This window comes from Hemicordylus capensis, chromosome 4 (assembly GCF_027244095.1).
Source record: "Hemicordylus capensis ecotype Gifberg chromosome 4, rHemCap1.1.pri, whole genome shotgun sequence".
NCBI classification, from domain to species: domain Eukaryota; kingdom Metazoa; phylum Chordata; class Lepidosauria; order Squamata; family Cordylidae; genus Hemicordylus; species Hemicordylus capensis.
Genome location: NC_069660.1, coordinates 312,091,140 through 312,234,705, shown reverse-complemented (window position 1 = coordinate 312,234,705; position 143,566 = coordinate 312,091,140). Strand labels below are relative to the sequence as shown.

The window sequence follows — 143,566 nt, the reverse complement described above, 5'->3', positions numbered from 1 at the left end:
GCACACACACACACCCCAGATCTGCCCCTACATGGTGTGGGGAAAATTGACAGAGATAAATATTTCTCCCTCTCTCACCACACTAGAACCAGGGGTCAACCCATGAAATTGAAGTCTGGGAAATTTAGGACTGACAAAAGGAAGTTCTTTTTCACACAGCACATAATTAATCTATGGAATTCTCTGCCACAGGATGGGGTGATGGCCACTAGCTTGAATGGCTTTAAAAGGGGCTTAGACAAATTCACGGAGGACAGGTCTATCAATGGCTACTAGTCTGAGGGCTATGGGCCAACGCCAGCCTCAGAGGCCAGATGCCGCTGAAAACCAGTTGCAGGGGAGTAACAGCAGGAGAGAAGGCATGCCCTCATCTCTTGCCTGTGGGCTTCCCAGTGGCATCTGGTGGGCCACTATGTGAAACAGGACACTGGACTAGATGGGCTTTGGGCCTGATCCTGAAGAGCCGTTCTTAGAATGTTGAAACAACTGCTCATTTTAAATATACTGGCACTACTGTATACAGCTCCAGTAATAATTAAAAAAAAATTTCGGTGGGAGTACTTGGCAGTTATTTTTAAGAACTTTATTTGGGCTCACCAGGAAGCAAGTTAAATTCTGTGCAGAAACTATTTTCCACAGACCACCTGGAACTACCCCATGGATCCCCAGGAGGCAGGAGCAGCTTGTCCTAATGAGCTGCGCAGGACGCTGAACAAGATGCAGCCACCTCCAGTTCCCAGTAGCTCCATTGTTCCTGTCCTTCTCATTTTGCTACGCCCCAGAGTTAATGAGAACAGCACTGCTTGCAGGCCAAAGATGTGTGAGGTGGTTACCCACTGAGCCCACACCGCTTTACATGAAGAATGACCAGCCTGTGAGCAGTGCAGCTTCCACTAACACTGAAGCAGGATGGAAAGAGAGGAGCAACAGAGCTGCCAGCCACTAGAGGAAGCAGCATCTTGTTCAGCATCCCCTCTTAGCTCATTAGGATGAATCACTCCTTTCAGGTGGTCCATGGACCATAGGTTGTTCTGCATCCCCTCTCCTATAAGGACTCAAGTGCAGCGTATAGCTTTAAAACAGAAACCATTTTATATATATATATATATATATATATATATATATATATATATATATATATATAATGGTTTCTGTTTTAAAGCTATATATAAACAATCATAAAGCCACCTAATGGTGTAGTGGGGAAACGACTTGATTAGCAAGCCAGAGGTTGCCAGTTTGAATCCCCACTGGTATGTTTTCCAGACTATGGGAAACATCTATATTGGGCAGCAGCGATATAGGAAAGATGCTGAAAGGCATCATCTCATGCTGCGCGGGAGATGGCAATGGCAAAATCCTTCAGTATTCTACCAAAGAAAGCCACAGGCCCCCAATCCCTGCAGCCCCCACTGGCTCCGTGATGGAGCCAGCAATCATGTGGGCGGCCAATCTGCCTGCCCAGCTCCGAGCAGCTGCTTGTCTGCTCTCCCAGCAGAACCCCTTCAGGCGCTTCACACATGTCATGTGAAGTGCCTCAGTGAGTCAGACCAAAGGTCCACCTAGCTCAGTATTGTCTACACAGACTGGCAGCAGCTTCTTCAAGGTTGCAGGCAGGGATCTCTCTCAACCCTACCTTGGAGATGCTGCCAGGGAGGGAACTTGGAACCTTCTGCTCTTCCCAGAGCGGCTCCATCCCCTGAGGGGAAGATCTTATAGTGCTCACACATCAAGTCTCCCATTCATATGCAACCGGGCAGACCCTGCTTAGCTAAGGGGACAAGTCATGCTTGCTACCACAAGACCAGCTCTCCTCTTCTAATCATCTTAGACATGATTCATTGTGCACCAATTGACATTTCCAAATGCTTTTTAAGGGCAGCCCAAAAGAGCATGTTATGATAGTCCAATTTGGAGAATAGTAAAGGGCAAATGGTTGACTATGTCCTGCTTTTCTAGGCAAGAGCAGAGCTGGCAGACCAGCCAAGGCTGGTCTTTCAAAACATAGGAAGCTGCCTTTTGCTCAGCCTGACCATTGGTCTACCTAGCTCCTTATGGTTTACTCTGACTGGGAAGATGGAACACTCCTAAACTGGGCACTTAGATCTTCAGGGGGAGTGAAACCATACAACATGGTAATCTCATTTCTGGATCAGTAGATCCCCTCAAACAATGTGCTACATGTTTGAATATTCCCTAATGAGAAGAACTCCTGCAGACAGAAAGGTAGGAGCTCAGGGAGAAAGTGTGTGAGTATGTTTCAAACAGAAGCTTTGTCTGAATGGTCTGTATGCGTTTCTGGCTCTAAACTAGAGGAAAAACGCCAGAGAATAAGCGCAGTTTCATTGTGAAGTGATATTCCAGCAGCTTTCCAGCAGATGGCTCATGTGTGCCATAAATAAAAGCAGCAAAAGAAAAACCTAGATTGGAATGTTCACTTCCCCCGACCTCCATAAAAACTCTCACATCCTCTGTAATCATGACTACCAGTAGAAATGAAATGGTTGCTCTAGGATTATGGATGCACCTGAAATATGTATTTGCTGTCATTTAAAAAGCAAATCTAGTAGAGACAGCATGGTGTAGTGGTTAGAGTGCTGGACTAGGACTGGGGAGACCTGGGTTCAACTCCCCATTCAGCTATGAACCTAGCTGGGTGACTCTGGGCCAGTCATTTCTCTCTCAGCCTAGCCTACTTCACAGGGTTGTTGTGAAAGAGAAACTCAAGTATGTAGTACACCGCTTGGGGCTCCTTGGAGGAAGAGTGGGATATAAATGTAATAATAATAATAATAATTTCCCCAAGAGACTCCATCCTTTTTAAAGATGCCAGTTGATATGCTTGTGTGATTAAATTTTATTTTCCTTTAATGAACCTCTTCCTGAGTAAGTCAACTAATGCGATATACTTGATACAGCTTTGGATCTGGAGTGAAAATCATAACACTTTCCCCCTTCATTTTAAGTATAGTTATTAGTAAGTATTAGTCTATTATTATTAGGAGGTGTTTATCCCACCCTTCTGCTAATGGAAGCAGCCAAAAGCAGCCAGGAAAATCTATAACATTAAATATCGCAAAATAATTACAAACACATTTAAAAACCAGAAGAAAGAAACAGTATTTCTAAACAGAAATATAAAATAAACAGAGGTGGTAGATAATCAAATATGTATCAAAAGCCCAACTAAATATGAGATTAAACACCTGATTAAACAAAATGTGTCTTCAAAAAGTGATGGAAGTTATCTATCTATCTATATCTATGTAAACCGCTTTGAGAACTTTGGTTGAAGAGCAGTTCATATATAAATATTTGTAGTTGTAGTTGTAGTTGGAAAGACAACAGGAAGGAGATGAAGCAAGTAGCTCAAGGCAACGAGGTCCCACAGATACAGGAAAACCAATTAAAATGATGGGAATTGGGGTATGCACCAGACAAGGATGTGAATTAGCATCTTATGTCCATTTCATACATGCCATGGGAAAAGGACTTACCTGAGTAAGCCACCCATGATGTACCCCCATTATGCAGAAATGGGTTTGCTTTTCTTGTGGCCAGAGGCGTAGGGGAGAGGGAGCCCGTGTTTGCCCCTCTCCCCGGCGGCCACTTGGAGTGAGGGAGATAATGAAGGAAATTGGGAGGGGTGGAGCTGGGGGGCCCAAGTTAGAATTAGGGCTAGGACTAACCCTAACCCTAACACTTTGAACCCATTTGCTCAATGATAACTACACCCCTGCTTGTGGCCAATATGAATGTAGCATTAGCATGTGAGAGAAGCATTTGCTCATGACACCAATGGGTTGCATGCTGAATAGGTATGGACCAGAGGATGTGGGAAGAAACATGAGATGGGTAAGCACTCCCCACCTTGCCCTCAGAGGCGCTCTTATCCCTGGACTTCCAGGCCGAAGTCCAGGGCCTCCACAACCCCTGCCCCCCCCAAATCCTCTTTATACTGTCCTGGGTGGTGTGGTCACCCAGTTGAGTATGATAAAGCTTAATTTTCAGGGATGGGGGGTGGGACTTCCAAAGGCCTTTAAGTCCAGGATCCAAAATTACCTAGGCAGGGGCATACCGAGGTTAGAGTGGGCCCGGAGATGAGATTTTAAAATGGGCCCCTTGCTGCCTTCGCCTCCTTCTCCTGGCTCCATGTCTCTGCCAACTATCCCAACTCATCCAACAGTATCCAATGAAGAACTTTAATAATTGCACATATCCCAATGACAGTTACAAGGAGAAAGTAGGTAAATTCCATATTTATGGAGTAAACATGCACAGAATTGGGCTTTGCAAGATGCTGGGTTAAAAGTAACTAATGCTTAGAATTATAACCAAAGCAAGGCAAATCTGATAATGCCTGAATTGTCACTTTGGTGTATTTGGGGTTAAACAGGCACAAGATTGGCTCTGCAGCTTAAGATAAACTTTGCAAGAGAGTGTCAGGAACAGAAACAAAGGATTCGTTTTCATATTTACAAGCACATATCTTGATAAGCGCTGATATAATACTGGCTCCATCTCCAGTATTGCCTGCAACCCACAGAGAAAGCAGTCTCCTCCAACTCTCTTAAACACTTCTGTCCATTCTTTATTGCTGCCCCCTTATGCCTACAAGTTGCTCTTGAAATACGTTTCTTAATATCAGCCTTCTCAGCCTTCAAACTCAAGCTCAAAGGTCCACATCTTTCATGAAGCCCCTGAGACTCTTGGTCCTCATCTCCCAATAGAAAAACACCATCCCAACTACATATAATTCATGAGCTCACATTTATCCAGTATTAGTCTTGTGTCTAACCCCTCCTCCTTGCTAAATGTAGATTGTAAGATGTGATTTATTTATTTATTACATTTTAATACCCCTAATAAAAATGTCTTCAGTTCGTATGCAAAATAATTTACATGACTTGATGGCGCAACTTTACTTTACTTTGCTCAGTAAAGCACCATGCACACTGATGGCACTGAATCATAGGCAACACCAAAGAGAGAGAGAACACTCCCTCCAGACCTGCACTGTAAGCAAACATTTAATATATAGAAGCAGGCAGCTAGCAGAGACCTGGGCCAGTTCTTATATATTTGGCTCAGCCTGTGGCAATGCGAGTGAAAATCAAGGACCCATAGGAATGCAGTGGCAGTGACAGAAGCTGAAATTATGAATGAAACACATCAGCACAAATCGCTTCAAGTTAATGGTGACTCCTGAAATGGTGCCCATCAAATTATCTGGGGTTGGGTTTATTGTAGCAATGTCTCCCTCTCTCCAGGAAGAAAGCCACCTTGATTCAGCCAGTTGCCAATAGCAATAAGCAGAAGGAAACATCAGCAGCAAGAAGTGTCTAGTTTGTCCCTCCCCGTCTGTCCGTCCTTTGCTACTGCTCCCTAAGGGAGTCCTTGCAAAGGAGGGACACAGAGAGCCCAAGGAGAAACACAGGGAAAACCTCAATTTAGAACGCACACACGGAGAGAGAAACGAAGGAGAGCAACAGGGAAAGAAGGGAAGGGGGAACACAGCAACAATAGGAGGAGGGGAAGGACTGTTCCAAAGTGGTGGATGCTACCCCAGGTTGGAGAGCAGTTGAGGGTAAGCTGTTGCTACTCTGGACTGGAGCGTCTTTTCAATTATCCCACTACGCCTTGTCTCCTTCATTCAAGTTCTGGGAGGGGTGTTCAAAATTGGGGTTTTCCCTGCGTTTCTGCTAATAGGAGGAGGGGAAGAGGCAAGAGTAGCTCCAAAGCGGTGTCATGGCTGCAGTCCCTACCACAGAGAGCAGCCGATGGCAGGCTGTTGCTACTGTCTCTGGAGCGTTTTGATCCTACTACTCCTTGTCTCCTTCATGCAAGGTGGTTTCTTTGGTTTTTTGCCACCGTCCGTCACCACTGCCTAGCTTCCTGCCTGCCTGCCTGCTATACTCTTGCTGCTCACAGCGCATGAGGCAGGCAGGCAGGCAGGCTGCTGCTGCTGCTGCTGCTGACCCGTCCCACTCTCACCCAGACGGAAGAGAGAGGGTACGCAGGTGTAGCTGGTCTTGCCAACTGAAGGCAAGGGACCCCCCCCCCCCATCTCTGTCTGTGGCTCGCTGGCAGCTGCAATTATCAGGGCAGGCAGGAGCTGCGGGGTGAGTGTGTGCCCTGCCTGTGCCATGGGAGACAAGACTGTCCTTGGGGGGCCCTTTGAGGTAGATGGGCTGGGAGACAACTGTCTCCCCTTGTCTAACATATGGTACGCCCATGTACCTAGGTGCAGCTCGGCTTGCCCTTGGCTCATGTCGTGTATAACCTGGGCCTAAAAGCAGTCCATTTGGAAGCAACCTGTTCCTCTTAAGTCAGCTTTAGATGGAAATGCACTTACCTACATGCCGTGAAATAAAGACACAAAACAACAGCACTGGGCTAAATTTAGACACAGCTTTATGATATAGTGGAACTGCAGCCTACTTCCCTATTTCATGGTTATTTCACCACCTGAAAAACTCCTGCTACATTATTAATTTTATACTGTCTAGTGCGCAATCTGTTTTTAACTTTATACTGTTTTTAATGTTCTATCTGTTTTGCTGTTGTGAGCTGATGCGAACAGTAGTATTGCACTGGAGGGGCAGGTGATGGATATTTCAAATCAGTAAAATAAATGAAAACTGTAATTAGATACACCCAAAGATTATATAAAAGAATAATGGCCTGCCGATAGAAAACAATTCTCCCAATCAGCCAAATATCCTTGCAGATTGTCAGTAGGAAGATTTGAGTCTGTAATGTGCAGTTTAGGCAATGCAAACTGAAATGATGATTATGATTAGCAGCTCTGGATATTGAACTTTATAGAGTAATACGAGGGTCTGCTAGGGAGAGAGAGAGCTCCAAGAATTTTTAATGTAAATATCCAGACTGGGGGCCACAGCAAAGTGAGAGGAAAGGAAGAGGTAAAGGTAGCAAACAAGAAACAGAAGCAAGGGTCATGTGGATTGAATCTGAGCAGATTTGGAGGTGGTTAGCTAGCAGGGAAATGACTTGACCAGCAAGCCAGAGGTTTCTGGTTCAAATCCTCACTGGTATGTTTCCCACCAGCAGTGATATAGGAAGATGCTGAAAGGCATAATCTCATACAGCGTGGGAGATGGCCATGGTACCACCCCCCACCCCCCGCCGGCCCAATATTCTACCAAAGACAGCCAGAGGGCTCTGTGGTCACCAGGAGTCGACACTGACTCAATGGCACACCTTCCCTTACCTTAGGCTTCATATAATGGGAACTATTAAGCCAAAGAGTTTATGGGGATATTGTTTTTGAGGAAGGATGTGAAGGAAAAACAAGAGGGTCTACAATGGAGAAGCAGGGACAGTAAGAAAATATTTCATGCACAATCCTACCTAATCCAGAGAGGAGACCTGGTCTTGTGGTAGCAAACATGACTTGTCCCCTTAGATAAGCAGGGTCTACCCTGGTTGCATATGAATGGGAGACTTGATGTGTTAGCACTGTAAGACATTCTCCTCAGGGGATGGAGATGCTCTGGGAAGAGCAGAAGGTTCCCAGTTCCTTCCTGGCTTCTCCAAGATAGGGCTGAGTTTCCTGCCTGCAACCTTGGAGAAGCTGCTGCCAGTCTGTCAAGACAATACTGAGCTCGATGGACCAATGGTCTGACTCAGTCAGTATATGGCAGCTTTCTATGTTCCTATGTTCCAATTCAAACAGTCATAACTGCGATCAGAGGCTTGAAATGTTCCCTTCAGAGTGTCAGAATCTCTGATGATCTCTTCTCTGGAGTCAAAAGAATGTGTCCTGCCAGTGTTGCGCAACAGCCGAGAATGTTTGAAAATTGCTTCCTCTTGTTCCAGCAGGGGTGGGGCAAAGTCATCATATCATAACAAAACTTCCAAGCTGGTGTTCCAAGCTGTTAGTGCTGGGCTGGGCCTTTGAACTCTCCTTAGATGCTCCAGCAATCTCCTAATTGCGCATGAAATTGCTTCCAAAAATCTAACCCTCAAGAGAAATATGCACCTTTTTACTTTTTAAAGCTTGCAGGCCTCTCAGAGGGATAGTCTAGCATTTTTATGGAGCTTGAAAATGGTTTTTTTATTATGTTTTCCAGGCTCCAAAGAATATGCTGCTGGATATTTACTGCTTTTTGTTTAATGGTATTGAATTATACTGGCCAGTATAGTTAAGATGAGGAGTTGCTTCCGAGCCTCTTTGCTGCTCTTGGGGCCAGGAGCTGGCCCTGGTGAGTGGGCGGCGGAAAGGGCAGCAGGAGCAGTGGCAAGTGGTTGTGGGATCATGGGTGGGGGCACAGCGCTGCCACTGCCTGCTGCCCCAAGCCGTGCCTCCCAAGCCCCTCTGCTGCCATCGGGGCTGGGATCCTTCTGGGAATGAGGGTGCACATGCACGCTGTGTCTCCATCAGGGTGCATGCACGCCCCCATTCCCTGGAAGTTCCCATCCCCAACAACAGCAGAGGGTCTCAGGAGCCAGAGACAGGGGCGGCAGTGGACAGTGCTTGGTGGCAGTGCATCCCCTGCCCCTGGTCCCACAGCCCCTTGCCATCGCTCCTGCCCCCTTTCCTCTTGCCAGCTCGCCCAGGCCAACTCCCAGCCCCAACAGCAGCAGAGGGGCTTGGGGGTAAGGGTGAGTGTCAGCGGGGAGGCAGCTGGAAGTGTGCGGTGGCAGTGCCCATGCCCTCAGTCCCACTGCTTCTGCCGCCCCTTCGCCCGCTCGCTCATCAGGGCCAGCTGGGTCCACCATAAAGCCAGCAAAAACATGCCCATAGACCTGGTCCATATGTTGTGCAGGCCTGCCTTATAAACATGCTACGTAAGCTGTAAAGACTATACAGTTTCCTATATTAGGTTGGCTTTAGAAATGGGGCTCCATGCACCCACACTTTACTTTGGTATTTTAACTGGACAGTGGGGTGGGGAGGGATATGTCCAGGCAGGAATTCAACAGGCCCAGCTTCCCCTATCATTTCCAGCGAAGCCCCTGGAGAATTTCTGCCTGGTGAACCTCCACAAGGTACAGTGTGTTCCCATAATGCCACCTGCTATGGTAAATGTTCAGGCCGAAATTCAATAGGTGTCCAATTCATCCACAATCACTTACTACATATCCGTCTGATGGAGTCTGTGTGATGTATCCCTGCATCAGACACAGTATGTAGAAAAGTTAGGAAACTCCCCCCAAATACAGGTGAAACTCGGAAAATTAGAATAGCGTGCAAAAGTCCATTAATTTCAGTAATGCAAATTAAAAGGTGAAACTGATATATGAGACAGACGCATTACATGCAAAGCGAGATAAGTCAAGCCTTAATTTGTTATAATTGTGATGATCATGGCGTACAGCTCATGAAAACCCCAAATCCACAATCCCAGAAAATTAGAATATTACATGGAACCAAGAAGACAAGGATTGTAGAATAGAACAATATCGGACCTCTGAAAAGTATAAGCATGCATATGTATTCAGTACTTGGTTTGGGCCCCTTTTGCAGCAATTACTGCCTCAATGCGGCGTGGCATGGATGCTATCAGCCTGTGGCACTGATGAGGTATTATGGAAGACCAGGATGCTTCATTAGCGGCCTTCAGCAATTCTGCATTGTTTGGTCTCATGTCTCTCATCCTTCTCTTGGCAATGCCCCATAGATTCTCTATGGGGTTCAGGTCAGGCGAGTTTGCTGGCCAATCAAGCACAGTACACTGTATACTTTTCAGAGGTCCGATATTGTTCTATTCTTCAATCCTTGTCTTCTTGGTACCATGTAATATTCTAATTTTCTGGGATTGTGGATTTGGGGTTTTCATGAGCTGTACGCCATGATCATCACAATGATAACAAATTAAGGCTTGACTTATCTCGCTTTGCATGTAATGCGTCTGTCTCATATATCAGTTTCACCTTTTAATTTGCATTACTGAAATTAATGGACTTTTGCATGATATTCTAATTTTCCGAGTTTCACCTGTAAAGTATTTGCAAACCGGCCAACAGCTCAGCAACAAGACAAAATCCATTACCTCTCCATTTTCTTTCCCACAGCCATAGAGAATAAAACTCAGATCAGAAGTAAAGTGAAATCTGTACTATTTATTGCATTCCATTCAGTTTGGGTAAGAGTCATAGTTAAGCTTCCATCTTTCACAGTGCCTTTACAGCTTCTATGGCAGTTTACAGTAAAAATGGCCACCTTAATATGCAATTTCCATGCTTTTTACAGCATAAATAAAATTGGAAGTATCTTAATTCTCATCTTAAACTGAAGGTTTTTAGATTACTATCTATTGGCTCAGCCATTAAGATTTCCAGAAATTTTCGGTAATTTTAGGCAACCCAACACCACTTTTGGGAAGTGCTACAAGAGCAGTGCTTGAATTATAGGTAACCAGGAAGAATCCTGACTCTGCTACCTGTCATGATGGCCTCTTAGCTACTGATTTTAGAAGGTGCAGGGGGCATGCAAATTGGGGAAGTAAGGATCAAAGATCCTATATTTAATTAAAAGACCCCTAAGTTGACACCAACTTGATGGCACACTTTATCTTTAACCACCCCACCCCCCCCACAAAAACACACAAAAAACCCAGCATTGGTTTCAAGAATGGTTGAAATTGGATTTTAAATGGGAGATTATATCATGTTGTATCTCTGTGCTCCATAGCCTCCTTGCTGGCGCACACCCTAGCATGCCTGTGCCTTGGTCAGGGGCCAGGAGGAGGTTGTGCACTACCCTTTTCTTCCTTCTCCAGGCCATGGGATGGGATGTGGTGATGGCCACCAGCTTGGATGGCTTTAAAGGGGGTTTGGATAGATTCATAGAGGACAGGTCTATCAATGGCTACTAGTCTGGTGGCTGTGGGCCATTTCCAGCCTCAGAGGCATGATGCCTCTCAATACCAATTTCAGGGGAGCAACAGCAGGAGAGAGGGCATGCACATACCTCTTGCCTGTGGGCTCCCCACAGAGGCATCTGGTGGGCCACTGTGTGAAACAAGATGCTGGACTAGATGGGTCCTGTGCCTGATCCAGCAGGGCTGTTCTTAAGTTCTTCTTATGTTCTGTTCTTATGGTTCACTTGGCTGGATTTCCTCCCTAGGAGCTCCAGCCATCACCACTGACCTGACCTGTGTCTTTGGGGGTGCTTCCCTGCTGGGTTTTAAAGAGCTCAGTGCAAGTGTGACACTCTCATGAGAGCTTCTGGCCTCCTCACAAGATGTTGTCTGAATCTCACAAGTTCCTCTGGGTCCAACTGTTCTGTCAGCCGGTGCTATTGTGGCTTTGCCCACAGTCAACTCTCTCCTGTCCTGGCCTTTTTACCCCTTGACCCTGTTAGCAGAGTTGGGTTTGGAAGAAACCACTTGGAGTCATAATTCATAATTGTAAGAAAAGTAAAAGGTAAAGTGGTTCCATCGAGTCGGTGTTTACTCCTGGCACCCACACAGCCCTGTGGTTTTCTTTTGGTAGTATACAGGAGGGGTTTACCATTGCCACCTCCCATGCAGTATGAGGTGATGCCTTTCAGCATCTTCCTACATCGCTGCTGCCCGATATAGGTGTTTCCCATAGTCTTGGAAACATACCAGCGGGGATTCGAACCGGCAACCTCTTGCTCGCTAGACAAGTTATTTCCCCACTGTGCCATTAGGTGGCTTAACTGTAAGAAACTCTACTTAATATAAGAAAAACGTAGCTGGGTTGCATGTCTCTTTGGATGGAGAGAGAGAGAAGTCTGTGTCAGTCTGCCTAGGTGATTAAAAGCGGATGTTCAGAGAATTAAGAGATTTAATATACTGCTCAATGCACAGATTCAGGGCGGTGTACAAATAAGAACAGCATCCAAGATTTAAAATTTAAAAAGAAAAAAAGGGGAGGGGAGAGATTTAAAGGGCAAACACCTGGTGGAAAAGAAACTTCTTCAATAAGATCTTAAAGGCTGAAAGGGAAGAGGCAGATTGAATCTAGGGGGAAGAGAATTCCAAAGTGAAGGGGCAGCAACAGAGAAAGCCCTTCCACGGGCCCTAGTACCACGGACCTCTCTGAGACCAGGGACCAAAAGAAGGTCAACCTGAGAAGATCTCACAGGACGGGACAGAACTGGCTGGGAGAGGCGGTCCTGAAGGTAAGCAGGTGCTAAGCCCTGAAGGGTTTTAAAAGAGAGAACCAGAACTTTGAATTGGACTCAGAAGCAAATAGGTAACCAATGCAGCAACCACAAGAGAGGTGTCACACTATCATATCTCCTAGCGTCCATAAGCACATAGGCTGCCACATTCTGGACCAATTGAAGCTTCTGGGTCATCTTCAAAGGCAACCCCAGGTAGAGCACATTACAGTAATCTAGACAAGAGATGACGAGGGCATGAGTTAGCGTTGTAAGATTAAGATTAGCCTGTTACTGTCTGGCTAGGAATACTCCAACTGCCACTGCAATCCCAACAGACCCAACCTGCCAGAGCTAGGTAAATTCTGGCCCATTTGTATTTCCCTCAAAGAATGGACAACTGTGTTGTGGTTGCAATTTGAGTCAGATCATTAAAGCAGCGAGTGGTAAATAAATCAGAGCGTGAGAGGAGGAGTTCTTCGCAAGCCATCCGCTCTCTCTGCGTCTGCTTAGATGCCAGGATTGCAGATGTTGCTTTATTGGAAATCTGTTAAAGAATCGATGTAGGAGGAAGATTGGTTAGCAGAAGTGGAAAGAAGATCACATCATGTTTCTCTTATCAGTTGCTAGGCCTGCAAAATACACATGATAATTGGCCACCTGAATGCCAAATCATAGACATCTGTTCAGCATCATTGTGAACCAGACGCTGGAAACAATGGGCAGACATCACCACCATGTGACCTTCAGGATATTTGTGGCTAGTTGCGGATCTAGCCAGGAAATTCTTATGAAAGAGAGAGGTGCTGGGTCACAAATAATCAATGGTCACCATAATCCGCCACCTTAAGTGGCGCAGCGGGGAAATGTTTGACTAACAAGCAGAAGGCTGCTGGTTCAAATCCACGCCGGTACTATATTAAGGACAACCTCAAAACAGTGATGCACCAGTTGGTAACCTCCACGCTTGACTACTGCAACGTGCTCTACTTGGGGCTGCCTTTGTACATATTTCGGAAACTTTGGTCTGGCCCAGGGGCGTAGCAAGGTTGGAGTGGGCCCAGAGACAAGATTTTAAAATGCCCCCCCCCACTGAAGCTCAGCTCATGAAGTAAAGAAATCTTAAATGAGGCTGAATAGTAGTAACAAAAAGCATAGTGAAATTTATATATAGATATACAAGATATATAGATATATATCTCCTATGTGCCACAATAGAACATCATCCTAAACTGCTTTTTAAAAGGTTTTGTAAATTGTGGACGATGCAAGTCATTTAATGGTACTAGAGAAAGACATAGGGGCTATTCTCACAACCAGCAAAAATCGGGCTAGCAGAGGCTAGCCCGATTTTTGTTGGTCGTCAGAACCACCGGGCTCGCAGCCGAGCCCGGTGGTTCTGGAGCGGCTAACCCGCTCGAGAACCCCTGGCAAAAAGCAGGTTTGCAGAGCGAGTGCTCCTGCAAACCTGCTTTTTGCGATTGTGAGTAGCTGCAGCGCGCCTTTGCGCCACGCCTACTCATGAATAGACCCCTGGCCGGGAGGCTTAAAAGCAGCCTCCCGGCTCGGGGGTCTCCCCAGTATGCCCTGCACACTCATGCAGGGCATACTGGGGCTTGTGGGGGCCGCGCAGCCCCCGCTCCCCCCACCCCCTGCCGGCTCCGTCTCGGAGCCGGCCATTGTGCGGGTGGCCGATCCGGCCGCCCAGGGCTCCCTGCCCGCTCATGATCGGGGAGAGCGGCCTTAGCCCACTCTTCCTGCTCACTTCCCCAAACTGGGTCGCACGGATCGTGAGACCCGGTCCATACCGTTCTGGTAGCTCCAGGTCTTAACACTCACATAAATTTCGGAGGATAAACACAACTGAAGGAAGCCTGGGCGGGAGCGTGGCTGGGAGAGTCAGTCATGTGACTTGCCTCGATGGGGGGCAAGGCAGTGGGCCCCCAGACAACTGTCTCCCCTTGCCCTATCATAGTTATGCACCTGGCCTGGCCTTTCAGGGTTTTTAAACTGTTGCAAAGGGTTTTTGAAGTTGTAACCTGTTTTTTCAGGGTTTTAAAATTGTTTCCATTGTTTAATTGTTGTTTTATGGTGTTTTTATAATCTCTGTTTTAATTGTTAATTGATTTTAATTGTTTCATTTTAATTGTAAACCATATTAGAAGCATTTAATATACCGTCCACTCCAAAGACGCTGGGCAGTGTAACAAAGGATGACAAAGGTGACAACAATAGTGAACAAAAGAGTCCCTTGTGTCTCAGTCAGACCATTGCTGTGTGTGTTTGTAACAGCATGACGGGATGATTAGGTCAAGGAACCTGTGTAGAGTGGAATGAAATGGGCATATCAGCGCTTATCTTGCGTGGTAAAGAAAGGTCTTGGGAGGGTCTAGGAATGTTTTAACAAGCTAGCTTTCTGTGCTTCGAGTCAGATATTCACACCTTGTTACTGAAAGAGATGAACTTGTTACCTCTTATTGCTCCTTTCCTGTGAAGGTGATAAGATTGACTTGATCCGAGGTGCCAACATAGGGGAGAGTATTTGGCTAGTTGTGTAAAAGAATAGTGCTTAATTAACTCATGTCTAATTCTGGCTTCCTCTTGAAAATTAATCAAAGAGGCGAGCACAGGGATAGTCCTCTTGCAGTCTTGGGTTAGGCTTCACCTAGGGATACCTTCCCCAGTCTATGTGCCAGGTGACATACCCCATGAGTTAGCTCATGCAAATAAAATGGAGAACTCACAATCCTGTGAGAGCTGAAAGGCAACAGTGGAAACGACAAGCCTATAGCTCCAAACCAGGTAATAGGGGTGCTCCTGGGAGACCCCAAGCAAGCTACCTCAGTAACATAGGACGCTATGAAAAGTGCACCCCCGCCCCCCATGTTTTCCCCTTGACATGCATTCAAGATTGGGATGTAGCAATGTGGCGTCCCTGTTGCCGGGAAGAGTGAATGGACTGCAAACATCGGGAAAGGTGAGTGGACTGTGGAGGGTGGAGCAACTGATCTGAGAGGTGGCTAGCAAGAAGCGTAGAAGGTGTAGAGCTGACACATTTCTGGGCTTGTCTGAGCCACCCTTTCTATGGTTTCAGGGGCAGGCACAGCATAAAACCCTAGTTATAGCAGTGGCAGGATTTGGACAACATGATGCAGCCAATAAACCTGAGGGTCAGGCAGTGAAATGCACTACAAACTGAAGGTTCTGGTTAAAGTTTGAGTTCAGAAACCTTGGGTCACTTTTGTGACGAGACTGCAGTTTCACACTTTCAGATGACCACCAAATTGAACCTCTGGCTCGTCTGCCTCTGGTTTGGTGTTATGTGCAAAGGTGGCTTTTGTTTTATAACTCAAGTCTTCTTTACAATGCTTGCTGAAAGAAAGGTAGCTATCCTAAACCAGGATCACACTTAATGCCCTACTTAAGAGCAATAAACTTCAGATCGTACATACATTAATTAATCTGCCTAGGAACTGATGCTATTGGCCATGGAACCCCATAATGTTATAGAGATATTGGGGGGCATGAGAGCCAGTATAGTACAGTGGTTAGAATCCTTGCTCAGCCATGAAGCTCAATGTGTTCCTGTATTTATCTTAATGTTTATACTTACAGGTATACATATTTATAATGGCTACTACTACTACTACTACTACTACTACTACTACTACTACAATTATAATAACAATTATACTACAATTACTTTAATTATAATAATTAGTAATAATAATTATTACTAATTATTACTATTATTACAATTATTACTAATTATTTATATAGCACTCTTCAACCAAAGTTCTCAAAGCATTTTGCATAGGAAATAAATCATACATAAATAAGATGGGCCCCTGTCCCCGAAGGGCTCACAACTGAAAAAGAACAGACACCAGCAACAGCCACTGGAAGGATGCTTTTCTGGGGAGAGATAGGGCCAGTTGCTCTCCTCCCTGCTAAATATAAGAGAATTACCACATTAAACGGTGATCTTTGTATTGTGTTGTGTTGCCAGTGGAACCTGGAATGGCTTACATCCAGATTAAATTAACTGATTGCCTATTGAATCACATAGTCTATTTGAGAAACTCCTGAGTAGCACTATGAGTGAGGCAGGGATGGTCTAGCTCAGGGATCATGACACATATGTCCTGCATAAGGAAAAATAATGTGGAAGACCCAATCATTTCACAAAAATGTGTAGGACTAAAGTTTTAAAAATTTCAGAATAAAGAAATACATACACTGATGGAAGCTTGTCATTGCAACTGCCCCCAGCGTGACTCTTGCTATTGTAGGAGTTTGTAACAAGCCCCCTTATCAATAATAATCAGGTCTGCAGTTCAGCCACAAGACCTTAGTTCCGGGCCTTACCCACCTGAGTACCCACTGCCCAGAGAATAAAACAGAGACTTGAAATAAAGTAAAATTTATGGCATTTATTGCATTACGCTCAGCTTAAGTAGCAGTATGAAGAAACAGAGTAGACTGCAACATCAAACAATAATGGCAGATAGTATACTTTGAAGGCATAGGTGAAGCACGATGATAGCCCCAATTGAAAAGCAGTATGCTAAAGTAGCGTGGATCAATCAAGATGGCAGACATATAGGTAAACCCAGAAGTCAGACCTGATTCTTCTTCAAGGCACACTTTTTATAACCCCATCCTATAGGAATCAAATACCATACTCAGTAATACGTTCGGCTCTTTGTTATGATTGGCCTATCAACCAGGCAATTGGCCTATCAACAGAAATATATAAACATGCCATTTTTGAGACCTTATTGAGCTACAAGAAGATTACAGTCACAGCAGCCCTCGGGAGGTCAGCTTGCAAAGTGCAAGCCCTTTGCTGTATATATAATATACAGGCAAACAACATTACTTGTGGGGGTTCTGTTCTTTGCCTACTACCGCGAATAATTACTTCAATAGTGGGCAGCCTAAAGACTTTGGTAGTGGGCAGTATACAAATATGTTAAATAAAATAAAATAACAAAACCATGAGGCTATTCCCACAATCACCCAAAAGCGGACTAAGGGAGCCCAGCCCACTTTTCGGCAATCGTGTGGTGCAAGCCTCATTAAATCCCGGCAGCTAGCCTCATTAAATCCCCCTCCCCTTAAACGAGGTTAATGGAGTGATTGTGCCGTTAACCTTGTTTTTTTGCTCGTAAGTAGACCCCCGTAAAAAACTTGTTTTGCTTGTAAAAAAACCTGAGTAGACCCCCGACCGGGAGGCTGCAAGCAGCCTCCCAGGATCGGGGGTCTCTCCAGGATGCCCCACACAAGCACATGGGGCATCCTGGAACTTCCGGGGGCCACACAGCTGTAATGGAGCTGGCAGCTATGTGGGCGGCTGATTTGGCCACCCAGCTACGAGTGGTTGCTCATCCCGCTCTCCCCGCAGAACCCTGTCAGGCACTTCATACATGTTGTGTGAAGCATCTCCGTGAGTAATAAGGCATTATGAGTATGGGGAAAGGGGGGTTAGGTTCCAGAATGGACCCAAAAGGTGGGAAACCCCCCCCCCACACACACACGTGCAAAAAACTTCCTACATGAAACTCTCAGACCAAACCAAAAAAGATAGAGACATCATTTTTGCAGGTAGGTTCCAGACCTCACTCAGACCACCAACCCTCCCCCCCCCGAAAAAAACCCCAAATCTCTTGAAAAATTCAATACTTTCCTGGAACAACTGGACAAATTCTCCTGCTGGGAAGAATGAGGAACAATACCTTACTAAGCTATATGAGGACTACAGTCACAGGTGCCCGCGGGGACTGTCCTGCAAATGACCTCCGTTGACCTCATTTAAGGGGAGAGGTTGTTAGGTGGGCTAGCCGCCAGGGAACCACAGGCCTCACCCACAAGCCTGGTGGTTCCCACAAATGATCAAAACCGTACTGGCCTCTGGTAGCCCAATTTTGATCAATCATGTGAATAGCTTCACTGTTTTCGCAGGTCCCCCTAGCTAAGCAAGGTCCACCCTGGTTTCATTTCAATGAGAGACCACATGTGAGCACAGTAAGATATTCCCCTCAGGGGATGGAGCCACTCTGGGAAAAGCAGAAGGTTCCAAGTTCCCTCCCTGGCAGCATCTCCAAGACAGGGCTGAGAGATATTCCTGCCTACAACCTTGGAGAAGCCACTGCCAGTTTGTGAAGAAAATAGTGAGTTAGATAGACCAACAGTCTGACGTAGTACATGGCAGCTTCCTACGTTGCTAATCCAAAACCCCAGAAAAATTCAGTACTTTCTCAGAAAATCTTGAAAAACCCTTCCATTGGAAAGCATAGGGGATGAGACTCAGAGCTAGCAAAAAAGTCCTGGTCACGGGTAGAAAAGATGTTGATGGGCTTCCAAACTGCAAACCTTTTAATTAGTATATCTATAAATATAAAAGCTGAGTTGGCCTCACTCACTGATGTGAAACTCGCAGGACCAAATCACAAAAGATAGGAACATGACATTTTTGCAGGCAGGTTCCAGACCTCACCCAGACTGGGATGTGCCCAAAGCACAATTCAAAGTGTCATCTGAGCACTTTGAGGGAAATTAAAAAGAGAACTTTAAGAAAATGGAGAGCAGGTACTTACCTGCTCCCCACTGCCCCTTCCAGCTTCCTGCTGGGGTGGTGCATGTCCCAAAAAGTCAACACATACACAGATGCTATTTGTGTGGTCAACACCATGCTGACCATGCAAAAGATGCCTGTGCACCAAATGCATGCTGATAGTGCATGGGGCTTTTTGGGACATGAGCTGCCCCAACAGGAAGCTGGAAAGGGCAGCAGAGAGCAGGTAAGCACCTGTCTTAGAGTCCTCTTATTAATTCCCCTCAAAGTGCTTGAACCTCTCATGCTTTGTCCTTATGTGTAATACATTTGTCATAAAAATCGATCACATTTGTTTACATGTAGATTGAGCAGTACAAACAGGTAGTACTTAGCAGCTCTCCTAACACAGGACACAATCCAGGCACATTATTAGGAAGCTTAGAAAATACAGGCACAATTCGGATACAGTTAATAAGTATTCTTTACTGCCTTGAGACTTCTGTAACAGGTGGTGTACAAATGAAATAAATAAATAAATAAATAAATAAATAAATAAATAAATAAATAAAGAAAGAAAGAAAGAAAGAAAGAAAGAAAGAAAGAAAGAAAGAAAGGGGATTGCAGAGAAGCTGGATGAGTTCTTTGCATATGTCTTCACGAGAAAACTGATCATATACCCTCTCCGGAACTGAGCTGCTCAGGCACAGAGGCTAAAGAACTAGACCAACTTGAGGTGATTAGGGAAGATGTTCTGAACCTAACCCTAACCCTAACCCTAAAAATTAACAAATCATGAAGACCAGATGGCATCCACCCAAGAGTTCTGAAGGAACTCAGATGTGAAATTGCTGATCTCCTAGCAAAAATATGTAACTTGTCCCTACAATCAGGCTTGGTACCAGAAGACTGGAAAGAAGCTAATGTAACTCCAATTTTTAAGAAGGGATCGAAAGGGGGATCAGGGAAATTACAGGCTGGTTAGCTTAACTTCTGTGCCAGGCAAATTGATGGAAAGCATACTTAAGGACAAAATTGTTAAACAAATAGAAGGAAAGGCCTTGCTGAAGGATAACAAGCATGGCTTCTGCAAGGGCACATTTTGCTTCACTCAGATTTTGGAATTCTTTGAGAGCGTCAACAGGCATGTGGACAAAGGTGATCCAGTTGTCATAGGATACTTAGACTTCTAAAAAGCTTTTGACAAAGTTCCCCACCAAAGGCACGTGCATAAACTTAGCAGTCAAGGGATAACGGGACAGGCTCATGTGTGGATTGGTAACTGGTTGAAGGACAGGAAACAGAGGTTAGGAATAAATGGACAGTTTTCACAATGGAGGGAAGAAAGAAGTAGGATCCCCCAAAGTTCTTTAACTTGTTCATAAATGATTTAGAAGTTGGAATAAGCAGCAAAGTGGCCAGATTTGCAAATGACACTGAACTATTTAGGCTAGTGAAATACAAAACATATTTGTGAGGAGCTTCGAAAAGATCTCTCCGAACTGGGGGAGTGGGTGACAAAATGGCAAATGCAGTTCAGTGTACGCAAGTGTAAAGTGATACATATTGGGGCAAAAAACCCCAACTTCACATATACACTGATGGGATCTGAACTGTCGATGTCTGACTAGGAGAGAGATTTTGGGGTCCTGGTGGACAGGTCATTGAAAGTGCATGGCAGCTGTGAAAAGGCTAATTCCATGCTAGAAGTCATTAGGAAGGGGATTGAATATAAAAATGCTAATATTATAATGCCCTTACACAAATCTATGGTGTGGCCACATCTGGAGTACTGTGTACAGCTTTGGCCACCATATCTTAAGGACATTGTAGAACTAGAAAAGGTGCAGAAGAGGGCAAACAAAATGATCAGAGGCCTGGAGCACCTTCTTTATGAGGCTAGGCTACAGCATCTGGGGTACTTTAGTTGGGAAAGAGGTTACTACAGGGAGACATGATAGAGGTGTATACAATTATGAATGGAGTAGAGAGAGTGGACAGAGAGAAATTTCTTTCTCACACAACACCAGAACCAGGGGTCATCCCTTGGAACTGAAGGTTGGGAAATTTAGGAGAGACAAAGGGAAGTACTTCTTCACACAGTGCATAATTTAACTTATGGAATTCTCTGCCACAGGATGTGGTGATGGCCACTAGCTTGAATGGCTTTAAAAGGGGCTTAGACAAGGTCATGGAAGAGAGGTCTATCAATAGTTACTAGTCTAGCGGCTATAGGCCACCTCCAGCCTCAGAGGCAAGATGCCACTAAATACCAATTGCAGGGGAGCAACAGCAAGAGAGAGTATGCCCTCACCCCATGCCTCTGGGCTTCTCGGAGGCATCTGGTGGACCACTGTGTGAAACAGGATGCTGAACAAGATTGGCCTTGAGCCTGATCCAGCAGGGCTGTTCTTACGTTATCTAAATTTATGTCCCATTAAATCCCACTGATTTCATGGGAGTATATTTCATGAGCACAGTTAAGCACATGCTGACACCTTTCCCCATTGAACATATCCAGCGCAGCTAAGATATGAGACTTCTTTTGATCTGGACAGTCCTCTATTTGAACAGATGTCTGGTATTGACTCATGTCCAGTATGGACAGCTGTTAAGCCTATTTAGTTCAATCTGTATAAATTTAAAGGAAGAATTGATCCTATAGTTGCAGAAGCATCCCAACAGGGGGCATTTCTAGCCCACTGGTATGCATTGTGAGCATGCATTGCACCAGGAATAGAGGGAGAAGGAGAGAGAATGAATCTACAACAAAGGCAACTTGCTACTTATGCTTGCCTCTTAAATTCACAAAAGTAGCAGTAGCAAGGCAGCTTGTTGCGTGGGGGGGGGATGAAGAGGGGGAGACAGTGAATTTAAAAACATAAATTAATTAATCAAACAATTAATCAAACAATTTTAAAATTTAATTAGAAGACACTTACTCATTCAAATCTAAGTTTAATGTGGATTGCCAGCATTAGTGTGATTGTGTGAACCTATGCCAAGCTGGTTTAAGGTCCGAGATGAATCTGAGATTCCTGCCTTGGCATGGCTTCATACAATTATGCTAACATAGTAACCCACATCAAATCTTGTATGAAACAGGCCAACTGCAAATGCAGCACATGCTTGTTATCCAAGAAACGTGGTTCTTTCTGCAAAATAGGATTTTTGAATATTTCATATAGGATTTCTGCCCTTTATAGGGTAGGGATGTGCACGGAACCATGGTGGGGTGGTTCAAAGGCGGCGGGGGTGACGCTCTAAGAGCAGGGGGAGGGTGCACTTACCCCTCCTGCTGCTTTCCCCCCGCTGGCATCAGTTTTAAAAGCCCATTGGGGCGGCAGCATATCTCCCTGCTGCCCCGTTGCCCTTGTCTTCCGGATATGACCGGAAGTCGCCGACACGCATGCGTGCATGTAAGTGCACCCTCCCCTCGCTCTTAAAGGGAGACCCCCGCTGCCATCGAACCAGTGGAATCGCCAATTCTGTGCACATCCCTATTTTAGGGAGGGAAGCTGTTTGCAGAGAAACTGAGCTGAAAGGGACTTCTTCCTAGGTAATTGCACACAGGATTGTTCCCTAAATCTTCTATGAACATGGGAGATTTGGCACCAGAGAATTGTTTGCATGATATCCGCATTAAATAATGTTGGTTTTGTTTGTTTAGTATGCATAGAACTGCAGCCAGCAGGTGCCCTGAGGTGCCTTTATCCATGTTCTATGGACAATATCAAAAGAAAAGAGCAGTCAGCTAATGTTGATAGAGTTGTATTTTGCACTAGTTTTTGTTTTGTTTGCTTTTAAAAAGCAGTGAGCCCACTTTTCTTTATAAAGCAGCAGTGTTGAGTTGTTTTTCTATTCGTGGCTACAGTTGCATCTTAATATGAAATCAGCATATGCAAATTTCTGTCCTCCTTTGTTTCTTACTTTCCAAGTACATGCAGGCTGCGAGTCAACAAGGCTGAGTTTGGGAGTAAATTCCATAAGGCACATTCAGAACTAGAAGACTGAGCAAGCTGGCAGTGTGACAGGAACGATGGTGTGATTTCAGAGAGAAAGTCAAGAAGTTCATTATATAAGGAAGGATCCAACACCCAAATACGCCATTTGTGATTACAAATGCCTTTCAGATGGCCACTGAAGTAAAAAAATCTGACACTTTCATTTAAACAGAATTTTCTCCCTGTCATTGTGAAGAGCAGCTTGAAAATGTGTTGGAAATAATATGATAAAGGATGTTAATGCTTCTCTATTTGTGCCAATGGCTAACAATTCCAGGATAAAAATACCCCGAAACATCAACAATGGCTTTTCTCTCTCTCTTTTTGACTATCTGTGAGGAAGGGCTTTTTTGTTGTTGGCATTTTTACTATTAGGAATTGGGCCAAAAAAACAAAAACCCAGACTTCACGCAGCTCAGTCTCAGAAGGTTGCCATACCTCTCCTCAATCCAATTTGAAGGACAATTACCTTTCCCTCCCTCCATCCCTCCCATCAGATTTTGACGGTGTGGGATTATCTGGCTGCTGGAAGATGCCCAGTGGGAAATGTTCTCTCTCATTCCTTATTGACCCATGGTTTGTTCACCCATTCTGCACTGCCAGACCAAGGGTTGGTTATTTATTTATTCAGTCTGATTGGCGTTGACATTGCTACCAGTTAATGGCTACAATGGATGGGCATGGTGCTGGCTGCAGGAAAAACAGAAAGGGAGAAAGAGCACTGGTGAGTACCCCAAAGTGTTGGCGAGGTGAAGGGAGTCATACCCAACCTCTAATGGCTTACCAGCATGAGGGGATAAAGTCGGGGTGGGCAAACCTGGCCCTCCAGCTGTTGTTGAACAATTGTGGCTGGGGATGATGGGTTCAACAACAGCTGGAGGGCCAGGTTTGCCCACCCCTGGGATAGAGGCAGCCTTGGCCTCTGATGCCTTCATTGACCCCTCGGGTCACTGGCTTGATGGTGTCAGGGGCCCCAGAGCACACTGCAATGTGATGCTTAGAGCCAGTGTGGAGTTGCTCTAACAAGGCAGTAAGCCTACCTGTACTGAGTCAGATTTAAATGGCAGTTGAATGATGAAGGATGTTGCAGGTGAGGCATATACATTTAACTCAGGGGTTCCCTGACTCAGGGGCCATTGTGGCTGGGGACAATGGAAGTTGCAGTACAACGTCTGGGGCCTCAAGGCTGAGAACAACTCAGTAAATCCAGTTGCAGCCCTTTGTAACACCTATTTCTTGTGCCTCATAACTGCATCTGGGGCAAGTGACACTTTATATAGTAGACTCTGTGTATAATTTTAAAAAAACAACCCTGCTTTTTTCATTCAAGGATGTGGGGTTCTTTCTGGACTGCATGTGGTTGAGATACAGCAAGCTTCTTCACCATCTGTGTTCATGTTAGTCAACTCGTACGTTTCTACAGAATCTGCTTCATCCTGGAAAAGCCTCTGCAATGCTACTTTCAGGGGTTCCATGGAGCAACACCGCCATCGTTTCGCTACCAGGTAATAAACTATTGGCTTGATGCTACTGCTGATGGAAGAGGCAAGATTAAAAAGTACAAAAATAATATCAAAATACTTGCGGTAGTATCTGGAGCCTATGATAACCAAAAGACTATGGACGATGGTGACAAAGGGGAGCAAAAGAACAACACTATTTAAATTTCCTGACAGTTGCCGCTGAGAGTTGCAACAGATCTTGGCAAGAAGGATCACAGTGAAGACAACTGTAAGCGAAGGAAGAATCCAGAAGATCACAATGAACAGAATCTTGTCCACTGGGGAAAAACTGAACTCATATACAAGGTAAAATGAAATTTGCATCCCGTAGAAAAAGGCACACAGAGTCCAGATCAGGAATGTCAGTCTAGAAGAAAGGCATCGTGGTCGATGGCTTTGGTAACAGAGTGGGGAAAGGACAGAAAGACACCTCTCCATGCTGATGATGGTCAGGAAACAGAAACTGGCAGCATACGCTAAGCAAAAGACATAGTGCAGTGTTATATTCAAATTCTGGATATGACGTGATAATCCACTGAAGGACTTAACAACAAAAAGGGTGAAAGTAAAGGGCAAAAGCATGAGCATGCCCAAGTCAGCTATAGCCAAATTCAGAAAGTAGACCCTGAAAGGATTCGCCTTATTGCAAAAGCTGAGCAGCCAGATAACATAACTGTTTTCCACCCATCCAAACATGCAGACAGCAATGACAATGTTGAGGATGATCAGTTCATAGAATTTAAAATAGCTGTATTCATAGTTTTCTTCCAAAAGTGGCACAGTGTAGTCCATCTGGAATGGAAAAGACATGTTCTTGATGCCTGTACTAAAATCACTGTAGTTGAGATGGATGTCCATTGTCTTTTGTGTACACTTCTGTTTGGAAAGAGGAGACAGAGGGAAATTAATCAGTCCTACTGCATATGCTGAAACAAGCAGATCCTAATAAGCAGATTCTGGGGTGATAGAATGCGGGCAGCCTCACATGCATAATGGTGGCCAGGAGGTAGGAATGAAATGTCATTCTCGGCTAGTGCATGCTCCCAGTGCTCACTGGCACTCCTGTCCCTTTCCATGTTATGCAGACCCTGAAATATTGGGTTGCCAATGTCAGGTCCTAGATATTTGTATGTCTAGACATACAATGATTCCCAATGGTAGACATCAATGGTTCCCAACCTGGGGTCCTCCAGATGTTGCTGAATTACAACTCCCATCATCCCCAGCCACAATAATTTAAGCCAGCATGGTGTAGTGGTTATAGTGCTGGACTAGGACCGGAGAGACCTGAGTTCAAATCCCCATTCAGCCATGATACTAGCTGGGTGACTCTGGGCCAGTCACTTCTCTCTCAGCCTAACCTACTTCACAGGGTTGTTGTGAGGAGAAACTCAAGTATGTAGTACACCGCTCTGAGCTCCTTGGAGGAAGAGCGGGATATAAATGTAATAAATAAATAATAATAATAATTATTATTATTATTATCTGTAGCTAGGAATGATGGGAGTTGTAGTTGAGTGACACCTAGAGGACCCCAGGTTGGGAACCACTGACCTAGCTTCTAACCTAATTGTTCTTATCAGATGTTATGTTTACCTTTTGCATCTGTTTCAGTTTTATATTAGATCAGAACACCATGAACTGGTTCTACTTTAGGAACAAAATGGTTTTGTGGGTTTTTTTAAACTCCATCTATTTTCTCTCTTCTAAGTTGGCTTTTATACATATATATGTTTGTTGTACATATTCTTAAAGCTAAAAATAAATAAATAAATAAATAAATAAAATAGAATAAGTCCATCAAAATACAACATTGCTACAAGCTGTCTCTCATGGGAGGAATGGAAGGAGGGTGAGGATTTCCCAGAACCTGGAGTAATTCCTTTCCTTTTAAGGCAGGAGTACAGGGCTCACACCACACTAACTCGAGAAAGTCATAAGGCTCCGTTAAGCATGGAAAAAAAATATCTGTCACCATTTTAACTCTGTATTTTCTTTCTCCTCTGCACTCTTTAACTGCTGGAGAAAAATATCAAAATAGACTTCAATGCAGTTTCCATCATCTGGACTGCTGATTGCATCCAAGATCTTCAGTCACAATTATGTCAATGTTCTTACTGATATTTCAGTGAAAGTAATACTTTGGCTGGGTAGCCATTCTGAAAAAATAATGTGATATATATGTGGACTTAGCATAGACTACTATGAGAAAATACTGTCTGCCTTGGAGTGAAATTAAGGATAAAATAAATGGTTTGACCCCTCCTGAGCAGTGTTCTAATTTTTTGATCTGTGTGTGGAATGTGTTTTGTTCTGGGTGGCACTATCAAGGCAGTGTGCATGCACCTGCATTCAGAATGGGTCCTTCCTGATTCAACCCGAGTGGGATCTAAAATTAACTGAGCGAACATCAAAAAACTTGTGAGCACGCGCACATGTGCATGCCTTAAAGGGAACACTGCTCTTAAGCTTGAGAATGGCTAGATTAGGTGATATCTACAGGTGAAACTCGAAAAATTAGAATATTGTGCAAAAGTTCATTAATTTCAGTAACGCAAATTAAAAGGTGAAACTGATATATGAGATAGATGCATTACATGCAAAGCGAGATAAGTCAAGCCTTAATTTGTTATAATTGTGATGATCATGGCGTACAGCTCATGAGAACCCCAAATCCACAATCCCAGAAAATTAGAATATTGTGAAAAGGTTCAACAGTCTAGGCTCCAGGTGTCCCACTCCAATCAGCTAATCAATCCATAACACCTGCAAAGGGTTCCTGAGCCTTTCAATGGTCTCTCAGTCTGGTTCATTAGGAATCACAATCATGGGAAAGACTGCTGACTTGACAGTTGTGCAGAAAACCATCATTGACACCCTCCATAAGGAGGGAAAGCCTCAAAAGGTAATTGCAAAAGAAGTTGGATGTTCCCAAAGTGCTGTATCAAAGCACATTAATAGAAAGTTATGTGGAAGGGAAAAGTGTGGAAGAAAAAGGTGCACAAGCAGCAGGGATGACCGCAGCCTGGAGAGGATTGTCAGGAAAAGGCCATTCAAAAATGTTGGGGACTTTCACAAGGAGTGGACTGAGGCTGGAGTTAGTGCATCAAGAGCCACCACACACAGACGGATCCTGGACATGGGCTTCAAATGTCGTATTCCTCTTGTCAAGCCGCTCCTGAACAACAAACGTCAGAAGCGACATACCTGGGCTCAAGAAAAAAAGAACTGGTCTGTTGCTCAGTGGTCCAAAGTCCTCTTTTCTGATGAGAGCAACTTTTGCATCTCATTTGGAAACCAAGGACCCAGAGTCTGGAGGAAGAATGGAGAGGCACACAATGCAAGATGCTTGAAGTCCAGTGTGAAGTTTCCACAGTCTGTGTTGATTTGGGGAGCCATGTCATCTGCTGGTGTTGGTCCACTGTGCTTCATTAAGTCCAGGGTCAACACAGCCGTCTATCAGGAGATTTTGGAGCACTTCATGCTTCCTTCCGCAGACGAGCTGTATGGGGATGCTGACTTCATTTTCCAGCAGGAATTGGCACCTGCCCACACTGCCAAAAGTACCAAAACCTGGTTCAGTGACCATGGGATTACAGTGCTTGATTGGCCAGCAAACTCGCCTGACCTGAACCCCATAGAGAATCTATGGGGCATTGCCAAGAGAAGGATGAGAGACATGAGACCAAACAATGCAGAAGAGCTGAAGGCCGCTATTGAAGCATCCTGGTCTTCCATAACACCTCAGCAGTGCCACAGGCTGATAGCATCCATGCCACGCCGCATTGAGGCAGTAATTGCTGCAAAAGGGGCCCAAACCAAGTACTGAATACATATGCATGCTTATACTTTTCAGAGGTCCGATATTGTTCTATTCTACAATCCTTGTCTTCTTGGTTCCATGTAATATTCTAATTTTCTGGGATTGTGGATTTGGGGTTTTCATGAGCTGTATGCCATGATCATCACAATTATAACAAATTAAGGCTTGACTTATCTCGCTTTGAATGTAATGCGTCTGTCTCATATATCAGTTTCACCTTTTAATTTGCATTACCGAAATTAATGGACTTTTGCACGATATTCTAATTTTTCGAGTTTCACCTGTAATTATTAAGATCAAATTCATATTTGAGATCTGTCACTCTGAGAATAAATACTGATAAACATAGTTCTCTGAAAGTCTATACATTTTTGCTGGAGTATGAATGTTAATTCAAAAAGGTAAATAAAGGATACATATAGGACAGGGGTGGCCGTTCGCTGTTGTTGAACTACAACTCCTGGGATAGTTGTAGTTCAACAACAGCAGGGAGGTAGGGATATGCCATAACACGATTTGGATGCCCAAATCACATTCACATGCCTTTAAAAACAAGGGCTTACAGAGCCCCTTCAATGTGGAGGAGAGCAGGTCCATACCTGTTCCTCCTCCGATTGCCACCATTGCTGTATTCCTGGTGATCCCAGGATTAATTGCGTGCCGACTGGGTGTCTCCCAGCTGCCCCTACACACCGGCACACACATGGCCACTGCACATACCGCTATTAACTTCTCCTTTTCAGCAGAACCAGGCCTTAAAAACTCTTTTAACTGACAAAACAAACTGCCTCAGTTTAAAAATAACCTTGTCGAAATGAGGTCTGCGGGGAGAGCGGGCTTAGCAGAGAATGCTGGAGAGACCCCCAAGGGGTCTCCTCGTGTGTTGCCATGATGCGAAGCTGTGGCAGCAAACAATTGGAAAACCCGGGTTAGCGGAGCGCTCGCTTCGCTAACCTGGGCTAAGGGGAGGGGTATTTAAGTGGGCCACCCTCTTTGGGGAAACCTCTTTTGTTCCCACGATCCGTAGAAAGCGGGCTAAGCTCCCTTAGCCCGCTTTCCACTGATCGTGAGAATACCCTCTTTGTGTGTTGATGCATGGGAATAGAGCCATAGGCCAGTGGTAGAGCATCTGCTTTGCACGCAGACGGTCCCAGGTGTGATACCTGCATCTCCAGGTAGGCTTGAGAAAAACTCCTGTCTGAAACCCTAGAGCAGTGATTCTCAAACTTGGGTCCTCAGGTGTTATTGGACTTCAACTCTCATAATCCTCAAGCAAAGGCCACTGAGGCTGGGGATTATGGGAGTTGAAGTCCAATAACACCTGAGGACCCAAGTTTGAGAATCCCTGCCCTAGAGGGTCACTGCCAATCAGTGCTGACAAAACGGACCTAAATGCACCAATGGTCTCACTCAGTAGGAGGCAGCTTTCTCTGATTCTTCACCCCTCCCCACTTCTGATCCTCTCCTTATTAAACTTCAACTGAAAGAAAAAACATCATAATGTAATTGAGAAAATGGGGGGAAACACACACAAGGAAATCTTAACCATTAACATAATAGATGAATGTATTTTCAAAACTATTTGCCTCTGTCGCTGGGGATGATGGGAGTTGTAGTCTAAAAGCAGCTGGAGGCCCAAAGTTGTGCAGTGCTGGGTTACTGCCAAGAGAGTTGTGTATACATCTTGAGAAGCCTCCGTGGCTAACATGAGAAAGGGCCTCTTTGGTTTCCGCCTCTGGAACTCTCTGCCCATGGAGACTCAAGTAGCCCCTTCTTAGGGGTATTTAAAGGGCAGTTAGCTTTTTCCAGCTTTGTTTGATATCTGCTCTTGTCTTCCTTTTTTATGTGGTACTTTTTATTGGTTTGTATTTTTAAAAAATTATGTTCAACAGGTTCTTCATCTTGATGCAAACGGCCATGGGTTTCATTTGAAAGCAAGGTGAGGCATAAACGTTAAAGATAAATTCTACAGTCAAATGGAGACTCCAACCACTGAAGGACGGCTTGATAGAATGGGCGATTATGTTACAACGCAACACCAACAGGTTTTATATATGTTCAAGAATAAAGTAAAAAACTCAGTTAACTAGAGACCCTTCACTAATCTTGATTTTGTGTTACGTCTTTAGTTCTAGGAAAACTAAAGCGAATCCTTGTTAAATGCTAGTTTTAAATGAGCCTTGATAAATTAGAAAGTGAAGGAACAAGCAAACCAGCTCTAACAGTACTCCGCCCCGCACTGTATTGTGGGGAGGATAACCGTACCTCCATCCCCTTTGAGAGAATGCAACATAGTCCTGCAGAGTGGGGCTAATAATACAAATAATTTTATTTGCATGGCCACGCCATAAATTGGGGGTGGCCATATAATGCACACAATGCAATGGGGGGAGCTCTGAGTGAATGCATATTTGTCAGGCTCATGCCTTCCCCACAACCTTAGTGTGAACCCAACAGCTCACCCACCCACGGACCCAAATTCTGGGTGTGTAGGATTAGCTGGTTGCCTTGATGGCTCAGTAGGAATTTGGGACTCCTTTCCCTAACTGGTTGAGGTCATTCACACGACCGAGCAGGTGGGGAGGGGGAGTGGGGAAAAGTTTTATTTCACTCACTGTCGCCACCAGATGATTGTCAAAATGTTGCTGGGAGCGCTGTCCATTTCTGGCTTGAGGACCAATCAGTGTTCCCTGTAACAGGAATTCCCAGATGATGTTGACTACAACTCCTGGCATCCTCAGCTGAAGTGGCCTTTGGCTGGGGATTATGGGAGTTGTAGTCCACATCTGGGAATCCCTGTTACAGGGAACACTGGGACCAATAGCATTCCCCACCAGCAGCATCCTTGGAATATTTTTACTCTGGCCGCCAATGAGGAGCATGGATTAATTTCAAGACTGGTCTGAAGCTTGGTGCCAAGATGGAATCACCTGAATAAGGCGGATGGCAGGTGATGTCAGATCCTCACTTTCACTGAAGAGTTGAGCTATGTTTCTGCAGCAGACACTTTAAGCCAGGCTGCACAACTCAAATGCCCTGGCGGGCCGGAACCATCCACAACTTGGCATGCAGGGGCCACGGTCAATTTTTTAGCCCATTATTAAAATTAAATATTATTAGTCATTTGTGGATCTATTCCCCCTGTCAATGGACCCAGAGTTTCAACCAAGGATCGTGGCCAGAGAATAGGTCCTGTCTCTGCTCAATCCGTGTGGCCCCTAGAGTGCATGCTAGCCCCAAACAAACCAAGTCCTCTCCTCTTCCTAAATTGCTGTTGCTTTCAGGCTGCAATGCTAGGCAAGCTTACATGGGAGTAAGCCTCACTGGCCACACCATGGAGTATATTTCTAAGAAAGCATGCACAGGATGGCGCTATAAGGCAGTTTCCAGCTGCTGTGTTGCTGCAGGATACCTGGGGGCCAGTAAAATAGTCCTTGTGGGCCAAATCGCCGCCCCCCCCGCCTTATGTTGTGCAGGCCTGCTTTAAGCCAATCAGTATAGGCGTGGCCCTTATTGCAACCTATGCTTTAGCTTTCTTCTTTAATTTGTGTTTCATGTCTCATTCAGGTTGTGTGGGGGAGAAAAACAGCCCAGATACATGATCCTTTCCTCTAATAGGAGATGGCTCAGTTAATGGGGGCTAATAATCCTCTTCCTTCCCAGAAGCACAGGAACACCATGCAGGACGTCGGTGCTGGAAACCACTTCTGTCATTTCTGTCTGTAGAGGCAGCTTTGGAAGACTTCGGTCGTCTAAACAAACAGAGCAGGGTACTAGTTATGCAACATGTAGCTCATTCCTAAGAATTAACTTGTTACCCTTAGGGAGCATAAAGGAGTTAGAGGCTGGAGTCTACCACTGTTATAACACACAAAACCAGGCAAAGCTGCCTAATAACCTAGCCAGACCATTGCTCCTTCTAGCTCAGTGTTGTTTACTCCCTAGCAGCAGCTTTTCAAGATCTAAAGCAGAGTTATTTCCCCATCCCTAAATCATCCTTTAAAAAACAAAACCCCAACTGAAAATGCTGCAGACTGGATCAGGGATGGGACCTTCAGCACACAAAGCAGATGTTCTCAGGCTCTGGACCCCTCCCTAGTAACTTGGTCAGACAGAACTCTGCACCAAAGCCCTATTCACACCATTTGTTTGACACTTGTGCAATGAGTGTACACTGTACACAAGTACAGATCTGTAAGCAGGCACAGTTACTCCCACGTTATGTTGCACACAGGTACAGCAGTACACCTATCTGTGCCATGCATTGGAAGGGCTGTACCCAGACCCGTTTTTAAAATGAACGCAGATGCAGTCATTCGCACAAAAACTTTTATCTGTGTATGCACATCTGAACACAGGTACAACATAATGTCTGAATGGAGCCCAAGTCAACTGATGCCCACAGTAAATAAGAATCTCTGTATCCAGTCGGTGGTGGCAAAAACAAAACTTTATGCCGAGTTTTGGGATGGGTTAGGCCCAACAATAAAGCTGGTAGTAACACCACTCCCATCTTATTTAGCAAATGAGTGCCCTCTTAAGTGGAGAAACGCTTGGCTAACAAGCAGAAGGTTGCCGGTTCGAATAGGAAGATGCTGGAAGGCATCATCTCACACTGTGTGGGGAGATGGCAATGGTCAACCCCTCCTGCATTCTACCAAAGGCAACCACAGGGTTCTGTGGGTGCCAGGAGTCGACACCGGCACACTTTACCTTTAGAGAGGGCGGAGGCGAAGACTCCCAGGAGATCGCTGTTCTCCCTTTGCGGGCAGCCCTTCCCTGCTTGCTCCTTAGCGAGGTCCTTCCAAGACTGGATGCCAAGAAGTCAGGGGACGATGCTGGCTACGATCCGCCGAAGATTCGCGACAAAGCCCTTGCCTTGGCTACTGCTCCTTGAGGAGGGCACCCGGCCGCTGCCCGCCTCGGCAGCCGCTCCGTCCGCGCGTGTCTCTCCCTGGGCGGGCTTCTTCCTCTCAGGCCTCGGCACAGCGGCAGCTCTGCCCCGCCAGACCCACGCCCTCCATTTCCGGGAGCTCTTGGCGCGGCCCTGGCTGGCGGGCAGAGTCTCCTCCCACCTTCAAGCTGCTGCTGGGCGGAAAACCATCATCCAGGCTTGCCGGAGCAAAGCAGGCGCGAGCCAGGGACGCGGCTGGTGGGCGAAGCCAGCCAGGGGGCACCGTCTGCAAGCTGAGCCGCCGCGGTGCAACGCGCTAATCGCTGCGCTGGGCTCAGCCGCTGGCGGACGCGGCCGCCGCCGTGGAAAGGGGAAGCGCTTCTCTCCTTCCGCGTTTGCCGCCGCCGGGCACAGCACAGCAGCGCGGAGGAGCTGCGAGACTGGAGGCGCTGGCGCTGTCCCGTGGGAAGGTTGAATGGCAGCGCAGCGAGCGGAGGACTTCAGTCCCCGGGATGTTTGGGTCTTTCCTGCGGTGGCACGCATGCTTGCCCACGGGCTGCCTTGCACGGCCGAGGAGTTGACCTTTTCGGTCTCGAGCGCCAAGGCGACGCAAATCAGATGGCCGCCTGCTGCTTCTTTCCCTTTCAGTTGGCGGAGGGAAGCCCGCGCTGTGAACGCGACGCCCGCCCGGAGACAGAGATGCAGAGCCTGCCTCCTGCCAGGAGGAGCGAGGAAGCTGCCTTGAGGCTGCTGGGTTGCGAGTTGAGTTGCTTGCTCTTTCTGCAGCCTTCCTGGCAGTCTAAAGGGAGAGAAGGAAACCCCCCTACTTTCCGGGAATGAAAAACTTCCAGAGCTCTGCTCAATGGGCCAAGGGGAGTAGGCGTGAATTCCAGGGCGCAACCATGGAAAGCGGGGGGCGGGGCGGGCTGCGAATTTAAGCATCTTTCTTTTTTGTCCAGTATTGCAAAGGGTGCTCGACAATGGAGCTTGGGCGCCTGCTAAGCTCATTTCCCCACTTTCTGTCAACAGGGGAGGGTGAGGAGCATTTCACCTCAAGAAACACATTCAGATGTGCAAGGTCATTATGACGACTGTAACACACGTGCAGGTGAGAAATGAAAGAAACCGATTTTAAGTATCTGCTTTGTTTCAGAACCGTTTCTAAAACGGCCATTTGCATACACTTTTTTTAAAATTAAATTTTTATTAATTTTAACAATATCTTAACATTCACAACATATTGAACAAATATGGACTTCCCGCTCACACCTCCTATAAAATTATACCTAACTATAAAATTAACCCTTGCTATAATAATAATTCAGAACATAGATCTAAACCTTACAAACACGCATACACTTTTAATAATTTTAAAACCTTACAAACCTTACAAACACGCATACACTTTTAATAATTTTTCAGACAAGGTGAACAATTTTACCAAACATACATTAAGAGCTAGAAACATGGCTTGCACAATTTATGATTAAACTTTACATACAGTTGGACTTAGAACATTTCTTCTTCTTCAATACTTGGTGTCTGCCCCCTCTTGTTGTTTAAGGGCATCATCATCTCATACTGTGCAGGAGGCGGCAATGGCCAACCCCTCCTGTATTCTACCAAAGAAAAACCACAGGGCTCTGTGGTCGCCAGGAGTCGACACCAACTCGAGGGCACACTTTACCTTTAGAAGTGAACCAGAAATGAGGGGAAGCAGCTTCCAGAGCCATAAAGAGACAGGGAGAGAGAGACAACCCAGCCAGTTGGCAGCACAGATGCTTTTAATTGGGCTTTTAAACACTGATACCATGTACTAGCTACAATGTCTGGAGAGAAGCACCAGAAAAGTTGATAAATTTTCCATTAAAGCAATTTTCCTGCTCAAATTCCAGGGCACTTCCTATTCAGGATCACTTTCCCTGCATCCGAGACAGAATATCTAATTCCCTGGCTGTCTAAGCCAATCCTTAGCAGCCCTGGCTAAGAGGCAGCTTTTAAAGTGGTGGCTCTCTCAGACAAGGTGTCTCCTTTGTGTTTCATTCTAGATTGTGAGCTCTTTGGGAGAAGGGGCCGTCTTCTTAGGAACATGGGAGCATAGGAAGCTGCCATATACGGAGTCAGACCATTGGTCTATCTAGCTCAGTATTGCCTTCACAGACTGGCAGCGGTTTCTCCAAAGTTGCAGGCAGGAATCTCTCACAGCCTACAAACAACCACTTTGTATATAATTGTGCTTTGGCAACGTACTGTATGCTTTGGTAGTTTGTTGGTTCAATAAAAAAATCTTGTCCTATTAAAAAATAAATAAAAATAATCTTGTCCTATCTGGGAGGGAACTTGGGATCTGGAGAAGCCAGGGAGGGAATTTGGAACCTAGATGCTCTTCCCAGAGTGGCTCCATCCCCTGAGAGGAATCTCTTACAGTGCTCACACATCAAGTCTCCCTTTCATATGCAACCAGGGCAGACCCTGCTTAGCTAAGGGGACAAGTCGTGCTTGCTGCCACAAGACCAGCTCTCCTCTTCTATCCAAACACCTTTCAAGTTGTTTCCTAACCCTAACCGGCTCTGCAGTGCAGGCTGGCAGTGAAGAAAGGAGGCAAAGTGGCTTGCACAGGCTGCCCACCTGAGCACTGTGCACACACCCTTTGCCCTGCTTTGCCCTGCAGCCATAGGCGTAACTATAGGGGGCAGAGGGGGCACGTGCCCCGGGCGCCACCTGGCAGGGGGCGCCAAAAAGTGCCCCTGCCGATTTGCCGGAAAAAAAATTCTTCGGTTCCACATCCCCCCCATCTCTCCCTTCCTGGACTTTTTCACTATGCAATGCAAGCTAATTTAATTATATGTCATCATCAAAATGGATTAGCTGTTTCAGCCCATCAGGAAAGTCTAAACCTCCACCGATTTAATTAACCAGACTGAAAATCAGATGAACAGAGAATGTTTTAATGAAAGGTGGTATATAAATTTAACAATAAGTAAAACTATCATTAGGAGCAATTAGCAATTACTTAAACATTGGTGCTGCCAAGCAATTTGTAAATAAAACTTGAAGCCCTTTGAAAATAAGCTGGAATTAATTGTAGGTTGGGCAGGGGGTGAAAGTATATACTTCTAAACATTTATTGTAAAATTTATATACCACCTTTCATTAAGAACAACCCCAAAGTGGTTTGGTTTTAGTCATGGATTTTAATTTTAATTGCTCTTTTTGTCAATGTGATGAAGATTAGTTAAATCTGAGTGGTCTTAGGCAACCAATGTTGCATCTGAAATGCCATTTCATTTTTTATTGTCATAAATACTCTCCAACCAATTTAAATAGCAAAGGTGTATATTATCGCTTTATTCAATTGCAGGGAATCTCAAAAAAGCAGGATTTGCAACTAAGGCAGTGCATATCTTCTCTAAAATGGCCCTTTTATAGTTTTTCTAACTTTGAAATCGTAACATAAAACAAAGCATAAATGCATAAATGCTTCCCCCTCCATTTGAAACCTTTCCTGGTGTAAATAGCGTGCGGTTTTGGAAAAGGGGAGTCTTTCTTTAACAGCAGGAGAATAAGGAGTCTTTAGCACTATCACCCTAGTCCCTCGAATTACTTTGGAGTCCTTGGTTTTCGTTTTGTTAAAATACAGTCACTCACAAGGGAAAGTCAGGAACAGAACCAGGGTGTGAGGGAGGGGCATCATAATCATAATAATCATCATTGCATCATAATTCTGATGTTTGAGATACAAGCCAACTTCACAGGGTTGTTGTGAGGAAAAACCTAAGTATGTAGTGCATTTTGAAATTTTTGGTAATTTTTGTAATTTTTGTAATTTTTAAAATAAAAGTTTTCTGAAACGTGTGTCAGTCAGATGTATGTTGGGGGGGGGGCGCAATTTCAGTGCTTGCCCCAGGCACTGTTTTCCCTAGTTACGCCTCTGCCTGCAGCTGCCACTTACTGGTGTGCTGGACCTGCACCTGCCTCCTCCTCAGAGCCAGCAATGGAAGGTAGAGGATTTCCCTTTTGTGGTTGTTCCCCCCTCTTGTATATTTATTGAATGGGTTGCTATAGGGCTTTGATATTGGGCACAGATGTAGGGCAGGACTCTGTAAAGTGGTTTGTTTCATGGCAGAAAATTACAAAAAACTTCTGGAACTGAACCCTCCCACCGCGACCATTACTCTGAATCTGCCCTTTGCCTTCATAAAAAAGGGTAAATACCCCCCCCCCTTTTTGCCTCACCCTTTGAGTCTAAATCACTTGGAATGACTTGGCATAGGGCTTTGATATTGTGCACAGCTGTATTGCAGAGTGGGAGGGCTATTTGTATTTAATTGAAGCAGATGGGTCAGTTTGTTTATTTTTGATAATTTTTTCTTACTGCAGAAAAGCTGCCAGGAATAACACCTACCATTTGCACCATAAAGCATCAGTGAGCTGTCTCCCTTAAAATTTTCTGCAAGACTAGGTTTTTTCCAAGTTCTTTCATGTTGAAAATCACAGGGTCACCTTCTTAAATTCAGAGTCCTCTTCCTTTTGGGGTAAATAAGGTCAGAACCTGTATTTAGCCTCTGCTTTTTAACCCTCATATAGATTGGGGGGGGGAGGGTAGATTTGCACCCTCAGCTGCATGAAGCTTTATAAACAAGGAAACTACTGCACTCACAGCTGTGCTTCCACAAGTATGGCCTCTCACCAGTTATGATATGTGTGTTACTAATATATGACACAGGGTAGAAAACTACCCCAAAATGAATGGACTCTCTATGGTGGGGTGGTTTCGATTCCATCCCTATGCTTAAGTCAGTTGGAAGAAAAACCATTGTAGAAGTGAATGGGCTTTCTATAGGGTGATTTCTATCCCATGTTTGTGTTAAACCATTTGGGATGGGGGAGAACACCCTCAATGCCTTTGGACATAATGCCGAACTGTGGGTCCAATGGACCCGCTATTCCATGCTCCCCTCCTCCCACTCTCCCATCTGCATTTGGGAGAAATGAAGAGCAATCTAACTGCATTCATGCTAACTGCAAAGGGGAAATGGCTGCTGGGAAATGTTTTTAATGAGGGGCAGCCAGAGTGAGGGAGGAGCTTCCTCCCTCAACTCCAGTTCCATGAGGGAGAAACCAGTGGCAGCACTAGGGATGTAACAAAATAAATTCTTTACCTCTAGCCCCTTCAGGGGGCTTCCTAAAGGCCACGGGGGCGGGGTGTATGTGTCCACAAAAGTTCCCCCTCCCCCCATCAGCCTTGGTAATCACCGCCACTGCTGGGCCTCTGAAAAACCGGCGTGGCAGCCATTTTGCCTGCCTCTGAGCATGCACAAATGGCCTCCGTGAGGCCTGGCATGGCCCAGGGCCTCACAGAGGCCATTTGCGCATGCACAACAGGAATTTTTAAAATACAAGTTTTAAGCGAAACTCAATTCTGAACCAAAAGGTTCAGATTGGAGTTTGGGGAGGGAAACCATGGATCCATTTTCCCCCTTAACTCTGGTTGTCTGCATTCAGACATAGGCTATGTGTCAGTATCTGGCCACCTGGCAGGGAAGTTCACAGTATCAAACGGAGCTGCAGAAACAAGATACGGCTCAGACACAGTTCTTCCCTATCGGGCTTGGCTGCAAGCTGTCGACAGGAAAGTTGACAAACATTGCTTTCCGGCAGTGAATAGAAAGCTGGTGTTGTAATTTACAGCACAAGCCGAGAGCTCCCAGCTGGCAGGAATTCAAGGCTTATCAGCCCTCTGCAAGAGGCGTTTACTCCTCCTGATAGTTTCTAGCTGTGTTCTTCGTCTTGCAACACGTGGAGTCAGTGGAGGTTGCTTGCATAGCTCCTCTTCTGATTGGTCCGTCACGGTTTCTGCTGTCTCAGGCTGTTGTGCCTGCTCTAAATCATCAGCCGGATCTGCCTCAGCCGTTTCTTGGAAACTGACAGCCGAGCTCTGCCCCTCAGACACCCCTGCATCAGCTGAAAGGTTGACAGCTTCCCCTTCCTCCTCGCTGTCTGAGATCGAGGGTGTGACACTATGGAAACCGGAGGTGAAGAGACCTCCGGTTTCCTGTTAGATCAAAATTTGGCCCATTTCTCTTTGGAAACTTTAGTTTTGTTTCCGCAGATGATTATAGTGTCTCAAAACTAGTCTGAGGCACTGCATAGTTCTGTACTCCCAAGTCAGGCCAATGAAACCAGCTGCTTCCACAGTGTCATACCTAATGTTCGGAACAACTAAATCATTCAGAAGCATCTGACCTTGCAGAAGCAGGGATTTTGGCCAGTAGAACAAAGCCAAAACGATCACAACAGCAGTAACCACAACATGTCAGCTTCAGTAAGCTTGGCATCAGTGGTTCAACCACTTGTAGTATGTCTTAAGTCTTTTCCATTTTTCCTAGTGGGATACAGTCCAGAAGGGAATTGTTCAGAATTCCAGTCTCATTTATTGGGGCATTTGGCCAATGAGTTGTCCCTTGCTCTTTTTAATTTTTTTTTTTTAATTTATTGAATTATTTTTATTGTGTTGTTAACCATCCTGGGGTCTTAGGACAAAGAGTGGTATATAAATAAATAAAATAAATTGCTGTTGGACCTATAAATGCTTCCCCTGAAATAAGAGAAACAGCTGTAATCAAGTATGGCTCTCTGTTGGGTAAAGTACCTTTGAATAAGCTTCTGCCACACCGTCCACAGAAATTTCCCCAAAGTATTTATTTTCACTCATACATGCAAGCTTGCCCTTTTGATGCGTCATTTAAAATGCAAAGATACAAACATTGCGACAGCTACACAAAGAACGTATTAGAACTGTATGTTGGTGGAACAGTTGATCTGTCCATGGCCTGAAGTTGTCTGGAAAGCTAGAACTAAATGTCGATGTTTACATTTATTATTATTATTATTATTATTATTATTATTATTATTATTATTAATTCAATTTCTATACCACCCTTCCAAAAATGGCTCAGGGTGGTTTACAAAGAGAAATAACAAATAATATGGCTCCCTGTCCCCAAAGGGCTCACATTCTAAAAAGAAACATAAGACACACACCAGCAACAGTCACTGGAAGTACTGTGCTGGGGGTGGATAGGGCCAGTTAGTCTCCCCCTGCTAAATAAAGAGAATCACCACGGTAAAAGGTGCCTCTTTGCCCAGTTAGCAGGGGTTTAATTTAAATGGATACAGGGGTGCAGCTAGCTAACTTTTGACCCTAGACTTAATGAGCTCCCGCACCCTACCAGCAAAATAAGCATCCTTTCCATATATATATACCTTTCACCTCGAACCCACAAGTCTGGGCCAGAGTGCATTTCATTGAGCTTCATTCAGAGCAAGTGGAAACAATATTTCACAAAATTTCAAAATCTATCAAATTTTTGCAATGGACTTTTTGGTTTCAACATCAACATTTGATTTAAAATCTCTTGTTCTGTACTGCTAAGTGTATAACATTTTTATATTTCCTCCTTATCAGGTTCTTCAAACAAATCTACATATGATATGCGTATGCAAGTATTGTTCTTGACTTCTGTTTGGTACTGATATTTTAGTTTTTTATGGCTTGATTACTAAGTAGTTTTATGTTGACTTCTTCTTCTTCTTCTTCTTCTTCTTCTTCTTCTTCTTCTTCTTCTTCTTCTTCTTCTTTTTATTATTATTATTATTTTATTATTATTATTATTTTGATTTCTATGTCTTATATTTCTAAACATATAAAGTGAATATCAAGGCATTGAATTCTGCTGTAAGTCTTCCATTACATATTGCCATTTTTTCCTACTGTTTTCCAGCTGTCAAAAATGATCCAGGTATTGGTTGCTACACCTGAAATATTCTACCTCAGTCTCTGCCAAATAGTCATCTAGCTCAGTATTGTCTGTACTGCCTGGCAGCAGCTCTCCAAGGTTTCTGGCAGGAGTCACTCCCAGCCCTACCTGGAGAACCTGGAGATTGAACCTGGGACCTTCTGCATGCAAAGCAGGTGCTCTACCACTGAGCTTTCTACAGATGAAGCTGCCTTCTACCAAATCAGATCATTGGTCCATCTAGCTCAGTATTGTCTACATTGACTGGCAGCAGTTTCACCAAATATTCGCCAGATGCAACAGTTTCCAGGAAAACATTTTGGATCAAATTCATTTCAGCTCTGGAATCTCGTACGGATAGCCTGGGACACTCTTTACATTTTTGTGTTCCATTCCACATGCTGTGGAATTGGAGGCATTTTCCAGGGATTTTCAGGGTCAGTGGGCAACATTTGGGGAAAGGGCCTCTGCTCACTACCTCTGCTGGAGTGTCTCCCAAGAGTTTCCAGCTGGTATTTGAATTCCCACCCCTGCAAAGATTCCAGAACAATGGTATTTGATTATGTCAGGTCATCCTGACAAGCACTTCTAGGCAAAAAAGAATCTATTTCTGCAAAATATATGTCCAGCCTAAGTATTTTTATCTGAAGAATAAAGTAGCCTAAGTTGACTTTCCTTGTTTCATTCCCTTCATGGGGTTTATAATAACTGGGATTCAGTTGAAGACTTTGGCTCTTCCATAGAGTCTTCTTCATCCTTGAACACCCTCTGGAGTGCAGCCTTCATGGATACCCTGGTCTGACCCTTCTTCTGTCTCTTCCCAACTAGGAAATAAATCACGGGGTTGATGCTACTGTTCAGAGAGGCACACATAAAACCAAATATCATTAGCCTGGGATGGAGACCATAATAATAAATGATGATGTAAAGGGCATTCAGTGGAAAAGCAAAGACAAGGAAGAAGAGAAGTGTAAGCACGATGACCGTGGCAAGCTTTCCACGATGATTCTGCTGTGTTTTACAGAAGACTTTGAGGAACAAGGTTGGTGCAGAGATTACCATGAGTGGAGTGCAAAAGAAAGCATTCAGAACAAACATGTACTGTAAGAGTGATTTTCGGAAGCTCTCATTCATAAATAGAGTGAAGTGAATAGCAGCGAGTAGGAAGGAGAAGATCCATATTAGGGCACACACAATGGTGGACAGATGTGGTGGCCGGTGGCATCGATGCCACAGTGGGAAGAGGACAGCCACACACCTGTCCATGCTGATGGCTGCCAGTAGGAATTGGCCAGTAGAGTATGTGAAGAAAAATAGTTCAACAAATAATATAAAAGAGATATAAAACATCTTATATACATCCAATGCAATCCCCAATGCAGCAGAACTAAGCAGAGAGAAGAGGACACCAAAGTCAGCTATGGCCAGGTTTAGGATATAGGTGGTGAAAGGATTTCTCTTAATAAGGAAGCCAAGAAGCCTAATGACCATTGCATTCCCCATAAAGCCCAACATGCAGGCAATGACAGTAATGCTGTTGATAATGTTTTCTGTCACATTATCCAGTGGTAGATAATCTGTGATATTAATTTGATTACTAATGTTAGTACTTCCATTTAAGTTTGTATAACCCAGTGAGCCATCTCCTGAAACTTTCAAACCGATCAGTTCAGTTATTTGTTCCAACAAGTAACTTGCTCGTCTAAATGCATCATATGAGATGTTGTGGTCAAACAAATTCCTGTTAGGAGAAAGAGACCAAGAAGCAATCACTTTATGTTATTTATGGAACAAGTAAATCCAGGGATGTTAAGTCATAGACATGATGCAGTAAAAATAGTGCCCTGGAATCTATGCACATGTGGGTGTTTAATCAACCCCCGTTACCACACTTTACCATGGACGGTGTGTGTGTGTGTGCTCTGTACTCAGTAAGGGCCGAAGCACTGTTGTCCTCCCTTGTCCTCTCACTAAGCATGCCATCTAAGTACCCCAGCACTGCAGGATTATTCTTTCACTCTCACAGTTGCTCTTTCTCTCTCTCCCCACCTTGATTTCTGAAGGAGTGGACTTTTATAGTATTTTCCAGGAGAGGGCTTGTACTGGCATGTCCTCTGCTGCTCCCCCCAAAAAACAAAAATGCATTTCCCTGAGACGGGGCATCTGCCTGCAACACTCTATGCTGTAGCACAGAGTCACTATGGAATTGGCTAACCTGGTGCCCCATATCCAATTAAGTTGGTGCAGAGATATTTTTGTTCTTTTAGGGCATGCCTGCAGCATTGGTGGCCGGTACAAACATGCTGGAGGAGCAGAAAATGATTCTTAGCTGCAGCTGGTAATGCTCCTGTTCTTCCCTGCCCTGTCTACTTATCTCCCTCTCTTATCTGTTCCCCCCACCACCTACCCAGCAGACTGGTAATTCCACAGGCTGGAAATTGAAACCCCATCAGGATGGTTGGTGAGTTCAGCCCCTGCTAACTGAGCAAAGAGGCACCTTTTTAAATGCTGATTCCCTTATATTTAGCAGCAGGAGAGCAACTGGCCCTGTGCAACCCCAGCACAACATCCCTCCCGTGGCTGTTGCCAGCATCTGCCAGGTTTCTTTTTAGATTGTGAGCCCTTTGGGGACAGGAAAGAGAAAGGAAAGATTGTGCTGTCAAGTTGGTGTCAACTCCTGGTGACCACAGCACCCTGTGGTTGTCTTTGGTAGAATACAGGAGGGGGTTACCATTGCCTCCTGCGCAGTATGAGATGATGCCTTTCAGCACCTTCCTGTATCGCTGCTGCCCAATATAGGAGTTTCCCAAAGTGTGGGAAACATACCCGTGGGGATTCAACCTCTTGCTCCCTAGGCAAGTCACTTCCCCACTGCGCCATAAATAAGGACCATCTTATTTATGTATTATTTACGTTTCTATGTAAACCGATCGAGAACTTTGGTTGAAAAATGGTATATAAATATGCATAGTAGTAGTAGTAATCCCCAACCAGACAAATTATCAGCCTGCTGGGCTTCAGGATGGGGCAGATGAGAGAGGGACAGAGGTACATGGGGTGGAGAGGAACAGGAACATCACGGGCTGCAGCTGAGAATCATTTTCAACCCCTCCAGCTCATTTGTACCAACTCCCTCTGGCTGACATGCTCAGATACTGAAATTAACAAGATAAAGATCAGTGGACACAAGTAAAGTCCTGCATTTGTGTAAGATAACAAATATACACAGGTACAGTACAGAATGGAGGAGACCTGGCTTGTCAGCAGTACATGTGAAAGGGACCCAGGAGTCTTAGGGGACGATGTTGAACATGAGCCAGCAGTGCAATGTATCTGCTCAAAATACTAATTCAAACTTGGGTTGCATTAATAGAAATTGAGACGTAATTACTGTACTCTGTTCTGGACTGGTCAGGCCTCCCTTGGAATACTGTGACCATGTTGAGCAGGCCATTGAAACTGGAACAGGTTCAGAAGAGGGCAAATAAGGTGGTGAGGGGTCTGGAAACCAAGTCCCATGAGGAACAGAAGAGGTGCAGAAGAGGGCAACCAGGAAGAGGGCAACTCAGGGGCCTGGAGCACCTTTCTTATGAGGCAAGGCTACAGCATCTCAGGCTCTTTAGTTTGGAAAAGAGGTGACTAAGGGGAGACATGCTCAAGGTGTATACATTTCTGCATGGAGTGGAGAGAGTGGACAAAGAAATTTTACTCCCTCCCTCACAACACTAGAACCAGGGGTCATTCTGTGAAACTGAAGGTGGGGAAATTTGGGACCGACAAAAGGAAGTACTTTTTTTTTTACACAGTGCATAATTAATCTATGGAATTCTCTGCCATGGAATGTGGTGTTGGCCACTAGCTTGGATGGTATTTGAAAGGGGATTAGACAAATTCAGGGAGGACAATAGCTACTACTCTGGTAGCTATAGGCCACTTCCAGCCTTGGAGGCAAGATGCCTCTTAATACCAGTTGCAGGGGAGCAACAGCAGGAGAGAGGGCATGCCCTTACCTCTTGCTTGTGGGCTTCTCACAAGCCCTTGCTTGTGGGCTTCTCATCCGGTGGGCCACTGTGTGAAACAGGATGCTGGAAGAGATAGGCCTTGGGCCTAATCCAGCAGGGTCAATGTTCTTAACAATTAAAGTAGCTGGGGCCATTTAGCCTGGAGAAGGGAAGATTATGGAGGATGGTGTGGAGTATGATAGCCATTAAGGCTATTCCCACGATCAGGCGAAATCGGGCTAGGGGAGCCTAGCCCAATCTCGCCTGATCATGAGAACCACTGGGCTCGCAGGTGAGCACGGTGGCCTCCAGGTGGTTAACCCGCCAAACTAACCCCCCCCCAAACCGGGTTTGCGAAGCGAGCACTCTACAAACCCGTTTTTTTAAATCATGAGTTGCTGCACCGTGGCTCTGCGCCATTGCTACTCACAAATAGACCCCTGACTGGGAGGCTGAAAAGCAACCTCCCTGCTCGGGGGTCTCTCCAGCACACCCTGTGCACTCACGCAGCGCATGCTGGAGCTTCTGGGGGCCACGTGGCCCCCGAAGTTCCCAGCCGGCTCCGTGACGGAGCCAGCAATTGTGTGGGAGGCCACTGCGGCCACCCAGAGCAGACTGCTGCTCATGTGCAGGGAGAGCAGGCTAAGTCCACTTCCCCCACAAACCTTGCCCAGGCTCTTATGGATATTGCATAGAAGGGACAGACTTGATCTTTGTTGATCCTGAGGCAGGATCAGAACCAACGAGTTGAAAGCACAAGGAAGGAGATTTGAGTTAGACGTTAGTAGATTTGTACTAAATATTAGGTTGGGCGTTCAGAAGATTTTCCTCATTTATAGGAATTGTTGAACAGTGAAGCAATTTTCCTCACACTGTGGTGAGCTCTGCATCACTGGAAGTTTTGAAACAGAAACTAGACAGGCATTTGTGAGGGATGGAGTAGTGGTTCCTACAGGAGTAGAGAGTTGGACTAGAAGACCTCTGAGATCCTTTCCAACTCTAAAACTCTATGATTCCATTATACTGCTTTTAAGAATCCTCTGGTACTAAGGGTTTTCTATCATTTTTTAAAAAATGATCAGTTAAACCACTTTTAACATCAAATGAATATATAGTGTTAAACTCTTACCCAAAATGCAGCACATGAAATATCGGCATCAAAGACGTATTACTTTCTATATGAATATTTTGGGGGGTACCTAAACAAAATAGCATCCATCAAGTTAGGGGAAAAAACCCTCTTTCAGACAATTTAAATCAGCAATTAAGAAGTTACTCTTTCCCCAAGTTTATTAGCATGACGATCAGAAGATACAAAACTGCCTATCTTAAAAAAGATCAGTATCAACCTCAATGTTGGGTCCCCAGATGTTATTGGGCTTCAACTCTCATAATCCCCAGCCCCAGTGACCTTTGGTTGGGGATTATGGGAGTTCTAGGGACCCAACATTGAGAATCCAACATCACCAACATCTGGGGACGCAACATTGAGAATTCCTGGTATAGACCTTTCTCACATCATCTATTACTGCTTTGGCAAACCAAAGGTCTAGCTTTGGTCTAGCTAGCAGAACTTGGTCTAGCTAGCAGAAAGGAACTTGTTGTGTACTTGTTTTCAAATGCATTGACTTACGGCTTCTCTTTCTACATTATCTATTCAAGATGGGCTTTTCATCTGCTTCTGCATTAGCAGAAATAACTAGATATATGAAGACATGGAAATCTGTTATGGACAGGCTGAGGATATAGGTAATGAAAGGATATGTCTTCATATGGAAGCCAAGAAGCCTGATGGCCATTTCATTCCACACAAACTCTCAAATGCAGGCAATTGACTATGAAGCTGCTGATATTTTGTTGTTGTTACTTTATCATTAGATAACCGATGATGCCACAGTGGGAAGAGGGGAGCCACACACCTGTCAATGCTGGTGAACACCAGTAGTAGGGGCAGAGCTATGACTGGGCAGACATGTTCAAATAATACTAGCTGCCCCTGAGAGCCAGCCATCCTCACACCCAGCTGCCTTCATTGTCAGATGCATGTGTACTTCGTTCTCTCCCTTGGGAGGGAGAGAACAACAACAATAACAACAAAAAACTATGTTGCCAGCTGGGAAATGAGCTCCTCCAGAGTGCCACACAGGGCCCTTTGAAGTGCTGGACATGCCCCCTGCATGGCCAGCAGGGGCATAACATCATGGCGGAGAGGTCTATCAATGGCTGCTAGTCGGAGGGCTAGAGGCCACCTCCAGCCTCAAAGGCAGGATGCCGAGTTCCAGTTGCAGGAGAGTAACAGCAGGAGAGAGGGCATGCCCCCAACTCCTGCCTGTGGCTTCCAGCGGCATCTGGTGGGCCACTGTGCGAAACAGGATGCTGGACTAGATGGGCTTCATTGGGCCTGATCCAGCAGGGCTGTTCTTATGTAGCTGGCACACATGACAGACCACCAGGTAGAAGAGCAAACATGAACCCACCCTTCCCTAGCTACGCACTGGCCAGTAGAAATTGGCCAGCAGACTATGTGAAGAAAAATAGTCCAAGGGGAAAAATAAAAAAGGAGACATGAAATCAGCTATACAAATCTAATGTAATGCTAACTGAACAAAGTGGTGCCTTTTAAAGTGGTGATACTCTTATGATTAGTGGCAGGTAGGGGGGAGCAACTGGCCCTGTCCATCCCCAGCACCCCATCCCTCCAGCAGTAGCTGTTGCTGTTGCCTACCTTATGTTTCTTTTTTTATTTTGAACCCTTTGGGATAGGGTTTATTTATTTTTTTCTTATTTATTTTACCCCCACCCCCATGTAAACCGCTTTGAGAACCTTTGTTGAAATGCAGTATGGAATATCTGTAGTAGTAGTAGTAGCAGCAGGATATAGGTGGTGGGGAGAGGATTTCTCTTAATATGGAAAACAAGAAGCCTGCTGTCAATTCCATTCCCAACATATCCCAATATGCAGATAATAAGAACAAAGATGTTGATAGAGTTTCCTTTACATTATGTGAAGAAATTATGATTTGCAATGATTTTTAAAATTAATTTAATTACCCGTTTCAATACTCCAATCTATGTCCATATAGCCAGAGAAACTGTCTTTTGTATCTCCTGAGCCACTAAGTCCATTCATCTGGTCCAGCATCTTTTCTTCAGGAAATGCGGCGGGGGGGGGGGGGGGAATGAAAATTCAGGAAAACTAGGACAGAAGTTCCTGTTAAAGAGAAGGAAATCAATTTATGGAGCCTGTCATATGAGGAGACATTAAATCTTAAACATGATTCAGTTAACAGTGCCGTTGAACCTGCTCACCTGTGAGTGTTTAATCTGTCCTAGTTATCAGAGTTTGCAGTAGATCCTGATGGGCAATGAAAATAATATTTAAACAAGTCTCTGCTGTTATGCAGATAATTTGGTACACTGCTACTCACCAAGAGCCAAAGAAAGAAAGAAAGAAAAAGAAAGAAAGAGATGCTAGACTCCTTGATGACCGACGATCAAAGCAATAAATTTACAAGCAATCCTATGATATTTGATGGACAAAACCTAGGATTTGAATAATACAGAGACAATTCATTTTTACCCTCTTTCAGAATTCCCAGCTACCATCGCAGTTTAAAATTCTCAGTCATGTGACCCTAGTTTTAGAATTTGAGTGTAAATCACTATCAGCAGTAGTCCATTAAAAGGTTAATTTATTCCTACGAAAGCTAGAGACAAGTATCAATCAGTCCAAATGAAAATAATATACATAGACACTTCCCATAGTTTTCAGATCCAGACTCTAGTTATCAGTTCCTAGAAGACTTTTCCTCTTTCAAAATGCTGCATCAGTGAGTTGTGTATTAGCTTGCTTGAAAGTGAGCTGAAAAGTATCGTCCGGGATAACGGTTTCAGAAACATCCTGTAGGTTGGCCAATTTCATGTGCAAAATACCCCACAGCAAGGGTGAGATAAATTTCATGCTCATATTATCATAGGATCAGTATGGATGACATGTCTGCTGGCAATGTGATAAGGCTACTCTGCAAACATGGTCACTGTGTTGCAAATGCACATTAAGTGCATCTCTCCATCATGTGAGAGGCTGTTCATCTCAGTTGCTCCTCTATACATATATACTGTTTAAGCATCATTGCCAGACATTTTCTTCCCAATCCTTAAGAAGTACACCCTATCATGTTCTAGGAGTCCTTCATATAGGTAGGGGGAAGATGCTGCAAGAATCAAAACCTTTCTAGATACAAATGTTTTATGTCCTTATTTCCAAAACCAGTTCTAAATAGCCTAGGGGATAATATCCTTGGGGACAATGTCCTTAGGAGTCCTTCATAAAAGTAGAGAAAAACATGGTCCAATAATCAAAAACTTTCTAAATACAAATATATTATGTCTTGGTGTTTTTTTAAAAAAAAATCCCATTTCTGACTAGGGTGCTTTTTTGTTTTGATTTTTTTTTAAATTAGGACTTACTGTATTTTGAAACAATGACTTAATAGTCTGTTCTAACTAGACTTACACAAGGACATAAGAACAGCCCTGGTGGATCAGGCCCAAGGCCCATCCAGTCCAGCATCCTGTTCCACACAGTGGCCCACCAGATGCCCCTGAGAAGTCCACAGACAAGAGGTAAGGGCATGCCCTCTCTCTTGCTGTTGCTGCCCTGCAAATAGTATTTAAAGGCATCTTGCTGCCTCTGAAGCTGGAGGTGGCCTATAGCCACCAGACTAGTAGCCATTGGTAGACCGGCCCTGCATGAATTGGTCTAAGCCCCTTTTGAAGCCATCCAAGCTAGTAGCCATCACCACATCCTGAAGCAGAGAATTCCATAGATTAAGTATGTACTGTGTGAAAAAGTACTTCCGTTTTTTGGTCCTAGGTTTCCCAGCATTCAGTTTCACGGTATGACCCCTGGTTCTAGTGTTGTGAGAGAGGGAGATGGGAAGATGGATCCCATTAAATGGAAACATGACTGGGCTTGGTGGCATTACCCCTTTTCCCACACCCACCTTTGTTTTATTTATGTGGGGCAGCATGACTTGGGAACAGCATGCACCCCCCCCCCATTCTTTAACATTTCTCAGGGGAGTGTATGAAGGGGAAATTATGATGATTTTCTACTGTACTCTCAAATTTTCTCCAGAGTTCTCATGGGGGTTTGTTTGTTCAGCACAGTAGCTGGCATGGGGAAAATGTTGTAAACCCTCCCCCTCCTCACAAGCATGACCCTCTCACAGGAGAAGAAAATGTAGAAACAACAATAGTAGTCAGCCACCACTGAAGGGGACAGACAGGACTGAGACTGTTACTGAATATATGCCTCTGCAAACTGCTCACTTTGACCATGTGCTGAGTTCAGTTCTGCTCTGCAGTAAGACTCCAAGTCCAATCCATATGAATCTAAATATATCCACAGTTCCTGAGCATGTGCAGATTCTTCAGAGCATCACCTGTGTCCATGCACAGGAGTGTAGTGTAGTGATAAGAAAATGAAATAATAAGACTTGGGAAGCACAGATAAATTCCTCATCTCGGCTATGGAGAAAACACATGAACTTGCACCAGTCATGCACTCTCATCCTAGCCTACCTTGCAGATTCATTGTGAGGATGAAAGGGGAATCAGAATTTGATGGGAAGGAAGCTTGGAGGTCTTCTAGTGTACCAGCATCTCTGACACGTGATTATCCATCCTCTGCCCAAAAATCTCCTATGAAGGAGAGCCCACCATATGGCCTGCTCCTCTATGCAACCCCTCTTACAAATGGGAAATTATTCCTAATGTCTAGCCTTGATCTGCTTCATTGTAATTGCATCCCATTGGTTCTAGTCCTTCCCACAGGAACAAGCAAGAAAAAAGTAAGCTCTTTCTTGAATGCGACATGCCCTCAGATGTTTGAGGATGGCTGTCTTTTCCTATGAAGCTCACATAGTCCAGACCCTATTGGGCAGGAGTATATTAGTTAAAACTCCAGTGTCTGGGAAGGGGAAAAATAACTTAAGCACTGTGAAATGGAAAAGAAGAGATGTTGAGCCCTTTCTCACAGGCAGAGAAAGGGCTCTGATGAGGGGAGGGGAGGAAACCTAGAAAAGGCTTCCAGCCTATTGTAGGTACCAGCAGGGCTGCAGCGCCAAACCCCGCCTCATAGCCGAGGTTAACCCAGCTCCTGGTATTGTGTGTCAGCACGAGCTGCTAGATGCGTGCCTAGACCACCTGTCCGATGGGGGAATCCTCCATTTCACTTCACTCGGTGTGCAGTACACTGTGGGATGCTCGGAGGCCAGGATAACAAGTCCAAGCCTCAGAGTGATCTGCCCTGCTCTGTGCTTCAGAGAGCATGGCTGGCCATTTGGGAGTACACTCCATGCTCCCACCAAGAACAGGTTTATCATCTGATGGGGGAGGCAAGGTTTGCAAAGCCTTCTCCTTGCCTGCACACCCAGCCAGTAGGTTGTCTGAACAGCCCCAATGAATGAGAACAGAAAAGCTTAGGAAGGATTATGGCGGACAAGATCGCGAAGAAGGCTACGTTTGTATTGTAAACCGGGGTGGCGGGGAGAAAAGACAATAATCATCATGAAGGAAGAACATTCAAGGCATATGAACCAGTAAATTATTAAGAGTGAAGCCAAGAAATACCATCTGGAAGATGGGGTCTGGAAAGAAGATTTGTGAGGCGATTCTCACGATCGCCCAAAAGCAGGCTAAGGGAACCTAGCCCGCTGGGGCGATTGTGTGCTGCAACGGGAGCCATGTGGATCCAGGCAGCTAACCGCCATGAATACCCCTCCCCTTGGATGAGGTTAACGGAGCGAGCGCTCTTTTAACCTCGTCTTTTTGCTCATGTGTTGCTGCGGCGTGCAGCAACACACAAGTAGACCCCCGACTGGGAGGCTGCAAGCGGCCTCCCAGGCTCGGGGGTCTCTCTAGGATGCCCCACATGCTTGTGCGGGGCATCCTGGAACTTCCGGGAGCCACATGACCCCCAATCCCCATAGCCCTCGCTGACTCCGCAACGGAGCCGGCAGTTGTGTGGGCGGCCAATCTGGCCACCCAAGGCTGCCTTCCAATCACCTGTGGGGAGAGCAGGCTAAGCCCGCTCTGCCTGCAAACCCCCCTACGGCTATTCTCACTGATCGTGAGAATCGCCTCCGTATCTGAATGAAGAAACATAGGAGGAGAGCAGGGAGGAAACAGAAATGTCAGTTCAACATGTCCACATACCTGTGAATAAATACAGATCAGGAATAAGGTGAGTGGAACAGTGGCACGCTGTCCTGTGATCGAATGTCAGAGGATGGACTACTTGCAGAGGAAACCTTGCACCGCTGAAGACCGGAGGAGAAAGCCGTGCCTCACCACTGCAAGATGTACAGGAGAAGCCAGCGATTCTTTCTCTTGGAATAATCAGTTTGCCAGCATCAGATAACAAGAAGAAAATGTCTCTGTATTGGCTGCCAACATAATTATCAGATGAAGCATCTTTTTCCTGCAATGCTTTATCTCCTAAAAAGGCACTCTTGAGATTAGCTGTTTTGCAACTGATAAGAACAGAGGCATCAACTCACTTTCAACTATCAAGTGAAAGAATATTGTATATTTATGTATTTATTTTTATTTATTTTTCAAATTCATAGACCACCCCAGACTTCCATCTCTGGGTGGTTTACAACATCTTCCTATGTCTGTTGTCCAACTACAGGGCTGCACAGTTTTTGGCCTTCTGCAGATGTTGCCTACATCTCCCATCATCCCTGACTATTGGCCATTGTGGCTGGCTATGATGGGAGCAGTAGTTGAAAAACATCTGGAGGGCTGAAGTTGCACAACCTGATTCTGTTGTTTGCACTTGACAGATCACAGCTGAAGGTACTCAGGGGAGCTCTTCCCGTGATCGTGAGGAGGGCTCCGGGGCAATCTGCAGGGAGAGTGGGTTACACTCATCCTCCCCGCAGATAAGCAGCTGTCCCTTCTTGGGTGGGTGGATCACCCGCCCAGATGAGTACCGGCTCCTGCCAACAGCTACAAGGGCCAGGATGCAGGGAAACGCCGCCGTGCATTGCCCGTACCCAGAGTTCCAATAATGCACTGCGCAAGTGCGCGTTGTATTATTGGGATCCCCCTCCCCGCCCGAGTGTGCCAGCCATGGCTGCAAGCAGCCACAGCTAATGCACAATTGCCAAATTGGGGTTAGGAGAATGCTCACTCTCCTAACCCCATTTCGGGTGGTGGCTTCACAGGTGGGTTTGCCGCCGTGTTGCCGATCGGATCAGGCCTGATCCCGGTGGTTCACACACGGGTTCACACATGGTGCAAAACCCGGCTGGGCTTCCACACATACATGTGAATAGGCTCATGGTTTTGTTGATACACATCCAAAAGCATTTTCGTTCCAGCTGGGTTTTTTTTTTTTTTTTTTTGCTTTGAGAATCTTAAAAAAGTTCAGTTATTCAGGAAGCTTTGCCTTCACTCCGAGTTGGCTTCATTTGCCTTCAGTGATACCATCATGAAGTCAAATCTCAGTGTCTATACAGCACTGTGCCATTGTTCCAATCACTATGTTTGCCTCAGAATTACAGTAATAAATAGCCAAATTGGATTAGGTACTTCGCATTGTATAGACAATGAGCCGGGTCTCATGATCCATGAGACCCGGTTCTGCAGGGTTAGCGGGGAGAAAGCCCTGGGTGGCTGGATTGGCTGCCCACACAATTGCCGGCTCCGTGATGGAGCTGACGGGAGTTGGGGAGCTCAGGGGCCACGCGGCCCCCGGAAGCCCCAGTATTCTCTGCGTGAGTGCGCAGGGCATATGGGGGAGACCCCTGAGCCGGGAGGCTGCTTTTAAGCCTCCCGGCCGGGGGTCTACTCATGAGTGGGCATGGCGCGAAGCCGCACCATGGCTACCCACGATTTTAAAAACCAGGTTTGCAGAGCACTCACTCTGCAAACCTGGTTTTTTTTACCAGGGGTTCTCAAGCGGGTTACCCGCTCTAGAGCCACCGGGCTCGCAGCTGAGCCTGGTGGTTCTAACGATTAACAAAAATCGGGCTAGGCTCTCCTAGCCTGATTTTTGTTAATCGTGTGAATAGCCCCATTAACTTTTTAATTTTAATTGTTGGAATGCTTTAATCTTTTATTGGCTGTTTTTATTGTTTTGTAAACTGCCCAGAGAACTTGCGTTTTGGGCAGTATAGAAATGTATTAAACAAACAAATAAACAAACAATTTCAATTCACTATATTATTTTGAGTTGTTCCCTGGAGCCTCACCTTTTCTTCATCACTACTGCCAGACTCACACAAATGGTGTGGTTCTTGCTGGTGTGTTAGCCTGCAAGAGTGGATACAGAAATCAGTAAAACACTGCACAAAAAGAATCTCAATGCATTTACACCTAGGGTGAGGTCAAGATTGCTTTCCTGCAGTGTTGTATACATTGGAAACACAGAGAGGAAGAAAGATGCATATTAGCTGTAAGAATGGAAAGCTGCAACAAACAGCAGCAAACTCCACACAGAATTAATGAGTGACAGGGAAACTATAAAGTAAGACCCAATTATTCCCCCAGGTTGTCTCCCTCCACCTGATTCATAAGCTGCAATTTTGGTTGCCATTGTGGCAATACAGAGTTGCAATCCAATTTGATCTAAAGCAGGGCTGCACAACTTCAGCTTCCCAGTTGTTGCTGGACGACAGTTCCCATCATCCACAGCCACAGCGGTCAATTTTCAGGGATGATGGGTTGTAGTCCAACAACAGCTGGAAAATTCAAGTTGTGCAGCCCTGATCTAAAGTGAACATTTGTAGCAAACATCAGTATCTGCAGGGAATCAACACATTTGAGTTTGAAAAGCTACATTTCTCAGAGATGTTCTGCACATCCCTGTCAAGATGTTTGAGGCGGGAGCTTCCTCTGCTCCTATGAATTGTTCAGATTCTGCAAAAAAAAAAAAAAAGGGGGGGGGGGAGAAAGTCATTTTGTACCAAAGGCACATGACATGAGGTTTGTTGCATGTAATCAGTCTTCAGCCACAAGAAATACCTCACAAGCTCTTTTACACATATCTGGATATGAATGCAATGATTATCTCAAATACTTGCCAGGCATTTAGCTATGACAAGCATTTACACTGTTTGTGTATTTATTGTGGAGTACATTTCGGAACACTATCTGACAGCTCTGGCTGAATCTTGCTATCTGCACAGTTGGCTTTGCACGCTGAAATTATGGGCCAGGGCCAAGTAGTATGAGTGACTCATTTCTTGTGGTCTGCTGTACTTCTTTGTAAACGTATGTTCTGGAGCACATACCACCTCCACCCCCTTAGGAACATAGGAAGCTGCCATATACTGAGTCAGACCATTGGTCTATCTAGCTCAGTATTGTCTTCACAGACTGGCAGCAGCTTCTCCAAGGTTGCAGAAAGGAATCTCTCTCAGCCCTATCTTGGAGAAACCAAGGGGGGAACTTGAGACCTTCTGCTCTTCCCAGAGTGGTTCTATCCCCTGAGGGGAATATCTTATAGTGCTCATGCATCTAGTCTCCCTTTCATATGCAACCAGGCTGGACCCTGCTTAGCTAAGGGGACAAGTCATGCTTGCTACCACAAGCTTTCCTCTGTCTTTATGGTGACATGCAAATCCACTAACAAGTGGAGCAGGTTTTCACTCCAATCTTTAAAGCACTCACAAAACATGCCCATAGATCCAAATAATACAACAGCATACTAGTGGCTATGTCCTAATAATACAACAACATCAGATAGTGGTAGATTGGAGCAAAAGAACTACCTTCTCCCTGAAAACTCTCTGGAGTACGGCCTTCATGTTCTCCATACACTTACCCCTCTTCTTTCCCCCAACCAGGAAATAAATAGCAGTCACCTCTGCTTTTAGACAGACATATGAGTAACCATATTTTGATAGGCATTGGAGCACAAAATAAAAAGACATTGAGGCTGTTCTCAGGACCAGCCTGACCCAGCCTGGTTAGGCTGGTTGTGAGAAGCAGCGGTATCCTCACGGATCCCCCCACTTCCTGCCCGCCTAACCGTCCAAACCAACCCGGCTGTTAGCTGATATTAAGGGTGCGCTCGTACCCTTAACGTGGAATGGAATTCCGTTATGGAATGCCTGGAGGCCAGAACACCAAGTTCTGGCACTGGATCCCTCCACCCTTCTCCGTGCTTCATGGAGCTTCACAGAGCAGGGCTGCCTGTGTGGGAGCATGGAGCATGCCTCCACCACCTCCACCATGATTGACTGTGGGGTGGGTAAGGTTTACCCTGCCTTCCCCACCACCGTGACGATCATGAGAAAAACAAAGATAAGGTACATAATATATGTAAGAAAAATGGTCCTTATAAGCTTTCTATGCTGGCACTGTTGTTTTTTTACAGGCAAGTTTTATTAACCCGGTAGAGGTAATGGTGACTTATAATGGTAAGCTTTTAGACTCATGGCAATCCAGGCTAAAGAATTAACCAGGATCGCTGAGCCCAGCAAGACTGATTGTGAGAACCAAGAATTTCCAGGGGATCCTGGTCAAACCACTGGTTAAACCACATTTAAGCAGGACAGATAACTAGGACCAGATCTTCTGTTAATGAAGAGGATGTGTGAAACTCCAGTGAGCAGGAAGCAGAGGACCCACAGTAGGGCACACACCATGGAGAAATAGTGACACTGATGCCAAATTGGGAAGATTGCAGACACGTTCTTGTCAGTGGATGTTGACCAGTGCAAGACTAAAAAGGGTACCTCGGATATATATGAAAGATCCAAAAGAAAAGAAATGTCTTCAATAAAATTTAAACTTTGTAAAATGATATTGTGATGCAAAGTAGGGACATGGGGACTCCTAATAAATCAGCAACAGTGAAATTTGGAATGCAGGTGGTGAAATGATTCCGCATAATGCAGAAAGCGTAGAAATTGGATTAATGTGCCATTGCCTTCACATCTAAAATGTAGATAACACAAATAAAAAAAAGGATTACAGTTTTTAAGTGATCACCAGATCAGTTCTGGGTTCTAATGTGAGGTATTATGTAAACCGCCTAGAGACCTTGGTAGTGGGCGGTATAAAAATGTTATTAATAAATAATAAATTATTAATAAATAAATATTAATTTATTTTAAATAAAATAAAACTCCATCAAAAAGCATACACTTAAGGTAAGCGGTACAAGTTGTGGAAATATTTCCAAGTCAAGAAACATGGCTAGTGAAAATTACTTCTTAAATAGGCTTCTCCCTGTCAGGTTGTGAAGCCTGATCCGGGTGGGTGGGTGAGGGGGAAGGGGCGGGAACCCTTTGCTGCTATACAGGCTGCCAAGTTCTATGTCTTCCTTCCCAGGCTGTAGGGTCCTGGGCTGGCAACCTACTTACTTACATATTTATTTATTTACCATATTTATATTCTGCCTGATTTTTATCAATATTACAGTTCAAGACCAGCATAAGATAAAGCAGTAGAGCAGGATTAAAACAATTTATGTAACCATAAAATTGTGTTATTTTAAATTTCTACTTTAATGCTATAAAGCTATAATATAAAACTAAAAGTCTGCTACCTTTAAAAAGAGAGTAGCTATAAAATTATTAAAATTCTAAGCCTATAAAAAGTGGGATATATAAAATGCAAAAATCAGTGGCTAAAACAGAGTATATAAAATAAAACATCTAAATAGGAACACTAAAATGAATGTCTATGTAAAGGGGGCAAAAAAGGAGTACATGTTTTGTGGTTTCTACCTCCCCAGTGTAACAAAGTCTCTCTGTAATTGAGATCTTTCTGAATTTGCCTCTCACTACAGCCGAGGAAAGGGAATGACAACAGGTGAGGATATAAGCTCTTCTGTGGCTTGGGATTTCTAGCTGTGACAGGTATGCAGCAGGAGAGGCAGAATATTTGAGCCTTTCTGAGGACAGGAAAGAGGGAAGCCTGCCTAGGTCAGCCTTGCAATCAGTGTCCATTAACGTCTGTTTGATTACTGTTTTCACCTGGTCATGACCCATAGCAATGGGGGGGGGGGGGTAAAGCCCAGGAGCGACAATTTAGTTCACACGGCCCTTTTCCAGGAAGATTGAAAACTGTCCAGTAGGGTCAGAGTGGCCAAGCCCCATGAATTGAGGGATAGTTAGTTTAAGCCAAAGGTTGACAGCCACACTCTGGCCTCAACCTTTTTCATGCCTGTTTCCAAGTGTAGTGCAGCATTTGAGACATAGCAAAGCACTTGGAAGACCGCTCTTAGAAATTTGGACTGAAGTAGTTCCAAAGGGGCAAGATTGGACAAGGGCCCTGATTAGGCACCATAGAGGAGTTGCGCCAACGTCTTGACCTCAACGTCTTGGTGCTGCAGGTACATACTGCCCCCCTCTAGTCCATAGGGATTTTAGAATGGTGGTGGAGCTCCTCTGAGCGGTGAGAGTGACATGATCGCAGTGGGCCTTTCTTGAGCCAGAGGCATGTAGGACCACTCCCAAATATTTGAAACAGGCAACCTGTTCGATCTTGTGCCATTTATACTCCAGGGTTGGGACTTGAGTCTTCTGGCAAAAGTCATAACTTTGGTTTTTTGGTAGCTGATTTCTAGTTGATCGTCCCTGCAGTACTGAGCTAGAGCCGTCAGTGCTCTGAGACCTATAGAGGTCCTAGAAAGGATTTCAGCATCGTCCGCATAGAGCAGGGAGGAAATTCATCTATCCACCAGCTTGCAGGGGTGAAAGTCTGGGCTACTAAGATGTCTCACCATGTCATTGATATAAAAGTTGAACAGGAGCAGGGCCAGGATACATCTTCATCTGACTCCCTTCTGTGTCGGGACAGGGTTCATGAGATGCCCTTGTAGGATGAACCTTACCTTGAGGGTCGTGTCTACTTCACATATATAGTCAGGCAGTGGCATAGCCACCATTGGACGAGGCGGGACAGGTGTCCCTGTGCCACCAGCATCCAGGGGCCACCAGGGTACCCCATCAGTGAACAAAGCACCCACAAAGCACCCCTCATCCTCTCCTGGCCAGTGAGCACTTTGTTCACTGGCTGGGTGTTTCCTTTCTCTCCCTTGCTCCAAGCAAGGATAGAAGGAAAGAAGCACCAAGTCGGCAAACAAAGCATTTGCTGACTGGGAAAGGATGAGCGGCTGCACATCCATTCCCCTGTGTCAGCCACCTCCCCCTCCATCAGCATACTTCAGACACAGGCACAAGGGGCATACTGGTATGGGTTTGTGGTGGTGGTGGGGTGCCATAAAGAAAGACAACAGCAGCCTGTCACCAACCTTCCTATGCCCCTGCAGTCAGGGGCATATCTCAAGGAGACAAAAGTGGGTAGGAAAGGAGAGAGAAAGAAAGAGTGCACTGGGAGTGCTGAAAAAGAAAGCATGCAGATATATAGCATAGTTTCTCTCCCATGCATGATCTGAAGGTCCATGATTCAGCCATCTTGCTGAGTGTAAGCAGGTATGTGTCTGGTCAGAGCCATTTACACTGTGTACACCACTTCATGATCCACAGTGGAAGAAAGACAACAAAGTATACATCTAATGGAAATGACATAACAAATGAAACAGAAGAGACACAAGAAAACTCCAAGCTGAGATAGTCACACACCTAAAAATAAATGGTGGCAGTTTTTTTAAAAAAATAAATGAGTTCAAGACAACATAGTACAGTATCTTGTTGTGGACTTGCAGTTCATGGAAAGATTGTGTGTGTGTTTGTGGGTGGGGGGAATAAACACCTATGAAGACTTTAAGGTCATTCACATGACCCTACAAACAGAGAGGGGAGGGCAGGGTCACACCTAGCTTCCCTCCTTGTAATGATCAAAGGGTGTGGGGGGGAAATAAAATTCGCACCACTAGCTGTGAGGCATGTAAGTTTTGGGTGGTATACAAGTGTGTTAAACAAACAAACAAACAAACAAACAAACAAAACAAATATTCTGGGAGAGTGAAGTGGAAAAACTCTCTCTATAAGAGAGGCTTGAGCAGTCCTAGGCCTTCAAGATCATGTGACTAGAGCAGGACCCAATAAAGAGTGACATGCTTTAACAAAAACAAGGATTTATTAATAATTGGATGATAAGGAAAACTATAGAGGCATCAGCAATCCCTGCTTCCATTCACATAAAAACCTTCCCCGGGAACTACAAGAACCAGGCAGTCAGATCCAAACACTTAAACAAAAAATAAATTCCCTGACACGTCTAGCTAAACGGGTCCCTATCTTTCCTACTTACTTTCAGGTCAGGAACCTCCAGTTGATTCCCAGCCCAAGGCTGTTAGACTCCCTTTTGTCCTACAGCAGTTGCTGATCAGACCTCACTCAGAGGACTTCAGGAACTGAACTCTAACACACACTTCCTTACTTCTCTGTAGGCTGTTGTACAGTAAACCCTGCCCCTCAGTCTGGATTGGGCTACAGGGATTTGATTCTCCCAGGCTTTCTTCCTTAATTGGAGAAGACGATCTTCCAAGCAGTTACTCTAACTGAGGCCAAATAATCCTCCCTAAAGCATGACTATCACTACACCCACAGTTCATCCTGTTCTCTCTTTTGGCCATGTAGCTCGCTGCCTACATGAGTAGCACTGCTGAGAGCTGTGCAGTCATCTGGAACATGGGGAAATGCAGCCTGCACTTCAGAAATCATGACCATGTACTGGGGTAGAAGAGCCTTGCATTCTTCTAACACATAATATCTTGGGTACAATATTCGGGATACCAGGTGGGGCAGCGGCCGGATCAGGGACAATCCCTCACGATTCCTGACAATCACAAGCAGCTCTAACTGGATAGGGCTATGCAAACCCATGTACGGCAGTTCCTGTGAACAGCTGGATTAAGATAACAATGTGGTTACAAGAAAGGATGACTTTTATGTGTAATAAGGCAGATACACTGTACCAGTGAAGAATGATTCTACGTTTTTCTTTTTCTAGGCAATAGTTTTGACATAGGAGTATCGGAGGCATCCAAACACTGCCCAGTGAGAAGGGTCTTATAGATGATGATCCCAACCAATTAAATTAACCCAGGAAGGGCTCTGCAGCTGAAGACTTTGGCCAATCCTTTTAAAGGTTGACAGCAACCCACAGCTTGGATTGGCTGGGTCTACCTGAACATTCTGAAAAGAGATTTGAACAGGCTTGCAAGGTGAGTTGACTGGGGTGTCAGCTGGAGATTTCCAGAGGTACAAGAGCTGAGGATAGAAAGAACAGAAGGAAAAAGGCAGCCCAAGGAGGAGAACAGGAAGACAGGATCTGAAGAGCCGGTCACTAGGAAGGCTGAAAAGGAGCGAGAAGGTTGGCACGGCCCAAGAGAGCTGAGTGCTTGGCCTGAGTACCTCACCTTAGGAGCTCCTTCACTGACTCTTCAGGAAGCCCAGCAGCTGATGGAAGAGCCGAGTAGCAAGATTGTATTTTATTTATTGTTAGATTTTATTGAAGATAACCCCTGAAGATAACATATTGAAGATATGTTATGTTCAGGGGACCTTGCAGCTGAATGGTTAAGTGGCCAGCAGCAGAGTGGAGCATCAAACTGAGAAAATGTGCCTGAGAGAGAAGACAAGGCCAAGATTTAGGACAGCAGCTGAATGTTTTCAGTGGAACTCCCAGTGCCCAATTCCTTCGGATATCTGCCTGTGAAGCATTGTACTTGAAAAGACATGATGCAAACCCCATTAATATCTTCTCCCTCATTATCCCCACATCTGAAGACATGATGCAATAAAGGCTCTGGACCACCATACTGGGAGAAAAGACCGCAGCTGTATTTACATTTTAACAAAACTGAATTGAATTGAATGCTTTCCTACTGCCTTGGACTAGCACATATAACTGAAATAGCACAAGAAACTCCACCCCCATGCAGTGCAGGCCTAACTTAAGGCTGAAGGTCAGACAACCACTTCTTTCTCCCGAGCCCTTGTAGTGACACGTCCTGAATCGGAGCATCAAATCAATGCGATGTTGATTTCTACTCCTCCTTGCTAACCCCATAGAGATTAGGGCCATTTCAAGGGCTTCTCCCCCCACAAGCCATTCAGTCTTTGAGATTTGCAAAGTTCCTGAAGCAGTAGGAGGACACATCCTCTCCTCTGAAGAGGAGAGCTGGTCTTGTGGTAGCAATGATGACTTGTCCCCTTAGCTAAGCAGGGTCTGCCCTGGTTGCATATATATGGGAGACTTTATGTGTGAGCACTGTAGGATATTCGTCTTAAGGGATGGAGCCACTCTGGGGAAAGCAGAAGGTTCCAAGTTTCCTTGGACATGAGCACTTTTTGGGAAATTTGACCGGGAACTTTGAGAAAAAGGAGAGCAGGTCCTGATGCAAGGCAAGTGATGCAGTGGGTGGGAAGCCAGCAGAATGCCCACACTTGCCACCAGGGCACAGGCACTAGTGTTCAGTGCCTTATCTCAGCTCATTGGCAAGAGACCTAGATGGACCAATGGTTTGACTCAGGATAAGGCAGCATCCTATGTACATAAGTTGCATTAGACACTCAGCTCATAAATTTAAGGCTGTGTCCTCCCTTTGAATTGGTAGTTACAGAGGAATGAATAAAATGCTCTAATCTTTTGATGACAGCCACAGTTTGGCCAGTCACTGCTTCAGGGAGGAAGGAGAGGATGATCACAAGCTCTTATATCTTAATTTGGAGTCTTGTGCCACTTTACACACTTCTGCTTTTCCCTCCCAACAATTTTATCTCCAAGTTTCAAAGGTAAGTGTTGTTTAAAGTGCTTCCTGTGCTACTTTTGATAAATTGTGCATTTAAAGCTACAATTCTAAGGAGGAATGTAGAGAAAGTGTTTTAAGAAGCACTCCAGTGTTTCTCCTTGGGAAGAACTCTGAAATTCTCTCTCAGATTTCACTTTGGAGAAATTTTGCTTTCAGCCCTAATTCTAAGCACACTTACTAGAGAGTAAATCCCATTGAACTCAGTAGGACATACTTTTTGAGTAAACATGCTTGGGATAACAATGTGGGTGACACATATTTGGGTTGCATATATGAAGTATTCATTTGTGTTTTAAAAAATGTATTAATTGGCTTTTCTCTACCTTTACTCATGATGGAGCAAAGCAGAAATGAAATCAAAACAGCTTGAAAATATTGAAGCTACCATTCAAAGAAGCATGCATTCTGGTCAATAGTGTTACGGCTTTGGTGTTTCTTCAGATCTACCACTCCTGAATAAGAAACAGTACAGGTTTTGCTTTTAATATGTTCAATATGTGAGTTCGTTTTATGTTTTGTGGAGTTGTTCTCAAAGAATGTCTTAAATATGACTCTTTGGCACTCAAAATGTGACTAGATATACTCGGAATCTGTGCAGCACAAGCCTAGGTTGGCATGCTTGTGTGCAGTGTTGGGATCAAGGGTGCTCCTTGTGCTGCCTCTCATGAAAGCCTGGGAATCGACCCCGGGCTCTAACCTTGGTTAAAGGGCAAAGGTACACTCTTTTCCTTAGGTCTGGGGTTGTGTGGGTGCTTGGGATGCACACAGCCTGAGCACACACAGTCGGGCAGCTAGAGTGTCCAACTCTTGGGGGAATCCCCCAATGCACTGTGCTCGTCATGCAATACATTATGGGGATCATGGAGGCAGGGACTCATTTTTCTGGCCTCCAGAGATCCAAACTGCTGGGAGCAGCGCAGATTGCGCTGGCAGCTTCCGGTGTGCCTAAGAGGACTCCATTCATCCTCTCGGGGGAAGGTAGGTCCTACCCTGCCATCCACTTCCCTGCCCTCCCCGCCACTGCCACAGTTGTATGAACAACCTCGTTATGCAATTAAACAAGCAGAAAGCTGACAAACTCCACAGGAAAAAAAAACCTTGAGTGCCTTATCAGGAGAAAGCTTAAGACCATCTGTATTTTCTGTTAACGTTTAATATTGTTGAGTGAGCATCACAGCCTTTTTCTTCTTTTCTAGGTCACCTACATGATTTTTCACCACCACTCCTCATTGTTTCATAGTGATACTGAGAGGGAATAGGATTCCTCAGAGCATCAGCCTTCCTTGTCCTGATTCAGACATGCATAGCTGAGGCAGTGCATACATAATAATATTTTGTGCAAGCGGCCAAATACTGCAGAAAATCTTACAGCTTTGTTTCTTCTGCAGAAAAATAAAAAAGGTGAGACGTACAACTGTCATGTTGTCTCGGTCTGATTGAATTTATTGTATTTTAACAACGTATAAATACCCACTTATGATAACCCTCTAACCTACTGCCACTTTCTGCCTGTTCATGTTCCCACCTCAACCCAGCATACCTAAGGAACTTGGATGAAAAATGTACCCAAGAGGTAAATAAAACAAGAGCACTAAAGGTGGTTGAGTTGAATGATGGAGTTAGTGGTGCAGGTGGAGTTGCCTCAAAAGAACAATAACAATATTTACATGCTGGGTCATTGAGATCCCCATAATTCAAGAAATGTCAGCCAGATATCCAAGCGCCTCTCCTTTATTTTGCATCTATTAAACAAAACTTTCTTTTGTGGAGACACAAAATCTATAGATTTCAGTTGGATAGCAGGCATCAGCACACACTGACAGTATCTTATTTCCACTTTTGTGTTTAGCTTTTTGGTAGATACTGTATCTCTCCAATCCAGTTCATGACATACTGATAGAATCAGACAATCAGGTGCAGGGTGAAATAAGATTATGAAGCAGCTGCTGTTATCTGAGCAGGATTTCTTTGATTCATTGCCCAGTTTTAGCTTACTCATTTAGTTTCCCATTGGATTCCTCAGTTTCTTGCTCTAACTTGACTCTCTAAATTCACTTAAAAATTTCCCGTTTCTCTCTCTTCTGTATTGGCTTTTTGCAGGTGCATTCTTTATTTTGTTTTATATTACTTCAATTATTGGTGTATTTGTAAGCCAATTTTTCAGCTTAGATGCACTCCCAAAGAGGATAACAATGCAATAAAAATGCATTACTGTAAAGAACATTAAAGCAGAAATAATAAGCATTGTCCTTAGGAGACTGCAGCAATTAGTCATGGAAGCCCTGCCAATACAGATGTATTGGAAATAAGGATATGAGCAGTTTACTTCTGAATGGACCTTGGGTCAAGAATAGGAAGCCTGAGTGCCAGTAGGGGTTTGCTGGCACTGCTAGATGGAAACATGAAGACTTGTGGGCATTTCTATGGGAACAAGTCAGGCCTCCACTTGTGATAGCCTCTCCAATTTGGGGGTTGATGGCACTCCCCCCCCCCACTGGCCTCCCCGCTAGTACCCCTGGGCTGGTTTGGTCGATTTGGGCACTGTTTCAGCACTCTGCACATGTGGAGGCCATTTTTTGGTCTGATGCGCATGCACACTGGCGATTTGGGTGACCTGTGTCGCTCAAATGAACAGTGTGCATGCATGGTGGGGAGTTGCTGGCACCGCTGGATGGAAGCAGAGAGACTTGTGGGACTGGTTATGGGACTGAATCAGGCCTCCATTCCTGATGGCCTCTCCCAGTTTGTGATATGATTGGCCCTCAGCTTAAGAAAACAGGCCCGGGGTGGAAGCTGGTATAAGGGAAGCACTCTCATACTCTCTGTGCTTGACAAAATGGATTGCCATGACAAGTCTGGAACATGATTTATATCTGGAAAACTGTACCATAGTCCTTATTAAAGTCATCATGCAATAACAAGTCTATACAACTGTTTGGGGTAAAAGGATGGTCACAACTTTATTAAACACTTGACATTATTATTTCTTGTTTACACAGTCAGGCAGGTGTTATTGACTGGTTTGTTTTATCCAGCCATCGAGTCCTTCCCAAGGACCTGGGAAGTCAGAATTTTGTTATCAATATTGTTCTTCTTGTTATTATAGATTTCGTCGCAGAATATCGCCTGTTCCCAGTAAAGTAGGTTTTTTTAATTGGCAGATGGTGATTTCTGTGGCCCCGATGGTGTTGAGGTGCTCTTCAAGGTCTTTTGGAACTGCACCCAGGGCGCCAATTACCACTGGGATTATTTTGGTCTTTTTCTGCCACAGCCTTTCAACTTCAATTTGTAGATCTCTGTATTTTGTTGTTTTTTCTATTTCTTTTTCTTCTATTCTGCTATCCCCTGGTATTGCTATGTTGATTATTTTGACTTGTTTTACTTTCCTCTCAACTACAGTTATATCTGGTGTATTGTGTAAAATTATTATTATTATTATTTATTTACACAGTCAGACAGGTGTTATTGACTGGTCTGCTTTATCCAGCCATCGAGTCCTTCCCAAGGACCTGAGATGCCAGAATTTTATTGTAAATGTTGTTGCTGTTATAGATATCGTCGCAGAATATAGGCTGTTCCCAGTAAAGTTGCTTTTTATAATTGGCTGATGGTGATTTCTGTGGCCCCTATGGTGTTGAGGTGCTCTTCAAGGTCTTTTGGAACTGCACCCTGGGCGCCAAATGCACCCTGGAACTGCACCCTGGGCTCCAATCCCAACCCTGGGCTGGGATTATTTTGGTCTTTTTCTGCCACAGCCTTTCAATTTCAATTTGTAGATCTTTGTATTTGGTGATTTTTTCTATTTCTTTTTCTTCTATCCTGCTGTCCCCTGGTATTGCTATGTCGATTATTTTAACTTGTTTTTCTTTCTTCTCGACTACAGTTATATCTGGTGTATTGTGTGGCAGATATTTGTCTGTTTGTAGTCAGAAGTCCCATAATATCTTTACATCTTCATTTTCTTCAACTTTTTCAATTTTATGGTCCCACCAGTCATTGGCTAGAGGTAGCTTGTATTTTTTTGCAAATGTTCCAGTGTATCATCCCTGCTACCTTGTCATGCCTTTCTTTGTAGTCAGTCTGTGTGATCTTTTGACAACAGCTGATTAGGTGGTCCACTGTTTCATCTTCTTCTTTACAAAGGTGGCACTTGCTGTTTGTTGTGGATTTTTCTACTTTTGCTCTTATTGCATTTGTTCTTAGTGCCTCTTCTTGTGCAGCCAGTATTAAACCCTCTGTTTCTTTCTTCAAGTTGCCATTCTTAAGCCATTGCCAGGTCTTGATGATGTCTGATTTTCCACTTATATTGTGCAAATATTGACCATGCAGGGGCTTATTTTTCCATTTTTCTGCTCGGTTCTTGACTTATTCTTTCTTGTAGGCCTGCTTTGTTTCATTGGTGTTGAATACTTTCTCGTTATTGACCGTCTTAATTGCATCTTCTTCACTGTCCTTGATATATTCTTCAAGGCCTCTTTTCTCTTCCTCTACTGTTTGATGGACTTGCAGCATTCCTCTTCCACCTGAGCTGCCAGGGAGGTAGAGCCTATCGACATCACTGCGGGTGTGCAGAGCATGATTGATGGTCATGATTTTCCTGGTCTTACGGTCTAGCGTCTCTAGCTCTGCCTGGGTCCAGTCTATTATTCCTGCAGTGTATCTGATAACAGGTATAGCCCAGGTGTTTATGGCTTGTATGGTGTTCCCGCCATTGAGTTTGGACTTTAGGATTTTTCTAACTCTCCTGATGTATTCACTTCCAATTTTTCTTTTAACTTCAGTGTTTGCGATGTTTTCAGCCTGGAGAATGCCCAAGTATTTGTAATGTTCTTTCTTTTCCAGGTTCTTGATCTTGCTTCCATTGGGCAGTTCTATTCCTTCCGTATTTCTTATTTTCCCTCTGTTCATTATTAGTGCAGCACACTTGTCTAGTCCAAACTCCATTGCTATATCGCTACTGAATATACGGACAGTGTTTAGCAGTGATTCGATTTCTGACTGGGACTTTCCATACAACTTCAGAGCGTCCATGTACAGCTGATGGTTGATTTTACTTGATGTTTGATATCTGAGGCCTGTTTTGTTTAGTATTTGTGAAAGAAGGGTCATGGCAATTACAAACAACAGAGGGGATAGTGAGTCCCCTTGGAAAATGCCTTCTCTAATGCTAACCCGTCCAAGTGTCTCGCCGTTGATTGTTAACTGTGTACTCCACATGCTCATTGCTTTTTTAATAAATATCTGAATGTTTTTGCTGACACCAGTTGTTTCTAAACATTTTAGTATCCATGTGTGAGGCAATGAATCGAAGGCTTTCTTGTAGTCAATCCATGCAACACTTAGATTTGGTTTTCTTCTCTTGTAATTTTCTAAAATCATTTTGTCAATCAGCAGCTGGTCTTTAGTGCCTCTGGTGTTCGGTCAATTTCCTTTCTGTTCTACTGGAAGCTGTTTGTTAGTTAAAAAGTGTTGCATCACTTCATCTGCTATTATTCCAGTTAATAATTTGAACATGGTTGGCAGGCAGGTTATCGGCCTATAATTACTTGGAACTGCACCTTTTGCTGGGTCTTTCATTATGAGATGAGTTTTCCCAGTTGTTAGCCGTTGTTCAATATCACCTCCTTGCAAAATGTGATTGAACTCTTTTGATAGTTGTTTATGAAGTCTTGTTAGGTGTTTAAACCAAAAGCCATGCAGTTCATCGTCACCTGGAGCAGTCCAATTTTTAATTTTCTTTGCTCTTTCACTTATTAATTCTGGTGTTATTATTAGATCTTGCATTTGTTGGTTACATTTTTTGACCTCTTTCACCCAGCCTGCTTTTTTATTATAATCTATTGGATTGTCCCATAATTTCCCCCAGAATTGCACTGTTTCTTCTTTATTTGGCCTTTCTACGTTTCTTGCAGTTTCTCCTTCTATGCTTTGGTAGAAACGTCTCTGATTCGACTGGAATTGGAGATTCTGCCTATGTTGTGTGATTCTGGCTTCATATCTGCTAATCTTCTTTGACACTGCTATTTGCTGCTTTATTATTTCCAGGACTTCTCTAATTTTCCTTGAATCTAGATGGTATTTTTGGATCAGATACTGTTTGGTGTTTTCATTTTTCAGCTTCTTGTCTTTCATATCTTTCAATTTACTGGCATCTGATCTAAGCCTGGAGATTTTATTTTCTAATCTAATCTTCCATTTAGGTGATGTACTACTTTCTTTTTATACAGCTCCACTGATCTTATATCCGAGCTCTTGTGTTATTATTGTTGCTGCACTGTACATTAGTTGGTTTGTTTCTTGCAAATTATTGGTTGTTATTTCTGCAAGTGCAGCATTGACATCTTTTAATGCCTGAGCAAGTTGTTTTTTGGCAACTGTTTTTAGAGCTGGAAGTCGAACCCTGGTGGTTGTTTGGTTCATGTACTCAGTTATTTTTTGCTTTAGTTCTTGTTGCTTTTCTGTTAAACGGCATTCGGGTTTTTGAGGTGAAGGCAAAGGGGAGGTTGCCTGGTTTTGATTTTGAAACAGTTCAGCAACAGTGGCATCCTCCATTTCCAACACCTCCTCCACCTGCGCCTGAGCAACTGCTTCAGTTGGTGGTAATTCTTTTTCCATACCTTGAGCCTGTGTTGCTCTTTGCAGTTCTTCCAGCTCAACTCCTGTGAATACTTTATTTCTTATTATGAATCTTCTCTGGTCTGCTAGCCTTTGTTCTGTTATTTCTGTATTTGAATGCTTCTCTTTCCAAATTTGGTACATTCTTTTTAAATAACCTCTTCTAGTTGGACTAGACTTGTAATAGCAGATCATTATTTCCTTGTTGGCGTTTTTAGTAATTTTTTTTTCCTGGTTAAGCGACGTTTCTTCCAGTGACCTTGCAGTCTCCAGCCCTGGTTGCTCAACTGAAGTTCCTGAGTCCAGTTGCCCACTTGCCACCAGATGTCCAGGGATTCCAGCACCTGGCACGGTCCTTGTTGACCCAGGCAACGGCCGATCCGGTATAGATTTATTAAAGTTACATCTCACCATATTGTTGATGGGAGAGGCACTCTTCGTCTGGCTCCTCTGGTGAGACCTGTCCAGTACGGTTGGACCTCTGGCATAGCTCTCACCTTCCTCAGAGCACGCAAGCCCCACAACCACGCCATGGTAGTGCCTCACTGGGGGATTATTATTATTATTTCTTGTTTACACAGTCAGACAGGTGTTATTGACTGGTTTGTATTATACAGACATCGATTCCTTCCCAAGGAGCTGGGATGGCTGAATTTTATTGTCAATGGGAACAGCCTATATTCTGCGACGATATCTATAACAACAGCAACAACATTGACAATAAAATAATAATAATAATAATAATAATTATTATTATTATTACTATTACTATTACTATTACTATTACTATTGTTATTATTTATTCAGTTTCTATACCACCCTTCCAAAAATGGCTCAGGGCGGTTTACATAGAGGAATAATAAATAAATAAGATAAGATGGATCCCTGTCCCCAAAGGGCTCACAATCTAAAAGAAACATAAGACAGACACCAGCAACAGTCACTGGAGGTACTGTGCTGGGGGTAACAATGTCAACAACAAACTGCCCCCCAAACAGTGGGTTTCAAACAACAACAATGTTCCTCCTAACCAGTGTTCCCTGTAACAGGTAATCCCAGATGTTGTAGACTATAACTGCCATCATTCCCAGCCAAGGACCATTGCAACTGAGGATCCTGTGGGTTGGAGTCAACAGCTGGGATTTCCTGCTAAAGGGAACTGTGTGAAACAGGTTGCTGGACTAGATGGGCCTTGGACCTGATCCAGCACGGCTGTTCTTATGGAACACAGCTCCTATCCTTCCATGTAGTCACACCCTAGTTCAAAGTAGCGGATCAGACCGGTGTTGATTCCTTCCTGCCTCTCTTTGCCCACCCCAAAAGGGTCAAGGCCCTTTTGGAGACTTCACTCACTCACATGCTTTTGAGCCTGTAAGGTTGCTGGAGCCCCCAAAATATGCAATACTCATAGTTTTTATATACTAACAGTTTTTACATACTTTTTATATAAAATGTTTTTCACTTTTCAATGAAAAATTCTCAAAGGGGTATACATAGAAAACATAAGAGCATAAGAACAGCCCTGCTGGATCAGGCCAAGGCCCATCTAGTCCAGCATCCTGTTTCACACAGTGGCCCACCAGATGCCGCTGGAAGCCATAGGCAGGAGTTGAGGGCATGCCCCCTCTCCTGCTGTTACTCCCCTGCAACTGGTACTCGGAGGCAAGAAGAAGAAGATGATGATGATGGTTCCGTGTCCACTGAAGGGCTTACAATCTAAAAGGAAACACAAGCCAGACAACAGCAACAGCTACTGGAGGGATGCTTTGCTGAAGCTCCAGGCTGGACTGGGGGCACTGAGAGGGCAGTGGAATGTATGTGGGGAGGGTGCCGGGTTTTGAGCAGAATGGGTAATTAAGTGAGTTGGGGCACAGGGGTGCCCGGTGGATGGGGCACACAGGGAATATGCCCTGTTGCCCTGTGGATCAGTTGCTCTGTCCCTGCTACATATAAGACAATCACCACTTTGAAAGGTGTTTCTTTGCTATTTCATGCTTATCCACTGATATTTCTCTCTTTTCTATTTTGACAGGATACACGTGCAGAACAAGGAAGCCAGCATCCCCGGTGAGGATATTTCAGTATGACTGAACTGAGCACTTCAACCTTCCCTTCTGTGTCCAGTGCAGATATATTTTATGGACAATCTAATGATTCGGAATTGCCCAATGACGGGGATATTGATTTATTTGAACACGTGGAAGGAACTGATATCTTTGATATAATTTCCTTTATATTTCTTGTCATTGTCATATTTGGGTTGGTGGGAAATGGGATAGCCATCTGGTTTCTGGGCTTCATCTTTAAGAGGAATCCCGTCACCACCTACATCTTGAACCTGGCTGTAGCTGATTTTGGTGTCCTTGTTTCTGTGATGGTGTATATGTCATTGTATGTGTCAAATGATACAACTGAGACATGGGTCATTTTCCTTTACCTTTTCCTGTTCACATACACCTGCAGTCAATATCTTCTGACAGCCATCAGTGTGGAGAAATGTCTTTCTGTCACCTTCCCCCTCTGGTATCGGTGTCACCGGCCAAGACACCTGTCTCCTATTGCATGTGTCCTAATATGGATGGTCAATGGGATTGAGTATTTAGTGCTTATAGCCGGTTTTTGGGTTAGTATCATCACTTTAAAGCTCATCAGTTTGGTGAACTTCATATTCTGCACCCCGCTCTTGGTCATCTCAACTCTGACTCTGCTTCTCAAAGTTCACTGCAGCTTATACCGCACTCGACGAGGAAAGCTCTACACTGCCATCTTACTTTCACTCATTTTCTTCTTGGTGTTTGGTGCCCCCTTAAGCTTTGTTCTCATGTTGTACAGTTTTGGTTCCAATACTTCTGACACTGTTCAGTTTATTGTTTTGCTATGTGTACCTGTCAACAGCAGTATCAATCCACTGATTTACTTCCTACTTGGGAGGAAAAAGATGTGCCGATCCAGGGAATCCATCAAGGTGGTGCTGCATCGGGTTTTCAGTGACAAAGATGAATGCATTGAAGAATCACCTGAGCATGCACAGTCAATGAGGAGGACTTTATAAATCCCACTTCCTAACCTCAGTTGTGTACATGGTATAAAATATGGGACAAATTACAAAGCTAGTTGCAGAGGGGGATGGGGAATCCTCCAACTGTTCCTCATTCAATCTGAACGAGGAAGATTTCTTAAAACCTTTCAGTGTCAGACCTTGTAGAGTCAATAGTGTATATTTACTTTGTCTGCTTTTTCATCATGATCATGTGTATGTATCACCACTACCACCACCGAAAGGGGTGGAGTCCTCCAGTCATTCAAACTGATCAATGATAATAATTAGTACAAGGATTGTTTACCGTATGGATGGAGATGTGCACATTGATCGTACCATTTAATAACTGTTCAAAACTGTATCATGTATGCAAAACAGAGGAATGCAACTCTGCTTCTGAATACTTACAGTGGAGAACAAAATGGAGCTCCTTTACCATCAGTGTTTCATACCAGATACCTAATATGTTTGACACAGTCTCAGTGAGAGAGCCGCAGTCAATATAACCTTTCCAAATTTCAAAAACAAGACAAGCACAGATTTATCCTTGCGGTAGCATATGTGGTAGTTGCCACCGGTTTATTTGGTGGCTACTCAGCACCCGGCCTTCTCTATGGCTGGCCCAGGGCTCTGGGATGCATTCCCTGTCAAACTGCTTTTAAATCGTTTTAAGGTTTTCATTTTTAATCTCTTGTATGTTGTAAACCACCCAGAGATGGAGGTTTGGGGCAGTCCACAAATTTAAAAAACAAATAAATAAAATATTCACCGTCTCTGGGTGTTTTTAAAATGACCGTTAAGAAACATTTTTTTTCTTGGGCTTTTAATAAATAACATGGCTTTTATTGTAAAAATCTTTTAATCCTTCGATCCTGTTTTATATTTGTTGTATTTTAACTTATGTACACTACCAAAAGATACATATATCAGGCAGTATAGAAAGATGATAGATAAATAAACAAATATTTATCCCCATGGTAAACCTATCTATTCCTTCTCTGGTTCTTTTTACTGATCTTGCTGATTGTTGTTGCCTGCTGAGGTAATAGCACTCTCCATCCCGGCACTCCACACAAGAAGCCCTCCCTGGGTAGGACTGTGCAAGCCTGTGTATGGTTGTTTTTATGAACAGCGACACCTATCTTTTAGTTGGATTTAGATAACAGTGTGGTTACAGTAAGGTATGACTTTTATGTGTAATGAGGCAGATACACTGTAACCAGTGAAAGCCGGTTCTACCTTTTTCTGTTCCTAGACAATAATTTTGACATAGCGGTATTGGTAGTAGGGATGTGCACCCCTGATTTGTTTTGTGTCTGAATCTGTCCCCCTGGGTCACCCCAGAATTGATTTGGATTTGATTTCATTCGGATTCAAATTTGGATCAATTCAGACTACTTATAAAGGTCCTAGGGGCAGAGGCGCACTTAGGCCCGGACCTCGGGGCCCAGGTCTGGTTGTCCACTGGGGGGAGCCCTCCAAAATGTTCACCTGGCAGCACCACCAACACTGTGCATCGGTGCAGCGCCGCACAGCGCCCAACAGAAGAAGAAACGGTGCACAGGGCATGCTACACTCTGCTTGGTCAGACTCACTGCCAGACCTGGCAGCGGACGCCAGCGGATGCCATGTGCTTCTCCCAGGGTGAACAGTCACCCAGCACTGCCCAGCATGCTGCCCACCAGCCATGTGCATAGGCCTCAGCGGCAGTGCAGGAAATCCAGCCCAGCAGCAGACTACGTGTCTACAGACAGCATCTCCCTTTCTCTGTGTTCTCTGTGTTTGGAGGGGGCAGGGCAGGGGTCTAAGAAGAACAGCAGCTGTGCTCGCAGTGATATGTGAACCAAAGTGACTCAATTTTGGTTTTAACCCCATTTTGATTTTAGATAGATTCTTGCTAGCTAGAGGCTTGAACTTTCCAAGACCTGTAGAGGCCCCACATTCCTGAATGTATATAGTTCTTCACACTTCCCCTGATCTAATAACAAAGAACTGGGCCTTCAGCCTTGAAGATAAGGGAAGAGCCGAGAGGCCATCTTGGATGTAATTCAAATGTAACAAGTTGGTGTTAGAATTTGTCATGGCTCAGACTTCTGACTCAGAAGAGTCAGAGCAGGAATGGGAGGATTCGCCTGCTAGTGAGGGCTCAGAGGCACAGCAACAGGATTTGGCAAGGAGACCAGACTCTGGAGCTGAGGAATCGGAACAGCTGCCAGACATGATTTCTGATGAGGAGGCGGCTGGGATTTCACCTGTCTTGAGAAGACGTCTCAAGAGGAAAGCTCAGTGGGAGTCACACAGTCGCAGGAGATCACAAGAGAGGAAGCAGAAGTGCTGACTCAGGGAAGTCTGATTGGCTGCCGGTTCTCTTGAGCCATATATATTTAGCAGTCTGTCAATTGCTCAGACTCTGTTAGCAACTTTCGCTGACCGCAGACCATGTGCTATTTTGAATTCCAAACTTTTCCAAGTTCCAGTTTGCCATTGTTTATGCTTTCCTGCTTTGTTCCGTTAATTCCTTGTTCTGGTGTCCTTGTTTCATTCTTTGCTCTGTGTTTTCTTTTTCACTTATTACTCAGTTATTGCTGGAGGGTGGTACCTAGTTCAGTTCAGGGGACTTAATTCATTTACTATTTTCTTTGTGAGCTTTTTATTTCCTTTGTGCAGCTTCGCTGCTACTTTCTGTTAACTCACAGGGGGAGTACTGAAGCGGGTTGTAAACCCTGCTGGGTTAGCCGAGCTAACAGATTTACAACAGAATTATACCCAGGATAAACAAAAGGCAGGAACAGGGTCATAAATGTCAGTTGGGCCTGGATCTTCTCTACTGGTCCACCTAAGTGTTATCTCTCAAGTATCAAATGGTGGTGGGGGCTGGGGGAAGATGCTAATGTTGGGGTATATATGCTCATAACAAACAAAAGACTGGGCTCTCAATTTGGGTTCGACCCCGATAGCCTTACTTTCTGCAGAAATAAACTTTTAAGCTTTCCCTCTTGTTTTGTGTGTTGATTGGTGTTTTATACCACCCAGACAAGCTGGGGCAATCAGCAGCCCCCTGAATGGCACCACTCATATCATGTGACATGAGAGCAGTCGCAGTGCCTGCCGGTAGCAGCAGCATGTCAGGAAGGAAGGAAGCAGCAGGAGAGGAGACTGTGTGAGACGGATAGATGCCAAGGGACAGAGGAGTCACACGGAGGGAGCCAGCCTGCTTTATCATTCTCTTCCGCCAACTGCCGTGCCAGTTTAAAGATAATTTAAGGCACAAAACACACAGCACAGCAGCCTGCCCTGTGCCCAGCCCCTTTTCAATATGCAGCAGCCAGCAGGGAGGCTGGCTGGCTGACTTTTACATACAGAGTGGGGTGGGGGTGAGGAGGGAAAAAGAGGGGAGCAGTGTGTGTGGTCTAATTTTCCCACATACTGTGTGTGGAATGAGTTTTGTTCAGTGGGCGGCAGTATCAAGGCAATCTGTGTGCACGTGCATTCTGAGTCATCATCATCAGGGAGGAGAGCTGGTCTTGTGGTAGCAAGCGTGACTTGTCCCCTTAGCTAAGCAGGGTCCACCCTGGTTGCATGCAAATGGGAGACTAGAAGTGTGAGCACTGTAAGATCTTCCACTCGGGGGATGGAGCCTCTCTGGGAAGAGCATCGAGGTTCCATGTTCCCTCCCTGGCTTCTCCAAGATAGGGCTGAGAGAGATTCCTGCCTGCAACCTTGGAGAAGCTGCTGCCAGTCTGTGCAGACAATACTGAGCTAGATGGACCAATGGTCTGACTCAGTATATGGCAGCTTCCGATGTTCTTATGTTCCTATGAGTGGGATCTTCCCACCTTTCAGAGGTGGTGGCGCTGAGGTTTTAAGTGTCTGCTGGTCATGTTCATAAGGCAAAGAAAAGCTTCCGCAACTCTGCTAAGCAAAGCAGGCATGTATTGAAGAAAAGCCAGCAAGACATGCTTCCCCCACCCCTGCTCCCTGTTTCTGTAACCAAGCTCTCTAGTGCATCCCTCTGCAGCCATGTGCTGCTTGCCTTTCCATTCAGGTAGGGATGCCTTTGTGTTTCAGTTCCTACACTTCCTTCCCCAGCCCCTATACCACACACAAGGTGAGCTTGCTGAAAGTCAGTTCACTACAATCCCTGTTCCCTAAGGGTTCGAAACACAAGACAGACACCAGCAACAGCCACTGGAGGGATGCTATGGTGGAGGTGGTTATGGCCAATTGCTTCCCCCCTGCTAAATAAAGAGAATCACCATTTTTAAAAGGTGCCTCTTTGCTCAGTTAGCAGAGGCAGTGTGCATTATGACTGGATCTTTCTTTGTTATATCTTCCTTCAGAATTCATGGCAATTTACAGTGGAGGGGTCTTCACTCAGTGGCAGAGCATGTGCCTGCCACAGATACCTGGAATCTGCAGATAAGGCTACAAAAGACCCCTGTCTAGAACCCTGCTGCTAACAAAGTTCTTTGCCATTCCGGAAATGCAGGCAGGTGGTGCACTTCCTGATGCCTTGGCTGCAGGGAGCAGCAGCAAGCTAAGCGAGGCAATGCTCATGGGCTGTAGTTGGGAGGCCAGCAGAGTGCCCACACATGCTTCCCCACTTCAGGCACTACCTGAGTTCATTGTCTTATCTCAGCTCATTGACAAGAGACCTAGATGGATCAAAGGTTTGACTCACAGTATGGAAGCATCAAATGTATATAAGTTGCATTAGGCACACTGCTCATATCTTTAAGGCCATAATAACTTGTGTACCGGATGGTTCTTATTTCCCATGACTGCCCGTTGGGCTTTAATCTGATGATGACAGATACAGGAGGAAGGAGAGGATGATCACAAACTCTTATATCTTAATTTGGAGTCTTGTGTCACTTTTACACACATCTTCTTTTTCCTCCCAACAATTTTCTCTCAAAGCTTCAAAAGGTAAGTGTTGTTTAAAGGCCTTCCTGTGTTACTTTTGATAAATTATATATTTAAAGCTACAACTCTAAGGAGGAATGTAGAGAAAGTGTTTTAAGAAGCACTCCAGTGTTTCTCCTTGGGAAGAGCTCTGAAATTCTCTCTCAGATTTCACTCTGGAGAAATTTTGCTTTCAATCCTAATTCTAAGCACACTTACTAGAGAGTAAATCCCATTGAACTCAGTGGGACATACTTCTGAGTAAACATGCTTAGGATGACACTGTGGGTGATACATCTTTGGGTTGCATATATAAATTATTCATTTGTGTTTTCAAAAATTGTCTTTTAAAAAAAGTAATTAATTAATGTATTAAAAATATTGAAGCTACCATTTTAAAACAAACATACATTCTGATCAAAAGTGTAAAGCTTTTGTGTTTCTCCAGTTCTACAACTCCTGAGCAAGGGACAATACAGGTTTGGCTTTTAATATTTCCTGTTCAATATGTGAGTTTTGTTTTATGGTTTGTGGAGTTTTTCTCCAAGAATTTCTTAAATATGAACCTTTGGCACTCAAAATGGTGACTAGATCTATCTATCTATCTATCTGTCTGTTTTATATATACATGTTGGCTGTGCACATCTCCGCCACAAGATGTGGTGACAGCCAACAACCTGGATGGCTTTAAGAGCGGCTTGGATAACTTCATGGAGGAGAGGTCTATCAGTGGCTACTAGTCGGAGGGCCACCTCCAGCCTCAAAGGCAGGATGCCTCTGAATACCACTTGCAGAGAAGTAACAGCAGGAGAGAAGGCATACCCTCAACTCCTGCTGTAGGCTTCCAGTGGCATCTGGTGGGTAACTGTGTAAAACAGGATGCTGGACTAGATGGGCCTCCTTGGGCCTGATCCAGCAGGGCTGTTCTTATCTTCTTATGAGCAGCCCAACCCAGGTAGGCCAGCCCAAGCCTAGTTTAGGATGCTTGTGTGCAGTTCTGGGACTGAGGCCGGTCCTGACGCAGGCTCTTCACAAGTCCAGGAATTTACCTCAGACTTTACCCCATGCTAAGAGTCATGTGGGTGCTCTGTATGCACGCAGTCTGAGCACACACAGTGTCGGGTGCCAAGAATGCCCGACTCATGGGGGACTCCCCCAATGCACCGTGCTCACCATGTGGTGCATAATGGAATTCCTCAAGGCCGGGATTCATTTTCCTAGCCACTACAGATCCGCACTGCCATGATAAGCATGGATTGTGTGGGCACATGCCAGTGTGCCAAAGGAAACTCCATCCATCATCTGGGGAGATAGGTCCAACCTGGCCTTCACCATCACCTGCTGCCGCCATGGTTGTGTTAATGACCTCATTATGTAGGTTAACAAGTAGAAAGCTGGCAAAGACCCCACAAGAACATCCTTGAGTGCCTCATCAGGAAAAAGCTTAAGACCATCTGTATTTTCTGTTAATGTTTAATATTGTTGAGTGAGCATCACAGCTTTTTTCTTCTCTCCTTGTCCTGATTCAGACATGCATAGCTGTGGCAGTGTATACATAATAATATTTTGTGCAAGCGGCCAAATACTGCAGAAAATCTTACAGCTGTGTTTCTTCCGCAGAAAAACAAAAAAGGTGAGACTTACAACTGTCATGGTGTCTCAGTCTGATTGAGTTTATTGTATTTTAACAACGTATATGTAACAGCTGTCTTACCTACTTAGGATAACCCTCTAACCTACTGCCACTTTCTGCCTGCTAATGATCCCACCTCAACACAGCATACCTAAGGAACTTGGATGAAAAATGTACCCAAGAGGTAAATAAAACAAGAGCACTAAAGGTGGTTGAGTTGAATGATGGAGTTAGTGGTGCAGGTGGAGTTGCCTCAAAAGAACAATAACAATATTTACATGCTGGGTCATTGAGATCCCCATAATTCAAGAAATGTCAGCCAGATATCCAAGCGCCTCTCCTTTATTTTGCATCTATTAAACAAAACTTTCTTTTGTGGAGACACAAAACCTATAGATTTCAGTTGGATAGCAGGCATCAGCACACACTGACAGTATCTTATTTCCACTTTTGTGTTTAGCTTTCTGGTAGATACTGTATCTCTCCAATCCAGTTCATGACATACTGATAGAATCAGACAATCAGGTGCAGGGTAAAATAAGATTATGAAGTAGCTGCTGTTATCTGAGCAGGATTTCTTTGCTTCATTACCCAGTTTTAGCTTACTCATTTAGTTTCCCATTGGATTCCTCAGTTTCTTGCTCTAACATGACTCTCTAAATTCACTTAAAAATTTATAGTGAATCTTGGCAGAGCTGGAGGTGTGTTACCCAGGGAGAAGGGGAACAAGGAAAACTTGAGTAGACCAAGGGATTACTTTTTCCCCTTGATGGTTTTGGTACACAGTCCCCTTGACAGGAATTAGAAGATGGAGGAAAGGTATTTCACTTGTTCAGAACCCGCATTTCTCTCTCTCTCCTGTATTGGCTTTTTGCAGGTGCATTCTTTATTTTGTATTATATTACTTCAATTATTGGTGTATTTGTAAGCCAATTTTTCAGCTTAGATGCACTCCCAAAGAGGATAACAATGCAATAAAAATGCATTACTGTAAAGAACATTAAAGCAGAAATAATAAGCATTGTCCTTAGGAGACTGCAGCAATTAGTCATGGAAGCCCTGCCAATACAGATGTATTGGAAACAAGGATATGAGCAGTTTACTTCTGAATGGACCTCAGGTCAAGAAGAGGCAGCCTGAGTACCAAAAATGCCAGTGGGGGGTTGCTGGCACTGCTGGGTGGAAGCAGGGAGACTTGTGGGCCTGGCTTTGGGACTGGGTCAGGCCTCCACTCCTGATGGCCTCTCCCATTTTGTGCTATTGTTGACCTTCAGCTTAATAAAAGAGGGCTATGGTGGAAGCTGGAATAAGGGAAGCACTCTCACACTCTCTGTGCTTGACAAAGTGGCTTGCCATGACAAGTCTGGAGCATGCTTTATATCTGGAAACTGTAGCATATTCATTAGTAAAGTCATGATGCAGTAACAAGACTATACAACTGTATTGGGCAAAAGGTCACAACTTTATTAAACATTTAACATGGTAACAAAGTCAATAACAAAGTGGACCACAAAGAGTGGACTTCAGGCAAAAATATTCCTCCTACTTCCTCCTTACTGTTCCCTGTAACACGCTGTAGTGGATTGGTATGGTAATTTCCTTTCCTGACTGAGGTCAGTTATTAAATAAATTGGCTGAACCGGTTTTAACTAGCTCTTAGCAGCCTTCTCAGTTAACTCGCTCAGGAATGACTCCTATCAGCGATGAGTCATTTCCGCAGCATGCTCAGAGAACTGCCTATGAATGATTTCCAAACCCAGAAAGCTAAGAAAAAGATTCTGGTAAACCCAGACATTCTGGTAGGTTACTGCTTCCACCAGACCTCTCCTACAGGCTACACTGAACGGGCATTGGAGTGATCAAAGATCCCCGTTCGCCTTTTCCTCCTTGCTAACAAAACAGTGTATAAATCCAACTGTTCTCTCAGGTCTGCCTGCATGTGGAAATAATTATTAATTTGATCAAGCTCTCATTGAGATGTGTTTTCCTCCAAAGAAATCCCCCTTCTGGCACCCCTTTCTCCTGCTGGGTTAATAACCAACCCTTGGAGGCTTGTAAAAAGTAAAGAACAGATAAAAAGACTTTTAATTCAAATTACTACAGATTAATTCCATCAGAGGCTTTTTAACTTTTTAGATACAGTTAGATATACTTAGTAGATTACAAGAATTCTTCAGGAGCACCCCTGGTGTTCTGGGGTGGCACACTTAGAAATCTTAGTTTCTCTGTTGCAGATAACAGATATTTAGGAAAATATACATCACACATACAAATAAATATAAATTCCGGATGCGGTCTGACTAAACACTCTTTTCCTATGCTGATTCCTGAAGCTGGTTTCCTATCCTTGAAAGTACCAGACTCCTGATGAGAATCATGCCTCCTGCAGCCCTATCTTACAAGTATCTACAGTCACCCTGCTGCAGCAAACTCCATTGCTGCATGTCCTCCATGCTCCCAGCACAGACTTCCTTTCTTCTTCCCAGAATTCCCCCTGCAGCTCTCCATCCCACCCACCTGGTTGACTGATTGGTGGAGCCCTGGAGTTCACCAGCCTGTCAGTCAAGACAAGGCTTCACTTCCTGTTAACTGGTCACTACACAGGTAATCCCACCTGTTGTTGACTACAACTCCCAGCATTCCCAACCAAGGATCACTGCAACTGAGGATTCTGGGAGTTGTAGTCAATAGCAGCTGGGATGTCCTGTTAAAGGGAACACTGCTCCTAACATTCCATGCAGTCACACTCTAGTTCAAAGCAGCGGATCAGACCAATTTTCAATGAAAAATTCTCTTCTCCCCTCCCCCCACCGGCCTCCCCCCTAGTCCCCCTGGGCTGGTTTGGCCGATTTTGAGGCCGTTTCGGCACTCTGCGCATGTGGAAGCCATTTTTTTTGTCTGCTGCACATGCACACCAGCCATTTGGGTGATCCATATCATGCAAAAGTCCAGTGTGCATGCATGGTGGGGAGTTGCTGGCACTGCGGGATGGAAGCAGGGAGATGTGGGGGCCCGGCTATGGGACCGAGTCAGGCCTCTGCTCCTGATGACCTCTCCCATTTTGTGCTATGATTGACCCTCAGCTTAATAAAACAGGGCCAGGGGGAAGCTGGCATAAGTAAAGCACCTTCGTACTCTCTGTGCTTGACAAAATGGCTTGCCATGACAAGTCTGGAACATGATTTATATCTGGAAAACTGTAGCATTGTCCTTATTAAAGTCATGATGCAATAACAAGACTATATAACTGTTTGGGATAAAAGGATGGTCACAACTTGACATCATCATCATCATCATCATCATCATCATCATCATCATCATCATTTCTTATTTATTCAGTTTCTATACCACCCTTCCAAAAATGGCTCAGGGTGGTTTAGACAGAGAAATAATAAATAAATAAGATAAGATGGATCCCTGTCCCCAAAGGACTCACAATCTAAAAGAAACATAAGATAGACACCAGCAACAGTCACTGGAGGTACATAGGAACATAGGAAACTGCCGTATACTGAGTCAGACCATTGGTCTATCTAGCTCAATATTGTCTTCACAGACTGACAGCGGCTTCTCCAAGGTTGCAGGCAGGAATTTCTCTCAGGCCTATCTTGGAGAAGCCAGGGAGGGAACTTGAAACCTTCTGCTCTTCCCAGAGCAGCTTCATCCCCTGAGGGGAATATCTTGCAGTGCTCACACATCAAGTCTCCCATTCATATGCAACCAGGGCTGACCCTGCTTAGCTATGGGGACAAGTCATGCTTGCTACCACAAGACCAGCTCTCCTGTGCTGGGGGTAACAATATCAACAACAGAATGCACCCCAAACAATTGGGTTCAAACAACAATGTTCCTCCTAACCAGTGTTCCCTGTAACAGGTAATCCCAGATGTTGTAGACTACAACTGCCATCATTCCCAGCCAAGGACCATTGCAACTGAGGATCCTGGGAGTTGGAGTCAACAGCTGGGATTTCCTGCTAAAGGGAACTGTGTGAAAGAGGATGCTGGACTAGATGGGCCTAGGGGTGTGCACGAACCGGTCTGGAGGCCATGTAAGAGGCCTCTGGACTGGTCCGGCACTGGGGGGGGTCTCCCTTTAAGGGCAGGGGGGTTAGAACTTACCCCTCCCGCCGCTCTTCCCCCCCTCCCGGTGCTGTAGCGATAATTGCAGTTTTTGGGTCGGCAGCGTTCCTCGCTGCCGCCCCTGCCCCTGTCATTGTTAGTAAAGCTGTTGTCTGAGCACTTTTACAGCAGCACGCATGCGCTGTTGTTGGCTGTCACCGCACACATCACTAGATGGGCCTTGAGCCAGCAGGGCTGTTCTTATGTTCTTATGGAACACTGCCCCTATCCCTCCATGCAGTCACACCCTAGTTCAAAGCAGCGGATCAGACTGGTGTTGATTCATTCCTGCCTCTCTTTGCCCACCCCAAAAGGGGTAAAGGCCCTTTTGGAGACTTCACTCACTCACATGCTGTTGAGCCTTTAAGGTTGCTGGAGCCCCCCAAATATGTAATACTAATAGTTTTTATATACTAACAGTTTTTACATACTTTTTATATGAAATTTTTCCCACTTTTCAATGAAAAATACTCAAAGGGATATACATAGAAAACATAAGAACAGCCCTGCTGGATCAGACCCAAGGCCCATCTAGTCCAGCATCCTGTTTCACACAGTGGCCCACCAGATGCCACTTGAAGCCCACAGGCAGGAGTTGAGGGCATGCGCTCCCCCGCTGCTGTTACTCCCCTACAACTGGTACTCAGAGGCAAGAAGAAGAAGAAGAAGAAGAAGAAGAAGAAGAAGAAGAAGAAGAAGAAGAAGAAGAAGAAGAAGAAGAAGAAGAAGATTTTGTGTCCACTGAAGGGCTAACAATCTAAAAGAAAACACAAACCAGACAGCAGCAGCAACCACTGGAGGGATGCTGTGCTGAAGCTGGATAGGGATAGTTGCTCTGCCCCTGCTACATATAAGATAATCACCAATTTGAAAGGTGTTCCTTTGCCATTTCAAGCTTAGCCACTGATATTTCTCTCTTTTCTATTTTGACAGGATGCATGTGCAGAACAAGGAAGCCAGCATCCCCAGTGAGGATATTTCAGTATGACTGAACTGAGCACTTCAGCCTTCCCTTCTGTGTTCAGTGCAGATATATTTTATGGACAATATAATTGTTCGGAATTACCCTATGATGAGATTGATGATTTATTTGAACACATGGAAGGAATTGTAGAGATCATCTTTGGTATAATTTCCATTATAGTTCTCTTCATTGTCATGTTTGGGTTGGTGGGGAATGGAATAGCCATCTGGTTCCTGGGCTTCATCTTTAAGAGGAATCCCATCACCACCTACATCTTGAACCTGGCTCTAGCTGATTTTGGTGTCCTTGTTTCTGTGATTCTGTGTATGTCATTGCAGCTGTTAGATTATCCAGCTGACAAATGGGCCATTTTGGCTTACCTTTTTCTGTTCACATACACCTGCAGTCAATATCTTCTGACAGCCATCAGTGTGGAGAAATGTCTCTCTGTCACCTTCCCACTCTGGTATCGGTGTCACCGGCCAAGACACCTATCTCCTATTGCATGTGTCCTAATATGGATGGTCAATGGGATTGAGTATTTAGTGCTTACAGCCGGTTTTGGGGTTAGTCCCATCACTTCAAAGCACATCAGTTTGGTGAACTTTGTATTCTGCACCCCCCTCTTGGTCATCTCAACTCTGACTCTGCTTCTCAAAGTTCACTGCAGCTTATACCGCACTCGACGAGGAAAGCTCTACACCGCCATCTTACTTTCACTCCTTTTCTTCTTGGTGTTTGGTGCCCCCTTAAGCTTTGTTCTCATGTTTCATAGTTTTGGTTCCAATACTTCTGTAACTGTTAGGTCTATTGTTTTGCTATGTGCACCTGTCAACAGCAGTATCAATCCACTGATTTACTTCCTACTTGGGAGGAAAAAGATGCGCCGATCCAGAGTATCCATCAAGGTGGTGCTGCATCGGGTTTTCAGTGACAAAGATGAATGTATTGAAGAATCACCTGAGCATGCACAGTCAATGAGGAGGACTTTATAAATCCCACTTCCTAACCTCAGTTGTGTACATGGTATAAAATATGGGAGAAATTACAAAGCTAGTTGAAGAGGGGGATGGGGAATCCTCCAACTGTTCCTCATTCAATCTGAATGAGGAAGATTTCTTAAAACCTCACAGTATTCAACCTTGTTGAGACAATAGTGTATATTTACTTTGTCCGCTTTTTCATCATGATCATGTGTATGCATCACCACTACCACCAGAGAATCCATCAAGGTGATGCTGCATCGGGTTTTCAGTGACAACGCTGAATGCATTGAAGAATCACCTGAGCATGCACAGTCAATGAGGAGGACTTTGTAAATTTCACTTCATAACCTCAGTTGTGGGCATGGTATCAAAGATGGGCAGAATTAGAAGGCAGATTGCAGAGGGGATGCGAAATCCTCCAACTGTTCCTCATTCAATTTGAATGAGGGAGATTACTTAAAACTTCACAGTGTCAGACCTGGTAGATTCAATAGTATACATTTAATTTATCCACTTTTTCATCATGATCATGTGGATGCATCATCATCATCATCACCACCAGCACCACCACCAAAATGGCAGGAGTCTTCCGGTCATTCAGATTTATTTATGATCATAATTACTATGTTTACTATAGGGATGAAAATTTGCACATTGATAGTACAAGAGAACCTCATTGATCCCAGGTCCAGCACCTGCAGTTTTGCAAATCCATTTTCAAGTAATGAATCCAAATATCTGCAGGTTGGGAATGGCCTGAAATTACCTCTGAGGTTATTCCTGGTCAACATTTTGTGTTCAAGAGCCACTTTATGGCTCATTTTTAAAAACCCCAGGACAAAACAAAATTTTTGGCTGATTTTCGGTGTCATTTGGACTCGAGGGGAGCAATGTTTGGCTTGCAGAGGATCATGGCAGGGCATTTTATTTGGCCCATTTTCTGACTTAGGGGGAGATTTCGAGGTGATTTCTGGCAGTCCGGGTACTAAACCCTCCAATTCCCATAGCCCTAATGCTCCAGAACCCATGGATTCAGTATGCATGCTGTCTCCCGCCTGCAAAATGGAACCTCCATGAATAACGGGGTTCTCCTGTACCATTTAATCCCTATTCACAACTGTACCTTCCTTTCCAAGAAAAATAGAGGAATGCATCCTCTACAGTAAAGAACAAAATGTTTACAGTAAAGAACAAAATGGAGCTCCTCTACCATCAGTATTTCATACTAGATGCTTAGTATGTTTGACCCAGTCTCAGTGAGAGAGCAGTAGTCAAAATAATATTTCTAAATTTCAAAAACAAGACAAGCACAAATTCATCTTTGTGGTAGCATATGTGGTAGTTGCCACTGGTTTATTTGGAGGCTACTCAGCACCCAGCCTTCTCTGTGGCTGGCCCAGGGCTCTGGGATGCACTCCCTGTCAAAGTGCTTTTAAATCCTTTAAGGTTTTCATTTTTAATCTCTTTTATACGAATACGAAAATGAAGAATATATATATATATGTGTGTGTGTGTGTGTATAATATACTCTCTCTCTCTCTCTCTCTCTCTATATATATATATATACACACACACACACACACACGAAGAATATTTATATATATTTTTCAACAAAAGTTTCCAAAGCGATTTACATAGATGTAAATAGATAAATAAAAATGTTGTAAACCACCAAGTTTGAAAAACAAACCACAAGTTTGAAATAAATAAAATAGCTTCTCCATCTCTGGCTATTCTTAAGAAGACCCTTAAGACATACTTGTTTTCTTGGGCATTTAATACATAAAATGGCTTCTTTTATATTGTAAAAGTGTTTTAATCCTTTTATCCTGTCTTATATTTGTTATATTTTCACTTACGTACACTGCCTAGGGATACATATATCAGGTGGTAAAGAAATACAATTAAAAAAAATATTTATCCCCATGGTAAATGTATCAATTCCTTCGCTGGTTCTTTTTACTAATTGTGCTGATTGTTGTTGTTGCTTGCTGAGCTAATAGCACGCACCATCCCAGCACTCCACACAAGTAGCCCTCCCCAAGGAGGGCTGCTCATATGAACAGCCTCTTTTTCTTTTAGTTGGATTTAGATAATAATGTGGTTACAGTAAGGTATGGCTCTCATGTGTAGTGAGGCAGATACACTGAAGGCTGGTTCTACCTTTTTCTGTTCCTAGGCAATAGTTTTGACATAGGGGTATCGGTGGCATCCAAACACTGCCCAGTAAGAAGGATCCCATAGATGATGATCCTGACCAATCAGATTAACCCGGGAAAGGCTCTGCAGCTGAAGGCTTTGGCCGGTCCAAAGTGCATTATCCATGTATAGTTTTCTGTATTTGTATATTATATATTTTAATATCAGATATGTTTTTATATTTTTAGCTAAATATTTTTAACTCATTTTTATTATGTGTTTGTAAGCCACCTTGAGATTGTTTTTAATGAAAGGCGGTATATAAATCTAACAATACGATAAATAAATCCATTTAAACATTGACAGCAACCCACAGCTTGGATTGGCTGGGTCAACCTGAACATTCTGAAAAGAGGTCTGAACAGGCTTGCAAGGTGAGTTGACTGGGGTGTCAGCTGGAGAGCTCCAGAGGTAGAAGAGCTGAGGATAGAAAGAACAGAAGGGAAAAGGCAGCCCAAGGAGGAGAACAGGAAGACAGGATCTGAAGAGTTGGTCACTAGGGAGGCTGAAAAGGAGCAAGAAGGTTGGCTCAGCCCCAAATAACTTCAAAACAGAGTTGAGTGTTTGGCCTGAACACCTCACCTGAGGAGCTCAGTCACTGCCTCTTCAGGAAGCCCAGCAACTGATGGAAGAGCCAAGTAGCAAGATATGTTATCTTCAGGGGACCTTGAAGCTGAACGGTTAACTGGCTAGCAGCAGAGTGCAGCACCAAACTGAGACAATGTCCCTGAGAGAAGAGACAAGGCCAAGATTTAGGACAGCGGCTGGATGTTTGCAGTGGAACTCCCAGTGCCCAATTCCTTTAAGGCTGTTATTTGCCTGTGAGGCCTTGTACTTGAAAGGACAGGATGCAAACTTCCTTAATAGCTTCTCCCTCATTAGCCCCACATCTGAAGACATGATGCAATAAAGACTCAGGACCATCATAAAGGGAGAAAATACCACAACTGTATTTACATTTTAATAAAACTGAATTGAATTGAATGCTTTCCTACTGCCTTAGACTAGCACATATAACTGAAATAGCACAAGAAACTCCACCCCCATGCAGTGCAGGCCTAACTTAAGGCTGATGGTCAGACAACCGCATCCTTCTCCTGAGCCCTTGGGGTGACACGTCCTGAAAATCAGAGCATGAAATCAGTGTGATGCTGATTCCTACTCCACCTTACTAACCCCCATAGCGATTAGGACCATTTCAAGGGCTTCTTCCCCGACAAGCCATTCAGTCTTTGAGGTTTGCAAAGTTCCTGAAGTAGGTAGGAGTCCGAATCGTTGCCTCTGATGGGGATGTACATGAACCGCGAACCATGGTTCAAATCACGGTTAGGGTCTGGGAACATAAAGAAAAAGGAGAGCAGGTCCTTATCTGCTTTCCACTGCCCCATTCAGCTTCCTGCTGGGGCAGTGTGCCTCCCAGTAACCCCTGGTGTGGCACCAGCATGCACGTGACATCTTCCCAGGGGTTATTGGGAGGTGCACTGCCCCAGCAGGAAGTTGAGTGGGGCAGTGGAGAGCAGGTAAGGACCTGCTCTCCTGTTTTTTAAAGTTCCCGGTCAAATTTCCCAAAAAGTGCATGAGCCATGGTTCAAACTGTGCTTAGTCCATTCCCCTAGCCTCTGAGCCATGAAGCCTCTAAGGATAGATTAACCACTGTGCCATTTTAAACTAAGTTGTTCACCATTGCAACCCCACCACTACCCCTGCACCCCACCTGCACACTGCCTCTGCAGTTTCTGACCTGTATAAGCTAACTGACAGAGGGAAATAGGATGAAGTAGGTGGAAAAAGAAACTTCCCAAGCATGGCCAATCTGTTGGGAAACAAAAACATTCCTACTCAGGCCCCCAAAGGGGAACCGGAAAGCCATACTGTGCCCTGTGAAGAGGGAGGGAGAGCCTCCCTAGCAAAGACTGGTCTGATGAGGACAGGGAATGCAATAAGTGCCCAAGTTCTTTATCCCCGCCCCCAACTCTTCCAATGGTCTTTGCCCTGTGTCTTCCCAAAAGGAGGAGTGAGGGAATGATCACCACCAGCTGAGGAATGGTCACAATCTGCATCCTCTAGGTATTCCCCCCACCAAATGTTAGGAATTGGCCGTGCGCAATAGACGTTTGCCTTGCTTCAGAGGCTTTATTCAGGGAGGGGGCCACAGTTTACCTTCAGGCCTTATGTTTTGCAGGTCTTGTCACAAGAAGATTCATGTTAGAGAGCGAGGCTACATGTTGCCCCCCCCCCACCTCCGCAATCATTTGCACTAGTTCTGTTGTATCTCTTCCTGGCTTCCCCCAACATTCTTCTGAGATAGCTTGACAGAGGAAGAACTTTCTAACGTTGTTTGGATGTTTCTTTGGGTGACATCTGATAAGGACCTCAGAATATGTGAGAATTCCTCCCCTGCTGACACACACACACACAACCCATCAGGAAATCCTTTTTAAGGTCAATTCCTAGTCTTAAAGAAATTCCTTGGGTAACTTCAAAGTGCTTCAAATGTATCTCCCAAGGAGCAACCTGAAGGTGTGCATCCAGTATCACTGAGAAATACTAGAAGCATCCTGACCTTGGGAATAAGCCAAGAGACGAATGTTTGAGCAGTATAGAAGTTTGATAGCTAGCTAGCTAGAATAAGCAAGGTTATATATTAAAATAAAGAATTCAACAATTTAAATGATAAAAGCCAATCAATATGGATGTGTTAGTTCTGTTAAGTCAATATAAGCTTAAATGCTCTAGCTTAAGCTGTGTCAAATCACAACATGGTTTTGACAGTCAAGAGCATTACAGCCACATTTTTAAGGCAATGTGCATTATGGCTACATGTTGCTTTGTTGTATGCTTCCTTCAGAATTCATGGCAACTTACAGTGGAGGCATCATTGCTCAATGGCAGAGCATGTGTTTGATATCTCAGGTTTAATACATGGAATCTGCAGATAGGACTGCAAAAGACCCTTGTCTAAACCCTGTGCCTAACCAAATGCTTTGCTAGCCAGGAAATGCGGGCAGGTGGTGCATGTCCTGGTGCAAGGCAAGTGAGGCAATGCTGGTGGGAAGTGGGTGGGAGGGCAGAGTGCTCACACCAGGGCAAAGGCAGTACCTGAGGTCATTGCCTTATCTCAGCACATTGGCAAGTGCACCTGACAATAGAGACCTAGATGGGCCAATGGTTCGACTCAAGGTAAAGCAGGTATCAAAGTTCCTTTTCAACTTTGGTGCTGGAGAAGACTTTTGAGGATACCATGGACAGCCAGAAAAACAAACAAGTGGATCATAGAACAAATCAATCCAGAATTTTCACTCCAGGCACAAATGACCAGGCTCAAACTATCATACTTTGGACATATTATGTGAAGTCCCAGCTCCCTTGAGAAGTCCATAATGCTGGGGAAAGTTGAAGTCAAGAGAAGAAGAGGATGACCAGCAGCAAGGTGGATGTACTCGATTATGACAGCAATGAATGCACCACTGAGAGACCTTAGAGGTCAAGTTGAAGACAGATCCTCCTGGAGCGAATGCCCCTCCTAAAGCTTCGTGCTGCGGGAGGGAAGCTTGTCCCAGCCCCGCCTCAGCATGAGCCCTTGTAGGCACCTGATTGGCCAGGGCCTCAGCTGGGGGCAGGGTTTGCAGGGCAGCTACTTCTGCTCCCCGCCCCACTTCTCATTTGGAGCAAAGATTTTGCCATGAATGGAGCTCGCCAGTGCAGCTCCGTTCCAGTCTGGCCTGAGGGGGGTGTCGTTGGGTGCTTCGATGGCAGCACCACTGGCGGGGCATTGGCGGTGGATGGTGGCACTGCTCTTTGGAGGTTTTTTGGCAGCAGCAGAGGCGGCTCCTTTGGGGGATCGGCGGTGCTTGTGGCAGCGAGATTGGCGGGGCCCGTGGCAAGGCCTGCTTCTGGTTTGGAGGCTTCGGCCCAGCGGGGGGCCGCATTGCTTGGGGTCTTCGCCCCTGGTGGGGTGCTGGGAGAATCTAGGTGGACTCAGCCCTTTCATTTAGGGCCTTTGGCCTCTGGTGGTTACCAGCCCTAGGTGAAAACCTGGGGGGTGGCTGAGTTTGTGTTCTTATCCTGCTATTGCTTTAGCCTTTATCCCTTTTAAGGGGTCTTGTGGTGGGGGCCTGGGTAGCCTGGTGGTTGGGTGATTCAGCAGGGTCATGCCTCCTAAAAAGGCTAAGGGAAAATAGGGGGGGGGGACCTGTTCGGCCCCTGTGGCGGCCTGTTCCCCAGCCATCCTCTTCTGATGAGGAGGATGTTGATATGGTACAAATTAGGGGCCTCATCCAACATATGGAGGCGCTTGAAAGGGCGTGGAAGATTCCTTCAGATAAGCGTGCTGGTCCGTCTGGGGTGCCAGCTCGACCTGGGAAATGTACTAGGGGGGCAGCCAAAGCACAGATGTTAAAATCCCTATCTGACAGGTTGGCATCACTAGAAGGTGCAACTGTGCCTGCCATGGTGCCCTTCGGTGAGGATCCTGCGCATCCAGAACCCGGTGGGCCTCTGGTTCCGGTGACACCTGGAGTTTCAGCCCCTGGCATGCCTGAAGGACCTGATCTGAGTGGTAGACACAGAGCTACGCCGCTTGTACCAGGTGATCACACCACACCATTGCCTCCAGAAGGTACCGGCCCGCGGCCTGCATATCCCTGGCCGATACCTTCTTTTGGTGGTTGGGGCGTTAGTCCATTCTGGGCTCTGCCTACACAGACATGGCCCAGTGGTGCTCTCCTGGGCCCAGTGGGAACCTAGCTTGGTACACAAGGGGTGGCTGGACAGGCTTGGGGGGGTTCCGTGGCTTCTGGTCAGCCTACTGTGGTACGTTCTTCCTCAGGCACAGGTTTCTATCCAATGGGGGTAGTACCATCACCTCAACATTCTCCATACGGGGGTTTGGGGCTCCCCCTGTGTGACCATTTGTTGCCCACTACTAGGGGAAAGATATTAAAGGGGGAATATGTTGACATGTTTAGCCTTTTATTTCAGGAACCTGAGGTTAAACATAAAGAAGGGGAATCATGCAAGGACCATGCTGTTACAAAGCGTAAGCCAGTTGAAAAGACCTGGAACAACTGGTTGTCTGGGTATACCATTTACATGGGGGTAATTATACAGGCGCTGCCAACTCGGGGTTTAGCTTTAGTGAAGAACCTGGACATCATTCATCGAGCAGTGTCTGGCGTTGCAGGTTCTGCTTGGCTGCGTTTCGATGAAAATTTTCATAATGTGTGCAGCTTTAGACCCGACTCTGCCATGGAATCTTCCCCTTCAGGAGTCCTGGCTCCTTATAATGCCCCCTTACTGAAATGTCGAGGGTGAGTGGTTTGTCAGTGGGCACCTGCTGTCAAGGCCTGCGGGTCCATCTGCACAGGCCACCAGTGGCCAGCAGTGGGTTCAAACCCATCTGGTCTGCTAGGAGTTTAATAACTGAGGCTGGTGCTCTAGGAACCCCTGCAGGTTTAGACACACCTGTGGGCTGTGTGGGGCCAGATGCCCGAGTTCTACCTGCCCTCAGGTGAAGGGGTGGGGCGCCAATGCTGGGAACCAACAAGAGGGCGGTAGAAAGGGGAATCTCCCTCCCCCCAGGGTCCCAGCCCAATTAGGTTGGGGATCTTAGTGTCATGGTTACAGGATTACCCAGATCGGGGAGCAGCTGTTTTTCTGGGCAAGGGTTTAGTTGAGGGTTTTCAGATACCCTCCGAGTCTGAGTGGGTTGCCTTCATGGCTCAGAACTTGAGTTCTGTGGTTGGCATGGAAGCTGTTGTTGAGCGTAAGATAGGTAAGGAGGTTGCAGCTGGGAGAGTTTTGGGCCCCTTTGATCATCCCCCTTTTCCCAACTTGAGGGTGTCTCCTTTAGGGGTGGTTCCTAAGAAGGCCCCAGGGGAGTACCGCCTCATTCACCACCTTTCTTATCCTTGGGGGGCGTCGGTTAACGATGGTATACCCAATACTTTGTGCTTTGTGTGCTACACTTCTTTTGATGAGGCGGTGAGGGTGGTTCGCACTTGTGGTGCGGGGGCCCTTTTGGTGAAATGCGACATAGAGTCTGCGTTTCGTCTTCTGCCGGTGCATCTGGCTGACTTCTACCTCCTGGGTTTCTCTTTTAAGAGTAAGTTTTATTTCAATAAGGCCCTCCTGATGGGGTGCTCAGTGTCCTGCATGGCCTTCGAGGCCTTTAGTACATTTTTAGAATGGGCACTGAGGAAGCGGGCGGGTAGTCAGTCTACGGTGCATTTTCTAGATGATTTTCTTTTTATAGGATGGGTGGCATCTTTTGAAGGCCAGCATCTGTTGAATTGCTTCACATAATTGACTCAGGAGTTAGGGGTCCCTTTAGCATGGGATAAGACCGAGGGTCCTGCCACTCGGCTATCTTTTCTGGGGATTGAGTTAGATACTGTAGCCTGCTGTTCCCACTTACCCCAGGATAAGCTTCAGGTGCTGCTGGAGCTGCTTAGGGCTATGGGGTGGGCGCGTAAAGCCACACTTCGGGAGTTACAGGTTGTAGTTGGGCATCACTTAACTTTGCTTGTAGGGTGGTGGCCCCCGGTCGTGCCTTTTTGAGGCGCCTGTGCGATCTGATGGCCGGGCTTCGGTCTCCCTATCATAGGATTCACATCACCCTGGGTATTCATGAAGACTTCGCAGTTTGGGAAGGTTTCTTAGTGGGTTTCAATGGGGTTTCCTTTTGGAGGATGGAGCAGCTCTTGGAGGCAGACCTCCAAGTGCACTCAGATGCTGCTGGGGGTATAGGTTTTGGAGTTTACTTTAGGGGTAGATGGTGCACAGCATGATGGCCACAGGCTTGGGTAGACAAGGGAGTGACCCGGGATATGACTTTTTTGGAGTTGTTTCCTATTGTAGTAGCCGTGCAACTGTGGGTGCCGGCACTGGCCAACTCCGCGGTGCATTTTTGGTGCGACAACCAGGCTGTGGTGCAGGTGCTCAACGCCCAGACTTCTCGGTCAGCACGGGTGATTGGTCTGGTGCGAGTTTTTGTGCTCCGGTGTCTCCGATTCAATATTCTTTTTGTAGCTCGGCATGTCCCTGGGCTTCAGAATAACACAGCCGATGCCCTGTCTCGTTTTCAGGTGGACAGGTTCAGGGAACTAGCGCCAGACGCTCTGCCGGAACTGGAGCCTATGCCAGACACCCTGTGGCAGCTTGGCAAGTAGAAGCTAGGCGAGCCATTGAAGCTTCGTTAGCGTCCAGCACCAGGGTTAGCTATGCGGCAAAGGTAGTAGCCTTTTCTGTCTTTAGGCATAGACACAGCCTCCCGGAGGAGTGGCCTATACCCACTGAGCACATTATGCAGTTTTTAGTACACTTGCACAGTACAGGAATGGTGGTTTCAACCTTGGCGGGTTATGTGTCCACATTGTCTTTTGCGCCACAGGCCAGGGGGGTTCTGGACGGCACGGGAGATTGCCATGTATGTCGTATGATAGAGGGTTGGGTGCGGGGACTCCCTAAGCGCTCCTACCATAGGCGGCCTTTAACTTTTGAACTGGTGGCCGCAATGGTGGGAAGGTTTTCCTCATTTTGTAGTTCTGACTGGGAGGTGGTCTTGTTTCAGGCCGCTGTGTTAGTTTCATTTTGAGCACCTTTAGGCCAAGCGAAGTGTTACCACGCAGTGGGCGGGCACCATGTGACCGCTGTCTCCAGTTTGGGAATTTACAGTTTGCGGGTGGGGAGGCTCACCTGCTTTTGCAGTCTTCCAAAATGGATCAAAAGTCAAAAGGGCAGGTTGTGCGACTTGCCGTGGGTACAGATCCCAGGGTTTGCCCAGTTGATGCGCTTCGGCGCTACCTGGCCTTGTGGTGCAGTGCCGGGGGTTGCCTCTTTAAGCACTCATAGGGCAGCCCATTGACACAGTATGAATTGTAGTCTGTGCTAAAGAAGGTTCTCACCTCCCTTGGGGGGTCGGCGGGGGAATTTAGTCTCCTCTCCTTCTGGATAGGGGCTGCCACTACGGCCAGTCAGCTTGGCTTGCCTGACGCCGACGTTAGGCGGATCGGCTGCTGGCAGTCCAAGGTGTTCCTGCACTACGTGCGCTAGGGCAGAGTGCTCAGCAGCGGCTGAGCTACGTTGCGCTTTTGCGCTTGGTGTTCAGCAACAGCGGGTGTTGTCAACTGTCTGTTTTTATTGGCAGGTGCTGCTCCCATTTGAGTCCTCATCTGTGGCCACTCATTGGTCTTCTGGGCTTTCAAAAGGGCCAGCACCTCTCTGGTTGGGACCCAAATTGGGTTGGGTCAGTATGCCTGTATCTATTGGCTTGGGATGCGGGGAATGCTTTGGTCCCAGTTGCTACCGGTGGTGGGAGATTATTTAGCCAGGAAGCCGCCTACCGAGGTCTTGGTGGTTCTTTTGGGAGAAAATGATTTGAGTCAGCAGACCGGGCTCTCCATTATTGGGCAGGCCTCATCAGATTTTGCAAGGCTGAGGAGTTGGATTCCTGGGATCCATATAGTTTGGGCTGATTGGCTGCAATGCCGTGTTTGGCATAGGGTCCATAGTTTGAGGGGGGTTGAGCGGGCCTGGCGTAGAGCAATGCAAGTTGGTGATTGCATCTGGTGGAGCAGTCATTCTGCAGCCGGGCCTGGTGCATGCCCAGCCCCTTTTGTTTCGGCCAGATGGGGTGCATTTATCTGTTGAAGGCTGTGATTTGTATTTATCTAATTTGAAAAAGGGACTTGGCGAGGTATTGGAGAGTCTTGGGGCCAATAGGCTAAGCTAGGCTAACCTTCCTGGGTGGCAGGGACAGTGTGAGCTGGGGGATTAGCTAAAGGGTTTTAACACTGGTGACAGTTAAGCAGGTTCGGTGATAAGTCGCTCCCTTGTGGTTTGTGCAGCCCAGGGAGGCTGGTTGGCCATGGAACCGGATCCAGGACTTCGCAAATCCTAGGGCTCAGTGGTCCGGGAGGTGTGAAGTCATGGAAATGCCCAGGCCCCTCGGGGTTGACTGTGAAGGGACAGAAGCGGGTTCCCACCTGCTTCTTTCCGGAGTCAGGGTGTGTCGACCATTTAGGGCATGGGCTAGGACTGTAGACTCTGAACCCCGCCTTGATAGGCCCACACTGTTGTGGGGGGTGGAGTGTTTCCCTCCTATTGTCTGCTGCTCAAATCAATAAAATAATTGGATAATAAAGTTGTGGCCCTTTTTATACCCAGCACTTTGTGGCTGTGTCTTCTTGGGCTAGGGTCTGGTGACAATCTATCTATGTGGTCGCTGAGTTGACACCATCTTGACGGCACCTAATCAATCAATGAATCAAAGGAAGCATCATATGTACATAAGTTGCATTAGACTCTGCTCATAAATTTAAGGCCATATCAACTTGCATGCCGGTTCTTGTTTCCTATGTCCCTTTAGTCTCTAATCTGATGATGACTGTCATCCTTTGGCCAGACACTGCTTCAGGGAGGGAGGAAAGCATGATCACAAGCTCTTATATCTTAATTTGGAGTCTTGTGCCACTTTACACTCATCTGCTTTTCTCTCCCAACAATTTTCTCTCAAAGCTTCAAAAGGTAAGTGTTGTTCAAAGTCCTTCCTTTTGAACAATTATGTATTTAAAGCTACAGTTCTAAGGAGGAATGTAGAGAGAGTGTTTTTAAAAAACGCTCCAATGTTTCTCCTTGGGAAGAACTCTGAAATTCACTTTCTAATTTCACTGTGGAGAAATTTTGCTTTCAACCCTAATTCTAAGCACACTTACCAGAGAGTAAATCTCTTTGAAGTCAGTGGGACATACTTCTGAGTAAACATGCTTATGATGACACTGCGGGTGACACATCTTTGGGTTGTATATATCAAGTATTCATTCATGTTTTCAACATTTTGTTTTCAAAAATGTATTAATTGGTTTTTCTCTACCTTTCCTCAGGATGGGCAAAGCAGAAAAGAAATAAAAGCAGCTTAGAAATACTGAAGCCACCATTTAAAGAAATATACATTCTGGACAAAAGAGTTATGGCGTTTGTGTTTCACCAGATCTACAACTCCTGACCAAGGAACAGTACAGGTTTGGCTGTTAATATTTTCTGTTCAATATGTGAGTTTTGCTTTGTGATTTGTGGGGTTTTCCTCCAAGAATTTGGCACTCAAAACTCGACTAGATATACAATGAGGCTGTGCACACGAACAGCCCAACCCATGTAGGCCAGCCCAAGCCTAGCTTGGGCACTGCCTCCACCACAAGCCCGGGAATTTACCCCAGACTTTAACCTGGGTTTAAGGGCACAAGCATGCCCTGTACCCCAGGTTTCGGGTCTTGTGGATGCACGCAGCACGATCACACAGTAGAGCACCTTGAACACTCATGGGGGGATGCCTCAATGCACCACGCTCACCGTGTAGTGCATTATGGGATTCCTGGAGGCTGGGACTCATTTTCTCTGCCTCCTGAGAATGGGGTGTGTGCCAGCATGCTGAAGAGGGCTCCATCTATCATCTGGGGGGAAAGTAGGTCCGACCCTGCATTGCCCCCGCCCTCCCTCCCCACCACTGCCACTGTGTGAATGACCTCATTATGTATTTATTTATTCATTTATTCAATTTCTGTACCGCCCTTCCAAAAATGGCTCAGGGCGGTTTACACAGAGAAATAATAAATAAATAAGATGGATCCCTGTCCCCAAAGGGCTCACAATCTAAAAAGAAACATAAGATAGACACCAGCAACAGTCACTGGAGGTACTGTGCTGGGGGTGGATAGGGCCAGTTACTCTCCCCTTGCTAAATAAAGAGAATCACCACGTTAAAAGGTGCCTCTTTTCCAAGTTAGCAGGGGTATCAGCAGGGGTAGGTAAAAACAAGCAGAAAGCTGGTGAAGTCCCCAGGAGAACATCCTTGAGTGCCTTATCAGGAGAAAGCTTAAGACCATCTACATTTTCTGTTGACATTTAATATTGTTGGAAGAGCATCACAGCATTTCCTTTCTTTTCTGGGGCCACCTACATGACATTTCATGACAGTTCTTCACTGTTTTATAGTGGTACTGAGAGGGAGTAGGTTTCCTCAGAGATCTAGAGTCATCTTTATTCTCATTCAGACATGCATAGCTGAGGCAGTGTATGCATGTTTCGTGAAAGCAGCCAAATGCCTTCTGTAGAATAAAAGAAAAATGATTTACAGATGTCATGGTGTCTCAGCCTGATTAAGTTTAATGTTTTTTAATAACATATATGTAACAGCTGCTTTATCCACTCATGGTAACCCTCTTACCTACTGCCACTTTCTGCCTGTTCATGTTCCCTCCTCAACCCAACATACCTAAGGAACTTGCATGAAAAATGTACCCAAGAGGTAAATAAAACAAGAGCACTAAAGGTGGTTGACTTGAATGATGGAGTTAGATGGTGAAGTTGGAGGTGAGTCAGCAGAACAAACCATATGTCTGTGCAGATTCACTGAGATCCCCAGAACTCAAGAAATGTCACCCAGATATAAGAACATAAGAACAGCTCTGCTGGAACAGGCACAAGGCCCATCTAGTCCAGCATCCTGTTTCACACAGTGACCCACCAAATGCCTCTGGGGAGCCCACAGGCTCCCCTGCATCGTGCTTTTGAGGCTGGAGATGGCCCACAGCCATCAGACTAGTAGCCATTGATAGATCTGTCCTCCATGAATCCAAGGGCAGACATCAGAACACTCTGACAGTATCTTATTTGCATTTTTGTGCTTAGCTTTCTAGCAGATACTGTACCTCACAAAGCCAATCAGACAATCAGCAGCTGGGTGAAACAAGATTATGAAAAAGCTGCTGTTATCTGAGGAGGATTCCTTTGCTTCGTTACCCAGTTTTAGCTTACTCATTTAGTTTCCCCTTAGGTACCTCAGTTGCTTGCCCTAACACAATTCTTTAAAATCACTTTAAAGAGAGAAAACTGGACCAAGGGATTACTTTTTCCCCTTGATGGAGTTGGTACACAATCCCCAAGGAAAGGAATCAGAAGATGGAGAAAAGATATTTCACTAGCCAAGAACCCCTGTTTCTCTCTTTTGTATTGGCATTTTGCAGGTGCATTATAAATACATTACAATACAAAAAACCTAATATTTTATATTAGTTCATTTATTGGTGTATTTGTAAGCCAATTTTTCAGCTTAGATGCACTCCCAAAGAGGATAACAATCCAATAAAAATGCATTATTTGAAGCCAGTGTGGTGTAGTGGTCAGAGTGTTGGACTAGGGCTGGGCAGACCCATGTTCAAATCCCCATTCAGCCATGAAAGTCACTGGGTGACTCTGGGCCAGTCACATATATATCTCAGCCTAACCTATCTCACAGGGTTGTTGTGAGTATAAACATAACCATCTAAGCAGCTCTGGGCTACTTGAATGAAGAGTGGGATATAAATGGACTAATAAATAAAAATAAATAAAATTATTGTAAAGAATGTTGAAGCAGAAATGATAAGCATTGGCCCTAAGAGACTGACTGCAGCAATTAGTCATGGAAGCCCTGCCAATACCGTTGTATTGGAAACAAGGACATGAGCAGTTTATTTCTGAATGTACCACGAATAGGCAGCATGAATGCCCAAAATGCCAGTGGGGTGTTGATGGCACTCTCCTTCCCCCTGCCGGCCTCCCCCACACAAGTATCCCTGGGCTGATTTGGCCCTCTGCACATGAGATAGACATTTTTTGGTCTGCTGCACATGCATAATGGCCATTTGGGTGACCCGTGTCACTCAAATGGCCAATGCGCATGCATGGTGGGGAGTTGCAGGCACTGCTGGATGGAAGAAGGAAGACCTGTGGGCCTGGCTGTGGGTCCGAGTCAGGCCTCCACTCCTGATGGCCTCTTCCATTTTGTGCTATGGTTGACCCTCAGCTTAAGAAAACAGGGCTGGGGTCAAAGCTGGCATAAGGGAAGCACTCTCACACTCTCTGTGCTTGACAAAGTGGCTTGCCATGACAAGTCTGGAACATGCTTTATATCTAGAAAAGTGTAGCATGTTCATTAGTAAAGTCTTGATACAGTAACAAGACTAGACAACGGTGCTTGGTAAAAGGATGATCACAACTTTATGAAACACATAACATGGTAACAATGTCAGCACATAGGAAGGATGTGGAGGAAACGGTGTCCCAAACCCCTCCCACTACATGTGACACAGTCTATAGGAGTAGCCTAGTGACTTCCTTGAACAGAGGGTGAGGCAAAACAGCACCCCCAGAATGAGGTGTGGCCACGTGGTTGAAAGGATTAAGGTTGAAGTAAAGGTCAGTGAAATAACGGACGTGTAGCAAGATGCCCACTCAGAAACTGCACCTATACGTGAAGCATGATGAAGAAGAAGAATTTGTTTGGTGGAGAAAGAACTCCAGCAGCATCTTCTATCCTATTGACTACTAGGAGCAATGGAACAGAAACAGTAAGCAAGGGTCTTAAGAACATAAGAACAGCCCTGCTGGATCAGGCCCAAGGCCCATCTAGTCCAGCATCCTGTTCCGCACAGTGGCCCACCAGATGCCGCTGGAAGCCACAGCCAGGAGTTGAGGGCATGCCCTCTCTCCTGCTGTTACTCCCCTGCAACTGGTACTCAGAGGCATCCTGCCTTTGAGGCTGGAGGTGGCCCACAGCCCTCCAACCAGTAAGCCGATGATAGACCTCTCCTCCATGAAGTTATCCAAACCCTTCTTAAAGCCATCCAGGTCGTTGGCTGTCACCACATCTTGTGGCAGAGAATTCCACAAGTTGATTATGCATTGTGTGAAAAAAGTACTTTCGTTTGTTGGTCCTAGATTTCCTGGCAATCAATTTCATGGGATGACCCCTGGTTCTAGTGTTATATGAGAGGGAGAAGAATTTCCCTCTATCGACTTTCTCCACTCAATGCATTATTTTATTCTAAACTAAAAAGCCCCAGGGGTTATAGCCTTGCCTCATAAGAGCACCTTTCTTATGAGGCAAGGCTATAACCCCTGGGGCTTTTTAGGCCCCTGATCATTACCTCAGTATGTTTGTGTTATATATATATCTATATCTCCTGCAACTGGTACTCAGGGGCATCCTCTTTATTCCCGCATTCTTCTCTCTCTGCTCTTGCTTCATATGATTCGTAGACTAATATTCTCATCTCCCCTGCTTGTCTTCATACCTTCTTGCTGCATTCTCTCTTTTTACCTCTATTCCTTCCTTGTCCTGCTCTCACACTATGAAATCATAATGCACAGGGAGGGACACAGCTTCTATCCAAGTACGTAACTTCCTTAATAAACCTTTGCAAGTGTTTGGACCTTAAGTGTCTCTCTCAAGGTACTCTCAATGGACTTCATTCTTCTCACATATGCTTGCTCTGCTACAAGGAACTGAAACAACCTTGCAACCTCCAGGAATTCTGATAATCCTTGTTTAGGTTAATGACAGATACTCCAAAGCAAATGTTTAACTCTCCACTCTGAGCTGTTCTATCTTTGCATCCATCATAAATCTGTCTTAATCTCTCATTCTCCCTTTAATGCTCTCAGCACGTCTGCAGGTATTCATTTACTTCACTCCCTCAATTTCCCTGCCTTGCACTCATCTTCCATCCCACTAATGCCTCCACTAAGATATGTAACCTGCTTTGGGGCATGACCATATGATCCCCTCGAAGTGAAGAATAGAAAACTACATTTTTCGAATACAGACCATTTCAAGCTGATACTTTTCTCTCTTCTCTTATGACAGGAAACGTGTGCAGAACAGAGAAGCCAGTATCCCCAGTGAGGATATTTCAGTATGACTGAACTGAGCACTTCAGCCTTCCCTTCTGTGTTCAGTGCAGATATATTTTATGGACAATATAATTATTCTGAATTACTCTATGATGAGAATGATTATTTCTTTGAAGACATGAGAGGAACTGTACAGATCATCTTTGGTATAATTTCCATTATAGTTATCTTCATTGTCATATTTGGGCTGGTGGGAAATGGAGTAGCCATCTGGTTTTTGGGCTTCATCTTTAAGAGGAATCCCATCACCACCTACATCTTGAATCTGGCTCTAGCTGATTTTGGTGTCCTTGTTTCCGTGATTGTGTATATGTCATTGTATGTGTCAAATGATACAACTGAGACATGGGTCATTTTCCTTCACCTTTTCCTGTTCACATACACCTGCAGTCAATATCTTCTGACAGCCATCAGTGTGGAGAAATGTCTTTCTGTCACCTTCCCACTCTGGTATCGGTGTCACCGAACAAGACACCTGTCTCCCATTGCATGTGTCCTAATATGGCTTGTCAGTGGGACTGAGTATTTAGTGCCAATTGTGTTTTTAGTGCTAAAGACTTCAGCCAGTTTTTGGGACAGTCCCATCACTTCAAAGCTCATCAGTTTGGTGAACTTCGTATTCTGCACCCCCCTCATAGTCATCTCAACACTGACTTTGCTTCTCAGAGTTCACTGCAGTTTATACCAAACCCGACGAGGAAAGCTCTACATCGCCATCTTACTTTCACTCCTTTTCTTCTTGGTGTTTGGTACCCCCTTAAGCATTCTTCTAATTTTCCATAGATTTGGTTCCAATACCTCTGCTGCTGTTCAGTTTATTGTTCTGCTATGTGCACCTGTCAACAGCAGCATCAACCCACTGATTTACTTCCTACTTGGGAGGAAAAAGATGCGCCGATCCAGGGAATCCATCAAGGTGATGCTGCATCGGGTTTTCAGTGACAACGCTGAATGCACTGAAGAATCACCTGAGCATGCACAGTCAATGAGGAGGACTTTGTAAATTTCACTTCCTAACCTCAGTTGTGGACACGATATAATATATTGGGGAAATTACAAGGCTAATTGCAGGGGGATGGGGAATCCTCCAACTGTTCCTCATTTAATTTGAATGAGGGAGATTCCTTAAAACCTTTCAGTGTCAGACCTTGTAGAGTCAATAGTGTACATTTATTTTATCAACTTCTTCATCATGAGCATGTGTGTACATCATCATCATCACCTCACCACCCCCACCGAAAGGGCAGGACTCCTTCAGTCATTCAAAGTGATCAATGATCATAATTAGTAAAAGGAATGTTTGCCATGGGAATGGAGATTTATACATTGATAGTACCATTTAATAACTGTTCACAACTGTACCTTCATATTTGAGCAAAAAAGAGTAATGCAACTCTGCTCCTGAAGATTTACAGTATAGGACAAAATGGAGTTCCTCTACCATCAGTGTTACCATCATACTAGATGCCTAGTATGTTTGTCACAGCCTCTGTGAGAGAGCTACAGTCAAAATAATATTTCTAAATTTCCATTATAAGACAAGCACAATTTTATCCATGTAGTAATTTCCATAGGTTTCTTTGATGGCTGCTCAGGACCCGGCCTTCTCTGTGGCTGCCCCAGGGCTCTGAAAGGCACTCCCTGTCAACATGGTTTTTAAATTGTTTTAAGGTCTTCATTTTAAATCTGGTTGTAAATCACCCAGAGACAAAAGTTTGGGGAGGCCCAAAAATTTGCAAAATAAATAAATAAATAGCTTATCCATCGGTTGTTTTTAAAAATACCTGTAAGACATATGTGTTTTCTTGGGCATTTAATAAATAAATTGGCTTGTTTCATATTGTAAAAGTGTTTAAATCGCTTTATCCTGTTTTATATTTGTTGTATTTTAACGTATGAACACCGCCTAGGGATACACATATGAGGTGGCATGGAAACATGATAGATAGATAGATAGATAGATAGATAGATAGATAGATAGATAATAATAATAATTATTATTATTATTACTGAGTACCCAGAATGTTGGGGGCAATATGCTAAATCATTGTAAACCGCTTAGAGAGCTTTGGCTATAAAGCGGTATATAAATGTAAGTGCTATTGCTATTGCTATTAATTCGATTTCTATACCACTCTTCCAAAAATGGCTCAGGGCGGTTTACACAGAGAAATAATAAATAAATAAGATGGATCCCTGTCCCCAAAGGGCTCACATTCTAAAAATAACACAAGATAGACCCCAGCAACAGTCACTGGAGGTACTGTGCTGGGGGTGGATAGGACCAGTTACTCTCCCCCTGCTAAATAAAGGGAATCACCATGTTAAAAGGTGCCTCTTTGCCAAGTTAGCAGGGGTATCAGCAGGGGTAGGTAAAAACAAGCAGAAAGCTGGTGAAGTTCCCAGGAGAACATCCTTGAGTGCCTTATCAGGAGAAATCTTAAGACCATCTACATTTTCTGTTGACATTTAATATTGTTGGAAGAGCATCACAGCATTTCCTTTCTTTTCTGGGGCCACCTACATGACATTTCATGACAGTTCTTCACTGTTTTATAGTGGTACTGAGAGGGAGTAGGTTTCCTCAGAGATCCAGAGTCATCTTTATCCACATTCGGACATGCATAGCTGAGGCAGTGTATGGATGTTTCGTGAAAGCAGCCAAATGCCTGCCACCACGTTCAAAGGTGCCTCTTTGCCCAGTTAGCAGGGATAGATAGATAGATAGATAGATAGATAGATAGATAGATAGATAGATAGATAGATAGATAGATATCCCCATGGTAAACAAATCTACCCTTTCTCTTTACTAATTGTCCTGATTGTTGCTGCCTTCTGAGGTAATAGCACTCACCATATGCTCAGAGGCAAACAACCACATTCTTCTTAAACATTGCTGTAACACTAATCCCCAGCATTTATTGTTGCCTCCAGCCAATGCAGGTAGTGCACTGGAGCATGGAAGAGTTTGCCAAATTGTGTTTCCATCTCAAACTGGTCATTGGATCTTATGCTCCCATGGCATGAACATCATGGGACATCAAATCAAATCAAAGACTTTATTCTAGTCACAGACCAGTACGATAGTAATTCATACATACAGAAGCCCAACAGAGTAAACCATAAAAGTTGTAATATAATATTAGCAAGTTAAACCTCAAAATGGAGCAGAACATCTGGGACATCGAATTTTCTTATTTTGTTGGAGCCCATTGAAGCAATTGCACACATAGGTATCTCTGGAAAGCAAGGGTTTTGGGTGTTGTTGTTGTTGTGTTCATTTTTTTTTGCTTTAATTGGATTTCCTTGCTTTTTAAAATGGAGGATTCCATGTGCGCCACACTTTCTATAAGAGGCTATTCCCATGAGCACCAAAAATTGGGCTAGGAGAACCTAGCCCGATTTTTGCTGCTTGTGTAAACTGGGCTCACAGACGAGCCCGGTGGCTTACAAGCAGCTAGCCTACCCCTTAGCCCATGTTAGCGGAGCGAGCGCTCCTCTAACTGGGGTTAACAGGTTGTGAGTTGCTGTGGCACGACTCCATGCCACAGCAACTCGTGAGGAGACCCCCGACCTCGAGGCTGAAAAGCAGCCTCCTGGCTCTGGGGTCTCTCCAGCATGCCCTGCGTGCTCACTTGATGGAAGTGGGAGGTAGTGCTCCTCTGACCCACCATAAGACCTGGGAAGTGGGGATAGACACTTGGAATAGTCTATTATCTTCCCACCCTTGCTTTGATCAGGAGGAGAGCCTGGAGTTCTCATTGTTGACTCCAGCAGCTGCCTCTGCTTTACAGTCCATAGCGACCCTGAGTGCATCGTATTCATTGGGCTTTGAAGCTGGCTACTGCAAGACAGACACCATCTTCTTTAGTCTGGGCATCAGTGTCACCATCTGCTTCACCGTTGCAATCTTCTCCATAAAGGTTAGTGTGCACTCTGCCCCTCTCTCCTCCCCTGGACTGCTGGGACCCGCCTGGGGGTGGCAAAGAACAGAGGGCTCGTTTTGCCAATGATTGAAATTCTGCAATTTCTCCCAACTGCAAAGAGTGGAAGCCATTCTTTCCCTGCCCAGAGCAACTTGCACTGGTGGATACACTTCATGGACCCACTAGGACCTGGCAGGTAGCTCACTAGAGGCAGCGGGGTTTGCCCTGATGTGAGCAGTGAGAGGCAGCTCACTGTATATCTGAGATATATACCAGGCAATCCCAGACCCAGGAGCTCACCTGGGACAGAAATGGAATGCAAAGGGCCTTCTGGATCAGATCCGACCATAGATTGAGAACAGTCCACATCTTATATGGCTACCCAGTCTTGAACTTGGCCTTGCTGGCTGACATATTGGCTTTTGCAGAAGAATTTAATGGATTTGGGGTTACAGTTAGGAAATCTAGGTGGCTATCACTTTGTTGGGCTAATCGCTTGCTGACAGGCCAGGGGATGTACATGAATGTGGTAGTAGGGTCTATGCCATTTTCTTGAGGGGTAAGCTACGAAGAGTCCTGCAAGGCAGCAAGTAGGTCCTTTGTCCTTCACGTATTGGGAGAGGCTGGTGTGAAAGGATGAGGCGTCCTGCCCTTTATTCTTCCCCTGAGGAGTCAGTGAAAAATGGTTCTGACAGGAGTGTAATAATAGGAACATAGGAAGACGGCTTCTACTGAGTCAGATCATTGGTCCATCTAGCTCAGTATTGTCTGCACTGACTGGCAGCAGCTTCTCCAGGGTTACAGGCAGGAGTTTCTCTCAGCCCTAACTGGAGATGCCAGGGAGGGAACTTGGAACATTCCTTTTGCAAGCATGCAGATGCTCTTCCCAGAGCAACCGATTCCCTAAGGGGAATTATCTTACAGTCCTCAGATGTAGTCTCCCATTCAAATTCTAACCAGGGTGGACCCTGCTTAGCAAAGGGGACAATTCATGATTGCTACCTCAAGACCAGCTCTCCTGGTACAGCCTATGAATTACTTGCCCTTCATCTCCCATCCAGGTCACTGCTGTGTCTGACTGCCTAGCCCTAGAGCAATTAACAAACCCAATAATGGAGAAGGAGGGGAGGGGTGGGTGGGCTCAGGGAGACTAATGCTGCCCTAAGACTCTGGAAAGGACTCCCTGTTGCTATAAGAGGTTCCTAATATTAGTCCTTTGCCAATTTGGATTTGAAAATTTGGATTTTGTCCGAAATTGCCCCAAACTGGCAAAAATTTGTAAAACTCAAAACTGATTTTTTTAAAAATTGGATCGGTAAGGTTGGAATTAATTCTAAAATATTGAAATTAATTTCATAAATACTTTTGCATTTTGGAATTAGCAAAATGGAATAGGATTTCTCCTCACAGAGGTGAGTGGGGAAATTTAAAAAATCACAAAAAATCAATAGTTGGTCCTAGTGTCTTGAAACTTGCCAGGGTTTGGGGGAAGCAGGTCAGGGCTCCTTGTATTGAATTCGATTAGAAGAGGTCAATCTACTTAGATTTGTTTAAAAAAAAAGTTTAAAATTGTGAAATCTGGCTTGTTTCAAGCCAGAACTTTAAAACTTCTGAACTGAAGATACCCCTGGGAACATCATTTCACTAGCATGTGGAGGAATCTGCCCTTTCTCTTCATGAAAAGAGGTAACATCATGCCCCATTTGCCCCCTTTTATATCTCCTAAATGCATGGGCATACAGTTATGAAATCTGACACACATGAAGTCCACATTAGAAGGACTCTGAGTAACCCCCCCCCCCCCCCCCGCAAAGCTATGGTTCAATCTCCTGACTTTTGATTAATTTTTGAAAAATTTCTTTTAAAATGGTCAAAATGGTGAAATTTGGCTTGTTTCAAGCCAGAACTTTACCAAAGTTTCTGGATCTGAAGCAAGAAAAAAATGTTTGAAATTGGGGGGGGGGTGGTTCCCATTGACCACTATGGGGGGAAATCCTAATTTGTTGGAAGTCAGAAATCCATTCCTCCTCCTCCTCCTCCTCCTCCTCCTCATCATCATCATCATCAAATGGCATTCATTCTCTAAATGCCTTCCTACAGACAGTAATGGGCTGGATGAGGGACAACAAATTGAAGCTGAATCCAAGCAAGATGGAGGTGCTCATTGTGGGGGATCGGAATTTAAGGGAATAGTTAGATCTTCCTGTGCTGGATGAAGATACACTCCCCCAAAAGGAACAGGTTGCAGCTTGGGAGTGCTTTTGTATCCAGGCCTCACCCTGGTATTTCAAGTGGAGGCTATGGCCAGGAGCGCCTTTCCATCAACTTCGGCTGATTCAACAGCTGCGCCCATTCCTCAAAGAGAACAATCTCAGAACAGTGGTGCATCAGCTGGTAACCTCCAGGCTTGACTATTGCAATGCACTCTACGTGGGGGTGCCTTTGTATGTAGTTTGGAAACTTCAGTTAGTTCAAAATGTGGCAGCCAGACAGCTGTGGCAGCTGGGGTAACCTGGAGATACTGTATTATGCCTGTTTTGAAACAGTTGCACTGGCTGCCGATATGTTTCTGGCCGAAATACCAAGTGCTTGTTATTACCTTTAAAGCCCTGAATGGTTTGGGTCCAGGCTGCCTTAGAGAGCGCCTTCTTTTGTATGATCCCCATCGCAAGCTGAGGTCATCTGGAGAGGTCTGTCTCCAGTTACCAACAGCACGTCTGGTAGAGACTCAGAGTTGGGCCTTCTCTGTAGCTGCTCCTGGCAGATATCCATAATTTAGGTTCGTTTTTGGTCTTTAAGAGAGCCCTGAAGACTTACTTGTTTGGTCTGGCCTTCCAAGGTTTTTAAATTGTTTTAAAGTATTTTAATTGGCTTCAAATGTTTCCTAATTCTTTCTTAATTTTTTAATATTGTTTTAAGCAGTGTGTTTTAAATCAAGGATCCTCAACGTTGGGCCCCAGATGTTCTTGTACTTCAACTCCCATAATCCCCAACCAAAGGCCACTGGGGCTGGGGATTATGGGAGCTGAAGTCCAAGAACATCTGGGGGCCCAACGTTGAGGATCTCTGTTTTAAATGGTGTTTGTTTGGGTTTTTTAAACTAGTTGTACACCGCCCAGAGCCTTTGGATGGGTCAGTCTAGAAATGTAATGAATAAATAAAATCATATCCCGCCTTCTATATGGAACTCCCATCCCCAACACAATAGCCTTTGGTCATTTTGTGACTTGCTTTGAAATCTTTGTATATAAATATTTGTCATCATAGTCATAGTCCAACAACATCCTTGTTGGGTAACCAGGGTTGGTAACTCCTTCTACTGGTAGCCAGTTTATTCATGACCATGTGTGCATTTTCTAGAGAAGGAGATCATTCCAAAAAGTTTGGAAGAGTCCATACCTGCTCCTTCTCCACTTGTGAGCATTGCTGCAATCCCGGTGCACCTCTCAGATATCTTTACATTCTGGCAGGGCATCTTCCAGCTGCCTTTGAATGCAACACTGGCACATACATGGCCTCTGTGTATGTGCGGCAGACATTTGCATGCCAGCATCATGCGTATGCCCAAGTAAGGGTGCTGCCCCACCCACGGACTTCAAGCTCATGAGCTGAGCCAGCCCATACACCAATGCACTCAAGGCCCCCCCCCACATGAGTCAATTCTCAGGTAAAAGATAGAACAGATCCCCCTAAACCTCCCCACCCTCATGACCTGGGGAGACTTTGATGAAAGACTTTCAAAGGACATCTAACAAACAACCCCTGTTTGTGGCAGCCTCTTGAAACTTGACAGAAGCGCCCTACCAAACCATTTGCTCCTCACCCAGAGAGGGGATGCCTTGCTCATGTTGGCTTTCCTGGTCATGAGGTGGCCACATGTAAGGGCATGCCTGCATGTGTGGACGGTGGAGAGACCAGGTTCCTTGACGTCCCTTTACACCCATTCAAAATTCTCAGGTCCGGAAGGGTGCTGTGCCATATGCAGATCTCCCAGTCCAGGGATTAGCAGGAGAGGGAACCCCAACTTCCAATGTCCCCCATATAGTGGGGCCACCATTTGGGGCCACAGGGAAGGATGAGCATCCCAGAGTGGGTGCACAGGCTGGCAGACAGGGAACACGGTTTGACAGCTATTTGGCAGCAGTCACCAAGACTGTGACAGCAGTTGCCAGAGTACCAGTCCCTGTGGCTTTCCTGTATAAGGCATCCAGGGTCCATGCAGAGACCTCAAGGTCTGCCACTCTTGTAAGAGAGTGGTCCATGGGAATAGAGTTCTTCAAAGTTCCCTCTTCTTTCTCCTCCCAGATGGCTCTTCTCATGAGTAAGCCTAGGGACCAACACCCCCAAGGGGCTGGGCCCCCCTTCCCCAACCTATATGTGAAAAGGATAGAACTTTGCTGCTCCAGGTTCTCTGTTTGGGGCTGCCTTTTAAACCCAACAATCGGACACCCCCCCACATGCCAAACATTCCCCTCCCAGCATTGTGATGGGGTGCCCCATTTATATTGCCACCTTGAGACTTTACACTTGTGAACATAGATAACTGTCGCTTGCTTCTTGGGGAACAAAGCACTTGGTGTCCATCCTCTCATCTCATCCCCTTTCCCTCCTGCTTGCCAGGAGGGGGTAGCAAGGGATGGAGTTGGTCAGGGGCATAGCTAGGGGAGAGGAGGCCCGTGTTCAGCACTCTCTCTGGCGGCCCCCCAGTGTGAGGGTGATAAATGCATAAAATAGGGAGGGGTGGACCTGGAGGGCCCTCAGGAGCTGGGGGCCCGTGTTTTTTGAACCCTTTCATTCAATTATAGCTACGCCCCTGGAGTTGGTATAGGGAATGCCCATTGAGAGGATGGGAAGGCTGGATAACTGAAAGGAGGGACGGGGCTTGTTCTGTGAGTGGTGGCCAGTGAGAAGCACTGAAGGCAGGCAGCATCCAAGTGTCTGGGAGGGTCTGCACCACCACCTCTATGATTGTAGTTTGGAAATTCTGGTTAATGCGGCACCCAGAGTCGGACGTAGTGTCTCAGTGGCCAAACCTCAGGTCTTGGCGGCAAACCTTTGTGCTAACCAAAGGATCAAACTGGTGTTTGCCAAGGCAAACCAGACACCACTCTTGGCCTGTAACTGTGGTTTCACATGTTCAAATATAATGGAGTTCCAACCTCGGCCATATTTAACTCTGGTTTGGCATTATGTGTGAACCCAGCTAGAGATAAACTGACAGCAACTCAAGCAGGCCTTTTGAATCTAAAGCCCAAATGACCCTTCACCATAACTAGACTGGCACATGTAACCCCTCTTCTACTTAAAAAACAAGGAGGGTTTCAAGTCTTTATTTATTTAGTTATTTATTATCACATTTATATACTGCCCAAACTTTTGTCTCTGGGCAGTTTGACAGTGTAGTTCCACCAGTGAATGCAGAGAAGGATAAACAAAAGAAATTCTTGCACTCAACTCAAAGGGTTAACAAACAGTATATTTCTATTCATTTACATTTATATTTCCAGTACACATGTATGTACCTATATATAGACAAATACTAGAGTTTGTTGGCAACAGTAGTGACCAGTTTCAAATGCAAATTCACAACAGAGCAGGTATAATAAAATAGGCATAAAATAGGGTCATATAGGCAACATGCGAGGGCTATGATTTGTTTATTTATTTATCTATTTAATTATTATCTATTATTTATTTATTTAGCACATTTTTATACCGCCCTAACCCAAGGAATAAATAATTATTTATTCGATTTCTGTACCGCCCTTCCAAAAATGGCCCAGGGCAGTTTACACAGAGAAACAATAAATAAATAAGATTTTTTAAAAATGGATCCCTGTCCCCAAGGGCTCACAATCTAAAAAGAAACACAAGATAGACACCAGCAACAGCCACTGGAGGTCCTGTGCTGGGCCAGGTGGATAGGGCCAGTTACTCTCCCCCTGCTAAATAAAGAGAATAGCCATGTTAAAAGGTGCCTCTTTGCCAAATTGGCAGGGGTAAATGATCTTAGAAGACAGTGCCTTAACAGTGTATGAGAAAGGGAAAGGAAACCAAACCCGAGCCCCTTTTCTTTAGGAGTGTCCCAAAAGTCACCCTGTTACAGTCCATAGCACTCTCCTAAGAAATCTTGAGAGCACTCACAACCAGAAAAAAAAGGCATGAAACAAACTTCTTAGGCCTGTCTAGGGCTTTGAAGTAGAGTTTGTGCACAAACTTGATTGCACAGAGAGAGAGAAATGATGATATAAGCAAGTGCATAAAGCAGAAAGCTGCAAAAGTCTCTTTTTTCCCCTCTTCAGGTCAGGAGCAACTTTTCCTCCAGCTGCTGCAACAGATTCCAGGAGCCTCTGGAACCTCTGAGCATGCTCCAGCAGTGATAAGGAGAGGGGAAGGAATTTCAGGACACCCTTTAACTGCCAACTGATGGCCCTCTGTTACTAACACTCACCAGTAATAATATTGATAACAATGGTGGGTGGTTACACAAACATCCCTCTTTTGCCTTTTATGGCAGTATCATAACAAGTGTTCCCTCTAATGTTTTCCAGCTGTGTGAGCAATTACTTTTGTTCTGGGTGGCAGTAACATATCAGTGTGCACACCCATACATTCAGAGTGGGGCTTTCCTGATTCAACCTAAGCAGGATCTAAAATTAACTGAGCGGAAAGCAAAATAATAATAATAAAAAAAATTCTTTGCGCATGCACATGTGCGCGCACCTTAGAGGGAACACAGATTATAACTAGATTTGATGGGAGGGTTCCTGTTCCTCTCTAGGGTCTTCCTCCTCCTTGAAAACCCTCTGGAGGATGACCTTCAAGCTCTCCCTACATCGGCTCCCTTTGTGTCTCCCTAACAGAAAATATATCACTGGATTAATACTGCTGTTTAAGGAGGCAGACATCAGGCCATATTCTAAGAGACACAGCTGTGTAGCATAAATAGCATCAATGATGAAAAGGGCATTTATTGGAAAAGAAAAAATAAGGAAGAAGAGGAGAGAAAGTAAGATGGCCCCGAAGACTCTTCCCCGCTTATGCTGTTGGGATTTTAAGTAGACTTTGATGAACAGGATCAGACTGGAGATAATCATGAGTGGGAGGCAAAGCAGGGCATTTATGACAAATGGGTGCAATAGGAAAAAATATTTAAAACCTACAGCCCTGACGAGGATGATGTGAACTCCACAGAGCAGGAAGGAGAGGACCCACAGGGTAGTGCACACAGTGGTGGAGCAGTATGGGGGTCGGTGGCATTGATGCCAGAGTGGGAAGAGGACAGCCACACACCTATCTATACTGATGGCAGTCAGTAGAAGTTGACCAGTGCTTTGCATCAACAGAAAGAGTCCCGTACATATATACCCAATGTATGATGGAAAATGAAGGTAAACGTCGTCATTCAATTCTGAAAGAATTAATATAACCATGTTAAGTAGAAAAATAAGGACTCCAAAGTCGGCAACCGACAAGTTCAGGATGTAGGTGGTGAAAGAATTCCTCTTAATGCAGAAGCCAAGAAGCCAGATGACGACTCCATTTGCCAGAAGCCCAAAAGCACAGATAATACAAATGGAGAAGTAAATAAAAGGACTTGAAGAATCTGTTTTTACAGTCAATATTGGATTTGAATCAGAAGTATTATAATGTAGGGTTCCAGTCCTATTGCATGTTTCATAACATTCCCGCTCAGCATCCAAAGGAGACTCAGATGCCAGTCGGAAATTCATCATTTTGCTTTGCCAGCCCCTTCTCTGGGCTTTCTATTGCTCTTCTTTCATAGGTATTTCTGCAAGGAGACAAAAGGCAAGACTGTTTGGCTATGGAGCTGAACAAATCATCCCACTGCACTGCAACAAATATGTATATTGCACTTTTCATCACATGTCCTCAAAGCAGTTTACATACAAAAATAAGTAATAATGGCCCCTTGTCCCAAAAGGGCTCGCAATCTAATAAGAAATTTTAGGCAGCCACCAGCATCAACCACCAGAGAGATACTGTGCTCTGGCTGGATGGGGACCATTGTTCTCCCCCTGCTAAATATAAGAAATCTACCACATTAAGAGGCGCCCCTTTGCTCAGTTAGCAAGGATAAGATTTTACCCCTAAAGATTTTTACTTGGTATGGCTGGCCTAACCTATGCTGTCCCCAGCATTTGAACACAGTAAGAGAAATATATGCCCTACCTAGCCTACCCATTTTAGGGTTGAGAGTGACCTTTTAGGCTGGTGGGCAAGGGATTAATTCGAGGGAACTATTTACAGTGATGTCAGGACAACCTTCACATTAGGACAGTGCTCAAGACAACTTTTGGCACTTCTTGCCACAGTAAAACTGCCTGCCTGGGAAAGCTCATACATAGAGAAGAGAGACACAAAAAGGCACTGGAGAAATTCACAGCAATTTCTTAAATAGACCCAGGAATTTGGTATTTCTGGTTTCTTTTAAATTCTTCTTCGTGCTCTGCAAAATCAATCAGTGGCTCCTTGGATGACTTCCAAGCCCATCTAGTTCCCACAGATATAGCCTTATTATTTTCTTAATTCAAGCAGACAGAATCAGTGATTCATACAGCTGCAAATGTTTATTTCTGGCGAATGCAATCTAGAGACTTCACTGCAACTGTGAAACTGTAGAGACTGCTTATTTTGTCTGCTTAGACGAGCCGAGTCACACCTACAAGCACTACAGGTTTGGCTGCTGCTGCAGGTCTTCTTCCTAAATGTTTTCTATATATGAATTTGAAATGCTATTTTTAACTCCTTGACATGACTCTGAGCTGGTTCTCACAATCATGAACTGGATAGGGCAAGCCTCTTACTCATCTTCAGGAGCTGTGTACACTCCCAATGTCCAGTGCTTGTAAAAAGCTAGATAGGAGGAGGGAAACATGATCATCTGTCAAGTGTTAGCAGGGTAGGATAACTCACCCTACCCAGATTTTGTCCCTAGCATTTGAACACAGTAAGAGAAATATATGCCCTACCCAACTGACGCCAGAGAGACGATCATGCTCCCTACCTCCTACCTAGGTTTTTACAAACAAGGAAAATTGGAAGCCTGCACAGCTTCTGAAGATGGTCCAACCCGCTTAAGGATCATGAGAACATGATCTCTGTTTTCTATAGAACTTTGGAAGAACTGCTAGCAATGCTAGCTTCATTCCACCTCCAAAGAATGTCAGGTCTGTTTGTTTGTTTGATGTCAAATTTCTAGTCCTTATAGAGTTCTTGGTTAAGATTTCCAGTGAGGCTTCCGTGCCTTGTTGATGTTCTTTTCCCTCTCATGACTAGAAAAACAGAATAAAGGATGCAAGCAAGCAAAATGACGGTGCTTAATCCAGCATTTCATGTGACATAAATCTGGGTTTCCTTCAAACATTTTTTAAAAATCATAAGTACATATATTCATACAAAAAGTAGATGTGGGGAAGCTTCTGCTTCCTCACATTGTACTGGCTCAGAACATAAATACAACTTTTCCCTAGAAAGATTGGAAATAGCTCTGCTTAATTTCCAAGCCAATCAAGTCATTTTGAAATTGCCCACCCACACTTCATCTCCCCTACCCTTTCAGCACAACTTACGTGTCCAGGGCAACAGCAAAGTGTATGGATCCCTTTTCTTTCACAATAATGCCAGGGAAAGAGCAATGGGCTCAGAATAAACTGAGACACCTTCTTATTTTTTAGAAAATACCCCAGCTGGCCAAGACCAGTTGTGTCTAGAGGGCATTTTCCCAGGACTAATCAGTCATTATATAACCATCTTCTAAAAGAACATACAGGATTGTCCAAAGGAACACAGCAATCCTCAAGAGAGAAAATAAGTGATTCTTTAAACTGTTCTTGCAAATATGCTCTTACAAGGACTGAAGAAACAAGAGTGGAAGAAGGGGGCTTGTGGTAAACAAGGACAGTCAAGAGGAAGGCAAGACTTCTGATGATTTCTGATAACTGCACTGTTGACATGAAGAGATAAAAGATGGCTGTTTCTGTTTGATAATTATCTGTTCCATAGCCTGATGCTAAGCCTGGAACCACCCACCCACCCACCACAAGAAAGTGGAGGAGATAAAGTCAGTGGAGAACTCAAATAATTGAAAAGAATATAGTGGCTGACATCCCGAGCAAGAGCACCAGCCTAATAGCACTTCCAGACTAACAGCACTGGTGCTCCAGGGAAGAGGCTATTTTTGAGAAGTTCCTCTTCCCCAGGAAACACTCTGTGCCACTTAGAATTATACCCTGTGGGCTATGGGTTTTCATTGCTTCCGTTGTTGTCTTTCCCCCCTTTCTGTAAACCACCATGAGCTGTTATCATGTGGCAGAATAAAATGCAACATATAATAAACAAATAAGCCGAGACTAAATCCAGGCAAGATGGAGGCTTTTATAGTCAGAAGAACTGATAACTTGGAAAAGGTCTTCATTTTATAGCTGCTTCCCTCATACACACAAGGAGGATATTCCCACGATCAGGAGAAATTGGGCTAGGGGACCCTAGCCCGATTTTTCCCTGACCGTGAGAACCACCGGGCTCGCGAGCCCAGTGGCCTCCAGGCAGTTAACCCGTCAAAGTAACCCTCCTCTTAAACCGGGTTTGTGGAGCGAGCACTCTGCAAACCCAGTTTTTAAAATCATGAGTAGCCGCGGTGCGGCTCCATGCCTCAACTACTCATGGGTAGACCCCCAACCGGGAGGCTGAAAAGCAACCTCGTGTCTTGGGGGTCTCTCCAGCATGCCCTCACGCAGGGCATGCTGGAGCTTCTAGGGGCCACACGGCCCCTGAACTCCCCAGCCCCAGCCAGCAATGTGATGGAGCCAGCAGATGTGTGGGCGGCCCCTGAACTCCCCAGCCCCGGCCGGCTCTTTGATGGAGCCAGCAGTCGTGTGAGATTGTCTGTTCATCTGTGGGGAGAGCGGGCTATGCTCTCTTCTTCTTCATTAATCTAATTGTGTGAAGAACCTCAAGTAAATCCTAAGTAGGTTTAACTAAAGGTTTATTCAGTAACAACTCCATTTTCTCCTTCTCCTTTCCCTTTCTAACTCTTCACCCATGGATCCCCACTGAGACAAATGCCCAAACAAACCACAAAAGATTACTGAATAGATTACAACAGTCTTTCAACTAGTAATTGATGGGGTTGTGCTCTGCTTGAAGGATCAGGTTCACAGACTGATCATTTTCTTGGATTCAGCTTCACACATGGATATCCAAGTGTTGGATATGGCTGTGGCATGGCTTTCTCTGGTGTAGGAACTTTAGCAAAACACTTTAATAATTAAGTCTGCAGCTGTAGCTTAGCATCGAGACTAAATTTGAGTCCTCTCCACCTGATTGCCAAAAGTAAAATTGGTTAACATTTAAGAACATAAGAACAGCCCGGCTGGATCAGGCCCAAGGCTCATCTAGTCCAGCATCCTGTTTCACACAGTGGCCCACCAGATGCCTCTGAGGAGCCCACAGGCAAGAGTTATGTGCATGCCCTCTCTCCTGCTGTTTCTCCCCTGCAACTGGTATTGAGAGGCATTGTGCCTCTGAACCTGGAGGTGACCTATATCCCTCTGACTAGTAGCCAATGATAGACCTCTGCTCCATAAAGTTATCCAAACCCCTCTTCAAGCCATCCAGGTTGTTGGCTGTTACCACATCTTGTGGCAGAGAATTCCACAAGTTGATTATGTATTGTGTGAAAAAAATACTTAGAATTAGTTTACTGGTCCTAAATTTACTGGCAATCAATTTCATGGGATGACCCCTGGTTCTAGTGTTATGTGAGAGGGAGAAGAATTTCTCTCTATCCACTTTCTCCACACCATGCATGATTTTATAGACCTCTATCATGTCTCCCCGCAGTCATCTTTTTCTAAACTAAAAAGCCCCAGGTGTTGTAGCCTTGCCTCATAAGAAAGGTGCTCCATGCCCCTGATCATCTTGGTTGCCCTCTTCTGCACCCTTTCCAGTTCTACAATGTCCTTTTTTAGATGTGGTGACCAGAATTCTTCGCAGTACTCCAGGTGTGGATGCACCATAGTTTTTGTATAAAGGCATTATAATATTGGTAGTTTTATTTTCAATCCCCTTCCTAATGACAACTTACTGTTGTCCACAAAGCTTGCTGCAAAATGTACACAAATTGAAGATCCTGCTGCTACATGTGGGTAGAAGAAATATTCTACTTCCTGCATCACGCAGGGGCTGAACTCTGTGCCCTACACAGCCCTCTCCACCTTTATGATTCTATGATTGTCTTTTCTTAATCAGTTTGCCAACATCATATGACAAGATGAAAATGTGTGTGTGTGTGTGTGTGTGTGTGTGTGTGTGTGTGTTTGCTGGCAGTCAAAATGGTTATCGGAGAACACAGAAAAAGAGGAATCCAATACTCTGTGTTCAAATATACCACTCTGGAGAAAAGTGAGTTCAAGTCATAAGAAAACGTAATTCACTCCATTACTCAGCATCATTACAACTGGAAATATATTTATTGTATAGGCTGCTGACCAAACATTTCTTTGTTCAGGAGATTACTAGTAATAGTCCTGGATGGCTGTGTTGGTATCTTTAGTGGGCACTAATGATTGGAAGATATGTAGAGATCTTTCTGGAATGTTCTGATGGAAAGCAAGTTCTGAATGGCAGCAAGTGGCACATAGGGGCCTTTCACACTATCATGCTCACAGGCAGGAGGATACATGGGTGGGGGGAAGGCGGGGTTAAGCCTATCTGCCCTGCAGACGATCCCGGACTGGGTCCCAGCTGCACCACCACACACACAATTGCCTTGATGGCACAGCATTCTGGAGGCCAGGGGAATCTCACAAAGCACCACATGACAAGCATGGTGCATTGGGGGATTTCCCCGGGGGACAGTGTTTTCCTCTAGGCCAGTGTTTCTCAATGTTTTTGGAGTCATGGACTGGTACATTATTCATGCGCAGTTTCCCGGACCAGCAGTTCATAAGGGGGTGCCTCCCTCACCCCCACCCCCAGGCACCCCCAACCCCCCAAAAAAACAATTTCTGGAAGTTCTCTGGAGCTCATTTCCAGGCAGCCTTCACTGCAAGGAACCGAAATGAACATTATCCATCAGAGGGCTAACTGGAAATGAACTTCAAAGAGCTCCTGTTGGCCCCCGCTGGTCCAAAATTGTTTTTCTGGGAGGTGATTTTTATTAGTGATGCCTCATGGACCGGTACCCAACACCTTGTGGACAGGCACCGGTTCACGGACCGGTGGCTGGGAAACACTGCTCTAGCCACCCATCTTAGTGTCAGTGTGGGTTGCAAACAACCCATGCTGACACACCATCCTAGAGCCTGAGTTAACAGAGAGTACTCGTTCCATTAAACCTGGCTAAAAGCCAGGCTTGGAAGCTGGGTTTGGAACTGCAGCAGCACCAGGATCCACATGGATACTGACAGTTCTCAAGTTGCATCTTTCTCTTTCTCTTTTTAACCTTTTAACTGTCCACCTCTGTGCGGTGGGAACAGGGGTGGCCACTCATGGGGAGACCAAGGTGGGGGAGGTGGCGGTGGCAAGAGCTCCTTCCCTGAGCTCGCCTGCCTCCCGAATGACAGATCAGCCCATTTTGGGCCTCTGCACAGCACACGCATGCACAGAGTCCCCAAATGGGCAGAAAATGGCCCGATCTGTCATTTGGAAGGCAGGCGAGCTCAGGGAACGAGCTCTTCCGGCTTCCCCTACTTTGGTCTCCCCTCGAGTGGCCGCCTTGGAGCCCACATCCCTGCCACTCAGTGGTGGATGGTTAAAAGTTAATAAAAAGAGAGTTTTAACTGGTGTGGTGGGCACAGGGCAGAGGTGGGGTGAGCACGGGGCAGCGGCATGGCTCTGGGGAGGCCCCCCAGAACATTTAGAGTACCCCCGGAGACAGGAGGCCATAAGCCAAATCCCCAATGTCCATGGCTAAATCTCTTTCCATGGTCTGCCCACCTTACTTCACCTTATATCCATGCTAGTGATGACCCTAGTTTTCCCAGCTCTGACACCGTCAGCCAAGAAAAGGTCCCCAGTACCATGAAATGACCCAATTTTTTAATTATTATAGCCGTTGGCCAGCCAAGAGATAAAAATCAGAATAACAAATATAACTAGTATACACAAATAGTAACTGATAATTACACGCAATAAAACATTATACAAGCATCCAGGATAGATTACTTTAAAAACAGTAAAACAGCTCCTAAAATTGAGACCTTAATCTCATAGCAATATAAAAAAAATTGGCCACCACTTTTGTGATCTCACTGCTTGTGTCCATAAGGCAATATTGTGTATAAAAAAGCTCACACCTCCCAGGAAATCTAACTAACAGGGGGGAAATACATTCTTCTCTGACACCTTGATACAAAGAACAAAATAACAGAACTTGGGTAACAGTTTCCAGGAGGTCAGAGCCACAGGGACAGAAAACCGTAGCTGAAGAATCCTTAGCGAACCTCCTTTCCAAAAGAGAGGAGGGCAGCACATTTAAGCGAGCCCGAGCAAACGCAACCCGAAACTTGGAGAAGTGAAGCGTTGTTAGATAATTTGCACCTCTGTCTCCCATAGAGGGGGAAATCCCAAAATGTAGGGGAGAGCAGGTCCTGTTAGATGAAATGACCCTACTCATCCTCCCTTATTGCCTCCTGTACATAAATGTTCCTCCCTGAGTGTGCCACTTCTATAGGAGCACACACAGTTGTGCACTGCAGCACCCTTTGGAAAGAAGAGATATCATGTAGTGTAGCTATGTTCACGGAGTGCTTACAACAGAGAGCAGTGGCACAGGCAGTGTTCTAGCCACCCGTATTCCCTTCTGTGGTATGTCAGTCGCTGTGTTTGTTTGAAGAACTTACACTCCATCTTTCTGGTGAAGGCACCGGCTATTCATAAAAGAGGCAATGAGAACATTAATGCAATCCTTAAAAAATAAAAATCAATCAAAGCAGCTAATGACAGCAAAAAGGAGTGAGAAAACAATAACAACTGAGCAATTGTGTGTGTGTGTTTTAAACCCATTGTTCAGTAACAGCTCTGTAAAGTAGGCACCAGGCAAACAGCTCTAGGCCTGGGGACAGTCATCCACCGCTAAGAGCTGCCAAAGATGGCCTTTCAAAAGGGCAGGTTCATACGAGAGCAGACAGTCCTTTGCATTATATATTCCTTTAACAAAAAACCTTGTGGCTTATTGTGCTGTGTTAAGGGCTCTCCATGTTTACTCACTCTCCAAAACACCAGGAAATTGCAGCTGTTAAGGGCCACATTTGACATTCAACAGGCATAGTTAATGTTAGATCTGAACTTGGCTGGTTGATCCTGGTTAAATCTTGGGTTTCTGCAGGGTGGACCTGGGACTGGCAAAAATGGTTCCCACTTTGTTCTGAGGCCTTGTCGCAACTTCTTCTGGACAAACACTCCTGCTATGCAAAAAGAAAGAGGTTCTTTCACTTACTCATCTGCAGCTGAACAAATGGCACAGAGCTAACATTATCTGCCTATCCACAGGCTTTTGTCATCTTTTGTCACACAGATGAGACCCACTTGAGCCCATTCTTACGGTCCCGTGAGGGGGCTTGAGGGTGGGCAGCGGGGAAGACTACAGGAGCTTACCTTTCTTGCAGACAATCCTCTTGCCAGCACAGATCACGTGGCTAGACATCCACTGCTGCCGCTGGCAGTGTGGAGGTGCAGGGGTTGAGATGCATCATCCTGGTCCCTGGAAATCCCACAAGGCACAGTGTGAGTGTGAGGAGATACCCCCAGTAAAAGGTGGGCACCTGTCAGTTTAACAGTGCCGGCTGAAAGCAGCCAGCACTGTATACTGTCAGGAAAATGTGGTTAAGGAAGCGCTTGCCTCGTTTAAGAGACAGGCACTGTAGGCTGGTTTGCTGCCGATTTGCCACTGGGAGCCAGTCGACCTAGCCCGGTCTTGGCTTCCCATGAAAACAGCCTCATGGTTTCAAAGTACAACTGTTGTGCAACAAATACTGTGCAACAGTTGTTGCTTTATGTGTGTTGTGCAATGAGTTGTGCAGCTTGCCAACATCAGCTAGCTCAAGGATGAGTCTTGTACAGAAGTTCCTTTCTTTGTGCAATACCCTCATGCTAGGCTAGCCCAGGGGTTCCCAACACATAGGTAGGGGTGTGTATGGACCAATTTTAGCATTTCGTTTAGAATTCAGTCTGAATTTGAACCGAACTGCTGGTCTGCAAACTGGTTTGGTTGAACTGACTGGCTGGTCCGGACAGTTCGATCAAACCAGTTCAAACCGATTTAAATCCGTTTGGCAGTTCAGAGGGGCTATGCTTGTAAAGGGGAACCTGGTGAGGATTCCACTTTACAAGCAAAGTGGAAGCCTGGCTTTAAAAGGTTTCTAAGGGGCAGTCAGGGGATGGATGGCGTGGCCATCTTTAAATGTAGTTGTAAGTTGCTTACAACCTATGGGCAGCCCACTGACCTGGCCTCAGTGGATGCACAATCAAACAGTTCATGCATACCCCTACCTGTGGGACTCCAGATGTTGCTGAACTGAGGATGATGAGAGTTGAAGTTCAGTAACATTTGGAGTACCACAGGTTAGGAACCTCTAGGCTGGCACAACAGCCTTACAGTAGAACAAAATTAGTCTGGAACACATGCTCCTGATGCAGTGGGACTCACCTATGCAATGTCCTTTTGCAAGCACAGTGTCCTACCACAAGTGCATTATTAGTCAGAATGTTAGCATCTTTTTTTGTCAACAAAGCTTATAGTTTGCAGTCCTATAGGTTACCAGGGGTTACTAGAATAATGGATCATTTCAGATGTACATGCCCTTGGTTCAGGTCCCAGTGCTCTGTTTGTGTGTGTGTTGTATGATGAGAAGTGCATATAATTTCATTTAATTAAAGGCGGGAGAACCATTTGATTTACAGGGATAGTTAAGGGTGTGGCAGCTCCAACTGAGCTATGAGTGAGAAAATTTGATGCCACACCGAAAACTATCTCTGCACACCAAATCTTGATTTTTGAAATGGATGGTCCCATGTGTGCTATACTCAATGTAAATGTGTTCAGAACAAAGAAAGTGAAAAATACTGCTTCGGCATCGCCAGGCATAATCAAGAGGCAAATATCAGTGCTTGGTTTTAAAACATGCCATAACTTTATTTAACACAAATGGGGAAATAGAGTAGGTCTGGTGGAAACACTGATAGTGCAGACAGAAAGGTTTTGAGAAGCCACAAAAGGTTGTGGAGACCTCAATGAAATAATATGATAGGACGCTGTTTTACCACTCCACCTAATACACAGGTACTCCCATGTCTGAATAATAAACCTCAATCTACCATTGGAATCACATAGTGGCCACATCCACACATATCACAGAACTGCCCACCGCTACGTTCTGCCCCCTCCAAGTAGACACCTGTCTGCATTGCAACATAACAGTGGGGACCCCTCTCTGCAGGAAGACTGCATGGAAATTGGCTGCATAGGCTTCCTTCTGGGATGGAGGACAGCCCCAACAGCCAATCACAGCTGGAGTAAGGGAGAAGCCTCGTCCCTCAACTCTGGATAGAGCTCTCTGCACTGTTCGGACATAAAGCTGGCAGCTTACAACCTCAGGTAGGAGCAGTGAAACCCACTACAAACTCTGGAAGAGGTCTTTCTCACCTTTTGATTGGAGATGCCAGAGATTGAACTGAGACTTTAAAAAAAAACCAACAACTGAAAAGCATATGCTCTGATACTGAACTATGGCCAGAGGTACACCTAAGTAATTTTGGAGCCGGGACCTAAAGACCTTTGGAGCCTCCTCCTACCATGCAAATTAATCATCATCATGCTCATCTGAGCAGCGACACCACCCAGGACAGACAAAAGAGGAATTGGAGGCCCCCAGGGGCTGTGAAGGCCATGAACTTCAGCCCAGAAGTCCTCTTGAAAATGAGTATCTTCAAGGTAAGAGTTTCACATACCTGTGAGACAGCGAGGCTATTCCCACAAGCAGCAAAAATTGGGCTAGGAGAGCCTAGCCCAATTTTTGCTGCTCGTGTAAACCACTGGGTTTGCAGGTGAGCCCGGTGGTTTAAAAGCAGCTAGCCCACTTAGGTAGCTCGCCTGTTAGCCCAGGTTAGCAGAGCGACTGCTCCGCTAACCCGGGTTAAAGGATCATGAGTTGCCGCGGTGAGGCTCTGCGCTTCAGCAACTCACGAGGAGGCCCCCAACCAGGAGGCTCGGGGGTCTCTCCAGCATGCCCTGTGCACTCGCACAGGGCATGCTGAAGCTTCAGGGGGCCATGCGGCCCCCAAACTCCCCAGCCCTGGCTGGCTCCATGATGGAGCCGGCAGTCATGTGGGCAGCTGCTGTAGCTGCTCGTCTGTGGGTGAGCGGGCTAAGCCCGCTCTCCCCGCAAACCCCCAGAGGCTCTTCTCACCAATCGTGAGAAAAGCCTCAATATGGTTCAACAATCTTCAAATATGGTGAATGGAAGGCAGCAGGGGCACATGATCCTGTGCTGGCATGTCAGGGAATGGGAAGACTTGGAAAGAAAATGTTGCATCTGCTTCCCTTGAGCCCGGTGTGTGTGTGTGGATACTTCAAGATGTCCGAGAGATCCCATCTACTCTTGGTCTTGGCTAAATCAGTTTGACAACCTCTCACGATAAAAACATGCTCTTTTCTTGGCTCGCAAGATAGTCAACAGCTGAACTTAGAAGAAGGATACTCTTGCTGTGTGAGTCTCCATGTCCTAAAAAGGCACTCTTGAGAAAAGTAGATATGACTTTTGTTCCCCCAGCCAGCCATTTATAGTTGCTTCATTACAGTAGTAGGCTATTAAGACAGCAAAAACAACCCTTCTCAGTATTTCCCTGATGATTAACCCTCCAGTGAGTGAAATAAGGGCCTTTAAAAAGTCATAATTTTAAACAGTGCTGAAAATGGTAGTGACGGAAATTTAGAGGCAAACTTGTGAAACTGCAGCACAGACTGGGGTGTGTGGCTAACTGCCTGGGGGTGGATTTAGGAACATAGGAAGCTGCCACATACTGAGTCAGACCATTGGTCTACCTAGCTCAGTATTCTTCACAGACTGGCAGCGGCTTCTCCAAGGTTGCAGGCAGGAATCTCTCCCAGCCCTATCTTGGAGATGCTGCCAGGGAGGGAACACGGAACCTTCTGCTCTTCCCAGAGAAGCTCCATCTCCTGAGGGGAATATCTTACAGTGCTCACACATCAAGTCTCCCATTCATATGCAACCAGGGCAGACCCTGCTTAGCCAAGGGGACAAGTTATGCTTGCTTCCACAAGATCAGCTCTCCTCTCAATGCAATGAATAGGAATTGCTCCCCAATCAGAAAAAGAACAGTATGTGACCTCAATTGCTGTGAAGAGATTTAGGGTACAGGGAGTCAAGGGAGTTCCCTCACATACAGGGAGGGAACCACAGTCCAGCTGAACGTGGTTCTTGAGGGGATCTTGGAGTCGAGTGCAAGTGTCTGGATAATCCGGTGAAAGCCAGGGTTCTCAACCACCTGAAAATGTTGGTTGTCAGTGGCCGTCATCTCCCCAATGAGGAGGAGGAGACATGGGTCCACATGACCAGGATGCTTCTTGCCCGACAACTGTATTCATCGCTTGACCAGCAACATGCCTTGATTCAAGGAAGCCTCCGCATGGCCCTGGTCAGTGCTAGTCGCAGGAATACTAGGCGCACTAGCACTGTCTTCTCACCCCCACCATGGAAGCAGCTACCCACCCACCCAACAAAAAGAAACATTGAATAAAATGCATTTACAAGCTGGTGGGGAAAAATGTGCTGGGGAATAGGTGAGAAAAAAGGAAGGGAGGGAGTAAAGAGGACAGTGGGGAAGCAACCACTGCACTGGAGGCAGGTTTAAAAAAGAAAAGCACCTCCTCTAGAAAAAACAAGGAACCTGCCCCCCCAAAAAACCAATGAAATATAATAACCGAGGCTGCTGAGCTGAGAACTCTTCAACTCAGCCCAGCATTAAAAGCAGCAGTTAGTCAGTAATAACAGGAAAAAAGGAAGTTTGTGTGTGTGTGTGGGGGGGGGGGTTTGAACCAGGGAAAGAGAGGGCCAAAGGGCCTGTGCCCCACCCCGGCTCCCTGGCAGTGGGCACAGAGCAGGAGAGACAGTAACTCACTCAGAGAACAAAAAATCCAGCAGCAGCAGCACAGACACACACATACTCAGCCAGGGGAAATTACTTTGGAGAAGAAGGAGTGGGGGGAAGACAAAAAAAAGGCAGAGAGAACTGGGGAGACCTCACCACCAGCAGCACAGAGGCAGGCAGGCACAAGAAGTCTGCAGCCAAACTCTCTGTCATCAGCCGCACCCAGCAACAGCAAGCAGCAGCAAGAGTTTTTTTTTTTTTTGGTAAGGCCAGGGTTTGCCTTTAAATAGAAGTTGAAACTCGCCCCCTTTGGAACCCACACCTTTGCCCTTCCCCCTGGCCAATAGGGTGCCAGTTCTCAAGGACTGGCACTACTGGAAAGCCTGTAAGAGAGACAGAGACATCTGGCCAATCTGGGAAGCAGGAGCTCAGCAAATGAAATCCAGCAAGACAAGTGACACAAAATCAAGTATAGGACCTAAAATGGAGACTCGAGCCTTCAAGCCTCTTTGAACCAGTTCGGACCGAACCAGGCTCAATTGGTTCCAACTCGGACTAGCTCCTGGCCTGTGGAAATCACTCCCGGCAGATATCAATGGTTTGGACTTGTTGTTGGCCTTCAAGAGAGCCCTAAATACTTACTTGTTTGGTCTGTCCTTCCAAGGTTTTTAAATTGGTTTGAAATGGCTCTGAACTGTTTTAAATTGGTTTTTATATTGTTTTAACCTGTTTGTTTTAAATGGTGTTTGTTTTTGTATATTACTTGTTGTACATCAAGAGGCAGTATAGATGAGGCAGTATAGAAAAGTAATAACTAACTAACTAACTAACTAACTAAATAAGCACCTTAGGCACTTTGGTTGAAAAGCTTGAAAAGCTCTCTGTGTGTGTGTGTGTGTGTGTGTGTGTGTGTGTATAGATAGATAGATAGATAGATAGATAGATAGATAGATAGATAGTGCTAGGAAACACCAATGGGAGGGATGGTGGCCCTCTCCCACTTGCAGGCTTCCCTGATTGATTGATTGATTGACTGATTGATTGATTGATTGATATACCGCCCATCCTAAAATGGCTCACATACACCTGGTTGGACACTGCCTGATGCAGGATGTTGGACTGGATTCCAAAGCACTCATAACAGCTTTTTAAAAAAATCTTTAAATTCCAATGAACCATTCTGAACCATTGTCATAAACGTTCTCTTGCAATCAAGGAAGGCCAGACCATATGGGCCAGTCTATGCTGTTCAGTCCCCACTTGTCATCAATTCATGGAGGATAGGGCTATCAATGGTCACTAGTTTGGACAGCTGTATATTTTGATCAAGATCAGAGGGGGCATGCCCCTGAATATGGCTGTGTTAATGAAATAAAAGTTATCATCAAATTTTGCCTGTGAACAAACTGAAGAGAGATGTGGGTTTTCCATCACAGGCAAAATATGTAAATGTGCTGAGGGCTCTTAAAATAATTTTCATAGGATGTTGTAGGTTTCTCTCTGTGAAATATATTCTGCCTTTGCCTTTCAAAATGTATGGAAAATTCCATTAAGATGGAAACTGAATCCTTCACAAAACCAAAACATGTCAGGGTCAGTTTATAAGAGATGGATGGATAGATAGATAGATCCCTTAGATGCAAATGTGGAAATTAAAAGACAATGGAAAATGAACACCAGGGTTGTTCTCATGATCACAAATTCTTGGGTAGTAGGAGGTTAACACAGAAATCCGAGGCACTGGGAAGAGTCCTCCCAACCCAGTAGTTCTGAACCTGGGTACCCCAGATCCACTACCTAGGTTAAGAGTGAGGTAGGACACAAAGAGAACCATCCTACCTTTTCCTCTGGACCATCTGCAGCACTGGCACATTTTAAGCTGTTCCCGGGCTGATTTACCAAAGTGTTCTATGGAAAGCAGGGCCAGGGAGAGGAGAGCTGAGGGCTGACTCGCCGCTGCTCCCACAATGCACTGTGGAATATGTGGAGGCCCCAGCTCTTGATTCCAGCAGTTCAGATTGCCACTGTGTTGTTTGTGTGGGCGTGCAAGCTGCAGAGCCCAAGGAGGCTCTGGTCATCTGGGAGGCATGAGAGAAGAGTGCCTTCCCTCCAACCTACCCTCATATGGCCATGAGAACAAGACCGTTATCTGGTGTATGTCAAACATTTTTGTTTGCCCTCCCCTTCCCATTGGTGGCCTTCTTGCCAAGGGAAAATCTTGCTTTCCACAAAATGCTTATTATTAACAACAACTCTTCACACAAGGAGGCGCTTCACACAAGCAGTTGAAGTGCCAGAATGGATTTAGCAGGGAGAGTGGGCTTGACCCACTCACCCCGCACATGAGCAGGCTGTTTGCACACGAGCAGGAAGTTCCATCATGGAGCCGGTTGGGGTGGCAGGGATCTGGGAACTCCCAGCCCCCGGAAGTCCCAACATGCCCCGCAAGTCCGTGGGGCATTCTGGAGAACCCTCTGAAGCTGGGAGGCTTGTTGTAGCCTCCTGATCAGGGACTACTCATGAGTCGCCATGGCATGCAGCCGTGCTGTGGTGGCACACAATCAGAAATCGTGCTCTCTGCAATCTTTTAAGTGATTGTGTCCTCGTTTAAGACACAATCGTGCACTCCGCTAACCTCATTTAAGGTGGGGCATTTAAACGGGCTGACCTCCAAGAGCCGTGTGGCTCCTATTGCAGCACACGACCAGCTGAAACCGGGCTGGGCTCCCTTAGCCCAGTTTTGTCTGGTCATCAGAACAGTCTCTGGATGAATCATTGTCTACAACACACATTATGACAAAGAAGCAATTAATGGTACAATTATTGTATCTCTCAGCACAATTAGACATCCTGTCCCTCTACTATATGTATGACAGAAATACTCGGGGGCAGCCAAAAGCACTGCAGTGCCGAAGGCAAGGTGCCAAATGCCCCAAACATGGGGTGATCCCCCTTTCAAAACAGGCCCTTGCCACTGGAGGCATGCTGTGCTGGGGTTGGGCAAGGCCAGTTGCTCTCCCCCTGCTAAGAAGAATAGAATTGCCACTTTAAAAGGTGTCTCTTTGCTCATTTAACAGGGGTCCAGACTTTCACTGAATTATGGCGCAATGAACAAGCTATCTTTTTAAAGTTCCCTGCATGCCAATCGGTGTCAGATTTCCATGAAAAATTAACATACCTCCCAACATGTCCCTATTTTCCCATTCACCTGAATGGGGAAGTAGGGACATCTTGGCAGGTGTGAAATTACTTAGGAAACAGAAAGTGCTTCAGTGCTGGGGATATAAATTCAGTGTTCTAAACACATACACTCTTCTGGACCTCAACTAGCAATGAGTGAAGGGAAAGGACATGGTTATCATGTCATACAGAAGGAATGCTTGCAAATTGCAAGCCCCTTTTACTAGTATATTTTAGATATATATTTTAATAGTATATTTTAGATATATATTTTAATAGTATATTTTAGATATATATTTTAATAGTATATTTAAGAATAAATATGTGGGATCCAAGTAGAAGAAGGATCCAAACACCTGTAAAGCTACTTACTAATAAAACTTAGGAATTGCCACTGGATTTTGCCTAATGCAAATTTCAAGCTAAGTAGTTCGTTCTAGTGAAGTAAAAGATCCTGGTTGTTCAGCTTTATTTTAATTTGTGGTGTATGTTAGGGGTGTGCAAACAGGTTTGAATCTGAATCGGTTTGATTCGACCTCGGACTGAATACCTCCCCTCCCAGTTTGGGGGTCCATCGAGCCTTATTTTAAAATTTTCTTTTTAATATAAACTTAACCCCTCCGGGGTGGGGGTGTCTCCAATGTGACAGGTGTGGTGGTCCACAGAGGTTCCCTCTCCCACCGTCAGCCTTCTTTCCTTAAAAAATGGCCCCATTTGGCCATTTTTCAGCACATTCAGGCCTTTCCCCCAGCATGGCTGCCATTTTGGAGGCTGCCACAATGGACCTCTGCATGGCCTGACCCAGGCCTGAATGGGGCCATTTCTGAAAGAGAGGATGATGGTGAGGGGAAGAAAAGCCCCATGGACCAGCCCCCACTGCCTTGGAGACCAACCCCCACTGCTTTGGAGAACCTCCCCCCCAGAGGGAGTAAATTAAAAAAAATGTTTTACAAAAATTTTGTTTGTGAACCCCCCCCTGGACCAAACTGAACTGGGGAGTGGGGGGTGGTGCCAGACCGAACTGACCCGGTCTGGTCCAGATCCAGTTCGAACTTGAACCAAACCGGACCAGACAGTTCTGTGCACACCCCTAGTTTATGTGGGTTCCTTTTGACTCCTGACCATGCTTTGTTGTGGAAGAATGACATGGCTTATGTTTTTTCTTTAGAAGTTAGTTTCTTAAAGGTAAAGTCAAACTAGGACCATGTAAACAACATCTGAAGAAAATGAGTGAAATTCCCTACACACAAAAGTGAATTTCTGAGAAAAACAGTGGGTAGCTGATGGGAATGCAGAACGGGTAGGAATTGGGATTTCTTGACTAATTCCAAGAGAGCAGTGATATCAGTCTCTTGCAGCAAAAACAACCAAGGGTGCAATCCTGATTGTCCATGCTTGTTTAGGCTACCTATGGATGTAATGTGGAAGACCCCCAATAGACCCATAGTTTCATGCCCCCTCCCCCCACTCTCCTGTCTGTATTCAGATGTACCTCTAACTGAAAGGACATATTGGAGTTTGGGGAGCGAAACCATGGGTCAATTTTCTTGCTTCATGCCGATTGCTTGCATTCGGATGCACAGCTCCCGAAACAAAAGATGAAGGGGCCTCTGGTTTCATGTCATGTGCAAATGTGGCCATAGAGTGGCTACAGTTTCCAGATCTCAGGTTTTCAGGGAGAGGTTAAGGCTTTGGAGCCCCATCCCAAGCCTTTGATTGTGAGCTTTTGATATCCAATCCCACCTCCTGTTGTTGTTGTTGTTATTGTTGTTGTTGTTGTTTGGAGCCCATATGAGTAGTGAGGTACCTCTTCCTGTCCCTCATGCTGCAGTGACTATTGGGGTCTGGCAGGCTGCTGTTTGGTTGACATGCATTTGCAGAGGTCTATATGTTAACAGAGGGGGGAAAACAACTCAAGATCTTTTTAATTAGTTCAGGGTTTTACTCGTTAGGGGCTGCCAGGCTTCTTAGCACCTTGGCTATTCTATCTGTCATTTTTATGGTTGTTGCTATTAGTTTTTTATGGGTTTTATTGTTTCAATTGATTTTAATGTTTTAAGGTGATTTTTATGGAGTTTTATTGTATTTTAATTTTTGTCAGCCACCTTGGGATGTCTTATGAAAGTTGTGAAAGTAAATAAATAAACATGCAAAAAAATGCTTATTGCCAGCAATTAAGCCCACTTAGCCCACTCTCCCCGCGCACTCTCCAAAACCGGGTCTCACTGATCATGAGACCCAGCTCTTAATCTATGGATCCTTAGGAATAAAATTTAAGAGTTGGCACTGGAATTTGCCTAATGCAAAATTCAACATAAGTTTAGTTCTTCCTGTTGAGATGGAAAATAGTGTCTTGATTGTTCAGCTTCAGATCAGTTTTAATTTGTGGTGTATGTGTTTCCTTTTGACTCTGAGCCATATTTTGTTTTAGTAGAACAACAGTTTGAGTTTTACTTTAGAAGAAAGTGAGGCTATTCTCACTCGCACAGGAAGCCCTAAGGGAGCCCAGCCCAGTTTCCTGCGTGCATGTGAACCGCCAGGAGCTGTGCAGCTCCCGGCAGTAAGCCCACTTAATTCCCCTCCAAATGAGGTTAGCAGACAAATGCTCCGCAAATGCTCTGCTAACCCCATCTCAACTATTGTGTGCCGCCATGGCATGGCGACTCACAAGGAGACACCCAACAGGCAGGCTACAAGCCTCCCAGTGTTGGGGGGCTCCCCAGAATGTGCCGTGCACTTGTGTGTGGTGTTCTGTGACTTCCGGCGGACCTAGCTCCCCGCCACCCCAACTGGCTCCGTGATGGAGCTGGTAATCATGTGTGTGACCAATCATTAGGAGTGGAGGTAGAGAGTTTAGAACTGACCCCTTGTTCTCTATTATTTCTGTGTCTCTGCTCTAAGTATTTCCTGATTAGTAGACTGATACTCTTAGGACACTTGCTTCTTCTGTGTCCTCTCTGTTTTTTCTTTGTCTTTCCACCATGATGTATATGGTCCAGGGTGCAGGCTCTCTATGTAAGCTTGTGTCCCTCAAATAAATCTTGACATGCTTTAGCCCTTAAATAGCTGTCTCCAGTGGCGTATCTAGGGTACGGCAGCCAGGGCATGTGCCCTGGTCACTACTTGAGGAGGCACCAGTGCCATGCTGCTCCCCAGTTCGCAATTTTTTTAATTAAAAAAAATTAACCTGATGTTCAGCATGGTGGCCATTTTGGAGGCTTCCATGCATTAAGCATGTGTGGTGGCTATATATATATATATATATATATATATATATATATATATATATATAGCTGCAAAAAACAAAATGGCTGCCACACATGGATCAAATGGTCCCTTTGAGGCCCTAGGCCTTGGCAGAGCTTGGCAGAGGCCATTCGAGCATGCATGGAAACCTCCAAAATGGCCACTGTGTTGAAAATCAGATGGTTTTTTTTAAATTTGCTCTTTCTTTGCTTCTTGTGATAAGTGAGTTAAATGTGATGCCTTAATAATATGACTATTAATGGTGAGTTTGTCTGTGAATGAGTCTGAAATCTTTAGTATTAAGCCCCACTGGGAGTTTCTTGCTCTCTTTCTCTCATTTTAACTGTCTTTATGAAAGACTAGAATATATTCCAAACAGTGACACAAGTTACTCTGCATATCCTTTAATTATTTTCAGAGTATCTGGGAAAAGTCAAAATCTCCATTTATTTTTAAAGCTTATGTAATAGTGATGCTGCAATGCATAGTAGAGAATTAGTTTTCTTCTGTTTAGTTTTCTTCTGTTTAGTTTTCTGTTTAGTTTTCCAAGTACACCTCCACATAGTATTTGGGTATTTTATGAGCCCCAGCATAGAGAAATGTGTAGTTTCCCAGCATTTTTTGGTCTGGCTACGTCCACTGCTAAATAGTTTTTGAAATATTAAAAGATTAACAAGCTTGACTTGTATTTTTCATCTGATATTATGGTAAAGTTATCTGAAAGATGGGTGTCGGATGTTTGGACAGGGGGTGCAATTTCAGTGCTTGCCCTAGGCGCTATTTTCCCTACATACGCCTCTGGCTGTCTCCAGATCTCCTCCATGGAGCTCTGTTATCATCATACTGTGTTTCTCTGCTAAGTAAGGGGTTGACTCAAATTCTCCCCTACAGTCCACATCCTCATTGAGGTGCCTCCTCCAGAGGCAGCATTTGGGCTCTGACAGTTCTGTTTGTTGCAGGACCCTGGATTCCAGCAGAGGGCCCATTGCTGATTGAACTCTGCCATTTTGAACTGCATCTTATTATTGCTCTGCCAGTGGTGGTGTGCTTCCTTTTGCTACCTGAGCGAAAGGGTGGGAAAGGAATCCAGTGGCAAAGAGGAGAGGTAGAGCAGCAGGGGCTGTGGGCAACTCCTCATTTCTTTTGCTCCTGACCTCCTTGATCTCCCACCTGTGGTGTTTTTGGTTAATCCGTTCTGTGATCCTGATCAGCTTTTGCATGGGGCTTTAGTTACTTGCATTCCAGTCCTGGAGTAGAGGCGGGGCTAACAAGCAGCCAGCAACAAGAGCACTGAAAAGCAGTCTGCACTTGCCTCTCTGTACATAATGAGGCTATTCTCACGATGGAGAGAAACCGGTTTAAGGGATCCCAACCCAGTTTCCCACCATCGTGAGAATCACTCGGCTCACGGGCGAGCCCAGTCGTTCAACAGTGGCTAGCCTGCCTAAGAACCCCTCCCCCCATTTTACTGATCATGTGTCGCCACAGCGTGGCTCCGCACCATGGTGACATATGAGTAGAATCCTGACCAGGAGGCTACAACAAGCCTCCCAGCCTCAGGGGCCTCCCCAGAATGCCCTGTGCACTTGCATGGGGCATCCTGGGACTTCTGGGGACCAGGCAGGCCCTGATCCCCACCATCCATACAGTACCTGCTCCAGGACGGAGCTGGTAGTCATGTGGGCGGCCGATCTGGCTGCCCAGAGACAGCTCTCTGCTCGTATGCAAGGAGAGTGAGCTTAGTCCGCTCTCCCCGCTGAGCCCGGCTAGGCTCCATATGTTGATTGTGTGTAGAGCCTCAATATCTATTGCATTGAACTCCTAATATGGCTGATTCCACTCCACTGCCTTGTTTTGCATACCACAACTCTTTCGTTGGCTTCTATACCATCCAGAACCTCTTGGCTAGTGCCATGTGTCTTTTTCTCCATCTCTGGTAGGGAGCAGCACAACTGCCACTTCTCATTGCTGGCCATTGCCCAGAACATAGGAACATAGGAAGCGGCCATATACTGAGTCAGACCATTGGTCTGTCTAGCTCAGTATTGTCTACACAAATTGGCAGTGGCTTCTCCAAGGCTGCAGGCATATGTCTCTCTCAGCCCTATCCTGGAGAAGCCAGAGTGGGAACTTGGAACCTAGATCCTCTTCCCAGAGTGGCTCCATGGCTTAAGGGGAATATCTTACAGTGCTCACATATGTACTCTCCCATTCACATGCAACCAGGGCAGACCCTGCTTAGCTGAGGGGACAAGCCATGCTGGTGCAATGCAAGCATAGGATGTGAGTGTGAGTTGGCAGTAAGCAAGAGAAACTGTAGAAGCAGATATGGACTCTTTTAAATTGAGTAATCCCAGGCTGGTGCACATCTTGCTCTCCTCTTTGTGCTGTTTCCTCTTCTGTTTATGGCTGCTGGCCCCTGGTCCCTCGTCTAGGTCATCACGGTTGCTGCTCCCTCAAAAGCCTCATAGCTTCCTAGATCAGCTTTGAAGCAGAAGGTACTTCCCCTCCTTGCAGACAATTTCATTTCAAAGTGTACAGGGAGGCTCTGTATGATTGACACATCTGTCCTCATCTCACGCAGCATGGTCAGGAGAGACATTTGTAAGAGATGTGAGCAGCACAGGTGGAAGTAAGAGGCGGTGCTGGGGTCAGTTTCCTTCAATCAGGACAAAGAGCAGGCATAACACAGAGTTGCTGCTGCCACCAGCGCCCACTCTGTTAGTTTATATTGCTTGTTCCTTCAGGAGGCAGTGAGGATCCCAGCACATGCTCATGCACTAGACATCATTTGCCGATGACAAGTAAGTTTACTTTAAGTCAATACATGATTTCTTTTCTTACAATAAGGTTCAGACTTGATCAGGTAAATATTCCAGCTGTTTTTATAAATATGGAACAGAACAAAGCCTCTTTTGAAGATCGGAAGAGCTCTTTCTTTGCAGAAATATGAAAACTGAGAAAGCTAAATATTCTCTTTGTCAAGGTTTGTCTCTGAATCCCTTTGTAAAGGAGAGATCTCATTATGTTTTTCATAAGCATTGGTGGCTATTTGCTTTTTGCTCCATGTTTATAACAGCTTGTATACAAATTGTTTACATTGCCTGTTTTTACAAGTGGAATAAAAAAGTCACCAGTTCTTGAGATTTTACTCTCAGTCTCTGCACAGAGTTATATTTTGCAATTTCAGCATACCCCTCCTCCCAACTATCATATAAGTTTTTGTGGCCTATTCTGCTTTCAGAGGTATACAGACTTTGTAAAACAGATCATGGGTGTTGTTGTTGCTGTTGTTGTTGCTGCTGTTGTTTTTAAGTAGGAATGAAATACAGAAACAATGAATTTTTTCACCTTTCAGATCTAAAGTCTATAAGGATTCTAAAGTTACAGAACATTATAACTAATTTTAGAATTTTTAAAAAAGTATTTCTTGTAATCTAAAGAGTGATTATCTAGAACATATTTTTGTTTAACAGGAAATGAAAAGTATGTCTAATACTTTATCCAACTATGTTTCAATTTAATCAAATGGTACTTCTTCCTCAGTGATGAAGTAACGATAAAAAACAGAGGCAACCCGTAATCATCTGTTTTGTTTTGTTTTAAAATTGCTCCTTTCAAAACGTAATGCGAGATAGAACTCAAGTTGCTTCCAAACATGTGAAGAGTGCCTTTTCACACCAATCCAGTAATAATCACAACCAACAGTATGCATTTAAGACTAAATTAATATGGTTTCCACAGTCATTGTTATGGTTTTGAGGCAGATATAAAGGGGCCTACTGATTGTCTCTTGCTGGGGATCCACAGGAATGTGGAAGTAGGCCCGGGTACAGGGGCCCCTTGGGTTGAGTGGGAGCTTCTTTCCTGTGTCTGTACATGTAATTAACTTAATGTCTATTAGACTACAGACTTTCCTCAGTTTCTCTTATCCCCAAAAAGGGCAAAGGTTTTCTGGATCTCTACAAATATCTCTAGCTTTTCTAAGCTCCCCCCCGCCGATTTTCTAAGATATTTTCCTAAGTGCCTCCCCCCCTCCAGTTTTCTAGATTTCCACTTTGCTGCATAAATGTATGTTATAGCTTTTGCTTCATGCATAGGCTCTCCTGTTTGGGATTATTCACAGTTTGTTTTTGCTTGTGGTTGTGACAGAGGTGGGATTCCGGATTGTTTTAGGTTGAATTGTGTGGGCCTGATATATGATGTATATGTGGATGCATGCAGATAAACAGGCACCATCCAGTGCGCACACAATCTGCCACTTGACCCCCTGGTGTGTCTCATTTTGACCTGCTGTAGAACAGTTTTATCATTTTCAGATACAGCTTTAGGCAGAAGAGCAAACGCCTTCTTGGATGTGCAGTCTATTTCGATTGCAAAGTAAATAAATGCAGCACAGCCTTTGGCAATGCATGACAGTCTGCATAGGGAAGAAGCTCCGGCAGAAATGTTTTGGCATGGGAACTGGGGAGCAGGGTTTACAATCACATCCCTTTTTCATCTGTGAAACACTGGAGGGTATGGTTTAGTATGCCATACAGATTTAGCATTCCTACTTTTCAACTTGGATCTAAGAGTTATGAAGCCGTGCAGGGGCATAGTAAGGCTGGAGTTGGCCTTGGGACAAGAAGTGAAGATGGGCCCCATTCCCCACTCCCCAGCTCCCTGCCTTCTCCTCCTCCTCCCTCATACCCTTGCTGCAGAAGAACAGTAAGGACATGCTAAAAAAGCAAAACACTCTTGGCATTCCCTTTTTCTTTCTTGTATGCAAATAATAATGACCTAATGGGCTCCTTTAGGGAGCCCATTAGGTCCATGGTCCAAAATTATCTAGCTACCTTGGAACTACCTTGGAGGAGCCAATGTGTCCTTCATTGGTTTGCTATTGGACTGAAAGGCAGCCAGCATAATTTTTTAAAAAAGAATACTATGCACTTCTTTTCTGCAGTCCACTCCAGGAGTTGAGTCATGCAGACAAAGATTTGATAACCTATTTCAGGGGTTCCCAAAATGTGAGACTCCAGATGTTGCTGAACTACAAATCCTATCATTCGAGCAACAAATTTTTATGGCTAAAGATATGGGAGTTGTAGTTCTGATCTATTGGATGTTCCTAGGGGATATGCAAAAATACTTGCCTAGGTTCTGGTTTGCCCTTTTCAAATGAATTATCATGCCCAGCACTTTTTTGTTTTCAGAAACACTGAAATATGCATAGTCTGCTGTTCCAGTGAGTGCAGTGCTCTTGGATTAGCCAATGCCAGTGCTTCCCAACAAGGGTTCCTCTAGAGGTTGGTGAACTCCAACTCCCATCATTCCCAGCTACAATGTGGCTTGGGATGATGGGAGTTGTAGTTCACCAACTTCTGGAGGAACCCTGGTTGGGAAGCATGGCTTATGTTTTTCATAGAGGAGACACACAAAACACAGATGCATCTTCATGACAGTGAGCATGAATAGAATAGCCCAGAATGTAATTTATCATTGATTAGAAAACATGATTTGTGCAGTGAGCTACGTTAGGAATCATAGGGATGAGTGTTTTAAAATGAGACAGTATCACTCTCCCACAATACATGCATTTGAATTCATCAAACTGGTAAGTCGAGACAAACCTTATATGCCTTCAAGAATGCTTCAGAGCTGCAACAAGTGAGTACTGCTCCAGTGAGTACCACTCAGTGAGTGGCCAGTGAGTACCACTACAGTGGGGAGGTGAGAGTGGATGACAGAATTTGGGATCTAAAGGAAGAAGTCCTCCAGTATCCCACAATGCTTTGTGCAGGCAGCAGAGAGGCTGCCTGTGGCCATGCAGCAGGTTCTGGCTTCCTGGCCGCTCTGCAGGTGGCACTCTGTGATTTAAAGGAAGCTGGTCTGCGGGGATCTGCTGCACACAGCCCTGATGGCACACATGATCAGGGCTGCCAATGTAAGATGGGTTTTTGCCCTGTTAAGCTAGGTTAAATGTTAGGTAAACTAACAGGGTGGCCCTGCTCTGGAGCAGCAGTGGAGGAGTGGGTCCCGAGGTCCCACAAAAGCCTCGCTATCCAGGTTTCCCCACTCCTACCGTGCTGACGCTGGTCATATGAAAGACCGTCAAGTCTAGTGAACACTTCTCCTGGGAATTAACTTGAAAGAGGGATCACTGCAGGCTCTTCTTGCAAAGGCTGCAAGGGATTGCTTCCCACCACTTCCTTGCTTGACTACTCATGAAGATAAAATCCAGGAAAATGTCATGTTTGTCCCCTGCTTTATGGCATGCCATTTGTGCTGTGCCTTTGTTCCTGTTTTAGACAGGAAAGGGCAAACTAGGGAACTTGAAATTCGGCAGCTAGGTCAGATTACTAGCCCTTTAGACGAAGACGCATTAAGACGAATACACATCAAGCAGTCTGTTAATGTCATCCACTGACATTATCCATATTCAATTGCTTGCTGCTGATCTTGGTCAAAGGAAATGTGAGTCTGTGATTTGCATGGGAAATTAAACACACTCTTTCGTTGTAACAATGACTCTATTTGCAGATAGAAGTGCAAGAGCGCCAGGTGGTAAGTTCCGAAGTACACCTGTCTAAACCTTATGTTGGTTATTTAAATAACCATCATATGATAAGGTCAGTAGCTCCCTTACACTTGCTTCATCTAAGCACTGATTTATTATTATATTACTCCAGACATGCAGTGAATGTGAACACTAATTTTAATGCTCACTGTCAGGGCTTAAGCAACGTCTATATTTAAATTGCTCTGCAATGACTGTAATAAATGGATAGATCCATTGCAGAGGCAAAATGTGTCTCATAGAAAAGAATATAGTATACATACAGTGGGAAACTGTTGCCATCACTGTGATAGATTAAAATAGCAATTGTATTAATCTTTTGTGGTTTCTCCAATTTAAGCTAAAGCAGTGAAAACACACTGAAACCATTCCCACGACCAGTAGAAAGTGGGCTAAGGGAGCTTGGCCCGCTTTCTACTGATTGTGGGAATCACCGGGCTCACAGGCAAGCCTGGTGGTGGTTCCAAGGCAACTAGCCCACCTAATCCCCCCTCCCCTTAAACAAGGTTCACGGAGTGAGCGACACATCAGTAGACCCCTGGCCGGCAGGCTGCAGCCAGCCTCCTGGCCTTGGGGGTCTCTCCAGAATGCCCTGCATGCTTGCATGGGGCATCCTGGAACTTCCAGGGCCCGGCCGGCCCCCGATCCCCACAGTTCCCCACCGGCTCCATGACCCCCACTGGCTTGGAGGCTGCTCATGTGCTCTCCCTGCACAAACCTTCCTGGCACTTCACACACATTGTGTGAATCACCTCAGTATTTGGTTTCTTTATAGTGTCTCTTCCAACATTACAAGCACTGGCTGACATACTCCGCAGCAAACTGCCCACCCAAAGGGGATGTCCGCTTGAAGCTTCTGAGCCTGCCCAGAGCTGTTCCATGCAGCTTCTGAAGGCAGAGGCTCCTTCGTGCCTCCAAAGCTATAAAGGTATTCATGCGCACAGCCTAACTCAGGCAGGGGCAGCCCAGCTTGGGTTAGGCTGCGTGTGTGTAGTGCTGGGAGTGAGGTTGCTCCCAGTGTTGACCCAGTGCCAAGCCCTACTTCTTAACCATGCATTGAGCCAAGGTGAATCAAACCTGTGGTTCGCTTAACTTCAGCTGGTGATCGCCTCCCCACAGCCGGCCACCAATACCAGCAGCAAGCTGGGGGGGAAGGAGCAGCCCTGCTGAGCGCAGCGGCTGTTCTAACGCGAGCAGCTGCCATGCTTCTGCCCCTGGGCACCCTGAGATGTGTGTGTGTGGGGAAGTCCTCCCACTTCCAGGGTCTCCCTTCACCACACCACTGCTCGTGTGGTTGTATGGTGCGGCGGAGGGGGAAACAGCAGCTGCTCACATGCCAGGCAAGGCAAGCAAGCTCCTGCCTTCCCCACAGCCCACCCTCCCTCCCCAGTAAGTTCAAGTAGCTGTGCTGCTGCTGATATTATTCCCAGTGGCCATAGGGGTGCAGCAGCAATGATGCATCACTTCAGAGACACAGAGCAGTCCCCCTCCACTTCGGAAGCTAAGTGGATGTGCTCTTGGCTGGCTCAGAGCAGCAAGTGCACACCCCTCTGGGATGGGTAAATTCAATGTACAGTATGTTAGTCGCTAATATGATATATGAATGGAATTAGACTTTTTTTGTTTCTTGGAGACAGTGAAGCTCTTCTCACAATCAGCGAGAAGAACTTTGGGGGTAGCTGCAGGGAGAGTGGGCTGAGCCTGCTCTCCCTGCAGACGAACAGCCACTCATCGCCAGGCGGCCAGATTGGCTGCCCACATGACTGCCGACTCCGTCACGAGTGTGTGGGGCATTCTGGAGAGACCCCCCGAGCCTGGAGTGGGTTAGCAGGGAGAGCGGGCTTAGCCCATTCTCCTCACAGACGACCCAGCAGTCTGCTCACATGACTGCCAGCTCCGTTACAGAGCCGGTCGGTGCTGGGGGGAGTAGGGGCCAATTGGCTCGCAGAAGCTCCAGCATGCCCTGCACGAGCGTGCAGGGCATGCTGGAGAGACCCCCCAAGCTGGGAGGCGGCTTTTCGCCTCCCCTCTGGGGGTCTCCTCATGAGTTGCTGTGGCACGGAGCCAAGCTGCGGCAACTCACGATCAGAAAATCTGGGCTTGCGCAGCGCTCACTCCACAAACCCGGTTTTAGTACTGGGCTACTTAAGCGGGTGACCCGCTTAGGAACAACCACGGGCTTGCAGCCAAGCCCAGTAGTTCCTACAGGAGAAAATCGGGCTAGCGATTTCTCTCATCATGTGAAAAGTCTCAATGTGTGAATGGGCCTATCACCTTAGGTGTGAGTCACTAACTTTCATCATGTCACGTGATTACACACTCTGGCTCTGAGCATCATCGAGGCCTAGAGCTGGGCAGGTATGTGCAGGAAGTCTCACTACCGCCATCAGCCCAGCTACACAGCCGTTAGGATTGGCAATGCCCTTGCAGCCCCCAGCCGCAAGGGACTGAACAAGAACTCCTCTCTGTTGGGATATGCAACAGTTACAGCTTAGAATAGACTGCAGTTTGGGTGTGTGGAGGATTCGCACTGCTGCTAACATGTGGCACCAATCTCCCTGACAATTACCAGTTTAACTGCTGCCACCAAGTAAACTTTTGTACTCTAGGCTGAATCTACCACAACAGCCTTTCCAACTTGTGTTTGAAAACAAACTTTGGTAGAGTGGTAAGGCCTATAGGTGTGGGGTGGAGGAAACAGAAACTGCAATTTTTCTTTGAAAGATAAACAAGTAATTTTTCTTTGCAAATAGTTCAATTCTAAATCAAAAGTTGCTTCACAAGTTTACTACAAAAAAAACCATTGACCAAAGGAGCATAAGGAATAAACAAAATGTGGTCAACAACACATCCACTAACCTGAATCTTTTTGAGCCCTAACTTAAGAGTCCTTAATGAACATCTTTAGCAACTTCAGCCTCGGCGTCCATTCTTTTCATGTTCAGAGTGATTTCAGCTCTGTGTCAGCAATTCTTGGGATCTGTAGTTTCTCTCCAGACTCCACCTTCCAAACTGAACTCTTGGGCTCTCTTCTTCATCTCTTTCTTCTTGACTGTCTTATTCATCTCTTTCTTCTTGATTGTCTCCAGAGTTATTCCTCTCAAAGCTTCCAAACTCCACTAGTCTCACTGAAAACCCCCTCTATATATACACAATTTTTGCTCCAACAGCTTTTTAAATAATCCAATCAGTATAACTCAAAGTTCCCTCCATTTTTCAAAACTTCCCTTCCCTCCCTTAAACCAAACTGTCAAACTGACATTCTCAAAGTGAGACTAATAGTGCAGCAGGCATGATATCTTGACCCTGCCAGCATTCTTTGCAACATAGGGACTTTGCAAATATTTTTACACAGAAATTCTATCTACAATAATGAAGTGGTTTGGGAATATCCTGATAGTTTGACTGTACCCCTCCAGGCAGCTGCCGCTTGGCTCTGCACTATGAAAATGGAAAGGAACAGCCAGCCCTGCTGGCTGCCAGCCCAAACAACAACAACCTTGCAGCCTGTTTCTTGGCAGCTGCTGTCCCTGTCCCTCTATGGGCTGCCCACAACGAGAGTCCCTGTCCCTCTATGGGCCGCCCACAATGAGAGTTTCTTTTCAGAACAAAAACGTAATGTAAATATATTTATTTATTGCAAAAAAATGCCGCTGGGGGGGATATTTGCCACTGTAGGCACCCACCTCCCCTGTCCCTCCCGTAATCCACCTATGCTAAGAGGTCTAGGCCTCTCTCCTCCTCAGAGTGTAATCTGCTATAGAAGTTAACTTAGTAGTTACTAGGGATCTACATGAAGCTGTTTGGAAGTTCAAACACTGGGAGGTGTTTGAACTGGCAGTGGGGGGAATAACATTAAGGGCAGGGGAGGGTGCACTTTGCTTGCTGAAAAACTGGTCTGACGTGTGCACGTGTGCATGCTACTTCCTGTCACTTCTAGTTCGAGGAGCGGACATGGTGTACACTGCTGACCCGCCAAACCAGTTTTTCAGTGAGGGCCAGTGAGGGAAACACAGCAGGGGTGGGGTGTAAGTGCACCTTCCCCTGCCCTTAAAGTTATCCCCCCACCATTGGACCAGCCCCGCCGGTTCCGTGCACATCCCTAGTAGTAACCTTTGCTAAGAAGTTACAATAACAGGAAAGAAGTTTCCTTCTTGTATTCTCCCTTTGATCAGTTGCTAGGTGGGGTTTCTGTGTGTTCCTGTGTGTTCTAGGACAATATGAATCAGCATGTTTTGTACTGTCCTCTGCCTTACCTGTTGTGAATTTTCTCTGGTAAGAGATACCCTTCTATTACAGCAGAGTGCATAGAGGCAAAACACAGCAGAGTCTGCCCAGGCATGCGTGTTTGCTGAGAGCAAAAGTAACTTGGAGCCAGTTCATAGTTTCAAATCAATATAAGGAGTCTTTATTGGAGAACTCCACTCTAGATAGGAAAGTGGAGGCAGGGGCGTAGCTATAATTGGGCGAACGGGTTCAAAGAACCCAAGCCGTGCCCAATCAGGAGCTGCCATTCACGGCCCTGACATGCCCCTCGTGTCTGACATCAGACACAGGGGCGGTAGTTTAGCTCCCGAGCAGGGGCCACGCGGCCCCTTCAAGAGCTAAACAAAGGCTGGCGCTGCGTTCGCAGCGCCAGGCTAACTAGCTCCTGAAGGGGCCGCGCGGCCCCTTCAGGAGCTAAGACTGGTGCTGCGTTCCCAACGCAGCCCAGAAGCGGCTCTTCCCTGCAGGGAAGAGCCGCTCCTGGGCTGCGCTGCGAACGCAGCACCAGCCTTTGTCTAACTGCCGAAGGGGCCGCACAGCCCCTTCAGCAGTTAAGCTGCTTCTCCTGAATGGAGCCTCAAGGCTCCGTTTGGGAGCCAGACCACGCCCCCCACGTCTGACGTCAGACACGG

General features: G+C 45.2%; 6 protein-coding genes, 1 long non-coding RNA gene and 1 pseudogene across 9 annotated transcripts; 5 read left to right on the top strand and 3 right to left on the bottom strand.

Moving 5' to 3' along the window:
- Nucleotides 1–23,721: 23,721 nt before the first annotated feature.
- Nucleotides 23,722–33,203, bottom strand: LOC128353011 (mas-related G-protein coupled receptor member H-like). 2 transcript variants are annotated; one of them, XM_053313656.1, is made up of 2 exons: nt 32,699–33,203; nt 23,722–25,038 (listed from the first exon to the last, which is right to left on the bottom strand). In XM_053313656.1, exon 2 carries the CDS (start codon nt 25,018–25,020, stop codon nt 23,986–23,988), a length of 1,035 nt encoding a protein of 344 aa, XP_053169631.1. In that variant the 5' UTR covers nt 25,021–25,038; nt 32,699–33,203; the 3' UTR covers nt 23,722–23,985. The 2 variants fall into 2 exon arrangements, 1 of the variants encoding a protein (XP_053169631.1); XR_008320779.1 differs by lacking the exon at nt 23,722–25,038 and adding an exon at nt 29,807–31,737.
- A 67-nt stretch (nt 33,204–33,270) lies between these two features.
- On the top strand, nt 33,271–41,348 carry LOC128353012 (uncharacterized). Of its 2 annotated transcripts, XR_008320781.1 has the most exons (3): nt 33,271–33,987; nt 40,348–40,377; nt 40,664–41,348. It is a non-coding gene; the product is annotated as an uncharacterized LOC128353012 (long non-coding RNA). The 2 variants fall into 2 exon arrangements; XR_008320780.1 differs by having other exon boundaries at nt 40,348–41,348.
- A 29-nt stretch (nt 41,349–41,377) lies between these two features.
- LOC128323257 (proto-oncogene Mas-like) lies at nt 41,378–53,956 on the bottom strand. Its single transcript, XM_053245984.1, has 2 exons — nt 53,946–53,956; nt 41,378–42,419 (listed from the first exon to the last, which is right to left on the bottom strand). Exons 1-2 carry the CDS (start codon nt 53,954–53,956, stop codon nt 41,378–41,380), a joined length of 1,053 nt encoding a protein of 350 aa, XP_053101959.1.
- A 17,170-nt stretch (nt 53,957–71,126) lies between these two features.
- On the top strand, nt 71,127–72,095 carry LOC128323256 (proto-oncogene Mas-like). The gene has a single exon (XM_053245983.1). It carries the CDS (start codon nt 71,127–71,129, stop codon nt 72,093–72,095), a length of 969 nt encoding a protein of 322 aa, XP_053101958.1.
- An 11,631-nt stretch (nt 72,096–83,726) lies between these two features.
- LOC128323255 (proto-oncogene Mas-like) lies at nt 83,727–94,060 on the top strand. Its single transcript, XM_053245982.1, has 3 exons — nt 83,727–84,651; nt 93,750–93,871; nt 93,977–94,060. The coding sequence occupies exons 1-3, from the start codon at nt 83,727–83,729 to the stop codon at nt 94,058–94,060; spliced, it is 1,131 nt and encodes a 376-aa protein (XP_053101957.1).
- A 7,565-nt stretch (nt 94,061–101,625) lies between these two features.
- LOC128323254 (mas-related G-protein coupled receptor member H-like) lies at nt 101,626–102,624 on the top strand. The gene has a single exon (XM_053245981.1). The coding sequence runs from the start codon at nt 101,626–101,628 to the stop codon at nt 102,622–102,624; it is 999 nt and encodes a 332-aa protein (XP_053101956.1).
- Nucleotides 102,625–112,293: 9,669 nt separating this feature from the next.
- On the bottom strand, nt 112,294–121,217 carry LOC128323253 (proto-oncogene Mas-like). Its single transcript, XM_053245980.1, has 2 exons — nt 121,169–121,217; nt 112,294–113,153 (listed from the first exon to the last, which is right to left on the bottom strand). The coding sequence occupies exons 1-2, from the start codon at nt 121,215–121,217 to the stop codon at nt 112,294–112,296; spliced, it is 909 nt and encodes a 302-aa protein (XP_053101955.1).
- Nucleotides 121,218–142,622: 21,405 nt separating this feature from the next.
- Nucleotides 142,623–143,566, top strand: part of LOC128323252 (mas-related G-protein coupled receptor member H-like) — a 4,270-nt pseudogene continuing 3,326 nt past the window's right edge.

Excerpts from the sequence above, each read along its gene's own strand:
- LOC128353011 (XM_053313656.1), bottom strand. The coding sequence starts at position 25,020 with ATGGACATCCATCTCAACTACAGTGATTTTAGTACAGGCATCAAGAAC.
- LOC128323256 (XM_053245983.1), top strand. The coding sequence starts at position 71,127 with ATGACTGAACTGAGCACTTCAACCTTCCCTTCTGTGTCCAGTGCAGAT.
- LOC128323255 (XM_053245982.1), top strand. The coding sequence starts at position 83,727 with ATGACTGAACTGAGCACTTCAGCCTTCCCTTCTGTGTTCAGTGCAGAT. Across the intron at positions 84,652-93,749 it reads TTTCAGTGACAAAGATGAAT|TAGCCGTGCAACTGTGGGTG; the intron begins GTATTGAAGAAT and ends TTCCTATTGTAG. Across the intron at positions 93,872-93,976 it reads CAGCACGGGTGATTGGTCTG|GTGGACAGGTTCAGGGAACT; the intron begins GTGCGAGTTTTT and ends TCTCGTTTTCAG.
- LOC128323254 (XM_053245981.1), top strand. The coding sequence starts at position 101,626 with ATGACTGAACTGAGCACTTCAGCCTTCCCTTCTGTGTTCAGTGCAGAT.
- LOC128323253 (XM_053245980.1), bottom strand. The coding sequence starts at position 121,217 with ATGTCTAGCCACGTGATCTGTGCTGGCAAGAGGATTGTCTGCAAGAAA. Across the intron at positions 113,154-121,168 it reads GAGGATTGTCTGCAAGAAAG|ATTCTTCAAGTCCTTTTATT; the intron begins GTAAGCTCCTGT and ends CTGTAAAAACAG.